General features: G+C 40.9%; 4 protein-coding genes across 7 annotated transcripts; 2 read left to right on the forward strand and 2 right to left on the reverse strand.

Annotated features, from left to right (window-relative positions):
- The first annotated feature begins 12,049 nt into the window (after window positions 1-12,049).
- Window positions 12,050-14,092, forward strand: LOC147891882 (putative nucleoredoxin 1). The gene is made up of 3 exons (XM_087388842.1): window positions 12,050-12,193; window positions 12,500-12,982; window positions 13,131-14,092. The coding sequence occupies exons 1-3, from the start codon at window positions 12,110-12,112 to the stop codon at window positions 13,860-13,862; spliced, it is 1,299 nt and encodes a 432-aa protein (XP_087244968.1). The 5' UTR covers window positions 12,050-12,109; the 3' UTR covers window positions 13,863-14,092.
- A 13,807-nt stretch (window positions 14,093-27,899) lies between these two features.
- LOC147891883 (uncharacterized) lies at window positions 27,900-40,888 on the forward strand. Of its 3 annotated transcripts, XR_015542480.1 has the most exons (8): window positions 27,900-28,149; window positions 28,410-28,494; window positions 28,603-28,665; window positions 28,941-28,976; window positions 29,066-29,122; window positions 39,657-39,999; window positions 40,319-40,391; window positions 40,637-40,888. XR_015542480.1 is itself a non-coding variant. In XM_087388624.1 (6 exons), exons 1-6 carry the CDS (start codon window positions 27,911-27,913, stop codon window positions 39,747-39,749), a joined length of 573 nt encoding a protein of 190 aa, XP_087244750.1. In that variant the 5' UTR covers window positions 27,900-27,910; the 3' UTR covers window positions 39,750-40,309. The 3 variants fall into 3 exon arrangements, 1 of the variants encoding a protein (XP_087244750.1); XR_015542481.1 differs by lacking the exons at window positions 40,319-40,391; window positions 40,637-40,888 and having other exon boundaries at window positions 28,808-28,976; window positions 39,657-39,713; XM_087388624.1 differs by lacking the exons at window positions 40,319-40,391; window positions 40,637-40,888 and having other exon boundaries at window positions 39,657-40,309.
- Window positions 40,889-47,205: 6,317 nt separating this feature from the next.
- On the reverse strand, window positions 47,206-82,644 carry LOC147891884 (uncharacterized). 2 transcript variants are annotated; one of them, XM_087388365.1, is made up of 6 exons: window positions 82,430-82,644; window positions 81,815-82,066; window positions 65,169-65,312; window positions 48,134-48,394; window positions 47,702-47,869; window positions 47,206-47,530 (listed from the first exon to the last, which is right to left on the reverse strand). In XM_087388365.1, the coding sequence occupies exons 1-6, from the start codon at window positions 82,532-82,534 to the stop codon at window positions 47,276-47,278; spliced, it is 1,185 nt and encodes a 394-aa protein (XP_087244491.1). In that variant the 5' UTR covers window positions 82,535-82,644; the 3' UTR covers window positions 47,206-47,275. The 2 variants fall into 2 exon arrangements, with proteins under 2 accessions (XP_087244491.1, XP_087244490.1); XM_087388364.1 differs by having other exon boundaries at window positions 47,702-48,394; window positions 82,430-82,642.
- A 22,192-nt stretch (window positions 82,645-104,836) lies between these two features.
- On the reverse strand, window positions 104,837-106,603 carry LOC147891885 ((R)-mandelonitrile beta-glucosyltransferase-like). The gene is made up of 2 exons (XM_087388662.1): window positions 106,088-106,603; window positions 104,837-105,927 (listed from the first exon to the last, which is right to left on the reverse strand). Exons 1-2 carry the CDS (start codon window positions 106,569-106,571, stop codon window positions 104,963-104,965), a joined length of 1,449 nt encoding a protein of 482 aa, XP_087244788.1. The 5' UTR covers window positions 106,572-106,603; the 3' UTR covers window positions 104,837-104,962.
- Between the last annotated feature and the right edge of the window lie 37,576 nt (window positions 106,604-144,179).

Here is a 144,179-nt window from a genome sequence, read left to right on the forward strand (position 1 = left end):
ACAAATCTCATAACTATTACAAACTTAGCATGGATAACAACAAATAGGCACAATAAGAATCATAATACTCTGCATAATTCATTAAGCTGAATAGAACATAGCATAGAAGCAAAAAATAGCAACTATATTCATTACGAATTTCATATACAATCATCTTTGTTAGATCTCTCCTGCAACAACAAGACGATTGACACACATACTACTGCCCTCTCTTTTCAGCCATAATACATACATGTGCCCAATTGAATATGGATTCGAGAAATGAAGAGATACACCCCACAATTTGTGTGTCTTTGTATCTGAAAATTGCTTAAGTATATTTATATATGTATTTAGATTATAAGCTAAATATATACATGGATTTTTTTACTACGTATCACTATTTCAAGATACTTGTACCTTGAGTATTCATTTGTTGAGACCTTAAGAACTATTGAAATTTTGATACATAAACCCTAATATTAGAAATAAAGCGAGCCCCTATTCACATTTTGCAACATGGCCATTCAACAGTTGAATTGTTTTTCATGTTGGATAATATTTGATATTTTGAAATTATGTAGTTAAATACTATAGTTGTAATCTTAGTCTCATGAGAAGTATACATCCAACTACATATTAAAACATCTATTTAGACCTTCAACCTCCTTGAAAATTGGACACACAAAATTGACCTTGAAAAGCACATGATTTTGCTAGAAAGTCCAAAAATAATGAATACATTGATATGCCTTTTAATTGTACATCAGATGTACCACTTGTACTACTGTAGCCCATGTGGACCTCCACATGGACCATTTTCTTTTTTGTGATGAGCGAAATGGATTGATCCCATCCATACGTATCCTAAGTTTGATTTTTGAGCTAGTGTCCTAAATATTGGCCACTTCCTACCAGTGTCTTGAGATGCCTCAGAATATGTGCCATACTCCATCCATGCTTTGGTTTTTTGTGTGCCTAATTATACATTCAACTGAAGAATCACATTAGAATGTATGTAGATTACTTGAGAATCTATAGAAAAGTACTGCAATACCTTCCTTGCCACTTTGCTATCTCTATCCACATCATCTTGCACATAAAGTGTTGCTTAGACTCTACACTCTTGAAACTAAAAATAAGGTGCATATGTCGATACATGCATGGATTCTCTTGTACTCCATTCCAAGTAAAGCAAACATTGAGCTTGCATCCATCCTTGATGCTAGTAAACCATTGCCATGTCATTGTAGCTTACAATCATGATAGATCATATATTTTGTAGTCCACCCACAACATATCTATGCTTGTATTCTCATATAAATGAAGACGTAGATTAGTTAGGTCATGTAGGTAGCAATAGAGGCACACTTAGCTCCACTAATGGAATTGACAACGGTGCTTAAGGAGTGCCAGTCAAAGAACTTATGTTGGGAATCAGACATAATGACCTGCAAGAATAAAACATTTCATCAATAATTCAATAAGCTATAAGAACACATATGTACTATAAGAATTATAAATGAGCATCTCAATCCAATCATTTGAACACACACCGGCCAATATAGTGGCCATGCATTGGCATTATGTTAATGTTGTGTTCAAGATTACTTTCTTGTTTCTCTTTTACAAGTATGATTAAAAAAGGAACTACACTTATATCAACTGATATAAAAAATTCTCTTAGGATTTTGTATTTAATCAACTTGTATGGCAAACTTTTTTTTCCATATTTTTATTTGTGAAATGCAAAGAAAAATATTATTGATATCTTTGAGTGTATCAGAGGCATCATGGAGTATTTTGAGAAAAGAAGGAAGGTTAAACATAAATATCAAGCAAAGGTGGACATGATAAAGGGTAAATAAAGGAATCATATCACCCTTATGGAAGGAAGGCCTGGTGAAATTTCTAAGTTCTAACGTTTTTTAAACTCAATTTATGAGGATATATTTTCATTTCTTAATCATACTTCACTCATAAATTCTTTTCTAAACATGAAAGATTCTAAACAAGAGGTGATAAAAAAGGAGATAAAAAAAGAGGGAACCCTCTCCCTCCTTGATTACCATGCATTGTAGTTGCAATTGCAAGTGAAAGGGAGAGGCACCTAGCATAGATGTAATCTAGTTAATTGACATTCCTAAAAAGTTGAATCTATGATGAGGCAAATGTTTTGTTAGAGAAAGCAATCATTATCTCTTACATATTTCACACAAAAAAAGGGTTTTTTTACTAAACTAACCCCCAAATTCCACTTGCAAGGACTAGAGGGTAAGTTATTTAGACAAAGGCACATGAGAGTAGAAGGAACAACTCCCATGAGTTGTGGGTCATGATTAGAAGGAGGAGGAGATCTTTAGCAAAAGGAGATTGCGTACTATAGCCCAAATATTTTTATAAAAAAAATATGTTGCTTATGCTAAGCAACTTTCTGCAATGTACTTTGATTTAGTGAAAATATTATTCTTGAGGTTTAAAGCATTAGGGAAATTTTGGACTCAAAAAGGGCCTCTTGGATTAGTCCCTTAAGATTTATGATTAGTAAACCAACCAATGGGAAGGCTTGGGCATTAAAAGAATGGAGGATTCCATATTGGGCTCTCATTGGTGGAGAGACTTCCCTTGGTCCCCAATAGGCACCCACTTGCCTCCTCTTTCCCCCACCACCTCCTAGGGCATTTACTCCCCCCCTTGACTTTTTCATGGGCCCCCTACCCTCCTCCTTCACTCTGTGGGCCCCCAAAATCGCGAGTTTTTTTTCTTCCAAAAAATCAAAAATTTCCAAAAGTGTCCCCAACCCCCCAAACACCTTCTAAGAGGCCCCCCAAACTGTCCCCATTGACTCCCGACCTTCCTCCTAGCCTCTTTCTCCTCTTAGTCTCCTCCTCCTCCTCTCAGCCTCCTCCTCCTCCTCTCAACCTCCCCTCAACCTCCTCCTCTCAACCTCTTCCTCCTCTCAGCCTCCTCTCAGCTTCCTCCTCACAACCTCCACTCATCCTCCCCCTCTCAATATCCTTAGCCTCCTCTCAACATCCTCACAACCTCTTCTTGCTCTTAGCCTTGTCCTCTCAATCTCTTCCTCTTTTCTTTCTCCCATTCTTTCCATATTTATGAAGTGCTCCTCTTCCCCTAGACCAGACGTAAGACACATTTTGAAGGAGTATTTCATTTTGGGATTGCTCAAAAGGGGCTTGTATGGGAATGAGGGTAAGAGGACTATGTTGTGGAGAGAGAGAGAGAGAGAGAGAGAGAGAGAGAGAGAGAGAGAGAGAGAGAGAGATGGATTCCCATGCATTTTGTGTGTGTGTGTGTGTGTGTGTGTGTGTGTGTGTGTGTGAGATTTCACTAAAAGAATGTGTGTGTGTGTGTGTGTGTAAGAGAGAGAGGGAGAGAGAGAGAGAGAGGGGGAGAGGGAGAGATGGATTCCCATGCTGTGTGTGTGTGTGTGTGTGTGTGTGTGTGAGAGAGAGAGAGAGAGAGAGAGAGAAAAGCAAATGGATTCCTATGGATCATGATGTAGTGGACACAATAAATATTTGATTTGATTCCTAGGCTTTGTTTAATTTGAAGTTATTTTGTAGATATTCTGATTTCTATTACTAAGTTAATGATTTTAAAGAAATACTAATGATTTACTTATTGCAATTGTCAAGATGCATCAAAATTGACCATTTAGGGACGTGCCAAGCACCGCTACTACAATATCTATGAGAAGTGAATTCATGACCACAATGGGACATGCCTTACAATGATTATTATTTTCTTTTATAGATCAAAAAGTTAAAGATCAAGAAGTTATTTGAAAGGCACATGGATGTAATACTATCTTTCATTGAATGGAAGCATTCATGTACATTTGCTAAAAATGATTTGATTGAATCTGCCAAGAAATTTTTTATACCACATTGGATATCTATATTTTGTTCTGTAAATTATCATATTAATTCTTTCAGAATGTATTACTTTAGGTTAATTGTTGTATTTAGCTAGCCAGGACAACTTTGAATTACTACATGAATCAGTGATGAAGAACAATAGGTTGTGCATGGATGAGAGTAGCTAGGTTGTTTGTGGGATCTTGTCGCAACGATGAGGTGTAGATGTAAGTCTTGAAAACAATTGATGGGGCATGGATTCCTTTAGAATGAATTCCTTTATCAGGTAGTAGGATGTCTTTGGGATCTTGTGGATGAGGTATAGATGTACGTGTTGTGTTTGGGATTTTAAATCAATGGGTATATGGTCTTTGAAAATGTACTACTTTTAAAGATTATGTAGGTTCAGTTAGATATGAGTCTTTATTTACTTAATAAATCCCAATGGTGCCAAAATACACCACCTCATGCATGGATAAGACAAATTAATATGTATTATGTTGTGTATATGAAATATGTATGTAGCTATTTCGAAGTTATATTTACTTCTTGGACATTACATCACATTTGAAAACAATAAGACATAATTGCATGTGATCACTTGTATTTATTATTTACATAGAATGGGAGCTGGCAACTTGAACCCCCAAGTAATACATGCTTTGATGGAATACTCCAAGTAACATTTTGGGAAGGTTCTACTCTTAGGTATTACTTATATTTAGAGCTAGATTGATTTTTTAATTCAATTAATAACTTTGACTCATGAATAATATAAGTTAGAGGGGATATTATAATTGAATATGTATTTAAAAACTTTGCTTTTATAATTTTTATCAGTTATATAACATTTTTTAAAGATCTTCAAATGTACCAAAAATTTGGATGTAATAATCATAATGCATCATTTTTAAATTTAAATTATGTGGAAATCAAGCATGTAAAGACTCAGTAAGAAGACAGGACAGGACAAGGGTGGGAAAAAAATATTCAAATTTATTTATTAAAAGAAGTGGAAAGCTTTTGAAGGTTTAAAGTTAACATATTCATGAAGACCCGATGAAAGATATCCATATCATATCCTAATGTTTGGCATCCAAAAGTAAAAGTATTTAAGCATCTAAAAGAAGCAACACCTGTGGATCAATTGTACCATAAGCATAGAACACGTCCATGCATATCCATGCTATTGAATTAAGGTACAATGAGATTATTAGGGGCATACATATGCATAATATCGATGATTCTTGTATAAGGTAACAATTATCTGTAATGACAATTTGTCTCTAAAAGTTTAAGAGTGACATTTGTTCTTATTGGTTTTAGTGTAAACACTAAAACAATAACTAGAGAAGGACATAATACATAAGAAATAAATATGATCGCATTTATGTAATAGATCAATCTTGGAGTATAATATGCATATGCATGAAAAAGTGAAAGGGATGCGCATGGGACATATATAAACCATGAATAGAGTTCATAGATCAACCTTGTAGAGTATAATATGTGTACTTTTTGTGAGTACCTATTGTGAGGCCATAGGTCATTGCACTACATTTTTGCTTCCATGATTTGTTTTCACAATTTCATCAACATATTGAGAGTGAGCACTTTGGAAAGGCAAATATGTCTGAGAAGATGATTGATTTTGGGAAAAGTCTGTAAGAGAGAGTTGTAGATTTTACACCAAGCTACAGCTTTGACACTTTGTGATTTACATGGTTCAACCATTCAGATGGGCAAATAATGGCCCGAAGATGTAAAAAAGGCACTCTAAAGTGTTTTCTTAGCTTGGATTTGCGTGCCCAATTCTAGATGCAAATTTGAAGCCTTAGATGGCGAGTTTGGGCAAAAAGAGATGATGATAAAAGTTGTAGGGAATCAAAAGACTGTTAAAAGGTATACTATGAATTATTTTCATATCTTGCACCATTTAGAAGATATGGGCCTCCAAACAGGGCTGCTTTTTCCCAGTGTTAAAATTAAAATAAAAAAAAGAGAGAACTTGCTAGATCAAATCAATTGCACCTGCATGTAGGCATGGGGACCAGTATTTGGGGCATGGAGAGACATTCCCCCTAAAAAATTTGAAAAAAAATGGCCAGATGGCCCCAGATGTGAGTAGGTGCAACTTTTGGCCCGTCTGCTCACACCTGGGGCCATCTGGCCATTTTTTTTCAAAATTCTTTTATGGGAATGTCTCTCCATGCCCCAAACACTGGGGTCCCACAAAAAAATTTTGAAAAAAAATGGCCAGATGGCCCTAGGTGTGAGCAGGCACGACTTTTGGCCAGACGGAGCCCTAGGTGTGAGCAAGCGCAACTTTTGGCCCTCTCTGTCTAGCCAAAAGTCTCGCCTGCTCACACCTAGGGCCATCTGCCATTTTTTTCAAAAATTTTTTTGGGGGAATGGCCCAAATACTAATCCCCAACATAAAAATTTTGAAAAAAATTGGCCAGATGGCCCTAGGTGTGAGCAAGCGTGACTTTTGGCCAGACGGGGACCCCGTCTGGCCAAAAGTCGTGCTTGCTCGGTCCCCGTCTGGCCAAAAGTCACGCTTGCTCACACCTAGGGCCATCTAGCCATTTTTTTTCTTTTTTTTTTTTTGGGGAATGCCTCTCCATAATTTTGTTTGGGGCATGGAGAGACATTCCCCCAAAAAAATTTTTGAAAAAAAATAGATAGATGGCCCTAGGGGTCCCTGTCAGGCCAAAAGTCGCGCCTGCTCACACCTAGGGCCATCTGGCCATTTTTTTCAAAATTTTTATGCTAGGGACCAGTATTTGGGCCATTCCCCTAAAAAAAATTTTGAAAAAAATGGCCAGATGGCCCTAGGTGTGAGCAGGCGTGACTTTTGGCCAGACGAAGAGGGCCAATAGTCACGCTTGCTCACACCTAGGGCCATCTGGCCATTTTTTTTCAAATTTTTTTTGGGGAATGGCCATTTTTTTCAAACTTTTTTTGAGGGAATGAACAGTATTTGGGGCATGGAGAGACATTCCCCTAAAAAAAATTTGAAAAAAAATGGCCAGATGGCCCTAGGTGTGAGCAGGCGTGACTTTTGGCCAGACGGGCACCCCGTCTGGCCAAAAGTCACGCCTGCTCACACTTAGGGGTCCCCATCTGGCCAAAAGTCGCGCCTGCTCACACCTAAGGCCATCTGGCCATTTTTTTTCAAAATTTTTTTGTGGGGCCCTAGTGTTTGGGGCATGGACCCGATTTTTTTTCAAATTTTTTTAATGGGAATGTCTCTCCATGCCCCAAACACTGGGGCCCCACAAAAAAATTTTGAAAAAAAAAGGACCCCGTCTGGCGAAAAGTCGTGCCTGCTCGGTCCCCATTTGGCCAAAAGTCACGCCTGCTCACACCTAGGGCCATCTGGCTATTTTTTTTCTTTTTTTTTTTTGGGGAATGCCTCTCCATAATTTTGTTTAGGGCATGGAGAGACATTCCCCCAAAAAAATTAAAAAAAAAATGGATATATGGCCCTAGGGGTCCCTGTCTGGCCAAAAGTCGCGCCTGCTCACACCTAGGGCCATCTGGCCATTTTTTTCCAAAAATTTTTTAGGGGAATGTCTCTCCATGCTCCAAATATTGGTTCCCAACAAATCAAGGATGCCTAATAGTTTTTTTTTTTTTTGGGCATCAAGATTGCCTAATATTTTTCCTAATCATCTTTTTTCTCTTTTACTTATTGTGGGAACCACTATTTGGGGCTCAATCTTGTTGAATCCTAGTTCAAGTGGTTGCCTTTCTTTGTTTACACAATACTTGTTCTTCTTGGCTCAACTGATTTTTTGTATAGATGTGTGGCTAATGGGGTGTACTGGTGTTCATTATAGAGAAACTTGCTAATCACCAGGAAGGGGCTGATTAGGGGCAAGAACTAATGTCATAAGACACAACAAAGTCCTCTTGGCCAAGCACACATTTGGGCCAAACTTACATTGTTTGATGCACACCCACATGGACATTGAGGCCAAGAGGCCTTTTTGAAATTGAGTTTTGGGTAAACTTCAACAAGCAACAAGAATAAGACAACAATAATAAAACAACATAGATTATGATTTTACTTTATTTCATGAGAATGATAACATTTATTTGTTTTAGAATGAAATAATATCAATTACCATAGAAAGGGCAAGTACAAGCAACCTCTGTTGGGGAGCCAAAATATAGTGTCTACAAAAGGACACACTATAATATAATAGGTGTCCTCTAAAGGAAAAGAACACATACAAGACAGATAAATCTTGATGGGGTATCGTGGTAAATGCTAAAGAATGACCACTTCCATCACGTTGAAGAAGATTCTTCCCTCTACCTTTGATTGCCTCAATGTTCTATCCTACCATGCTCAAGTTCCTTGAAATCCAATCGAGATTACTTCCACATATTTGAAAAGATTTGAATAATGTTTATCCAATAAGCTACATGGAGAAGGTAGTTCATAATCCCTAGACGTAGCCCTCATGCACCATGTAGCTTGCACCCTTTGATTGATTGCTTGCTCCACCGCAACCTGCCAAGAATACATTTTGTCACATGCGCTTGTAACTCAGGAAACACTTCTACTTCTTGTTGGTAACATTGAAATGGAACAATGAGAGATGTAAGAAAATAGATTTGAGTTACTGAGTGAAAGTAATTAAAAAAATTAGATTACAAAATAGCTTTGTTGTTACACTATCAACTACCAAGCACCACATTGTAGGAGAATCTTGCAATGGAACCATGAGGGGGTTAGAAAAGCGACGAAAAATAATTATGGTGAGAAGAAAAAGGATTCAGGGGTTAGAAAGTGATCAGGTGAGAAGAAGAAGGATTGAGGCATTGGAAAGTGACTGTGGTCGAGTAGAAGAAGGATTCAAGGGTTGGAAAGGGATTTGAGTGCATATGCATGGTTTGGGGGAAGGTTTAGAAGGGTTTCAAGTCATTTTTGGCACTTTTGAAAATTTTCAAGTTTTTGGGGGAAGTAGTACCCACGAGATACTTTTTAGGAGTGGGGACCACTGTTATGGATAAAATTGTCTAAGGAAAAAGGCATTAATATGTGTGTGTGTTTGTATATGTGGCAATAGTATAATAAAATATGGTGTGCATAGGGCCCAGGGTTGAGGTGGTAGGGCATGACCATGTGCCACCCTTCCACGTAAGAGGACCCATAAGGTGTGTTGTAAATAATCCATGGTAGTAATATTATAAAAGGTAAGGTGGCATGGCTCCTCCATGTGCCACCCCTCCACCTAGGCTGCATTTAGTGAGTTATGGCTCAAAGTCCATGGGAGAAGTAATATAAAATAGGTGGAGATAGATATTATATTGGGTTATTCCCTCCATATAGGATAGGCCCATGTGGGGGAGGTATAGAAGGTCCAAGAGAGCAAGTTAAATAATGGGGAAAGTAGGATGAGGTGGCAAGATTCCTTGTGCCAACCCTCCACTTGTCCTCCTAGAGGTTTGAACATATTATAAAATTGGGAAGAGACCAAGGGAGTATCATAGACTTGAGATATGGGGCTTGATTTATGTGGAAAATTGAGGCAAAGGGTTGTCTCACACAATTGAGAGTGCATAACCGCCTAGCCCACATGGGAGACTTTTCCACACACACCATGCATGTGGGAGGATGCATTAATTGGGAGAGACCCCCCTCTTTTGGCTATAAGAGGAGGGGGCTATTCCTTGATGAGACACGCTCATTCTTGTAAAGCCACCTAGCTAGTACTTTGATATTTCCCTCTCATCCTTTCTTTCAAATAAAGTATGGTCCTCTTTCCTTGATGTCTCCATCTTTACATTCCTCCTCCTATCATGTACATGCTTCTCTTCCCTCTCTCCCGTTCCCCTTGTGTCATAGTCTCCCTCTTCATTCCCTCCGCTTCTAATTCCTTTTCCCGTCCCATGATAATGTTTCGCCCTCACGATCTCCTTTCCTCTATGGCCCTCGAGCGTCGACATGCTTAGCCTCTAGCCCCTGGTCTTGATTTCTTTTCCGGCTAATACCACCTTGGGGTATAAAGAGGGTGGACTTCTTTCACATGGTGGGGATCCTCCAAGTGGGAGAGGGAGGTGCACTTTTTGGGACCACCAAAGCCTAAGGAGGTGTACTTTTTTGGACTCATATGGGGGTGATGGGACCCTTTATAGACCTTATTAGTTCTTAATCCATTTTGCTAATCCACTCCTTATGAGGCCCTTTTTGAGTCCAAAATTCCCCTAATGTCAATTTGAGTCCTTAAGCAACTCTTAAATAATATTTATGAACGTTGAAAGTCTAACGTGTTTAGTGTGATGTATGTAGCAACTCTAATCTATGAAAACCTTTATATCATGCTTTAAGTAGAGTTTTAACAAGCCCCATTGCTTAGTCATGATTATCTTTGGACCACATAATGCATTGCCTATTAAGTGCCCTTATTCTTGCTGCCAAAGAATTTTGATTTTCATTTGGCATGCCAATAGAGACCTTTAAGAAAGTGTTAGTTAGACTAACAAAATAAAAAACAAAGATGTGTTGAAATCCATACTTATAGAAGCGACCCATGAAGGAGGCTTTTTTGGAAATGTTAGTAATATTAAGTGTATCAATAAAAGATAGTATTTATTGAATGGTAAATAATATCTAGATAGAATGCCGAATTCCTTGCAATGTATTTGGTGATTTAGATTGACTAAAGAATATAATGTGTGTCATGGACTCTTGAATAGAAGGTGCTAGGATGGAAATATTGGACACTTTTCATAATGAAGAAAAAAATGATACGTGTGCGACAAATCTCATAAATGCGACTGCGATAGCACATGGCTAACAAAGTTTATGGAAATGGGTGTAATAATGGTGGTTTGTTGGACAAAATTTTGGAATATTAAGAAGCAACGAAAGAGTGAAGATGAAGAATCATGAACAAGTGGAATATTGCTACTGAAATGCAAGAGCCTAGTCTAGATTGTGCATCTACTCGATGTTAAAATAGAACACATGATATTTGAATAGCTATAAACATATAACCTTTCACGCATGGGCCTACCTACTCGCCCAAGGTGGCTAGTAGGAATAACTTTATTTGGGATTCATGCACCATGCTCGCATGTATGTAATGCATGGATAAGTCTTAGATAATTGCCAAAGGTGTATTCATAACTAAACCCATTTGCTTCAAGCCTTATAAATTGTGATTATCTTGACTATGTTTTAGCATGTGATAGAATTGAAGGTATTACATGTTTCTAGAAAAAATGAATTGAGGCACTTTTTGAAATGCTTCCTTAATTATAGAAAAGCTTTGTACCTTACTCACTTTCCACTTTATCATTTATGGCATAACTTTTCCAAGATTTTGATGGGGCCTTCACATCCTTTAATAAATAGGAATATTATAGCTTTGAGTGTCTCATGTTCTCTAAGGCAATCCTTACATTTCACAAGAATATTATGACTTGGAGCACCTTTTATAAAATTTGTCCTCGGTCACACTCATTAGGACCTTGCTGGGAAGGGTTAATCATTTGTCCCAACGTTAAACTCTAGCCTTACACATGTGCTGAGTTAGGAGGACAGATTCTGCTTAGTTTGCTTGCACCATACCTTGTTGACATTACTTAACCCATCTAACATTTATGAGTTGTAGTGACTACATCATCGGTGAATGCAAGATGGGCAAGGGATCAAGAACACGTGTAATTAAGCCACCTTTAACCACCATTGGTTAAGTCCTAGTGAATTCTCAAGTCTGGCTAAGATAGGCCTAGAGGGAGCATGGTGAACCCAGGTGTGCACGACCCACTCGTCTTTTAATGAGCAATGATGGCAGTGGTGGCGGAGCGGGATTGTGTGCACCACTTGTCTGTGAGGTGGGGGAAAAGGTTATTCGGCCGCACTTTCTCAGTTCGGGGTAGAGGAAAGTGGGAAAGTACCATGAGGGAACGATTCTGGAAGGAGGAGATGGTCGTTCCAGGCTTGTTCTCCGAAGGAACCTGGAAGGAGGGAGGCTTCTTCCCCCGTGGGATTCTTGACCCAGGTCTTTACAGGCATCTTCTCCTAGTGGTTTTAGTAGTGGTTTCCTTGACTCTTACGCATCTTGCCTTGTGGTTTCCTTAACCGCGTGAATTTTACTTGAAGGCCAGTTCTTCCTATATATATACATTGTGCTCTTTTAAGTGCGTTCCACCTTGTTTGTGCAATTGAACGCATTTGTTATCTTTCATCATTTTGTCTTCCCTGATTCATTTCCTCATCAAGCTTCGCCATGGCGGATACTCAAGACCAATGTCTCACATCTCTTTTGGTTCATGACAGCCGTGATTATGTCGTTTCCCATGACAGCACACAGGTTCTCTCATTTCCTTCCTTTGCCTTTTGTTTCTCCGTCAATCGCTTTTCATCCATCGTTTGCTCGCTTTTGCTTTGCAGCGACAACGTAATCGTTGTTTGAATCCGTGATGCAATCGCCAATCCTTGGCTTGTTTTTTTCGTTTAGTGTGCTGGCTTTAGATCAAACGCGTTTGTGAGTTCCTCTCATCAATCCGTTTGCTGGTTTGTTGTGCTGAGAACACCAAGTTTCCATTTGAATTCGAGAAGCAATCCACAATCCTTTGCTTGCTTAGTTTAGATTGTGTCCTTTCGTGCTGCTGTTCAGGTGAAAGTCGAAAGCCTCGCAGGAAAGACCGTGGCACTGTATTTCTCGGCACACTGGTGCCCCCCCTGTCGGGGATTCACGCCTGTTTTGGCAGAGATTTACTCTCAGCTGAAAGAGAAAGGTGAGAGCTTCGAAATCGTGTTTGTCTCGGCAGATGAAGACCAGGCTTCTTTTGACGAATACTTCAAAACCATGCCCTGGCTTGCTGTGCCTTTTTCCGATACCAAAACAAATGAAATGCTTAACAATCACTTTGAGGTGGAGGGCGTACCGACTCTTATAATCTTGGACACGCATGGCAAGACCTTGCAATTGGAAGGTAGGGAAATTATCAGCAAATATGGAATCCAAGCCTATCCCTTCACGCCTGAGAGGCTAGGCGATCTTCACAAGGAAGAGGAGGCGATGAGAGCTTCTCAGACTCTGGAAAAGCTACTCGTGACGGAGGAGCGGGACTTCGTCATATCTCATGACGACCAACCGGTATAGATCTTAGCCCTTGGAGTTTCTCGAAAAGCTACAACAGCGAGTAGGAGGACTACTTCTGTTGAGTGTACGTCTCTTTTTTGGAATTGCTTGGCCTATGGCAATTATCTGCTTACAAGACAGCATCTGTGATATGCATCTGCAGGTAAAGGTTTCTACTCTAACAGGAAAGACAGTTGGCCTTTACTTCTCAGCGCATTGGTGCCCCCCTTGTCGCAATTTCACCCCGATGTTAGTCTCTGTTTATGAGCAGCTCAAGAGTCGTGGAGAGATATTCGAGATTGTGTTTATCTCTAGTGACAAGGATGAAGCAGCCTTTCAAGAGTACTACAGATCTATGCCTTGGCTGGCCTTGCCATTTGGAGACAAACAGAAGAAGAGTCTGTCTCAGTACTTTGAAATCTCAGGGATTCCGTCTCTGGTGATACTTGGCCCGGATGGAAAGACTGTGACAACAAAGGGCCGTTCTCTAATAGCTTCACATGGAGAGAGAGCATTTCCTTACACGGAGGGTCGCCTGGCAGAGCTGCAAAAGGAGATTGATAAAGAAGGAGAGAAGCTTGCAAAGGAGATTACAACCAGCAAACATGAGCACCCACTGAGTTTGACTAGAGATGCATATGGAGGAGGAGGTTGTTATTGTGATGGATGTGAGGAGGAAGCAAGAGGATGGATGTACCATTGTGGAGAGTGTGGGTTTGATCTGCATCCAGAGTGTGCTGTGGAGAATAAGGTCAAGGCTCAATCAGATGATGCAGATGCTGAGAAAGATGAGGAAGATGCAGATGCTGCAGCGGCTGAGAAAGATGGTGAGAAGAATTCTGAAGGGGGTCAACCTGGCATTGTATGTGATGGAGACGTCTGTTATAGAGCTTGATGATGTTCAATTTCAATAAGGTTCAAGAGGAGCATATGTGCAAAGTTTTGAGGCAAACTAGTTGTGAAAAATAATTGCAAGATTTGCAATGCCTTTGGATGCAGCATTGATTTTCCTAAAGAACAGTCGTTCAGTTTCTTGAATGTGGCTTCAATCTTGAAATCGGTCTTGTTGAAACTCCTCTATCAAATGTCAACTGTGGCTTGAATAAAAAATTTCAAGATTTGCAATGCCTTTGGATGCAAATTTTCTTCAGTGTTGATCCATCCTCTTCATGATCAGTTGTTCAGTTTTTTGAATGTGGCTTCAATCTTGAAATTTTATTGAACTTCTCCATCAACTTTCAGCGTCTGCCTTTGTTTATCTCTAGTTTGCTCTGAGAAACTTTTTCTTAGCACTTATAGGGTAATGATGTATTTGTGCATTGAGCTTGCTCTTGGGGTTTTGTTAATCCTTAATAGAAGTTCTTTTTTCTGAAAAAAAAAAACCGAAGCTGTGGCTTTAGTATTTTCTTCATACAACCATGTCATCCAGGATTTCAACGCTTAATACCAAAATTGATAGTAGTTCTAGGGTTGTTTTCTTCCAATTCGATGCATAATCGATGCTATCTTGACGGTATGACATTGTTTGAAACTTCAAATTTTTGTTTCCCACTAGCATACAAGCAATCTCTTTCATATCTCATTATAGTTCAAGCTGAAAAGTCTTTAATTGTAGCGTTGATAATTGCATCACATAGTTTGTCTTTTAACATAGGGATGGAGTGCACATTGATTGCCACTAACAAGTAAAACTTAGTAATGTAATGTGGTACCAAAGCTTTTTGAAACTTCAAAACGGCATAAATACCAAATAAAAAGTGGATTAAAAGAAATCCAGCTTACATTCCTTCCATCCATGCATATCTTACTTTTCCCTAAGTCCATAAGAACTATCTACATATGAGCCTAGATTACCATAAGGGTACACATGGGCCTAAAGTTACATTAGGGTTAAATAATAACCCCACGCTAACCCATTGCACCATGTAGACACATATACAACATATTTGTAGATGGGTAGGCAAACAGGTGCTCAATCAACAAATTATTGACATTCTATGGTCTTATCGTCAAGATGACAAAGTAGATATTTGAACTTGTCAAACTTCTCATGGGCAAATAAGTTGCTTGGTCCTCCGATAAGCAAAGGATCAGCTTAGTAGTCCTAGATTTACTTGATGTTGAATCAGGGATATCCAATGTCCATTTGATTGGACTCTCTCATCTTTTGGAGTATTGGCCAAGGCAATGACACTTTGGTTATCACAAAAGGTCATTCTGGCTTGGCTTCATCGAGATCCTTAGGGAACAAGTTTAGCCATATGGTTTTGTAGGCACACATGGCAAGTTATGTGTACTCCTCCTCTGTTGTAGACAATGCTAGTGGCTTGCTTCTTGTTGGACCATGATGATACACATTGAGGATTCAGCATGAATGTGCCCCTTGAAATCGACTTCCATTTTGGACTGCCTCCCAAATTGTATCACAAGATGCGTTAAGCCATACGTTTGTGTAGCACCTCTCTTTGAAGTATGACAAGGTAGGGTTTCATCTCTCCATTCCAATACTGAACACACAGCTTCACTTTGTACGAGCTCATAGGCCTGGATATATCAGGCCTTGTTGCTATCATCAATTATATTAACTTCCCAACCTATCCTAATTTAAGGTGGTATCATTGAAAGGATCACTCTCAAGCTTATGCAATATTATGACTAGTGTAGGCTATTTGGAATGGTTTCTAATATCCCAAACTCTTTTTTGTTTTGAGTGCCAGTTTTTTATGTGTGCTCAAACATAGATTCTATGTAGTTTGTCTAGCTTAGAAATATGCCATCCTTTATTGGTTCAAGCTTAACCACAAACTGATCACAAAGCATGCACTTCAAGTCGCTTCCATGATTGATCTTGACCTCTTTTATTGACTTGCTATTGTTGCCAACAAAAATGTAGTCATCCACATAAAGCGCCATGATCATGAGAGCATCGTTACTTCTCATCATAGACACTCCACAATCTTCTTTTTTCTTTTGGGTGAGGAAAAGCGAGTGTGTATATTTCATCAAATATAATATTTACAAGATATATTAAAAACCTTATGGCAAAAATGGGCAAGTAATGTTATAGTAGAAGACTAAAATAAGTAGCCTAGATAAAGCAACTGCTGACTACTACAAACATTAGGACTATAACTACAGAAGGAATTGTAATGAGCAACAGTGGTAGCTGGACAAGTAAGTTAAGATGACCACCTCCCTAGTCTTCTTAGTCGATCAGTCAAATCGATAGGCACATTCTAGTTGGCTTAATCCATCTCTAAAATGATTTCCTTGTGATTCTAGTTGGCATAAACCATCTCTAAAATGAAGAACTATAGCGTAAAATGCCAATGCCTTAGTTGTGCCTTAGATCTACTATAGGTAACCTCACCTCTTGTCAAGATAAGTAGAAACTTCAAAACGTGACTCAATAGAACATGATCAAATTCCGGTTTATTTTTTGGTATGATAGAACCCAAAGAACATGAGCTTTACTAGAGGCCCATTTTTTCTTGAGCATACAATGCATATCCCACAGCTAACATACATCCCAATTGCATGTAATACATTTACCAACTACTATAGACAATGAGGGTTGTAGCTACAAAATAAATTGTCACAGCAAGTTAAGAAGATTATTAAGGGGTACCTCCCCTTGTCTTCTTTTGTAGATCCATCAAATTGATAGGTACATTCTAGTTGGCTTAAGCCATCTTTAGGATGAATTCTTGGTGATTCTAGTTGGCATAAATCATCTCTAGAATGAGAGGCTATATCCTAGAATGCCATTGCTTTTGATCTACTACAAATAAACTCATCTCTTGTTAAGCTAAGTAGTAACTTCAAAACATGACTCAATAGACACATGATCAAAATGAAGTCTAATTTGTGATATCACAGAACCCAAAGAACACACACTTTAGTCATTTTCTATCTCCCAATTGTAAACCAACAAACCAAAGTCAGAGTGAGATCATGTTGGGATGAGGATGCCCAAATGAGTCTACTGCTAATGCAACTAGAGTGAGTACTAGGTTGTGGATCATGTGTGTTGCCACTAGAGGTGGGCAAACCATGAAGTTTCCCATGGACTACTGCTAGGGTTAAGGTCATCAATTTGTGGGGGGGAATGAAGGACAAATTGATGTAATGGGATCTAGAGTCCTAAGGTCTAAGGTTGTGAGTGTGTGAACACCTGGTGTGCCTAGATAGGTGTCAGTAGGTGTGATTGAGTGAATCTAGGTGTGTGGTGTGTGATTGAGTGAATCTAGGAATTGATTGAGAGATTTGTGGATCTAGATGCTCTATTGAGCTCACATGTGATGTCACTACTGGATGTAACTGGAGCCTATATATTGGGCCTATCTCTCTTGAATAAACTCTCTCTTTTGCCTCATTTGCTGAATCCTTTTTGCAACTCCAATAATCTTAGCACCCATGGGGACGTCATCGACAATCACATGTTGTACATTCCGGTCCTCTATTACCTAAAAAGTCAGCATCTGCCAGTCAGCTTTGGACTCACTGAGAAATCCGCCATCAGTCCCATATAGACCGAGTAGGAAGAGACAAAAACAAGGCCCAAGAGAGTGAGGACAATTCCAAGTGCCATTCTGGCCACCCAAGTGCAACCGAAACCAAGTCATAGTCGCTCAACCAATATGAGGAAAGCTAGTTGCATGAATTCGTGCGATGACAACTATGCATGCAGTAGTGGTTAGGTCCTTAGGATAAGGGCAAACAGGTGCAAGGAGGGCCTATTCTCATTGAAGACCTCCAGGGCAATGACACCATCAAAATCGGTCTCCATACAGGAGCCAAAACTATGCCAACAACCCCCGTCGCACCCTTCATCTCAATCTCCACCACCCCTCAGGAGACAGCATCCTTTGCCCACATGCACCTCTTCCATGCCTTGGGTAGGCAGAGGCCATACAATTTTGTAGTACACCCCAATACAAGGCAATGGGAGGCTATAGCCATATGACGGTAGAACAGTTGTCATGCACCGACATCATGGAGATGAACCTCTTTGAAGCCATGGCACAATCGCCTACACGATCTTACAGAGGAGGCAAGAGCAAGCCTCACAACTCTCCTCCAATCTCATCCAAGCCTAGCTCTCGGCACATGAAAGCTAGTTGACAATGGTAAACCCTGCAAAAGCACTTCGATGCGCTCCACGCACAAAACCTTACCTTCCACCTAGACCTCACTACTCCACTACCACCTAACGCCCTTCAAACTATTCTTAATCTCGTAATCCTGATGACTGCTGCCCCATCTTAGCCATGTCTTATTTTTCTCTTGACCTTTAGCCCACCTCCTTATCTCTTCTCTGCCCCTCTGATCTCCAAACCCTGTCCACCCATCCCATTCTTCTCAATTTTCAAGGCTGGTACTGTGTCATCTCACTGAGTCCCTTAATTATCCTGTGGACGATGCAATGATGCAACTCGCAAAGCCTGAGGATCTCACGCCATGGATCTGCACTCCCGAAAGTCTGCATGCATACATAACTTGGATGCAAACCTACGGCTGAGCCTCAACAGTCCAAGCTCAAGGACACCTTGCGGCCTACCAACCCCTCAGAATAATAATACTCTTTAATCGGGTTGCTACAAGCTCTCCAAGACTCACTTGAGTCCTTGGTGAGCAATTTTGAAACAATTCATGTGGCATACCCCGAGGAAATAACTGAGGACGAAGAACAAAATGCAATCACCCTCTTTCATACCACCACCCCCCTGCAGATATTCCATTACCACCTCCACTAGCCCACATATTTTTCATAATATGTGAGGCCCAAGGGGGGGGGTCTTTTGGATGGGGGGGGTAAAACAAAAAATACACTAATATATGAAAACCCATCTCCTTTCAAATTAATGTAACTTTTTTGTGTGGTACCCAAATTTCAAGGTGTAAAGACATATTTGAAGCTCTTTTAGTATAGAACACAATCATGCTAATTTGAATAATTTCTACTGATGGCATATTGTTAAATTCATGTCATACTCAAAATTTTTGATAGGTTTTCTTACTAAAGGGAGTTGATGCCCCAGGCCGCTCTCCTGCACAGATTCTGGATACATGCCATTCTCATCTTTTGCATGAACCCAACCTCTACTACTTGGTGGGAGCTCATCAATAGCACCAAAATGTAGCAATGTCATTAGCCACCTGACAATCGATAAAATAAGATCTTCAAAAGATAAAATAGTAGAAGTTGTATGGATAATATTGTACCACTAAAATAGATATCCAGATACTGACAAAAACAATGTGATGGTACTGTACACAAGCCTGCAACATGTCTATGTTATCTAAGGTAGTTTGTCCCTTTCATTGGAGCTCTTCATGTCCTTCCAAAGAGCAAAAAATGCATCATGGATGTGAGTCTTCCTCTGATCTTTGAAGTAAGCATTACATCTAAATGGAAGTTCTACTTCCATCTCATCCTCCAATCCTTTCGAGATGAGCTTCCCTTCTTCTAGCAAGAAGCCCCAATAGGCTTCTTTCCTCATGTATGTGCGAAATCTACCCACATTCTCAAAGTGCGATGCAGTCGCACTCTTTGCCTTGCACTTGCAAAGCATTTGCAATATGTCTTTCTTCCTAAAGGAAGAAGAAACATGTTATTTACACCCACTTGAACAAAACATGAAATGGAAATAGCATAAGTAGCTATAATCTATCCTTACCATTCTACTGTGATCTTTATTGAAGTCAAGGCATAAAGCTTGTCCTTTGTAATGGCAACGATGCCTTTTGTGTCCCAATTGTAATTGAATAGAACCTAGATTTTCTATGGCCAAGTACTTATAGGCTCGTTCTTTGAAAAGATGCTCCACACTTTTCAAGCATTGAACATACTTTTCATATCTTTCAACTACCTCATCTATGTCTTTTGAAAGGTCTCCTCTACGTTTTCCCACGACTGCAGTGAACTCATCCTATGACAAGCAAACAAAGACATATTAGATAGCAATGCGCCATGAGACTTAAAATATTGAAGAAGCATTTAAGATAGTCAACTACCTTCCAAACAAGCTAGGCAAGCACTGTTGGAGTAGTGTACCAAGGCTAGTGGTGCTGGTTCTTCACCTCGAGAGCCATCTCTATCTTAACCCACTGCCTATCTGCGGGGTCAAGAGTTCCAACAAGGAGGCCTGGTTTGCCATTCCAAATTTTTGGAATAAAATAATCTCATGGCTAAAGGAAGGGGCCACATGAGTCCTTTCTAGGCTTCATGCAACAAAGAAAACAAGATATCACCACATAAAGAAAGCTGGAATGTGTCCATAGCAAAGAAAATATTAAATGCTACATTTACCAATTTGTTGCATTCAATGCAAGGAGAAGTTCTCCTTCCTTATGCCTATCAACCTCCAAGAATTGACACGACCCGCACATGGCGAGATAAAGAATGGGAATAGGCTGCATGCACATACAAAACAATCACTCTGTACCAATTCTCTCTTGAAATGTAGCAAATACAATCACAAACAAATTAGAACAATAAAGCACCCACCCTCGTGTATTCTTGCAAGCCTAGTGCTTGATAGGACAACCAGGGTGCTCAACTTCCTGCAGATGCCGGCGGCCTATAGCCCAATTGGCGGCTCCCATTTTTGAAGCTGGAGAAATTTTGGCGCTACTACTGCAGCATGCCCGTCATCGCGTCCACCCACTATACATGCCCATGGAATGACGTTGGACTTGGGCCGCCTTTCGAGCTCTCTAGCAACAGGACCCCAATGTGTTGTACAATTTTCCTAAGTACAACTTTCCAACAAAAATGATGTAGGAGGATTTTTGCTTTCGCCTCCAGTCATTCAACGACACCTATGGCTCAGTCCTAGACTAGCCGTCGCCACCACCGTCCATTTCAATCACCTCATCCTCTTCCTCCTCTACGATCTTCCTGCCACAACTGCCCCATTGACGATAGCATTCACAATCTGACCAACTAGATTGTTGTCTTCAACCCCGACGTCGGTCCAACTCAGTTCTAGGACCTCTACTTCTACCTCCACGTCTGCAACCTCCATGGGCATCACCTCCACACTTACGAGGATATGCATGCCACCCATTTTTGTAAGTACTGCTCGTACGTTGCTTGCCTCACATCTAGGCAGCTGGACCGCTACGCCATCCTGCAGTTAGTCCTCTCTACCAACCTCCTCCAACCCGACTGACTCGAGCGAATCAGCAACATGAAAGGGGGCATGTTAACATCCATAGAGTACAACCGCCAAATGTAGTGTAATCAATGAGTAAAGGTGACCAAGCTGAATGATCTACTTCAATAAGAGAAGCTCAAGGGAGTTTGATACCCAAATACACCAAGGTCAACGATTACAAGCAATGTGCACACGAAAGGAGTATAGCTCAAACTCAGAGAGTTTGATCCCCAAATACCCAAAGTCTGCTCCAAAGTATAAGGATCCAAAGATTCACGACAATGTGCATAGGCTGTATTTTCTAGCTACCCCCGCTCGGAATAAGGAGGTGCAAGAACAAGGAGATGCACACTTCTGGGCCACGAAGAGTGCATGCTCCTTGCACTGCTCAGCTCCACATCCACAGGAAATAGCGATGCCAATGAAAATAGCCATGAAAGGAGTAGAGCTCCAACTCAGGGAGTTTAATCCCCAAATATTCGAAGAAAAGGCTTCCCAGCAATATTCAGGGTTGTCGTGGGATGTCTCACGGAAGCCTAGCCTTGTCACTCTAAGTTTTGAGCTGCATTCATGAGGTTTGAACCACAAACAGGTGAAGGTGTGAGGGCGCTCAAGGAGTTTGAGCCCCAAATCACTTGAGCCTAAGAGTGGTGAGGCTAACACAAGCGCTATTTGGGAACCGTCGGTTAGGACCACCTCCTCATACCATGTTTGTCCCAAGCGCTTTAATATTATTAACACAAGTGCGCAAGTAGGGAGAGTCGGTAAGAATAGCAATATGCCTTGGCACCCTGTGAGCCCAATAGCCCATGGTTGTAAAGTGAGGGAGAGTGCTAAAAAGGAAGAGGGTTGGCCCTCCCTTCAAAAGGTGACTTGTATAAAAGGCCAAATGTTTGGTCTTCATTGTTGTTTGCACAAGTTTGAATACAAGTTCCCTCTTCTCTTCCAAGAGAGTGTTTTGGGTGTTCTCTTGTTTCCATTGTAGTGCCTTTGTGGTTGTCACTCTATCCCCCTTCACCCCCTTCTCCTTCTTCCCTTCCTCTTCCTCTCTTTTCCCTCCTTCTCCCTCTCCCCTCCCCTCTTCCTCTTCCCTCTTCCTCATGTGGAACCACATTACAACAATTCGGAGGCTGCTTGAGTGACACTTGCAGACTGGTTCATGCTATGCATTGCTCCCACAAGGAGTAATCGGGAGTGGAAGCTCCATCGGCATATCTTCAACTACCCCACGACACGTGAGTCACCGCGCTGAGACCCACCACAATATGCAAGGCCCCATTGTTATTATAGCAATTTAATACCATACAAACTATTATCCTATGGTTCCATGGGACATGCATTTGTCCGTTTGTTCTCATAGGATAAGTTTTATTTTGTTTTGTTCTCACAGGATAAGCATAGGGTGGACTAATATTTTGCCTCACTCATCACAAGCTGCTTTTTTGCGACATAAATAGTGGTACGTGCAATGCCCCATTTCTCGAGCATTTTTCTTGACTCTAATCTGCTTAGATAGTCTACCATAAGGTGCTACCTTTCAAGAGAGTGAAGTATGGTGTATTGAAATTTGCAGCAACAATATCCAATAAGCCAATCTTCCTGACAGCTGTGATTTGTTCATTAGGTATAGTAAAATCTATCTGATAAACTGCATGACTTCTTTTGCATCACAAGTTGCCTTTGCTTCCAATACGGATGCCACTTTCATTGGGTCTATCGCCATGCCTTCTTCACAAATTGTGTGCCCCAATAACACACCTCTTCAAACTGCAAAATCACATTTTGTCAGGTTTAGGCTGCGTCTAGATTCCTTGCATTTGGTAAAACATTACAAATGCCCAATGTGATCTGATTTCTTTTCAAGCACACTAAAATCATCAGGGAACACCCTCATAAAAGTCGTTAAATAAAGTGCGAGCACTTTCTATATCTAGCATTGGAATGTTGGGGGTGCATTTTTCAGCCCAAAAATCATCACATTGCTAGTGAACACTCCCCATTTTGTAATCAAGGTGATTTTATCCTTATCCTCTTTAGCCATTTGGATATGATTATATCCACTAAATTCATGTAAAAAACTTGAGACATCATTTTCGGTGACTACATCCAACATGGTGTCACAGAATGGGAGAGGGAATGCATTGGTTATTGTAGCTGCGTTCAATTTTTTGTAGTCCACACACACTTGTAATTTCCCATTCTTCTTCAAAACTATTACTATTGGAGACATCCATGTGACCTTGTCCACTGGGTAGATGAAACCCACTCTGTAGTTGTCAATTTCTTCTTTCACAAGCTTTGCAAAATTGGGGTTCATTTGGTACCTCCACTGCACAACCAGCACTCCATCTTTCTTAAGGTTAGTCCAATGCACAAGGTTGACTTCCTTCATGTTTGTGTGCACTCAAGCAAAGATATCTTTGAATCTGATCAGCAACTACACTGAAGGTTAATCCTATGCACACAGAGACTCGGATTGACTCCCTTCATTGTCGTGTACTCCCAACCAAGGATATGGCTTTTGTGATGTGTTGAGGTTTAACTCCTCCAAATCATCCTTCTTCACTCTTGACATCCTCTTCAATTGTTTCTCGTCTCTTCCTCGTAAGCTTCTAGGGCTTATTTTATTACACTCATTCCACCTTTGTTGTGTGAAACTGTCCTTATCTTCTTTCGATTCTGGGTCTAGCACATTCTTGTCGAATTTCTTCCAGACAGTCTTAGGATTTTTTATAAAACCTGGTATACTTATGCTGCTTCTCTTAGATATTGCTATGCAATGTGTCTGGCATCCACTCAAATAGCAGCACAATGGAAGGATTCGTGTTGAGGAATTCCTCCTCCTTGTCGTCATCCATTTTTGCCAATATATTCACACACCTCGCAATGAGGGGTCTATTTTGCTTCTTCAAGACCATCTTCAAAATCATATCAAGTCTTAGCTTCTTCTTTCCACTTCGGACTATGGTCTTAGATGCTTTCTTTACTATGGCCATTTGAACCTTGGTCAGCCGAGCAACATGGGATATGACATGTCACCCTTTTCCATGTTCACCCTAAACGTCATACCTTGAATGATGAGTGCTTGGTTCCAAGAAATTCCCAGTGGTTGAACCCGTTCGTTGATCTACCATCTCTACTTGAAACAGGGCCTCATCCAGCTCTGTCAATCCCATCTTTTCATACATACTTTTCAGGAGGATATTCACATTAGATCCCCCATCCAACAATGTTCCTGCTATCTCTTGGCCATCACAATACACTTTTCTTGTCATGACCTTATAGTCCACATCATCCAATTCCACTTGCAAAATTAGTGGGTGTTTCAGACTCTACTGTTCCTCATGTTCTTGTTGCGAAGGTCCTTGATCATTTTCCTCATTGCTTTTGTCTTAAAGTTTCTTAATAAAAAGTTCCCAAAATGCTGGAGCCAACTTTCCCAAAATGCTAGAGCCAAAGTCAACAACCGATATAATGTAATCTTAATTGGTGATTGTTTCAAAGATTTGAACAGCTCCACTGAGAGATTTTCCTCACTCGAAGTGGCTCACAACATATTGATCGGTGGCGGGAGGGTGTGCCGGACGTCCTTCCCTCAGACAAGCCTTTTTCCAAATCCTTCAATGTCCTTATGAGACAAGTGGTGTTCTCACGAATGACATCCGCCTCATTTGGACCCACCCTAAGTTCTACGTACCCATACTAGGCATTGCCTCAATGATATCAATAAAGAAAATGAAGAAGAAGCATGAAGTCGGCACCAAGGAGTCCAAGAGGTAGCTCACAAGAAGATGGGAGAGTCCAAGGGCTAGGATGTAAACATCAACAAATTAGAGGAATAAGCATGAAGTCAACACCAAGGAGTCATCATAGTCCAAGACCTAGGACAAGAACATCAACAAAATAGAAAGAAGAACCATGAAATGAACACCAGGGCGTCTTCAACAAGAAAACAGAAGAATGGTAGTGATAGAATATACTAAGAGCCACAAAGATAAACCTATAGCCCATGATTGTAAAAGGTCACCACATGAGTAGACCTAGCTATTTTCTTTGATCAATCCTGACCACCTGAAAGTAGCTATTTAAGCATCAAGAAGGCATTGGCATGTTGTAATACCATACTTTACCACCTTAAGTAGCAATGTATGCACTAAGGGAAGGTGTATTCTTTTGTAACTCACATATATGGTGTAGCAAATAAAAAATAAAATCATTTTAGCAGGATAAGCTAGGGTAGACAACCCTTATTTTGACACAATAATTTTAGGGGGACAACCCAAGGTAGAGTTCCCTTATTGATACATAGAGCAACTTAGAAAGTCAAATCTTCATCAAGCTCATCAAGGTTGACTTGGGAAATTGCATCAACAAGTTCTTCAAATCCAATGGCCTCTTCTTTGTCTTCTATGGCAAGTAGCATGGTGCTTCTCATTTGTTTCTCTATCTTGCTGAGCATTTGGCCTCTACAAGCCCCATCCTTTTACAATATTATTACTAGATTTTCTTATTAGTCCTCTATTCATTGTGCTCCATAAAAGGCTTCATTGTATTCCAAGGTGATACTTTGATCTTCTTTGTTTCTCCTGTCCTTTTCTACAAGTAGAGCCACAAGGTTTTCATATGTAGTGAATGTTGTATGAAGGATCTCTACAGTATGCTCAAAGCGGTGTACATTACACATACTTTTGATACGCATAGCTACCTTGTCTTCATTGGTTGGTTGACATTTAAGGCTAGCAAGTTTTTGAAGAGAGATCCAAACTTACAGAAGTTGAATAGACTTAAAGATCCCCTCGAACAACCAAGTATCCTGAAACTTTGTTGACAGAGGAGGTTTTCTTATTTGTTCTCAATGGTCAAGAAAAATCTGGATAAAAATAGAAATAAGACTAACTTAGACCCATAGTTGTATAGATACATAAAATAGATTAGGCACATTGAATGCACACAGAGCAAGTCACTTCAGAGAGTTTTTGTCTTGGAAGTAGCAATTTGGTGGCCAAATTTGTTGTTGGATGCAATAATAAGAGAGAAAACGAGCAATAAGATAAAGTTGGATAGATGCAATAGGACCAAATCGTGAAAAAATCATGGCCAAAGCTAGATGAAGAGACTATAATAGGCAAAGTTCTAGAGGCAGACCAACAAGATGCAAGCAAGTCATTGATATAGTAGCATCAAAATGAATGATTGTAATGGTAAAAATGGAGGGTGCCAGTATGCATTAAGCAAAAGAAAGCTTTCGCAAATCATGCTCCCTCTTTAGACAATGGATTCTTGATATCACAAAACAAACCATCCTTATGCAAGGATCCGTGACTTGTCCAAATATTTGAAAACCTTTTGATCAAAATGCCTCGACAACTTGCCATACGCTAGAAAGACTGATTACCTCAGAATTGTGAATCCACCACTTACAATCTGTCACCACTTTCAGCCCCTCATAGAATTGTGATATCAAAAGCTGCTTAGAGTTACCATTGGCATGCTTACCCTGGAATTGATAATTTACTTGTAGTCTATCACCACATTTAGAGCCTCACAAAACTATGATATCAAAATCCACTTGGAGTCACCATTGGCATGTGGGGTTTTCATGGCTAGACCAACGGGGGTGGTGACCACCTTTGGATCACTCTTTGGTGATAAGGGAGAAGACATTGGATGAGCCGAAGATAGCGAGGGAGATGAGGTGGTGGTGTTACAATGCAAAACACCAACAACATCAGTGGTAATGGAAGGGGCAAAAGAATTAAAAAATAACATCACCACTACAAGACGTCTTGTCATTTTGATGCTGCCAAAAGTTGGAGTAACATACACAAGCATTGTACAAGGTGTGGAAGGAGGGGCTAGCAATAGAAATTCATTCTTATAGGGAGGAGAGGCCAATGCAAGTAGCACAAGTGATGTGACAACTCTAATACCCTGTAGAAAACATGTTGTGGCTTGCTTGTTTAAAACGGCCAAATGAGACACACATTGCAAAACTTTTGAAATGTGCCCACTAGGCAAGGAGACACACTTTTATGCTGTACAATATTGACTCCTTCTTTGTTAGAAACAAAGAACATAGCATGATCTATAATGATCCCTAAAAGTTATCTGATTGAAAGATTTTGTTGAAAAGCATTTAAATGAGAGTAACAAACGCAAAAAATGTGCTGGGTTGGTGAACATGGGAAAGAGCTCTAATAGGTACAATAGATAGATAGTGGCAGAGTGCAATGCTCTATGGTACTTACACCCACCAAACTTCTCATGGAGGACTCTTTCCCCCACCTTATGTATTCGGCGCCACCTCAAGTGTGGACTCCCTGTTCCGGTAAACAATCAGAGAGCGAAGAAGCTACAAGGCCTTGCCTTGGGCTCTTGGGCCCTTAGCTCACTACTCATTAAGGCCAAGTTTAGACGTGAGAGCCAACCCCCCCTTTTCGGAGGATTGCAGCCGCGCTGTGGCGTTGAGATGAGGCAGAAATCTGAGCAGGGAAAAACGGCTCCCTTTGGAAGATCATTGGCCTGTGCTTTGGGGGGCTGCAACAACAACGGCCTGATGAGCGCTCCTCTTTCCCTTGGACGCCAAATCATTCAAAAGTCCTTGTGTGACGAGCGGTACAAGCAAGCATTGGTGTTGCAACGGGGGCGAAAAGGGATGTTGCTGAGGTGGCAAGCTGGATGACGTGGCAGGAAACCAGCTGGCATCCGACGTGGATCTGGGATGAGTGGTAGTCGTCGTCTATTACACCCTGTTTTTTTGCTGAGTTTCTTCCTGAAGCTTATGGCTATGGCGTCTCCTTCCCGTTGCCCTGATTCCTCTGATTCTGCTTCTCATCACAAGCCTCGTCGCCGTAAGAGTAAACCTCGTCATCACTCACACAAGCATCCCCCCCTTCTTCACTCCGACAAGACGCATCCCCGTAGCAGCAGTTCTAGCTCTTCTGATGCTGACTCCTCTGCGGAGATCGTTGGCCGCACCCGCCACGATGGTCGACACAGGCGCGCCAAACGGAAGCGCAGGTTTTCTCTTGGGCTTCGCTTCCGCATCGTCCGGGAATTTGGACCCCTAGCGTCTTGAGAGCGTTTACTTATATTTCTAGATCCTTGGATCCGTTCAAGATGCGTTATTTAGGAGACGAAAGGCGGTAATGAAGTAGAAATGTCAATGCTTTCAGCGCACGGCTGCTCGCGCTATTTTCGGATGTGTGAGTGTGTCCCCATTAATTGGCGTTCAGTCGAATCGTGGCTATTGACGTCGTTTGTGCATCTTCCTGGCGCAGGCTGGAAATCGAATGCGATAGTGATAGTGATTCAGATGGCTTGGAATATGGCAGAAAAAGGAACAGGAAGGATCGGTCAAATAAGGTAAACTTTCTTTCTGCGGTTTTAGCGGTCGATATCAGCTCATGAGAAGCTTTTCTGGCACGAGTAAGCATTCGTGAATTGAAAATTCTCTTTTAACCGCAAATGTAGGGCAGAGACAAGGGCAAAGATAAGAGTTTTAAACGCAAACCTGATAAGCACAAGCGAAAAGAGGTATTGTGGAGTGCTGTAAATTTTTTGGTCCACGGAACATTCAGTTGTTGGGTTTCTCTTGTATGCACTTTTGTGCGCTGGCAACTGTTGGTGCTGACATCTTATTGCTGCCTGTATGTGAATGGGCCCTTGGAAATTGGAGCTGGGGTCTGCGGCCTGGTCACTTAACTCAATTATTGGCTTTGGTGGTTCTGTTTTAACCGCTGGATGCTGATGATTACATGGACAATGGGTTTGGTGATGTTTTGGCACTGGGGAGTTATACGTCGAAACAGATTAAGGAGAGTGAAGGCCCAGTACAGCTATCCAAGGTTGAGTGATAGGTCTCCATGTCTAAAGCAGATAAAGTTGAAAAGTGTTCTGTTCTTTTGAACATAACGGATAAACACTTTTTTTCCAGTTTCTAGGCGAGACAAAGGACAATGGTGTGAGGCGGAGTGCTGTCTCTGGCAAGAAGGTATTCACTTATATTCACTCCATGGAAATCAAGGAGACATGCTAAAAGCACAATAGTAGGTTGTATTTAATGTCTCCTATTCTCCTTCATACCTATGATGTTACTACGCTTTATACAAAGATCGAGCTGGAAGAACTCAAGTTTAGAATTAAAAAGCTGGCCAAAGTTTTTAAGCAAGCTGAGATTTGACAAAGATAGATGCAAAGTGCTAAAAGGTGAGAAAACAGCTTTATGTTTTGACTTTTTGTGGCTAATCAATGAACATCATGACATTGATTCTAAAAAGAAAGATACACAAAGGTCGGAATTGTTGAAGATGTTTGCTCTTGGATAGTTTTTCTTTTAGATAATCTTTACATCACAATAGGTGATTCTTGAATCCCTATGGCACTAATTGTGTTGTCTTTTTAGCAAACTTTTATCTTTTCACTTATGAATTTGAATTTATGAAACGTCTTATTTCTATTTATACTTGCCCTATCATTTTTCATAAGCTTAGCCAAGCTAGGCATTTTATAGATGATTTATTTGTACCAGATGTTCTTGATGCTTGTGCTTTCCTCGTGACTCTTGTGAACTTAATGGCACTTCAACAGGGGGTTCTTGTGTTTTCTTAGATCGTAGACTCCCTCAGTCCGTCGTCGCAGGATTAGAGGTTGATATACATGTCACATGATAAATGTGAACAACCTGAATGTAGTGGTTTACAAATTATAAAAATACGTCACGCGTCACATTGACTGAAACATTTCTGATTTGGCAAAATATGGAGTCGTTTCTTCCCATTTCCATAGATTTTCCCGTCTTTGTACAACTAAGGAGTCTTTCTCTCTCAAGGTAGTAATTTGATTACTTTGCTAATACACAAGAGGGATAATCCAAGAAAAATAATAAAAAAAGTATGCACAATCTTAGATATGAAATCTTTTATCTATGATGTATCGGCCTTAGGCATGTTTAGAATGATTGAACATAAGTTGAAAACAAAAAGCGGGGAGCTGAACAGCGCGTTTTTCTTTTAGTTTCAAAAGAGAGTTTAATTGAGTATGCATGTGCTTTTTAAGTTAGGAAGGTAATTTTGCATCTTTGTAGGAAGCGGTAGTGGTTACTTCAGTTTTTTATGTTCTGATAATTCATTCATTCTGTAAATTCTTTCTTTCATTCATACGAGAGAGAGAGAGAGAGAGAGAGAGATTTTATTTTGGTTTTTTGGTCATTTTGGATTTGTTTGTTTATTTTTGCTTAGTCACCTTCTTCCTTTCTTTTTTATCTTGTTATCTTTCTCTTTTGTTTAATTGAGGTATTTTAGTAAGCACTGGAGTTGCCCAAGAGACTCCCCGGGTCTTTAGAAACCCAGTATAGCTGCTTATGCTTGGGCACTGATGACGACATAAGCGTTGTTTTTCTTGCTCAGTATGTCTACCTTTGTTTGTTTGTTTGTTTTTTTTAATTGTTACCTCATTTTTCTTCTCTTTCTTTTTCTCTTTTATTTTTCTTTGTGGACTTTAGAACTAGGTGTATGTATAGACTTAGTACTAGCTAGTACTAAGTCTATTATTTTTCTTTTTCTCTTTTATTTTTCTTCTCTTTCTTTTTCTCTTTTATTTTTCTGAATTTGTATGATTGGATATATTCTAGGTGTATGTATAGACTTAGTACTAGCTAGTCACTCTGATGATATCCAGTTGCAGCTTGTGCATTAACACTTTCACTCTTGTATCAATGCTGGAGACCTTGATGGCTTTGTCATTAATTAATATACAAGCTGTTTGCGCATTATGATAATCGCATATAGCACTCTTTGTCATTGAATAATAATTAATGCTGTTTATAGGCTAGGCTATCTGAAGAGACCCACTAAATCATTGAGTGTTTGATGGTGCCTTTGCTTGTATAGGCGAGTGGGTGTAGGGAAATAAGCACTGCCCAATCCAAGAACTTGATATGATCTTACCTATGTCTCTTGCCTCTTTTGCTCACCAACACCTCTTTTATAGAGTTTGAATGTGCACCAAATTTACACTTGGATACATTGGTTCCAATGCAGGCTGAGCCAAATCAATGCTGGTAGAGCGGAGTGTGGAGCAACATGTGGTGCTGCTTTTGGTCCAACTTGTGAAGATCCACACTTTTCGAAAATGCAAATGTGTGCAATGCATGCAGAATTTGAATGCCGATTGGCCCTCCAATGGGGAAGAGTGCCCTCGTGAGAGTACTTGTTTCTTTTTCGACCTACATGCAAGGTGGGAGAGAGATGACGGATGAATGCAATGTGGTAGAAAGAATGCTACGTGAGATTCACAATGAAAGGGTGATACCCTTTCATTAATGTCCCTTGAGATCACTCAAGTTCCATCTTCCCATTTACACCTACCCTTAGCCTATGACCCATGCACCTACCATTCAATGCACTCTAATGCACCCTTTCCCTTTCCTATTGCCCCTAGGACCTAGACACGTGTGTGCACATCTTTATTACTAATCATTGGCCAATGTTACATAGTTTTGGTGGTACTATTTACACCGCTTGATCGATCATAAATACAAACATATAACCGCACCATCAAATTGGCGCCTAACAATAATAAAGTTCTAATGACTATTAATTAACTAAATAATCATTTCTCTTGTCATGACACTCCTGCTTGAATGAGCAAAAGTCCTCTTCTGGATTATTGCTTGTCTCTTCCTCTTATGTGCACTTTCTCTTGTTACTTCTGCCATTGCATCGCCTCTTTGTAATCTGCGAGTATCTGTGGAAAATCTGTAAAGAACTCTTCTTCCATCCATTGTGCATCACTAGCTGGCTGGTTTTTAAACTTCAGTAAATACATATATCTCTTCTTTCCACGAGTACTCTTCTCTTTATGGTACACGATCTGTTCCGGAGTAAGAACTTCAGTCCCATCTTCAAGTTCAGGTTCTTCTTGATGCTGAGTATCCAAAAACGCAGAAGTATCGCCATGGTATCTCTTCAAATTGCTCACATGAAAGATGTTCTTCATACGCCAGTGGGCTGGTAACTTTAGCTCATACGCTTTGGATCCTTCTTCTGGATATAAAGCTGCTGAAATCTGAAATGGACCATAAAACTTGGGTGCTAGCTTGACATATTTGGTACTTCCTCTCACTGACTTGATTCTTCTTTTATCAATCTTCAATAAAACCCAATCATCCTCCTTGTAATAAACTTCTTTTCTTTTTTTATTGGCTGCCTTGGATTGTTGAATCTGGGCCTTCTTAATATGTTCTTTTACCTGCTCAATAACCTGTGACATATCCTCAGCAAACTGGTCAGCAGCAAAAATTCGCTCCCCCAAGTGTGTTATTGGAGTGGATAAACATTGCCCATAGATGATTTCAAATGGGGCTTTCTTGGTGGAAGTATGTACAGTGTTATTATAAGCAAACTCTAACATGGGTAAGAACTCTGGCCACCTTCTAGGTTGGTCATGGACATAAGCTCGAAGTAAAGTAATTATGGTTTGATTGGCATTCTCACTTTGTCCATCTCCTTGAGGATGGAAGGCTGTAGTAAATTTCAGTTTGGTTCCGAGATTCTCTAATAGAGCTGTCCAAAAGTTGCTAATGAAACGGCCATCATTATCGGATACAATGGATTTTGGTAACCCATGTAACCTGAAAATTTCCCTAATGAATAACCTTGCTGTTTCAGGAGCAGACAATTCTTTTTTACAGGGAATAAAATGAGCTTGTTTACTCAGCCTATATATAACAGTGAAAATCTGTTCAAACTGACCAACCTTGGGGAAACCAGACACAAAATCCATTGTAATGTGTCCCCACCTTTCCGAAGGAATAGGCAAAGGCTGCAAAAGACCAGCAGTCTTACTTGTGTCAGATTTAATGCGCTGACATACGTCACATTGTTGAACAAAGGTCGAAACTTCTTTGCGAAGTTTAGGCCAATGGAAGTATCTCTCAATATTGTCAATGGTCCCTCTAATGCCTTTATGTCCAGAATATGGACTCGCATGTAACTCACTCATGACTAGATACCGAAATGTTTTGGGTACACATATGGCACGTCCCAAAAATAGGTATCCCTCCACGATGGAATAAGCCTCTAAATCCCCGACCTCATTACGATGAATCTTCCCATAAATGTCAGCGAAGTCCTCATCTAAAGGATAAGCTTCAACCATTGCTCCTAATGATTTCTCCTTAATAACAGAAACGTGATTAACTTGGGGCCGTCTACTCAAAGCATCAGCTACTAAATTCTCCTTTCCTGGCTGATATTCGATATTTGGTTGCCCAAAGGATTGAATATATTCAGCCCATTTGATTTGCCTTGAAGAGACAATGGGTTGAGAGAACAAGTGCTTGATACTTTGATGGTCAGTCTTAATCTTGAAAGCAGAACCATATAAATAATGCTTCCATAACTTAAGAGCATGAATGACTGCCAATAACTCCTTCTCATACGTGATATATTTCAATTCAGCCCCTTGAAGTTTTCTACTCTCATAAGCAATGGGATGCCCTCCTTGCATCAACACTGCCCCAATCGAGGTACCACTTGCATCCGTACATACAACAAAGAACTCTTTGTCCATGTCCGGAAGTGTTAACACTGGTGCAGTCACTAATGTTCTCTTAAGCTCCTCAAAAGCTACTTGGTGAACCTCTCCCCACTCATACAAGGAATGCTTCTTCAACAAATCTGTTAGTGGGGAAGCAAGACGTGCAAAATTCTTAATGAATCGTGATAATAACTACACATCCCTAGGAAGGATCTCAGCTCATGTAAGTTTTTGGGTATTGGCCATTCAATTATGGCCTTGACCTTTTTAGGGTCAACCCGAATTCCCTCGGCAGACACAATGTGTCCCAAATACTCTATTTCTGTCTTGAAGAACTCACTCTTCTTGGTATTTAGGAACAATCGATCCTTCCTTAGGAGCCCCATCACCTTAGCAAGGTGATCCTTATGCTCTTCCTCATTCTGGCTGAACACTAAAATGTCATCGAAAAAGACTATGACAAATTTTCCCAAGTAGGGTCGCAAAACCCTTCTCATCAGCCTACTAAAAGTGGCTGGAGCATTAGTTAGGCCAAAAGGCATGACCAAAAACTCATAATGTCCAGTGAGTGCGAAAAGCAGTCTTATGTTCATGCCCAGCTTTCATACGAAGTTGATGATAACCAGATTTCAAATCCAATTTTATAAAAACTTTAGTACCTTTAAGCATATCCAATAAATCATCCACTCTTGGAATCGGATACCGGTTCTTAATCGTAAGTTTATTCAAAGCACAGTAATCTATACACATACGATATGATTCATCCTTCTTCTTAACCAATAATACAGGTGCTCCAAATGGAGAATTGCTTGGTCGAATCAGGCCTTTTTGCAACAGATCTTCAATTTGTTTTTCTACCTCCTCCATTTCTATCCTGTTCATCCTATATGGGGCTCTACATGGAGGAGAAGCTCCTGGCTCTAAGTCTATGGCATGATCATCTTCTCTCTCCATAGGCAATTCGAATGTCATCTCTTGAAAATCGATCCTCATAAGCTCTAAGGAACTTATTTCTCTTACGATCTTCTTTTGAGATATGAAGATCTCGTGAATCCCGTATATACACAAGATTACAATCTACCCCTTTTTTTACCAATCTTTTCGCTTGGGTAGGAGTAATCAATGGAATTGTATACACGTCCCGATCCCCTACGATCCTTATGTTTTCATCCTTATGTACAAAGCAACAATGATGAGTATGAGGATGAATAGCAGGGTTAAAATCATACCGTCATGGTTTACCTAGAATCATGTCAACGTCTTGTAAAGGGGCTACTAGAAAATCCCTTCGATCTCTATATTTTTGTATACAAAAAGGAATATTTCGTACTATGGATGTGTCTTCTTCATTGTGTCCCCTAAAAGCTCCTGAAAGCGACATGTTTTTTATAGGTTCTGGTTTAAGATGGAGTAATTTTGCCAATCTATCACTTATTAAGTCATAATTACATCCATCATCTAGGAGAACCACTATTCTCTGTCCATTCACGAATCCATACACCTTAAAAAGATCATGAGGCCCAAAGGTATTGGCTGAATGGACAGCATTCACTATTGGCTCAATAGTCACAGTAGATTTCGAGGGTGACAAGGTAGAAGCCTCACCCTCTTGCTTGGATGACTTGGCTTTCCCTTTTATTGAATTCGTCTCGGCAATCTTAGCCAAGAGAACGGGACACTTATGCCATACGTGCCCTGGCTTATGTTTTCTTACAACCGAAACATTTTCCTTCCTTAATCAACTTCCTCTTCTCTTCGTCAGTCATAGAAGGAAATGGCACCCATCCAGGACGTGATTGGCTGTTCACATTCCTTACAAGAGCTTTACCCTTCCCTTTATTATTCTTAAACCGGTTTGGTTTCCTAAAAGTGGGTATATTATTGGTCTTAGATGATGACCCATACTCCTTATTGAAGGGTTTACGAGGATTCAATTTTCTCTCGGCTATTTCAGCCAGCTTAGTGAGGTCCTTAAGCGTGGTCGGGTTAAACATTTCAACCTCGTACCTTACTTTTGGGCTTAAAGCTGCTAAATACTTCTTTCTCCTATCTTCCTCACTCTTTTCGGGTAACTCTAGAGAGAGTTTCCAAAATCTGGTTGTAAATTCTGCATTACTCTCATTATCGAACTGCCTAAACCTCTCCCAACGAAAGGTTAGGTTCTCTTCATGCCTCGGTGGCATGAAAGTGGTTTTCAGTTGCTCCACAAATTTAGCCCATTCATGAATAGGCTCTTTTCCTGTCTGTGACAAGGACCACCACATTAGAGCATCCTTCAGCAGATGCAATGTGGCAAGAGCAAGCTTCTCTTGCTCGGTCTTGTCTTGATGGGCAAAGTATAGCTCAAAATGACGAATCCAATTGAGGATTTTGTCAGCCTCCCTTGCCCCATCATATTTGGGGAACTCAATTCTCTCTCGCGGTTGGAATTTGGACCTCTTAGAAGGGTTACTCAACTCTTCATCCCCGAAGTTTAAAGTCCTCTTAGTCCCTAATCTTGTCATAATGGACTGCTCAATCATATTGCTAAGCTGGAAAACCAGCTTATCAACAGGAGTCTCCTCTCTTCCTCTTGCACTTGGATTAGAATCCATGTGTATTGGGTTTTGAGTTGAAGGCGTGAACTCATCACCTTGTTCTTGGCTGGTCTCATTTTTTCTTTCATTACGAAAGGAGAACTCCCTATCAGTAGGTTCTTGAAGGAGAGACTGCTGTAAATCTATTTGTGGGTTATCATACTCAAGATGTGTATAACTCTCACCTAATCCATCCTCTTCAAGAGGGGGTGAAGGTGTTCTTTCTCTCTCTCCTTGGGGTAATGGAGGAAAAGGAATAAGTTCATTGCTATATGTCCCTTCCCCTTCCATTCTTTCCTTTTATTAATACAAGAGAGAAAATGTCTTGCTGTAATTTCAAAAAAGAAGGTTTATTTTACAACAAACTTCAAGTGTTGTAAAGGTGATGGTACTTATCCGACTCCCGCTTCGTTTGTGTAAAAAAGACACTTAAAATGACCTCCTTTCCCTTCTTTTTTCAAGCTTTTCTTCTTGTATTTCTGCTGTAAACTGGTACACTCCGTTTGGGCTACTTGTTTTGAGCGAATTGGAGCTCTAGATACCGTTATAGGGGGTACTTGATGGGTGGATCACTCCCTTAAAATCTTATTCCGATCCGACTTCCGATTGTGTAGAACGGGAATCCCTTTTTCTCACGGTTTAAGGGTACATTCACTTTGGGGGGGGGGGGGGCAAAAAGAGAACACGCCGTTCGCCGTTCGCCGTTGAAGGCCAAAATTTTTCAGAAAAATCCCTTGTCTCAGAACCTCGAGATCGGCCAGTCGTGATCCTTTTCCGCCAACCTCTCTTGCGATTTCCGTCGTTCGCAACTGTCGCCCTCTTCTCGTCCCGCTCGTGGATCGTCACCGCTCTGATACCAAATGTGAAGATCCACACTTTTCGAAAATGCAAATGTGTGCAATGCATGCAGACTTTGAATGCCGATTGGCCCTCCAATGGGGAAGAGTGCCCTCGTGAGAGTACTTGTTTCTTTTTCGACCTACATGCAAGGTGGGAGAGAGATGACGGATGAATGCAATGTGGTAGAAAGAATGCTACGTGAGATTCACAATGAAAGGGTGATACCCTTTCATTAATGTCCCTTGAGATCACTCAAGTTCCATCTTCCCATTTACACCTACCCTTAGCCTATGACCCATGCACCTACCATTCAATGCACTCTAATGCACCCTTTCCCTTTCCTATTGCCCCTAGGACCTAGACACGTGTGTGCACATCTTTATTACTAATCATTGGTCAATGTTACATAGTTTTGGCGGTACTATTTACACCGCTTGATCGATCATAAATACAAACATATAACCGCACCATCAAATTGGCGCCTAACAATAATAAAGTTCTAATGACTATTAAATAATCATTTCTCTTGTCATGACACAACTAGCCTTGCCTCCATAGAGAGTTTCTTTTATCATTCGTTTGGGGTTATGCAAACACCGATAATGAGTTGCCAAACTTCTCATGGCAGTGCGCCTTGCTCTGTTCATCATCTGAGAGCCACTTTCCGTTTCTCCGTTTGTCCTTGTGAACTGTGCACCGTTTGCTCCGTACGCCTCAGTAGTTTCATGACCTGCTTTCTGTTGCTTGGTTCATCCTTGCGACCTGCCATAGCCTCAATATTGTGTATGACCTGCCTTGGCACCATTTTTCCTTACAGCTCCTAGAGGATTTTGTTGTGCTCTTCAGGATTGTGACTGGGTTTTACATAGGGGATGGTAGCTTGGTTGTAGACTCTAGAGGAGACTCAGAGAGGCATGCTTCTTCGTTTAGATGATCTACTTGATTGATGGTGAGCAAGTCATGGTCAAGATATCCATGAGGTCTTCGCGGTGGTGCGGCAAAGCTTTCGCTCGAGGACAGACCTTTGCCAGCATCACAGCCTAGAATATTTGGGTCGCTCGATGTAGTCGCGTGATGGGGGGGAGCAGACTTGACCTGTTGCCACCCTTGTCAATATCTGGCACAATATCATCTGTAATCTGTGAACTATCTGGGAGAGTGTTCTAGAAGACTGTTGAAAGGCATGAGCATTTTGGGAAGGCTTGGCCTGTAGGCATCTTCAATGTTTATGGGTCGAGGTATCCGCTGGTTGTATAAACCCTTCAGGGCTGTTGGCAGCAGCTTCTGGGGTACTCTAGGCAGTGAGGTGGACGCTAGGCAGGCTGCAGGACAGCCAGCACTTCTCTTTTTTCAGGGCCTCACAGATTGCTGAGTTGTATTTTTCAAATCTTGTAAAATAAAAAAGGTATCCTTTAATACTAAGACGGGATGAGGAGAGAGTCATGTGGCATGAAAGGGATCAGTCCTTGTAATTCTTGTAGTCTTTAGTGTGGGGCTAGGACTCTATAGACTTTTTTGTATGTGACTTATCTGGGAGAGTGTTCTAGAAGACTGCTGAGAGGCATGAGTATTTTTGGAAGGCTTGGCTTGTAGGCATCTTCGATGTTTAATGGGTCGAGGTATCTGCTGGTTGTATAACCCCCCCGGGGCTGTTGGCTCCAGCGTCTGGGGTATTCTAAGCAGTGAGGTGGACGCTAGGCAGGCTGCAGGACAGCCAGCACTTTTCCTTTTCCAAGGCTGCTGAATTGTATTTTTCAAAGCTTGTTCATGGGTTATAAAAAGGAAAAAGGTATCCTTTAATGCTAAGACGGGACGAGGAGAGAGTCATGTGGCATGAAAGGGATCAGTCTTTGTGGGGCTAGGACTTTTTGTGTGGAATACCTTAGAATTGAAGGACAAATCACTATAAAGATACGAAAATTGAATCCAGTCTCAAAGGACATCTTGTGCAAATTGTGGGACATCCTTTCTCATAATGTACTTGGCCTGAATGTGTGACGACTAGTTGATACGAGGTTTTGGCATTCAAGGATTATTAGGTCTCACCTTAAGGGACTTAGGCTAGAGGTCTCACTAGAGAAAGGAGGTGGTTTTCCTGGGGAATTAATATACTGTGACAAGAGTGAAATGAAAAGAGCAGGCTGCAATTTGAATAAGGGGAACATTGTTAGTCCCACTGGATTTAAGAATAGATAGCAGTTGTGTCCACTTTTAAGAGGCATAGAGCCCCTTTTGGAACTCTGATGAGCAGTCAGAGCAGTCAATTGATTGTTTGATACAATATTTGCCAATCTAAACCTTTAAGTGGGTGCATAGGCAGCACTGTGGGTCAGCGTGTTGGTTTTGTGAACTAAGTACATAGTGAAAATGAGTTCTTACAAATTGAGTAGTGCATAATTCAGTTGTGTTGTGGGATTTAAATTGGCTCACAGGGCTGGGGAGTTCCAGTTGAATTTGTTTAACGACTGCATGAAATAGCCTGAAAGGATGCCTGTTGTTTTTTACATAGATTCTCATAAGTTTGCCTGTTGTTTTCTCATGTAGATTTTCATATATTGTGTTTGAATGTAGATCCTCATGAAAGTTGAAAAAACAAAGGAGGACAAGTTGGCAGAAAACAACCGCAATGAGCTTCTCAAGTTTCTGAATGCAAGCTACGACTGATCGTGCTGTCGAAAGTTGGCAACAATACTGTTAAAATTGGCTCTTGGAGATGTGGAGCATGAAAGTGTATATTTACTACATAACGATCATGCACTCAGCCGTAGATATTGAGACTGGTCTGATCTCAACTGTTCTAAGGTGCTACTGTTCTGAAGCTTGCTTCAAATGTCGAAGGATCTTCAAGACAAAAGGGTTTTAATGATTTTGCAGTATCTGAATGTCATGCCTCCAGATTTGGTAGTGGGACTAGGTGCGTCTAATTCTTGAATAGCCTCAGTTATGGAAGAATCTTACCAAAAGGGGTAGATGCCCCTTAAAGAACTAATGCACAAGGGCATATGTTTCATGAATCAAGAATTGCATTCCCCCTCCCCCCCCCGGCTCCTTCCATGTGCGAGTGTTCGAGGGGTCTGCTGGTTATTTCTCTGATGGAGTATTCAGTTAACTCTTAGGGTTTTCGCTCTTGACACTGATTATGATATGAATGGCCTCTGAAATGTCCCTCTAGTCTGTGTGTAATCGTAATCTTTGGCACTTAAATGCCCTTGTATTTGTGAATTGTGGATTAGGGTGGCTAATTGAGCAAAACTCAGGTTGTAATTCTTGCAGCAACATATAGCAGGTTTCATGGATAATGTAGTTGTAAGCTCTCTCTCTCTCTCTCTCTCTCTCCTGTTTTTCCTTCTTTGCCTGTCTTTTTTCTCTTTCTTTCCTAACATTCGGGATATATTTTAATCTTGCTTTTAAAATAGGAAAAGTTAAGGTTGATTATGTAGACTTGGAATTCAAGATGATCAACTATCACAGACTGTTCTTTTTGTGACTTACAATTAGAGATATTGCCATATGCTTTTAAAGGATTTCTGATGCAAATTTTCAAAATGCAGGATGACACATTGGTCCAGTTAAAGCATCTATAAGGATCTAGTCCTTGCATTTAGGCTGCTAAGCCTTCCTTATTAAGGCTCCTTGAAATGGAATGGTCCTGTTTTGTATTTACAGCACACTGGTGACCCCTACTTAATTCTAGGCACTCCATAGAGAACTACCGATAACTTTAAAATTGATGTCTTGCATTACTGCAATGAAAGATTTAGCTTCATGTTACTCTGTATGTAATTCCTCGTGGCTCTAATAGGATAGCTAAGTGTTTGTCACTTTGTTTTAGTTATTGGCTTGCAATAATTGTCTGGTTCACTAGTTTAGGCTTCAAAAATTATGGCATTTGACCTAAATGGTTTTGACCAACAGGACAAAAGGATTGGTCTCAGAAAACCATTGATGTCTTGCATTACTGCAATGAAAGATTTAGCTTCATGTTACTCTGTATGTAATTCCTCGTGGCTCTAATAGGATAGCTAAGTGTTTGTCACTTTGTTTTAGTTATTGGCTTGCAATAATTGTCTGGTTCTCTAGTTTAGGCTTCAAAAATTATGGCGTTTTACCTAAATGGTTTTGACCAACAGGACAAAAGGATTGGTCTCAGAAAACCATTGATGCTATTCTTATAATAATAGGAATGGATCTTTGATTGAAAGCCAACCCAACTTGACAACTATAGGAAAGTCTTTTGTTTGTGTGCATTCTTGAAATGGTATTGCATACATTCACGTTTGTAGGAAGTCCTGTGCATGCTTAAAATGGTATTTGCATAAATTGAGGTGTTAACTGACTTTGTCGTCTTGGGTAAGTCGTGCATTCCCCCATGGAAAAGAGTTTACCAGACGACTTGAAGTCATTGCATTATAGCAATGTAGTTCCATCCATGAAGAACTCCACTGATGCATACATGAATAAACATCCATCCATTTATGCACATGTGCCTGAGTGCACAGAGAGAGAGAGAGAGAGAGAGAGAGAGAGAGAGAGAGATTGTGTTAACATACGTTACAGAGCAACCTTAGTGGTGCAATGTCGGAGTTCTCTCCATGACTTGATTAAATATAAGCGTTCATAGCATTCGGATGCTTGTTGTGAAAGCAGGCGGGAATGGTGACTTTTAGGATGTGGTAAAACACATCTTGCATAAGGGACTACACTGCAGGATTCACAAGGTCATAATATTTAGTCTACACCATTGTCTAGTTGCATAGTAGACAATAACTGTTCCTCCCATGGCATATTTTCCCACTTGCTTGCATGTATTTAACATCTCATGTGAATTGACCTTGTTCAGTCAAACACTTGGTCAAGATGCCCTCCAACTGCTTATATGATGCACAAAGGGAGGGTGTATAGACTTGCCTGCCTTGCCTTCTTGTGCACTTAATATTCATGTAATAGTTGTTAGAATTCTTGCTACATGTGTGGATAACACAGCACTAGCCTTCTTGTGCACTTAATACCCTTGTAATAGTTGTTAGCATTCTTGCTACATGTGTGGATAACACAGCACTAGCTAAAGGTATTGTTAGCATTCTTGCTACATGTGTGGATAACACAACACTAGCAAAAGGTATCGAAGTCGAAAACACAGCAAGAATGGTCTTATACCCAATGGTCGACTGACAAATTTTCAGATTTGAAGCTTTGGACAAGCTGGACCTGTTATATGCTGCCATAAAAATGAAAAGCACAATGCCCCAACTCCTGTACACAATGGAGTGTTTGGGGCCTTGATCTAGTAGGCCATAATTGAAGTTCAGATTTGATGGCCATATTTGAGGCTCACATCCGGCAGCCACTCTTCAAATCTTAGACCTAGATCCAATGTTCAATGCCCAAGTCAAGAATCCAATCTCCACATGGTTAACTCACCCTTCTTCTTAAGGATAATATAGTAATACATGGCAAAAGGCCTTATCCAACCCTTGTGGTAGCAGAGACTAAAGTGGAGAGTTGCGAAGTAAAAGCATGAAGTGAAAGAGGAGATGACAACCAAGTATATCAACAGAATGCTCAGGGACGCATGGGAGCACACTGCAAGAAATCCCATGCCAAATTAGCTCCAATGAGTCAAGGCCATCGGTGGCATTTATCCCTAGCTTTGTACATCTATAACCACCTTTTTTGCTCATTGAAATTTGAGTCCCATAGTCAACTGCAAGGAAGAAGAGGAGTATCTATGGAAATACATTTTCCTTAGTTGCACATATATAGATTCATCGAAACACAAAGAGAGGAAGAGGGATTCTACTAAGCTCTAACTCGAGAAGTAAGTTGGGGATCTAGTGAGTACTTCTAGTTTACGTTTTTACTTTGCAAGGACTTTTGAAAGTGTTGCAACATGTGCATAAGTGTGATTGGGGTGCCCTTGTGTGGAGATTGTGTTGTAGATTGTGGCATGTGGATGCCTCTCCAAGTTATTGCTAAAGTGGCACCCACATACTAATTATCACATATCAGATTGCATACTCAACATCCTATGAGCACTCACTCTTGTATTTTCCAACCTTGACGATGTTTTATCATACATTTACTTGCAAATATTTTGCATTGCACTAGTTTAAGATAAAAATTAACATAGTATTTACATATTTATACATTTCTGCATGGCTAACACAAAACCCCTTTTTCACAACTCAAGAATTCTACTTTTGTTTCTAGTCCCTGCTCTATTTCAAGCTAGTGGATACATATTTGGGTCTTGGGATGGGAAAATGTCAAAATAAAAGCCCTTGCATAGCTTGTATATATGTTTTGTATGAGATTGTATTTCTTGGGGTTGGTGCATGTAGGTGGCATGCATGAATAAACTAAGTAAGATCCCCTTGCTCTATTTATCCATAATTGTAAGGCACAACCCAAACCTCTAGTGTGCCTCACATGGCTAAACTATCCGATGAATCTTGAAAATAAAGGATCTACGGAAAGATTACGAATTTATCATAGAAATGTAAGCATTAGTTTCCACTAGTATGGAAAGGTTAATGTTTAAGAAATTGATCTCTTTTTGGCTAGGCAAAACCTTTGGAGTAAGTTTGCTTGTAAGGTTTTAGTGGAAGAGAAAAATGAAGTGCAAGAAAAGAATGACGAACTTGCACTCGGTATAAGTTTAAGATGGCTTTAATCTCAACAAATTAAAGAGTGGAATATGAAGGGCAACATTAATAGGCTAGATAAATGCTATGTAAAATTGCTCACAAAAGTAATGGAGATAATTGAAGTCTTTGATAGTTAGTTGGGCCTCATTAATGGAAAACTTCCCCCTTGAGGATTTTGACCTTCATACGAGAATGTAGATAAAGGTTTCTTCGGACAAGCAAGTAGAGCATCCTTTCACAGGTGAAGAATAGAAAAAAGGATGACTTATGATCAGTAGAAATGTGTAGGGGAGAAATGAGAAGCTAAATATAAGGGAGAGGTTGGCACCTAAGAGATTTACGAGCAACAATAATGGTTAGCATTTCACCTGGAATTATATTTATTGCTTTCCACATTCACAATAACATGGTTGGATGATATAATCGTAGAGGCCATGTGGAGAAGTTAGGAGTGTTTGGCTATGGAAGTGGTGACATTGGTTTGTCACGTTCATGGGTGAATCTTTAGCCAATGGCAAGGACTCAATTGGCAAGATGGTCTTACTCTCTCTCTCTCTCTCTTTCCTTATTCAAATTAAGCACTTAGATTCAGCTCAATCTTTAGTGCAAACGTGGAAAAGGCTACTCCCTATCCCGAGATGGCATGGTAGGTAAGAAATTTGGATGATGATAATTTTAATATGGGCATTTGGTGGAGCTTGGCATTTACTAGGAATAATGTAGCTTAAGGAGGTCTCTTAGGGTTGGGGATTTGGAATCTAGAATTGCCCTCTTCAACTTAACTCATTAAAAAACAAGAACTATGGTCTTGTATTTGCACAATGCTTTAAGATGGTGGATTAGATGGAAGATAGAATGGAGAACTCCTACTTCCACATGGTAGTATGAAATATTGATTGAAAACAACCTTCCCCTTCGTGGTTGCTCAGAAAGTTGGGAAACTTGAGACTCCTACACCTAAACAATGAGATTTAAAAGGGTTTGGAAGCATTAGTGCTTCCCCCTAGTTCAAGATTTTAGTAAGCAAAAGTTTGCACAATGGCTTCCTTTAAAGGATTATTTGAGAGATGCCTCCTTTGTAGGTCTTCTCGTTAGTTTACACGTCTTGTACTTTGGAGTTATTCAATTTCCAAATGGCCTTGGAATATGGTAAATCAAGGACACCATATGGATGCATACAATTATGTATGTTCCATTGGAGGAATGCACAACCCAATTTACAAAAAGGACTTATAATATGGTTACACATCTATGTCCAATATCATGCAATTCTATATGTTGAGTTGCAAGAATGCGTTACAATGAGATCATAGGAGATTCAAGTCTAGCTTGAGCCTAATCTAACCTTCAGCTAGAGGTGTTGTCTTGTTCATTGTGTGAACTACGTGCAATCACATTTTTTAAAAGAATGAATGGTCCTTTAGGTATAAGCAAATAGAAAGCAAATTAAATTTGTTCTTAGGTTAAATTCTTACAATGGGATGCAACGAATTCTACTAAAGATTGTTTTAAAAAATTGGAACTATTGCAATTTCTGCAATAAAACTATGATGCAATGGCTTTCTAAGGACACATCCTTCTCTTTTGTAGCCTCCTAACCCACCTCTTTTATATGGATACTCATGAAAGCACTACCTTCAGTATTTTTGGGAAAAAAGAAATGCTTCTCCTGCTTGATTTTATTCCTTTGGATTCATAAAATTGTGCAAATGGGATTTAACTTTTGCCAAGTAATATTAGACTATAAATAGTTTGGGAGGGCAACGGGGGTAAAGAGGGAGCAATTAGTTATATGAGGTGACGAGGATCATTGAGCGAGGGGGGATGGGTGAATAAAACTAAGGGTGAGAAGAGATGGATCCAATGCATGGGAGGTTAATGGAGGGGGGATCCAAGTCCAATCCATGCATGGGGCCATTAATGAGAGGGGGGGGGGGGGGATGAGGGAAAGAGAGGGCAGGAGCACCTCAGAGAGGGTGAGGCTATCATGAGGGGGAGGACAAGTGAGGGATGGATGGGGCTACGTGAATCCTTGGCATGTGCTACTTATTGATTCCTTGCATGTGTCCAATCCATGCATGGGGCCATTAATGAGAGGGGGGGGGGGGATGAGGGAAAGAGAGGGCGGGAGCACCTCAGAGAGGGTGAGGCTATCATGAGGGGGAGGACGAGTGAGGGATGGATGGGGCTACGTGAATCCTTGGCATGTGCTACTTATTGATCCCTTGCATGTGCCCAAGTGCTCCTCCTTCCAAAGTTTCACATGTGCACAAACTATCTTTGAGACTCCATCTGATACTACTTCAAGAGAAATGGAGAGATGTTAGCACACTTTGACCTGACTTACACATAATTAAACAAACAAAATAGGGATGTTGTAAGAAATCCTAAATGCTAAATAAGCTAAATGTTAGTGTGACAAATGGTGCGCCACATTTAGTCCTAAAACTTTTATTGTACCATAGCTAGAGGACCCTATATATCTTAGCTTAACAACATTAGAGCCTTTATCAAACTCCTTGACATAGGGAGCTAAACATTGGTTAGACTTTGACACACAACCACATGCTTTAAAAGGAGGGCATGGGCATTATCCCAATAGCTAATGGGTGGAGTGATTGTAATAAATGAACGTTAGGTGAAGGGACTCCGAAAAGTTGCAGCAAAGGTAGAAAAAAAAGGATAAGAGGGATGGAGTATTATTCTACTAATGGGGCAAATATTGTTGCAGCAAGGTACCAATTGAAGGGATAAGGGGCCTGAAGTAATGTTGTGCTAACCTAGTGTTTAACACACAAATATCATGCAATGGCTAGAAAATGAGGGCATTATCCCAATAGCTAATCGGTGGAGTAACCTTGAGATATGGGAGTGAGGTGAAGGCACTCTCAAGAGTTACAGCAAGGTAGGATAAAAAGGGATAAGGGGCATGTAGTATCGTTGTGCTCATGGGACAACAATTAGTTTTGCTGTTGCTACGAATTGACATTGACACTAAATGTCACATAGCAAGATACTGCTAAACAAATGAAAATATTTGAAAAAACATGTCTGTCACCTAGGACACAACTCGGTCTTGCAAAAAGTTGATACATTTCAAACCACCTTTACGATATTTCTCTAAGAGCAACTTGGAGATCTCTAAGAGAAACTTCGGACACTTTTCTTCTTCTTCTAAAATCATGCGGTCCACCGCTGACCATTAAACATTAATAACTTATTTGAAGGCACAAATGAAAAACTGTTTATTGGATAAAGAATTATATTGTTCCCCACATCTAGAAAATGCATTCAGTAAGGTGAGCAAACGTCCTTAAACTTTCGTTGTTTATGATCCAACTGTTTTTCTTTTCATGAGGCAGTAGTAGATGATATCATAAATTGCTTCAAATAAGTGCGCACCTTTGTGAGAATTGTGTGTGTGGATAAGATACTGCTTCTATCAACCAAACATTTAAATTTCATAAGTAGATAATTGTCAAAGATTGCACCCATTGAAAGCTCTCAGAATGCACTACATAGGCTTTTGCATGTAGAGCACATTCAGTCTATTTTACATTCTCTCATATTAATCCGTTCATCTTCCTCTGATGTTCCATCATGATCGGTATACAAGACCATCATGTAATTGTCACTTCTGTCTTCACTGTCACTATATTCATCAGCTTCACCATCCCTGCGAAAATATGGTCTAGCTAACTCAGGTTGTACATGCCTCCTTTGGAGCCGTAAAACATGCATAATATCAGACAGATATTGAGTCCCTTCTTCTCTTCTCCTTTGATTTGATTCCATAACCTGTATAGGATTAAATAGACAGTGTCATAAACCACATTTCTAGAACTGACCCAAATTTAAAAGCACCTGTAAGTCAGCAATTGCTACTTGGTGAATTTATATCTTACAGAAATTTCCAACTTGTATGTAACAAAATATCTACATGACAGATTCGAAATAAAATAATCTAACCTTTTCAGCATCAGCAGGAAGAGGCACAAGTTCTTCAGCAGTTGGAGCCCAGACCTTCGCAGTATTATCAATTCCACTTGTTGCAAGTATTGTGGCATGAGGATGGGATTCCAAACAATTCACCACCTGGCTATCTCCATGGAAAAGAGCCACTAGCCCTGCCCCCTTCTTCTTCCAAATAAAGACATTCCCACAGTCAGATCCACTCACAACATACTCTGAGTTTGGACCGAGAAAATTAACTCCTTTTACAGTGCGTGCATTGCGATGTCCTTTATACACCTGTGGCTCATTTGCTGGAATTTGTACATTTTCCCCTATGGCTGAGTTGAGAATGGACCCTGACCCCATGCTCTTTTCAAACAAATAAATCTGTTCATCGTTATAGGAAACAAGAAGCTCTTCCTGATGGGAATAGGCAAGAGAGGTTACATGCACTAGACCTTTTCCCCTCAGGTGGGCTGGAACAAAAGTATCAACTGGAATATCATCATCATTTTGCTCACTCCATTGAACTTTTCTGGCATCATAGACCCTTGCAAATTTATCTGAGCCACCCACCGCGAAAAAGTTGAAATTCCTTGGATTTATAGCAATGGCATTGAGGCGAACTGGGTGCTTTCTGATCTTTGAAGAGCCTGTCAATATGCAACATTGGAACACAGCTTGGTTGCTTCCATCTCGTAAGTCGAGCTGCATGGAAAACAAAAGGTTTTTGATGCATCTCTCTCTCTCTCTCTCTCTCTCTCTCTTGGATGGAATTATGGGGAATAACAGCTGCTGAAATGCCAGAAGATGCATGTGAATCAGGGAATTAGTGATGCACAAAATGCTACAGAAATCATGGCAAATGCAGTTGAAATTAATCCAATGGGAAAATTACCTCGGGTAAGACACATCAATGTTCAAAAGACATCTAATCTGCAAAATGAGAACTAGCTCACATGATTTAGAGGTGGAGTAAGGCAGGTGGGAAAGACCCAAGGTCCCAAGAGAGGAAAGAATCTGCAAAATCTCCCCCACAGGAGAGGTAGAAAATGAGCAGCATGTACTCCTAAGATGCTGAGCCTATGCACACATCAAAGTTTGCTTTCCCTAGAAAAGTTTGCAAAAAAATTCTACAAATGCTTGAATCTAGAGCTTATGCATGAATGGAGAGAGAATTCTGGGGGGAATGAAAGCTCGTTGCCCTAAAGTAAATGCAAAAAATCACATTTTAGATTGGGAGATAAGAAAATCCCAACACAATATATTCGTACAACCAGTGATTCTCTATGTATGTCTGGGCTTGGCTCTAGGACCCACCAGGGTGTATTGGAAGAGAGAGGAGCATTGAGGGGGAAAGATCTATGGCAACACATTCAGTTCTCCCAAGAAGTTGGTGCTTCTTACTAAGAAGCTGACTTGGTACCTTGCTGCCCCTTCCTCATGAGCTCGAAATTCTATGTCAGCTTGTCATACCCTTGGGGCGAAAACGGCGTATGTATCACAAGATATCTGTCTGCAGCTCATGAAGGAATTTCATGGCCTTGTCCTGCTCCTCCTCCTGTAGTTAAATGACCACTTGGGTGAATTGGTTGGCATAGTGGTGACCGAATCGGAGGGCCGCTCAGAAAGCTCAAAAAGTTGTGTCTCCACACGATCCGGGCATTGTGGTGATAGGAATTGAGTCCTGATGTCCTTCAGGAATCTGTCCAGGTATAAGGTGCTCTCTCTATCAAAGCATCATAGTGATCCACCCGCCACTTGTGCCACCATGTGACAGCTTCACCTGTCAGATACAAGGAAGCCAACATCATTCTCCACTGAGGTGACCACCGAGAAGGAGCTTTCGAACTGATTGAATCATGAAATCAAACCAGCGAGTCCATTTTCCCAGTGTATCTCTAGAAGCAATCACCACTGTGCTGCTTATGGTCGGATCAGTGAGAAGGGAGCCCCAATCTCAGTCCTCCTTGGTGGTGAAAGCACTCTTCTTTTTCGGCTAGCTCAATTTGAAGGCGCTCTTCTCTTTCGGCTTGCTTGATTTGAAGGCGCACTTCCTTTTCGGCTTGCTTGAGCTGAAGGCACTTTTCTATATCAGCTTGTGCTCATAGGAACTTTTCTCTAGCTTCCTCGGCAGCCTATTTTGCCTCCTGGAGTTCGAGCATCTGAGCGAAAGTATCTGACTGCTGCACTCACATCTGCACCATGGCTTGCATCATTGTGACCATGGCTGAGTACGTATGCCTCCACTGACGGAGGTGCTACGTGTCTGCACCATAAACTGAACTGCATTCCCTGGTCTATTCCTCACACTCAGGAAAAAAATTGAAGCCTTGACACCAATGTAATAGGTGAGATGATTATCTTACTCTCTCTCTTTCTAGCCTATAATATTTCTATCGCATGGAATGCATGAATTGTAAAGAGAGGAACACACAAGTGGTCATGTGCTCTACTCTGAGAATGAGTCTGGGATTGTGAGAAGGATTTTGGGACCTTTTATAGGCTGAGAACCACTATAGGTCAGACTAGTTGGCCCTAGTCGGTTGCTCAACGCATAGCATTGACTAGGCTGTTCCAAAACACCACATGTTGACCTTTTGCTGAAAAAGTCAAAAATGCCAATATTGACCTCCATTGCCATCTGTTGACTTGTGTAATGCTTGGCTACTGCTGTACCTGTGGGGTCCAATGCTGCAGACCTGCCAGCAAAGGAACCATGCCATGGGCTGTGGATGTCCATGACATGTACGAATACCAAGAGTCTGTTGGGTAATTGGCTTACAAAATGTTAAGGTAGGCATTGTGGGTGATTAGTGGCTAGCAGCAACATCAGTTTGCGAGGGAAAGCATAAAAGTGCTCAGGATAGAACACAGTTTTATGCCAATCAAATACACTCACCTTGAGTTCTCTCTGAGGGCTATGGGCTTACTTGAGGATTCTCAGGTGATGAAAATTGGTAAGGTTTACAAATTCTGTCCTCATTTTTGTGGTCCAGATCTAATTCTTAAAGCATAATGATGTGCTTACATAGAGTAGTTACCTAATGGCAATAGGAGCCTACAGCTGCTGAAACCTTTCTTGAACCAAAACATAGCTTCAATATTTAACTTGAAGCAAATCTGAGCACTTGCACTTGAAAAACGAATTTCAAGACTGGCTGGAAACTCAATTTGGCAACCAAAACTTAATGATGGAGATGGAACATGATTCCAATAAAGGGGAAGAGGGAGAAAGAGAACAAGATGCCACACTAGAGCCCATAAATAAGGGCTGGACACACTAGAGCCCATAAATAAGGGCTGGACCCCCCCGATGCACTGCATTTCTTGCCAAAAATAGGCGCTTTTCTCTAGAAAGCAATAGCTTTCTTCATAAAAAGGCGATTTCCTTGCCTTCAGCCCTGTGGGCCTTCTTTTAAGCTCCTTGGCCCCTACCACATGGTTTTTCTTCCCAAAATTGGGTGCTCCATATCTTCTTTCCTCTTGTGGGACCTGCTTTTTGTGCTTTTTCCCTTAAAACAAGGGCCTTTTTGCACTCTCCCAAGGTCCTGTCACACACTTTAACCCATTAAAGGTTAGCTAGTGCATGCATTATAGTTCTCCAGACTAATCCTAGTCCCTTGTGGGCGTCCTCATAGTGTTATTTACCCAATGCATGCGAAGTCAACTTTGTTTGACCGAAGTCAATCTTTAATATTTCTCTTTATTTCTTGGGAGAAGTGCGATTTTGTGACATCCCCTCGACTTTTAATCAGTTGTCATGAAATAAAAAGGTCCTTAAAGATTTCTCTTTATTTCTCGGGAGACGTACGATTTCGAGACAGCTGCTTGAGCTCCTCCTCCTTCGCTGCCCCCTTCCACTCCCCCCCCCCCCCGGCCTCAACTCCCCCTCCTCTGCCTTCGCCACCCTCACCTCCTCTTTGCGACCCCATGACAGCCCTCTAGGCCGTGCTAGGCCGCACTAGCCCGTGCCACTGGGGCTAGGTGCCAAGGGCACCTTGGCCCTTGGCTGGCTGCCCTGCCCCCCTACCCAGCCTGCGTTGGTAGGGGCTCCACACGGCCGTGAGCAGCATTTTGAAAGAGCCTGCCCCCTGCAATGGGATAGCGAAATAGCCCCAGGCTGTTCGCATCTCCTCAAAGGGATCCTTGGAGTCCCGCTCCCGGTTCTTCGAAGTTCGTCAGTTCCTCGGTGTGGTGGTGGCCTTTTCTCTTCCCTTGCCCCCACTCTCCCCCTTCGTACCCTTCAACGTTGCCACGATGGTTCTTGCATTATCTTGGAGTAGAGGTGCCTTGGTGGTGACCTTGGTCTAGCCAGAGGGGCCCTCATGGTAGCACCCTCGAATCCCACTACTATTAAGGTCGCCTCTCCGAAAGATAAGCACCAAGTTAAACAAGAAGTTCAATCACAACAGGATAAAGTAGTGGTAGGCAGGATCGTGGGCCTTACTCCTACGAGGCGACAGGTGCATGATTGGATCCAGGAGAGCTTAGCACTAGAAGGTGACCACATTCAGGATGGCACCATCTATGATAGGGGAGTCTTTCTCCACCGGTTGCGCTCACTGGAGACTACCTTGACCCTTGTGGAGTAGAGCCCGATCTTCCTTGGCCCGCACTTGGTATAACTTTTTCCTTGGTACCATGGATTCATGGTGGAGGACATGGACACGATGCACCATGTAACCCACTTTACGGTGACGCTCTGCTTCCCATGGCTCTCGAGAGAGTATAGAGCCATCTTCCGATCCAAGGTCGATCTTTTGGCACGATGATGGAGTCCCTACTTACACAACAGCTGTGTCTTTTTTCGATCGCATGATGAGTGAGCAGATGTATCACATGATGGAGCAATGGATGGGCCCGCAGGGGGTTGACTTGTGTCTCAACCACGCCGACTCTGCCATTTACCAACTTGGCTTTTCAACTTCGCAGTTGGGAGAGGGTTTGGTAGTTGTCGTGATCCATCTGCCCCCAAAGGTGGAGATCACACATCCGACTTATAGGACGCTTCAACAGTGCGCCAACAAGTTTGGAGTGGACGTTTCCTTCATGATGCAGTGGGCACGAAAGGTAGGCATTGAGCCGGTCATCCCCCTAATGCGCAGACGCACACATAAAGACTGCTTTCCTTTTGAAGCCCTCCCCGAAGTCACAAAAGTCTGAGACTGGTGTGCAAGCCTCACACACAAATGAGCCTTATTCACTCTTTCTTCCTCCCCATGAGCTGGACCATGGTAAGCTAGAATGTGCACAATCTCCACGATTGCGCAAGGAGCCAACCGTAGTACTTGTTACTCTAGAAGGAGTTGCACACGACAGTGGTAGAATGAGCAGCGGATTTCTTTTTGGTTTAGGAGCACACGCTCTCAACAACAGACATCAGCCGCCATCATCAATTTGCTTCCGGGGAGAGGCCCAGAGGTGTGGTCTCCTGCAGTAGGCCGCAGCAGAGGTATCTGCATCTTGGCATCCAAGCAATAAAGGTGCCCAAAACTTAAGAGCAGCAAGCCTATCTGTCTTATGGGAGTTCTTTCAGAAGGAAAATGTAACAAAGGGCTACTTTTTACTTAGGCTAAACCTAGGCTAAAGTTAGTGGAACGGCCTTTATTGGCTTGTAAGTGTTTTTTCCCCTTTCTTTAGGGGATACCATAAGTTGCCACGTGGCATCCTAGGAGGTAATTCCATAAGCAGTACTGCTTTGTACTTCCCTGGGCCATACCTATATAAGGGCTCTAGTTGTACTTGGCATTTTCATTCATGACTTGTACTTCATTACTGAAATAGAATATAAAGCAAGAGTTCAATACTCAGCTGAATTCTAAAAAGGATTGACTTCCTCCTGTCCTTGTGCAGCCCCTCACAAGTCGAATATAAAGCAAGAGTTCAATACTCAGCTGAATTCTAAAAAGGATTGACTTCCTCCTGTCCTTGTGCAGCGAGGAAGATGGTCGGGGAGATCAGCAAATACATCAGAGTATTGTTGTAATAGGGGCTGCATGTCTTTATCCTCCACCAACAACCCATTACCCTCTTGAGACTTAGTCAACTGAATAGCTTAGACTCCACAAACACTTTTGAGGTCTCTGGCCATTCTTCTTGCAGAAATCAAGGACAATTTAGGAGATTGGTAACCCATCAAAGTGATGTGCTTACCTTCATGCATAAACTTCATATACAGCCTGTTAAGGTCCATAAAGAATTCTCCCAAGGTTCTCAACCATTCACAACCAAGGACAATGTCAATAGGTCCCATTTCCAAGACAAATAGATCTCCATGAAAAGTATAGTCTTGAGAAAGTTGCACTTGAGCAGCCTGACAATATTGCTTACTCTGGGAATGCTGACTATTAGCCACCTCAACTTTGATCCCATGATCCAAAGTGGATAGGCATAACCTCACTGTTTGAAGTGTCTTTGCATTAATGAAGTTATGAGTGCTCCCACTATCAACCAAAATGTGGACTGGTCTGTTATTGATTGTTCCTTTTAACCTAAGGGTTTGAGAGCCCTTGCAGCCCATAAAAACATCAGGAGATATGCTATACATAACTGATTGTGTATCCCAATACACTTCATCATCATCAACAGCATCATTTCCATCAGAATTTGTGATCTCATCCTCATAATCTTCAACAACTTCAATGTTCCATTGTCTAGATCTATTTGGGCACCTTGGCGAACTATCATCCATAAGTATGGTGTCATTGGTCAAACATGGATAGTCCTCTTTTTGAAACTATGATCCTCATCATCATCAAGGCCTTCATTCACACAGTCCTGGTATTCATCAAATTCAGATTCTGTTGCAGAAGTATTAGGAGATAAATCCTCTCAACTTTGCTCCTGTTTTTGCTTTGCACACATTCCTATGTTCAGGGGTACACTTCTCACCACAAAGGTAGCACAAATTCTTCTTCTTCCTGTCATCAATAATTGCTTGAGATAACTGCTTAACCAACTTGTTTCTTTTGTCACCCAGATCATCCTTTGGAGTGAGTTTAAAGGATGGCTTAACATCTGTAGCCTTATAAGCCTTAGGTTGTCCCATGCCACTACCATACACTGTGGGGAACCTGGAAATAGAAGAAGTTGTAGCATGTGCAGGAAGTTTTTTTTCATCATTGGAAACCCCTTTGACCATAGGCTTAGTCCCAAAGTGACCAATACCCAAAGTCTTCTCCTTCCAATTGTATTTGGGTTCATAAAGCTCTGCCAACTGCATGGCCTCTTTAAGAGAATTGGGCTTTTGAGCTGCAACATCTGAAGCAATACTAGGGTGCAAGTCATGGATGAACTTGAGCATTCTAACTCTTTCATCAATACCATGAACAAACAGAGCCAATTTTCAAAACTCTTTGATATAATTTTTCACTAATCCTTGCTGAGTAAGATCATACCACTTACAAATATATTGATCTCTAGTAAAAGGAGATATAAAAGTTTTAAGCATTTCAGCCTTGAATTCATCCCAAGCATTAAAAGTTAACCCTTCTTTCTGTAGATGCCTCAACCAAGAGTGGGCATAATCTTCCAGATGAAGAACAACAAATCTGATTTTACCTTGATCACCCTTTGGATATAGAAGAAAGTAGTCATCCATCTTGCTGAGCCATTCCTCCAATTCCTCAGGAGAGGTAGAATCACCTTTGAACTTAGGAAGTATAATCTTGTCTTTCATATCTTTGTCTTGATGAACAGGTCCTTTTGGTCAATAGATTTAACTGTTTGTATATATTGCTGGAATGTCATTGCTGCCCTAAGGTCTGCTGGTAGCAACTTATATTCATGGAATTTTTGACACAACTCTTCAACACCTGAACTGTTATTATTAGGAGTCTTACCATGTGTTGAATCCTTATCCATATGAGCTGTAACTCCACTAGAGTGATAGGTCCTTCGGGCAGAAGCCATAAAACCAACCGGTTCAATTACATGTATAGGATCATCATCATGATCATCTGAACCTGAGTCTCCATCAATTTGGGGATCCACAGGTCTCTTCCCATCATAAATTTGGCTTCTCTTTAACTGGTCAAACCTTTTATTAAAAGTGGCAGACATGTTCTGCATCCTTTGGTCCGTCCTCTGATTATTGGTCTTAATCTCATTAGTTAACTCCTTGAATATCTGTAGCATTGGGTCCATACAACTCTTTATGATTTGCTCTTGGTTAAGGGATGCTTGTACTTGAGGAGTTGCTGCGAAATCCCCTTGAACATTGCCAACATGAGGATCATTGGGCTTAGAAACTACAGCCTGATCATCAATTGGTTCCTTTTCTGAGATGGAATCAAGGATACCCATTGGTTGCTTACTAGCTTGACCAGTAGACCTCTTTACAGGCATCTTCAATGACTAGAATCTAGAGTAAATGCATTGTCTTAAGCCCTAATCAAGAACCAGTACCAAAAGCCCCAAATGCTAGTCTTGTCCTAATTTCGCAGGTTCAACTTTCAGAGAGTAAAACTTGAAAATTTCCACTTGATTAGGCGATCCTTATGCCAAGACTGAACCAAAGAGCCAATCAGGAGTAGAAATTCGTGACATTACACCTGGATGGCGAGAAATTGCTAGACTTTTGGCAAATGACAATCCTGCGCTAGCTGTTGCAACTGATTTTTGAAATTCTTAGTAATAAAAAACCAGATCACTATCACACTTTGTCAGTTGCATTCATGGAGCTAGGCGACCATCTGCACTAAAGCTGACCCGAAATGGAGCTGTACATCTGAAGTTCGCAGCAGATCCTCCATGCCAGCGAGTCGAAATAGCTCGTAACTCCTCCAAATAGTCTCAAATCACCACCATACTTAGGGAGCAGCCTTATGAGATCAGTGCGGACAGATCAAGCCAAGAACGCCTTAGTTTGGTGCAGGAAAACAGCAGATCGTTGCTTTCTTCAGTCTCTTGCGCCAGAGAGAAAATTCACTTCAATATTGACTAAGTACTCCACAATTTTAGGATTCTCACACATAGAAATGATCAGGGAAGCAAGGGCTTTACATTGATGCAAGAAGCCCCAAATTATGAGCACTTTGAAAATCAGGGTTTCTCAAAGCCTGCCATGTGGCAGCTCACAACAGAGAGCGCTTCTGGCGCTGAATTTTTGCACAGAGGTAGGCCCTAGGCTCAAGAGTAGACGTTCCAAATTTCAAAGTAATTGGATAAAGAATTTCCCACAAATTCCCACGAAAAGGGCTCTGATACCAATGCAACAGGACTGCTCCTAACTAATAGTAAATACTACTAAGTTTAGTAGAATTTGCAGGAAAGTTAAAGTAGTGTAGTACCTTATATTTAGGAATAGGGTAGGAGAGGAAGATCATGGGCTGGATCTTGAACAGGGACTTGTGAGGGCCATGAGAGATGTGGATCATGCAATTGTGTTGGAGCCAAGATCTAAGCCAATTAACAAAGCTCCATACCAACTTTCTAGAGTTGAAAGGGAAGAGGTGGCAAGGCAAATAAAGGAACTCCTTGACAAGGAATTTATTACACAAAGTTAATCACCCTTTGCCTCTCCTGTGTTATTGGTTAAGAAGAAGGACGGCTCATTTAGAATGTGTATTGATTACAAGGATTTGAACATAATGACAATTAAGAATAGGCTTCCTATCCCTAGAATTGATGATCTATTGGATGAGCTTAGAGGGGCAAAGTACTTCACAAAGATTGACTTAAGGTCAGGCTATCATCAAATAAGGATGAAGGAGGGAGATGAACATAAAACTGCCTTCAGGACTGAACGTGGGCTTTATCAATTCAAAGTGATGGCCTTTGGTTTAACCAATGCACTTGCAACTTTACAGGCCCTAATGAACAAGGTATTGCAGCCTTTCCTCTATAAATTTGTGCTGGTATTCTTTGATGATATATTGATATATAGCAAGACAAAAGAAGAGCATTTATTGCATGTCCAGCAAGTATTGGAAGTATTGAGGACACACCAGTTGTATGCCAAATCAAGTAAATGCACTTTCATGGCTGAAGAAATGGAATATTTGGGCCATATTGTCAGCAGTAGTGGCATTAAGGTGGATCCCAGAAAGGTAAAGTGTGTAAAGGATTGGCCTATACCTCAGAATATCACCCAGCTGAGAGGTTTCGGTCTAGCATCATTTTATAGAAGATTTATAAGGCATTTTGCCAAATTGGCAGCTCCCCTCACTGATCTTCTAAAAAAGAATGCTTTCCAATGGTCTGATAGTGCCAATAAGAGCTTTGAAGCATTAAAGGAGGCATTAACTTCAGCGCCTATCTTGGTATGTCCTGATTTCTCTCAACCTCTTATAATTGAGGCTGATGCTAGTGGAAGGGGCATTGGAGCTGTCCTAAAGCAGAGTCATGAAGTTATTGCCTTTGAAAGTCGGAAATTGGATGACAAGAAGTCAAGTTTCCACATTTATGACCAAGAGATGTTGGCAATACTTCATGCAATCAAAAAGTGGCACCACTACATTTATGGCAGCCATTTCAAGGTCAAGACTAATCATAAGACACTCATATATTTTCTATCTCAGTCTTCTCTATCACCCAAGCAAAGGAGATGGCTATCCATTGTGCAAAACTATGATTTTGACATAGATTACAAGATGGGCAAAGAAAATATTGTGGCAGATTCTCTTTCCAGGATATGGGCTTGTACTTTGTCATCTATTACCGAGGTTTATAAAGATTGGATCCATGGCATTCAAGAAGAGTATCTCAATGATCCTCAAGCAGCTGCTATGTTCCAAGACTTGCAAGATCCTGACTATCAGCAATATCCCAATTTCAAGTTGCACAATGGGATCTTGTGGTATGATGATAGAATATTTCTTACTGAAAATTCCTCCTATAAGCTGCTAATCTTGCAGGAATTTCACTCATCTCCTATGGCTGGGCATATAGGCCTCAACAAGACGTATGATAAGGTAAAACCGAGTTTTTACTGGAAGGGGCTTTGGAAGGATGTTCTTGCTTATGTACAAGGCTGTAAGCCCTGTCAACAAAACAGGGAGTTGAATCTGAGACCAGCTGGTCTACTACAACCTCTACCTATACCTCAAGGTAGATGGACACATATCAGCATGGACTTTATTACAGGTCTACCAGTGACCTCTAAGGGTTGAACAACATTTTTGTGGTTGTTGATAGACTTACTAAAGCTGCCCACTTCATTCCTACTAAGACACAATTTACAGCTTCCAAGGTGGCTAAGCAATTCATGGAGAATGTGTTTAAATTACATGGACTTCCTCAGGAAATTGTGAGTGATCGTGATGCTAAGTTCATGGGGCATTTTTGGCAAGGGCTTTTCAGTTCTATGGGAACACTTCTTACCCCAAGTACAGCAGATCACCCTCAAACTGATGGACAAACAGAGAGGGTTAACCGCTGGTTGGAAGAGTATCTACGGCATTTTTGCTTTGAGACCCAAGCATCGTGGGACCAATGGTTGCATCTAGCTGAGTTTGTTATAATACCACCAAGCACACTTCAATTGGTATGAGCCCTTTTGAAGCCATGTTTGGCTGTAAAGCTCATGTTCCATCAACCATTATTGATCAAGCATTGACCAGCCAGCAAGCCAAGGATGATTTGGCTCACATGACTGCTCTATTACAGCAATGTAAAGATAATATGGTAAGGGCCCAAGCAAGGATGAAGGATTATGCTGATGAGCATAGGAGAGATCTTCATTTTGAAAAAGGGGATTATGTGTTTCTCAGATTACATAAGTCCAGGCATGCTTCTTTGAAAGGTAATACCAATGTTAAACTTGCTTATAGGTATTATGGACCTTACAAGGTTTTGAGGAAAGTTGGGGAAGTGGCTTATGAGTTGGAGCTTCCATCATCCTCTAGAATACACAAAGTATTCCATGTATCACTTCTCAAGAAGTATTTGGGGCCTAAGGAGCAAGTTATGGAAGAGCTACCTCCTATGGATGAAGAGGGCCAGATTGAGTATATACCTGAGAAGATCCTTGGATTTAGAGATCATGTGTTGAGGAACAAGTCCTACATGGAATATCTTATCAAATGGAGAGGTCTACCTGATGAGGAGTCTTCTTGGCAGCCATCTACAATTGTGGAGCAGTACCCTCAATTGCTTAGCTGAATTCTATGGCCAAAATTGCATCCTTATGAGCAGATCTGATTTTCTCTTGCTATATGGCATATGTGGACATGTTGCAGCCAGCATTCACTATCCTTTCTCAGATCAGCATGTCTCACTGGATTATATGATCAGATCTGTTATATTGGACAGCTTAGCTCTTCCACCCGGTTGCTTGATTTCTTGGGAATATTATATGATCCATTTACAGATCAGCATGCCTACAGGGAGGTATTTGACTGAGAAACTTCATTGTTCAGCTGATATGACCAGAATTGAGCTATTCATGTTTACAAGGAGCATTGTATGTCCAGGTTACAGCCTTTTCAAATTTGAGGACAAATTTCTATTTGAGGAGGGAGGATTGTAACAGAGGGCTACTTTTTACTTAGGCTAAACCTAGGCTAAAGTTAGTGGAAAGGCCTTTATTGGCTTGTAAGTGTTTTTTCCCTTTCTTTAGGGGATACAATGAGTTGCCACGTGGCATCCTAGGAGGTAATCCCATAAGCAATACTGCTTTGTACTTCCCTGGGCCATACCTATATAAGGGCTCTAGTTGTACTTGGCATATTCATTCATGACTTGTACTTCATTACTGAAATAGAATATACAGCAAGAGTTCAATACTCAGCTGAATTCTAAAAAGGATTGACTTCCTCCTGTCCTTGTGCAGCCCCTCACAAGTCCCTGTTGAAGATCCAGCCCATGATCTTCCTCTCCTACCCTTTTCCTAAACATAAGGTACTACACTACTTTAACTTTCCTGCAAATTCTACTAAACTTAGTAGTGTTTACTGTTAGTTAGGAGCAGTCCTGTTGCATAAAAAGTGGGAGAGGTCTATGACTAGGGTGAGCTTATCACGGGTCGAGTAGTTTGGCTGGGTCTCCGCATGGGAGAGTCCATTATTGGCATCTTGAATGTTTACGCACAAGACTGTAGATAACAACACCTGAGGTGTTTGACGGAGTGCCTCTCAAATGTGGAATCTTGGATTGTTGGGGGCGACTTCAACAATCTAGAGTCCGCAGAGAACAAACAAGGAGGAGCTTCTTATGCAAAGATGCCGACCGCAGAGAGGAGCACATGGGAGGGAGCAATTCATCTTCACGGTCAGTGGTAGAGATTCGTGGAGGGAGGAAGAGTTCACTAGGATCCCAAGCAACCTCTTTTTCTTAAGGCAGATGAGACACGATGCTTGGTTGGAGCGCCTGGAGACCGGTTCTATGTTGGGTACTGGGTGCTGCATAGAGGCGGCTCCATAGGGATACTAGCAGGTACGACCACTCACCAGTTGTGCTGAACCTAGATTAGCCCCATAGGAGTCTCCTCCTAAAGGGTGTTCGCATCCCAGACGACCTTCTTCAGGACGAGGAGGTGCAACAGGCAGTTGCTAATAGAAATGCTTCTATGGCTAGTGATCAAGCTTTGCAACAAAGCATAAAAACAAGGGCAAAGGGAAGGTTCCAGCTGGTAAGCCCCCTCATACACATGCTGGACACTCCCATGATGCATCTACTTCTGGGGAGATAAGAAGAAAAAGAGGTAACTATTGCGGGAAAGCTGAGCATGATATCACTAAGTGCAGGAAGAGAATTGCATCTGAAAAGGAGTCGTCAGGACTTGCAGTTTCTGGTGCTCCTAGTCCAGATGACAGACATGAGTCAGCTAATTTTGCACATGATCAGCATAGGGCTTTTCTTGTTACTTGTCAGTATAATCCTGACGTTCATGATGCCTGCATGACAGTTTCTGTTGTTTCTAATGCCTAGTTCTTTGATAGTGGTGCTAGTAAGCACATCACTTCCTACAGGAAGTTATTCAGCTCACTTGCAAAATGCACCAAAGGGAGGGACAGTTACATGTGCCAATAAGGCATGTCAATGAAACACATTGGGCAAGTTGCCATTACTTCTGTTTTTGGTGGTCTAGTCACTCTAGACAAGGTACTTTATGTACCAGGCATCCGCAAAAACTTCATATCCATTTTAGCCATAGCTGCTTGTGGATATCAAGTTCTCTTTGATGGTGTTAGGTGTGCAGTCTATGATGCTACACATGCCTTTACTATGGTGTTCACTGGCACATTCACTAGAGGACTTTATAGACTTGATGACTATGACAAATGCTTATATGATGCCGGACTTGCAGATATAGATGCTTTGGCTGTTGATGCTTCTACCATGGCAGATACTCATTTATGACATGAGAGGTTTGGACACCTCAACTTTGGGACTTTGGTGACTTCCCAGAGCTATTTTTTGTTTAGGCGTTATTATGCCCTCTTTTGGGGCAGGCACCCCTTTTGCAGTAGTTTGTGAGGCTGTTTAGCCCTGCTGCAGGAGGCTGACGTCAAGTAGCCCCCCATGAACTGGAAAGGACCCTACTCAGGGTCCTTTTATAGGCTGCATGCCAGTCAAAGAGCAACCAGTCGGATGTCTGGTCGGACTGCAGGACTGACATTTGCCAAGTCCTGGGGGAGTTTATCAACCTCTCCCCTCCCATCTCTAAGAAGTTTTGCCACTTCCGATGCCTCATTTTTGCACTTGTTGCACAAAGATGATATGGTTGTTGATCTTCCTAAAATGCATATGCCTTCAAAGCATGTCTGTGAAGCATGCTTGCTTGGAGAAATGCACCGCTTTGCATTTCCCAAGGATGGGAGAGTTGGTGCATCTCGCAAGTTATATTTGATTCACAATGATGTTTGTGGTCCCATGTGAGTTGTAGCTATTGGGGGATTTTATCATTTTGTCACCTTCATTGATGACTTCACTAGATATACTTGGATTTTTGCCTTGAAATCAAAATGTGAAGTTTTTGTATCTTTCCGACATTTCATTGCCTTGGTAGAGAATGAAAGCGGGCTGAAAATTGCCCACATCAATACAAACAGGGGGGTGAATATATGTCAAAGGAATTTACTGATTTTGTGGCCTCATGTGGCATACATCAACAATGCATTGTGCCTTATACTCGGCAGAATCCTGCGGCTGAGAGAAAGAATAGATCAGTCATGGAGATGGCTAGGTGTATGTTGAAAGGCAAACATTTGCCTAACAGGATGCTGTTATGTGTGCAAACTATATTTTGAAAAGATGTCCCACAAAGGCATTGAAAACCATCACACCTTATGAGGCTTGGACGATTTTTGCCTTGAAATCCAAATGTGAAGTTTTTGTATCTTTCCGACATTTCATTGCCTTGGTAGAGAATGAAAGCAATACAAACAGGGGGGTGAATATATGTCAAAGGAATTTGCTGATTTTGTGGCCTCATGTGGCATACATCAACAATGCACTGTGCCTTATACTCAGCAGAATCCTGCAGCTGAGAGAGAGAATAGATCAATCATGGAGATGGCTAGGTGTATGTTGAAAGGCAAACATTTGCCTAACAAATTGTGGTTGGATGCTATTATGTGTGCAAACTATATTTTGAAAAGATGTCCCACAAAGGCATTGAAAACCATCACAGCTTATGAGGCTTGGACAAGACATAAGCCCAGGATTTCTCACATGAGAACTTTTGGATGCTTGGCATATGCACATGTGCCTTCTCACACACGCACAAAGTTGGATGATAAAGCTGTCACATGCATTTTTATTGGGTACAACTCAAAAAGCAAGGGCTACAAGCTCTACCAGCTCCGCACGGGCAAGGTTTTTGTTAGTAGGGATGCTTTTTTTAATGAATCTTCATCTATGCCTTTGTTGGACTGTCAAAAACAGCCCACCGTTGATGCCACAGATCTCTTTGACAGCTTGATGCCTTTGTTTCTGTCAGACTCCCATGATGATGTCACATCTGAGGTTCCTCCTCCTTCTAATGGTCATTTGCAGCCACATGTGTAGTCTGAAAATCAGCATGACTTACAACCTGATATGCCTCAAATTGATCAGGAAATTGTGCACAGGGCTATTGACCAAGAAAGAGCTGAAATTCAAGAGCCCAAAAGGCTTCCCTATTGGCTCTTGACACTCTCAAAGACAGCAAACAAGATGCTCCTCTGCCAGCCCGCACTAGAGTAGCTGTTAGAAAAGAACATGCTGATTTGGTTGCTTCTGCATTGGTTGCTACAGCAGGCAATGAAGAGCCATTATGCCATAAGGATGTACAGACACTTACAAGACCTTGTGCCTAGAAACGAGTGAGCTAAGGCTCATTTGGAGTATTCTTGGGAGTGGGGCATCTCAAGAATACCCAGCTAGACTGGAACCTGTTCAGGCTTATGTTTCCCTAACAACATTTGTGCACAGATGGAGCTGCGTGGGTTGCTCGGGGTCGCTTGGCCTCTAGCTGGAGGCCAATCCTGCGTAATATGGTGATTCACTTGCCAAATCCAATTATTTCCCAATGTTTGCGTACTGAACTATGGATGTTTTGCAGGTTCACTAGAAGATGGAGTCGATCCAAGATCCTCCAAGTTAGAGATGCCTAACCTTGAGGAGGTATTTCAGAGGACAGAAATGGTGCTGCCACTCACTTCTCCCTTCTCAATCCAACGTTAGTTTCAATTCACATGTGCACATCAGGATATTTTCAGTAGAGCTTGGCCAGCCTTTCTCCTTAACTCAAGATTTTCTTGAATTCTGACAGAACATCGTTGAAGGATGTAGCAAATATACCCCCCAACATTTTAAAGACTGCATGCAACAGGCTTCCCAGCCCTCTGAGGTGCATAACAGAAAAGCAACCGCTCTTACCAGCATTTTCTGGAGTGCTTTAATTATAGGCATTAATGCAAGACCAAAGACACTCACTTTGTAACCATACACAAATAATCACATGCTATATGACGTAATAAGTGGATAGTAAGTTGCCTAATGAATGGAGGAAAGGTCATGCACTCCATTAGATCCTTAAAATGTGTACTCGGCATCTCTAGTTTGCATCTCATGATGCATTTCTGGTTCAGTCTCAGAAGCCGCTTTGGCCTTCTCTTTCTCTCTCTCTCTCTCTCTCTCTCTCACACACACACACACACACACACACACTTTTTTTTTTTGGGTAATTCCATGGGCTTGTATTATAAGATTAATACACTCACACACACACACACACGCGCGCGCGCGCACGCGCGCTCGCGCGAAGTGAATGACAATTACTCTTGTAGCATAGTCCTAGTCATGTTGAGTATCATTTAGTTGTAGAGGCTTATTTGTAATTTTGCAGCAGCCATTCAACCAAATAGCACAAGGTTTCTTTCAATGAGAAACTTAAAAGAGAGCATCTTCTAGATTGAACAATCTATTCTCTCGGGCTTTCTGCCTTGATAGTGACCTCCCATAAACCACCAGTCTACAAATCAACTATAAAAAGCAGTACCCTGAGAACTCTGAACCACCCATAACAAGATGCAATAAAGCAATATGCACTTACACGACGAATGATCCCATCCTCACCACAACTCATAAATATGTGTGGGCTTCCTGGCTCGATTGCAAGTTTGTGAACTCGTCCTCGATGTTGAGCAAGCTTCTTAGTTTCAACTGTTCCACTATCTGATAACTCTGCTTGCCGCACCTATAAACACAAAGAGGCAACACTCCATAGTGAAAATTTGGAGCCTTTTCGCAAAACATCTCCAGCACACCTATGTAAAACTAGAAATGGCATGGAAAGACTATTGATTGATGGCATCAAGTGTATAGCAGAATGGAATAAAAGAATCTCCACAAAAAAGGGGAAGTGGGAACCCACCTCCATGACAAAGTACCCATAAATTTTACTTACTGAAGCAGAGGAAACATATTACAATCTTACAAAGAAGAAAACAAAGCATCTGTTTTCCCAGATTCCACACTTCAAAAAAGAACCAAGACTTCATGCAGTATGTGCTTATCACAAAAAGGTCAAGATTGTTGGTCGCCACTCATTTCATAAGACGGATTGTTCTAGGTGATCTACCACATACTATGCAACACATGTCCACATGAGCACCACATGCATGAGCACTAAGGAACCAACAAAAGAAGAACGCTTGAAAACTTTTCCAATGGGCTCTTGAGGGTAAATGGGACCCTTGTTATAGCTACAGCCAAGCTTATTTGGATATCAAACATATTCCCAAAGTATAAAAGGATTCACTTGCAACAAGATGCATTGACCGTGTGAAAAGTATCTGTAGCCTCAGCCGAATCCCAAAATAGAGTTGCATTTAATTCTAAGGCCTTGATCAACCCTATTGGAAACCTCCAAGCTAGCAAAAATAAGGAGTCCTTTACCATAACAAGACGATTCCCAATTCTTCAAGCAAAATTTCCTGATGAGGAATTTTTGGGGTAAGATATGCCAACCCCTGAAAGAACTATTATGATTTTGCCAATGGGGTGGGTTTAAATCATGGAAGGTTATTCCAGTGATGATTAATCAATGCAACTGCACTCTTATATCATGTCAAACAAAAATTAATGGAAATTTTGAATGTTCCAACACAACTTAATTGAAATTCAAAGGTCGATTCAACTTTGGCACTCTTCCAACTTAGAGCGAGCAGTTGCAATGTAAGCCATCCCTAAAATTGAAACTTAGGGCCCTTCTAGAAGCTGTTGTGCCCTATCATCCCGTCCACTACCACCCGAGAAAAGAAGTTCAGCTTGATGCTCAACTCCCAAGTCATAAGAGTTAGCCTGATGGAAGCTTAGCTTCCAAGATACGAGAGCTAGTCTGATGGTAAGCAATGTTGGAGATCCGACCTCCATCAGAACTGGTTGGGATTTGAAAAGGCTGAGGAGATTGAGGCCTACTCACGTAAGGATGAGGATCAAGAGGAGTTCTCATGGAGCGTTGAGATGACTTTTGAAAAGGCACAAAAACCAAAATCAACTCTAAAGGGGGGAAGGGGAAGCAGGGGTAAAACAATATTTTATTCTGTTGTAATGCCCTCTTGAGAAAACTTTTGGAGATCACTACCCCACAGATGAACTCCCATATGAGGAGGACAAGCAAGCAAGTGATTCAACAGTCTCGATCCGGGTTTCTCAGTGAAGCCGGATACTGGACGTTAACCCAGATAGGGATCCAGATGTAACCCAGACAGGGATCCGCTGGAAGGGAAGCCGAATCAACATCTAGATATGAAACCCGGACTAGGTTCTGGTGGGTAATCCTGGACTGGGCTCTGGAAGGTAAGAGTCCCAGGTTAGACCATGATGACAGGTAACCCTGCAGGTCTCTCAGAATAGGTTCTGGGAGAGTATACGATTCCAGGGTATAACTGAGACGATAGACAATCCCTGAGATGAGTCAGAGCATTAAGACCTAACTCGCTAGATATCAGGACGTAATCTCCATAACTGCCGGGTCAATTCCAAATAGCAATCATAGACTGATTCCAATAGTCAGTTACAGAATAATATATACCTTTGTAAGACTAGAATATATCCAATTGTACAAATTTAGATTTAACACCACTGCCATTGCGTTGATGATGGGCTGGTTATCTACTGCCTAACAGAGGAGAACACTGTGTATATCTTCACCAAGGCTCTACCAAGAGAACAAATGGAGCTTATCCACTAACTTACACTTAGATCCATCTCCCACATCCATTGAGGATCTTGATCAGCCAGTTCCAGGGATCTTCTCACAGGCTACAGGTTGAGATAGGACGGGCAGAGAGCATTCCATGTGAGAGATGGATCTACAATTTATATGACATGCAGGAGACAAAGACATAGGAGCACTCTTTGCATTCCGATGCCGTGTACTGAGATCCATGGTTGGCATCACTGTCTATTAAGCAACGGTAAAGGAGGGAGCTTAAGAGCCCTGTCAGAGGATCATTACGGACTTTTCCTCCGGTGAACTGAGCCAGGCCGCAGGGAACTAAACACAGGAAAGACCCGAACCAGAGTGCACGACTCGGCAGACTTGACCCCGCGTAACATGAGGACTGCAGACATCTCCTGTTAAGCGTCACAAGGGCCGGGTAAATAAAGTAGTGTGTCTTAAGTTAGGCGGCTTGCTTTATACATTCACAATTTCCTCTAACAAGTAGGAAAGTATCTTTACAGACTTTATTGTTGATTTACATAGAACACAAAGAAGCCATGACTATAGGTGGTTTGACCAAGATGGCTCATTTTAATCCAGCCTTGAAAAATATGGACTCCTTAGATGGCAAGGTTGCTTAATGATGGTCTTTTCAAGTTTTATGGGCTACCAGTGACACGTCCCAGCACTCCTGAAACCTCTGATCTGCAAGCAAACACAAGAACACACCAACGTGAGGAAATTGAGCAGGCTGCTCACCACCCAACCATGACATCTACGGGATGTGATCCCGAATCAGGAGATGTCCCCTCCGAGCCACGAGTTGAGCTACTGGCACGAACTCCCAGCCAGATCCTAACCAGCCTGATGTCCCATACCACCAGGTGGCGCTGTGAAGCCTGGGATCTGCTGCTGGGCCTTGGGCTACACTATGATGCAGGCGCGCATCCGTGACTCAATCCAGGATCAGACCTAGCACCCGGGAACGAAACTTGCTCGCATCGGCTCCCTGAGAACTGAACCTCTGGGCCCCTTATATAGACTCGGGCCCCAAGCGCCAAAAATAGCGAAGACCTCTAACTGGTTCGTACCCTTGCCACTCAACCCGAGAACCAAGCCTGCCTAGCTCTAAGCCTCCCCAGGCTACCTTAGCTAGTATTGTGTACCCAGTACACGTCGGATACCAATCCGTGCACATGACATACTTCCCCTCCTCTAAGAACTCACTCCTGAGTTCGCTAAAAAACCCGGGAATGTCCTCTGGAGGTTCTGTAATGTCTCCCATGTTGCATCCTCCTCAACACGATCCTTCCACTTGATCTTGTATTTCGTGATAGTTCTATTACGAATCTGTCTTTCACGAAATTCAAGAATACACTCCGGTTCGTGTGGAATAAAAGTCAAATCTGTAACTTCTATTATTTCTTGAGGAGAAACAAGTTGATCATCCACACCCAATACTTCTTTCAGTCTACTGACATGAAATACTGGATGTACTTTAACATTAGGAGGCAATTCTAGTCGATATGCAACTGGTCCAATTCTTTTGATGACCTTGAATGGACGACAGTATCTGGGGGATAACTTCAGAACCAAACCAATACTTAGGCTCTTGGATTCCTTGGGAATTCGCAAATATACCATCGTTCCTTTAGAGAACTTTCTAGGTGAACGATGTCTATTAGCATAAAATCTGTCCCGATCTTGGGCACTTCTAATAGACTCCTTGGCAAACTGCAACATTTCCTGCATGTCTAGCAAGAAGGTCTTTGCAGCATCATTTTAGATTCCTTTTAACCCAACCATAACTGGTGACTTAGGTTGAAACCCGTACATAAGCATAAAAGGACTGTAACCAGTACTCGAATGCTTTGCATTGTTATAAGCAAATTCTATCATAGGTAGATAATCTTCCCATGAAGACTGTCTCTTAGAAACATATGCCCGAAGCATATCTTCAACCAATTGGTTGACCTTCTCTGTACTGTCGTCGGATTGTGCATGATCTGAGAAACTCATACTTAGAGTAGTTTCTAACTTCTCAAAAACAAGTATCCAAAAGTTACTTGTAAACTTTGAGTCCCTGTCACTGACTATGTCAGAGGGCAAACCATACAGCTTAAACAGGTAAGAATCGAGCCATTTTTGTTAGACGGTCGACTATGACCCAAATGGAGTCATGACCCTTGCGCATTCGAGGCAAACCAGTAATAAAATCCATGGAAATACTTTCCCATTTATTACCTCGAATCTGCAATGGCTGTAATAAACCCGCGCTTCTAAGGTGTTCTGCCTTAGTAACTTGACAAAAACCTGGCAACCTACCACATAGTTTTCAATAAATGCACGCATCTTAGGCCAATAAAAGGTATGCTTCACAAGAGACAGAGTCCGATGTATACCCGGATGTCCAGCACTAGGAGCATCATGACACTCCCAGAGAATCTTGGATCGAAGTTCCAGAACATCTGGCACACAAATCTTTCCATTTCGGAACAGCAAGCCGTTCCTAATCATCCACTGACCTCCCGCCGCCTGTACCGTAGGTGGCACAATCCCCGAGTCCTGGTCAACCATGGAGCTCCCATCTTGGACTTTCTGCCAATAAGAACTGAAATGACTATCAGTTGCGCAAATCCCTCTCAAGGATTGAAATAGGTCTGAGGATATTTCCGTAAATGACATAGCATTTACAAACTTGACTCGACTTAAGGCATCCGCCACACTATTCAACAAACCCTTGTGATAACGTATTTCAAAATCAAAATCTTGCATTAATTATGCCCATCTAGCTTTCCGTCCCCTCAAGTCAGACCCATCACACACATACTTGATTGACTGATGATCGGTCAATACAAGAAACTTCGAACCATACAAGTAGTGTCTCCAAACCTTAAGGGCATACACTACTGCATAGAGTTCTTTTTCTAGTGTGGGCCAACGATATTGGGTGTCGTCTAGCTTCTTACTCTCAAAAGCTACAGGTCTGCCCTCTTGGAATAAAGGTGCCCCAATCGCAAAATTACTCACATAGACCTCTAAAACATAAGGCCGGGTAGGATCGGGTAATGCAAGAACGGGTGCTTCCTTGATAGTTAACTTCAAGGTTTCAAAAGCCTTGTTCAATGCATCATTCCAAGAGATCGGTTGGGTAGACCTGCGTCCACAACCTTTCAATATGTTAGTCAGGGGTGCCGTGATGTGTGAATAATCACGCACAGACTTCCGTAGAAATACCGTAAATCCTAGGAAAGAACGAAGTTGTTTCACAGTCTGAGGGATAGGCCATTCTAAAACCTTCTGGATACGATCCAGATCAATGCTAATACCTGCAGAAGAAATCTTGTGTCCTAAATAAATGATCTCCTTCATGAAGAAGTCACATTTACTCATCTTGGCATAGAGCTTATGCTATCTTAGAATAACTAAGACAATCCGGAGGTGTCCTATGTGATCCTCTAGCGTTCGGCTATATACCAAGATGTCATCTAAGAACACTACAACGAATTTGCTCAGAAAATCTTGGAACAAATCGTTCATCATTTGCTGGAAGGTGGCAGGAGCATTGGTCAGACCAAAAGGTAATATAAGAAACTCGTAGTGGCCATACCTGGTTCGGAATGCGGTTTTATCTATGTGTTTAGCATAGATACGAATTTGGTGATAACCCGTTCGCAAATCAATCTTAGTAAAATACTTCGCTCCGGCCAAACGGTCTATTAGATCATTGGACAGGGTAGAGGGTATCGATTCTTAATTGCCACTTTATTCAATCGTTTATAATCTATACATATTCTCCATGTAGAATCTTTCTTCTTTCTTAAGAGGACAGGTGCTCCCCAAGGTGATTTACTTGGGCGAATATAGCCCATATTCAAATAATCCTGTAGCTGTGAAGCTAACTCATCCTCCTCAAGCTGGTTCATCCTATAAGGTGGAACACCAATAGATTGAGCCCCAGGTACTAAGTCTATGAGATGATCTACTGCCCGTTCTGGAGGTAAACCTTCCGGCAGTTGAGCAGGGAATACATCCATGAAATCATCTAACAACGTTCTCAATTCACGGTGTTCAAACACACTTAAATCATTCTTGTTATTAACAGAGACAGCAAATGAAGAAAGCGGAATCAAAACACACTGATAGACATCATAATGAGAAGTGTTTAATATATTCCGAAGCTGCATCGCAGATACAATAGGTCCCTGAGAAGAGGGAATGTTATCACACTGAATACAAAATTGGGTGTCCTTATCCAAAAAAGAAAGAGTATGGTCCTTCCATCCAATCCGACGAAGGAAACGGGCACGACCATTCTTCGCCTAAGTCAAATGTTTCTTGGAGGCGTTGTCTATAGACTTCGACTCCCCGGTACCAGTGGTAGACTGGAAGAACTTCCGCTTGTTCTTCCCACCCGTGTCGGCAACTGTGGTTCCTTTTGCACTGGCCATGGTATCATCATAAATACACGCGTAATTCATGGCCTCTTGCAACGTGGTACACTTGTTGTTCTTGATCTGTAACTTGTACGAGTCACACAAACCATCCACAAAGAAACCTAGCAAGGTCACTGGATCCATCTTTGTAGCTCTGGTCTGCAAATCCCAAAATCTCTGAAGATAAACCTCAAAAGTCAAATCCAGCTTGGACATATCGAGGGCTTTGAGCTTGCCTACGATATCGTAATCTTCCTCCTTCTTCAGAAACTCTTTCCTGAAGATCCCTTCGAATTCTATCCATGTTGCAGGAGTTCCTTCCACCACAATAAAGCCTTTCCTGACATAAACCTGGCTGCAAGCTGTATTTTCTTGTCATCTGGGTAAGGGTGAAACTGGAAGTGTACTTGCCACTTGTGCAACCAAGTGTCAACAACCTCCTTGGTACGAGACTTCTGGTCTCCGGGAAAAGGATCTGGAGTGATGTTCGGACCTAACACTGAAGCCATGGCATCCACATGCATGGGCGCCTGAACAGTGCTAGTTAAAAGTGTGAGTGTAGTCTGAATCCCTTGGAGTTGCTATGTCAACCCCGTTTGATTCGTATTAACTTGCTCAAACTTTCCATCAAGAGCAATGGTGAATTCACTGAAGGCTTTTTTCGTAATCAGATCATCGTAGAGACCCTGGTCATCCTCCGCATGGTAGTTGATATCCTGGTCTCCCATCGCAAGCTCAGGGTCTACATAATCAGCCATATCTGAAACCTGATCTGATGAAGGGAGTGAACTTAGAGAAGTGACAGGTGGGATTGGAGCTTGAAGGAGAGTGGAGCAGAGGAAAAAACTGTCCCAAAAAGAGGTGGCAAAAGAGAAGAGAGGCTGGCCGATAAGAGAGGTACAAAGCTGACGATCAGCTCGAGTCAGTGAACCCTGAGACTCCCGCTGCTGGTCCCGCTGCTGGCTGTGCCGTACGGAAGTCTGCTGCAAGCCGTACCTAGGTGACGAAATCCGCCAAGGGTGTGGAGGGGTCTTCTCGTGCGCACTAGCATAAGCTGAGGCAGAACTATGGTCTCGCCAGGCTATAAAGTAGAAGGTAAAGCTTTTAGAAAGCTATGCTTTCAAAAAAAACCCACCCTCCCAAACTTGGAGGGTTGATGCTTTTTTTTAAAAGCATGCCCACCCTCCCAACTTGGAGGGTTGGTGCTTTTTTTAGCATCCAGCCTCCCTGAACAGCAGCCTGGCCGCAATCCTGCTCCAGCCTATGGCGCACCCCACATGCGTCACCTAATCACTGCGCAGCCCTGACCGTACACGGGATCCCTGGGGTTCCCCTCAACCCATCGCTTGCCTAGCGCGTTTCTCTCACGCCTCTCCTACAATCCTCTCCACTCTCTCCTAGCTACACCTCACACTCTCTCTTACCTAACCCCACTTATCAGCCTCGAATTCACCCTCTCTCTCTTCTTCCTTCCTTCTTTCCCTAAATCTTAACCACTTCCCAAAATCCGATGAACCAAACAAGCACTTGCAGGGTACTGAACACGAATTTCGAAATTAGGGCATACCTGGAGAAAAAATCGTCCAAAAGTCTCGCAACAGAAGTTCCTACCTCTTAGGAGTTGGCTCTGATACCAACTGACACGTCCCACCACTCCTGAAACCTCTGATCTGCAAGCAAACACAAGAACACACCAACGTGAGGAAATTGAGCAGGCTGCTCACCACCCAACCATGACATCTACGGGATGTGATCCCGAATCAGGAGATGTCCCCTCCGAGCCATGAGTTGAGCTACTGGCACGAACTCCCAACCAGATCCTAACCAGCCTAGTGTCCCATACCACCAGGTGGCGCTGTGAAGCCTGGGATCTGCTGCTGGGCCTTGGGCTACGCTATGATGCAGACGCGCGTCCGCGACTCAATCCAGGATCAAACCTAGCACCCGGGAACGAAACTTGCTCCCATCGGCTCCCTGAGAACTGAACCTCTAGGCCCCTTATATAGACTCGGGCCCCAAGCGCCAAAAATAGCGAAGACCTCTAACTGGTTCGTACCCTTGCCACTCAACCCGAGAACCAAGCCTGCCTAGCTCTAAGCCTCCTCAGGCTACCTGAGCTAGTCTTGTGTACCCAATACATGTCGGATACCAATCCGTGCTCATGACAACCAGCCAGTATTATTAGTGATCAGGATAGCAAATTAGATGGCCACTTTTGGGGGCCTGTCTTTCATAAGTTGAAAACCACCCTGAATATAAGCACGTTTCATTATCCATAGCCGGATGGTTAGACAAAACGTGTCAATCAAACTTTGGAAAATATGCTCTGTGCATATGTAAGTAAAAGGCAAACGGATTGGGAAGAGTATCTTCCACTTTCAGAGTTTGTTTATAATAGTTCAAAGCATTCACCAACAGGTTATAAACCATTGATGTAGATATATGGAATTTTCCTTTTCCCCCCATGTAGATATATGGAGTTTCAGCCATCATATGTAGGGCTTGAAAAGGAAAAGATGCAAACAAGCAAAGACTTTCTTTAGGACATGCATCAGATGTTGAAGCATGCACAAGGTGGTATAAAAAAGACTCACAATGGAGCTAAAAGCAATGTACATCCACCTAGAACAAAATTTCGAAACTATTTAAATCCACCTAGAACAAACTTCACACTTGAACAAGGTGAGAAGTTTCATTTGAGAGGACCTACTAGACTATTGAATGTTCTTCTTCTTGGACCATTCACAATACATTGGTGAAATTGCTTATTATTTAGCCCTACCAGAATGGTATAGAGTGCATCACATAAAATTCATGTTGTTTAAATGACTACTTGAAGGTGATAGTTTGGTAGGCGAGGAGGTTCAAGTATGTGTTGATTCTTGGGGCATTCTAAAACTAAATCTCTCACCTCGTAGCTTTGATACCTTGTTAGAGATTAACCTCTGCTGAGCCAAGTCCTAGTGAAAATATGCAGCAGAAAATTATGATAACCCTCAAAATCTCACAATTTTCCAACAGCCACCAGCTCCTTTGGTCCACCAGCTCCTATGGTCAGCCTTCCCCAAACCTCCAATTGGCCTTATAGGCCAGCTCGGTCAGCCAGTAAAGAGGGCTAGATCCCTATATAAAGATCCCCCCTCGGGGTACAAGTAGTTCATCAGAACAGCTCCTAGATTTGCGTAGAGCACATCACATCACAGTCTCCCCACATGAGATCTTCAGTTTCAGCCAAACCATCAGTTTTAGGGTTGTTTTGGAGCAGTCCAGCCTTGAAGAGTCACTGCTTCCTTGTCAATGTTTGGAACGTTGCTATTATACACTCCATCCCTGCTTGGCATACTGTGTTCTTGAAAATTTCAGTCAAGAAAATTTTCATCAGTTCTCAGCCCAATATTGCAAGATTTGACCATTTGGATCAGCTTTGGGTATCCATTTAAAGCAATACTTGCTGTCTGGTCTAGGTTTTCTTAGTTTTCCAGTGAAGCAGCCACTTTCATCCATTTGCAAGTTCCATGTCCATGCAACATCATCACTCCGCAAATCAGCAAGTTAAAAACCTTTTCGAAGTGCACTCTCTCCTATTTTCTTTGAATTTTGTGGACAACAGACCCTAATTTCAGAATTGTAATTTATATTTTGTGTCTTCAGTTACTCTGAAAAGTGACTTATTTCTGGAGAGTTTAGTTCAGCTCACATACTGTTCAGAAGCTCTTTTCAATGTATGATAGTGTTGAGATGTGAGTGAGAGAAGAGTGTGAGGGAGAGATAGAGTAGGGAGTAGAGAGACACACTCACAGTAGTCACACACCAATGGGTGGGGATAAAAGAATGAGTGGTACCTCCCCAAGTACACACAAGTATATATATATATGGATAAGACTAGGGTCACTAAGTACCTAAGTACAATGTGTACTTAGTGTACTTAGTAGTACTAGATTAATACTGTTACAAGGGTGGCCAGTGCCTTTACCCCAACAACCTCCCACTTAAAGGCAGTGTGCCCATAAGAGAGAGTAAAAAAAAAAAAAAGCAATATACATCATTATGTACAGGACCAGTTGGTCTGCTTATCCAATACCCATAAGCCATCTGCAGTGTGCAAACCGCTCAGCAGCCAATCCTTTTGTCAACAGATCTGCTGGATTGTCATCAGTGTGAACTTTCACAAGCTGAAGTTGCTTGTTCTCAAGCACCTCCCTGATAAAATGATACTTCACGTCGATGTGCTTCGTCTTTGCATGAAAAACAGGATTTCGTGCCAACTGTATGGCACTCTGACTGTCACAATGCAACAATGGAGTATCACTAGAGTAGCCCAAATCTGCCACTAGCCGAGATAGCCATATAGCTTCCTTGCACGCCTCAGTGGCTGCAATATATTCAGCTTCTGTAGTAGACAAAGCAACGCATTGCTGCATTCTAGATACCCACGACACTGCACCTCCAGTGAAAGTGAAAACATAGCCGGTAGTAGACTTCCGGGTATCAGGGTGACCGGCATAATCAGAGTCTGTATAACCCTGCACTTTTGCATCTTGACTGCCGAAACATATACACAAGTCCTGTGTACCCTTTAGGTATCTCATGACACCTTTCACTGCATTCCAATGCTTCTTGCCAGGTTTAGCCATGTATCTGCTAACCACTCCCACTGCAAACGCAATATCGGGCCTGGTTGCAACCATAGCATACATGAGACTGCCACAAGCTGATGCATACGGAATCTTTGACATCTCAGCTCTCTCAGCATCTGTCTGAGGGCTGTCCAAAGCGCTGAGTTTCACATAAGGAGGTAATGGAGTACCAATACTCTTCCCCCCCTCCATGTGAAATCTCTGCAAGACCTTGCCAATGTATTCCTTCTGAGACAAGTATAGCAACCGCTTTTCCCTATCCCGAAGTATGCGCATACCCAATATATGGTTGGCATCACCAAGATCCTTCATATCAAAGGTCTGGTGCAATCTCTTTTTCAAGGCATTCATTTCGTTATGAGATTTTCCAGCAATTAACATGTCATCCACATACAAAATGAGGATAAGTAAACTGCCATCTGAAGCTTTCTTGGTATATAAGCAGTGATCAATGTCACTTCTCCTGTAACCCTGGGTTCGCATGAATGTATCAAACTTATGATACCATTCCCTGGGTGCCTGCTTTAGACCATAAAGACTTTTCTTCAGTCTGCATACAAGCTTCTCTTTGCCCTGCACTGTAAAACCCTCTGGCTGCTGCATAAAAATTTCCTCATGTAAATCACCATGAAGAAATGCTGTTTTGACATCCATTTGGACCAAATCCATATCTGCATGTGCAACCAATGCTAATACAGTTCTGAGTGTTGTCATCTTGACAACGGGAGAGAATATCTCCTCAAAGTCAACACCATATTCCTGCTTGAACCCTTTGGCAACCAGTCTGGCTTTATGCCTTGGCTTTTCACCAGGTGTGACTTTAAGTCTATAAACCCATTTGCATGGCAGTACCTTTTTACCAGTAGGCAAGGGTACCAATTCCCAAGTGCCATTCTTGTGAAGACTGTCCATTTCAGACTTCATAGCAAGATCCCATTGAACCTTGTCTGCCCTCTGCCTAGCCTCTTTGTAGCATGAAGGCTCTCCACAATCAGTGAGCATCAAATAATCAATGCCTGGAACAAATCTTTCTGGCTGCCGCGTCTGTCTGGTTGACCTTCTAACCCAAAGACCATCATCTTGAGCTGGCTGTCCAGCCTGTTCATCATCCAGATAAGGTGGCTGTTCCATGATTCCTGGCTGCATTTGCGTGTCAGGAAGATCACCTAACTGTGCCTCATCCATTGGGATGTTTTCTGCCATAACTGGCTGTCCATTTGGATCTGCTGCAGCATCATTTAATGGCTGATTATGCTGCTGTTGTGGCTGATTTACAGCCTGTCTGTGTTGCCCATGATGCCTGTCATCATCAATAGTTACTTTTAAAGGTTCCTGCTGTACAACAGGTTCCTTGAACATGATGGTTTCATCAAACACGACATCATTGCTGCGTATAAGTTTTCTGTTCTTGGGATCCCAAATCCTGTAGCCCATCTCACCTTTGTCACCGTAACCTAGGAATATGCATTTAAGAGACTTTGGATCCAGTTTAGTTCTGTCCTCCCTGCGTACATGCACATACGCGACACAACCAAAGACCCGTAGGTGTTTGTAAGACGGAGGCTTGCCCGTCCATGCTTGTTCAGGCACACCACCACATAGTCTCTTGTTTGGTGACCTGTTAATAAGGTGCACGGCTGTCTTTACAGCTTCAGCCCAAAATGTGTGGGGCAATGCAGCATGTGACAACATGGATCTGACTTTCTCTTGAATGGTCCTGAACATTTTTTCAGCTGTACCATTCTGTGGAGGATCATATGGTGCAGACAAAACCCTTTGGATACCCTTTGCCTCACAGAATTCTTGAAATTCTTTGGACAAGTACTCTCCACCATTGTCAGATCTTAAGGCTTTCAGTTTTTTGCCTGTCTCATTTTCAACTAGTGCAACAAACTTAGTGAAAGCCTTGAACGTATCACTCTTCTTTCTGAGAGTGTAAACCCACACTTTGCGGGTGGCGTCATCTATGAATGACAGTATGTACTTTGAACCTCCTAAAGAGAGTGTAGGCATCTCACACACATCTGTATGTACTAGCTCCAAGAGCTATAATTTCTGATTTGACCTTCTCTTATGAGGTATTTGTACTTGACGACCGTAGAGACAAAATTCACATTTCTGCAAATCTGAATATTTTAGACTCGGCAAGTAACCAAAATGAGCCAATTGCTCCATTCCCTTAATACTCATATGGCCAAGCCGGCTATGCCACAATGAAATCTTTGGCAGCTCGGTGGCATTTACATCAGAATGCGGACAATGTCCAGCATGAAGTGAGTACAAAGTATCAACCTTAGGACCCCTGGCAATAGCCATTGCCCCTTTGCTGATTTTCCATTTCTGATTACCAAAGGTGGTAAGATAACCATCATCATCCAACAACCCTGTGGAAATCAAGTTCTTCTTCACCTCAGGAACATGCCTGACCCCTTTAAGCATTAACTGCTGGCCATTTTCAAGAACAAGCCTGACATCACCTATACCAATGATAGAACATGCATGGTTATCACCAAGAAAGACAACTCCCTTCTGCCCTCCTGCATATCTGACAAACAGATCTCTGTAGGATGTCACATGAAAGGAAGCACCTGAATCTATAATCCAGGAAAACATATCTGATCCATCACCAGCATGAAGTGTATGAGCCTCCAGTGAAGAGGTGAAACATATCTCATGTCCACTGTCACTGTCACTAACATAAGTAACATTCAGCTCCTCTTTTTCTTTGCCCTTAGACTTGCCTTGAGCCTTGCCTTCTTTGGCTCTCTGGTCATTCTTCTTTTGAAAACACTTTTTCTCAATATGTCCCTTCTTGCCACAATAGTTGCATACAAGATCACTCTTAGAGCGGGACTTGCTCCTGTCTCTTTCTTTGTCTTTTCCACGTGTTTTGGACCTGCTGCGTGCATTCAAAGCATTTGACTTCCCAATAGCATTGTTCTTTCTGTTCATCTCTTCCTGTAGAAGAGCACTCTCCACATCTGCAAATAACAGAATGGTTTTTGAGTTGCTGGTAGAAGTCCTGAATGTGTCCCATGACTCAGGTAGAGAACATAGGATGAGTGTAGCTTTCAGCTCATCATCGAGCTTCAACCCCTGGTTGATCACCTGGCTGAATATGCTGTTAAACTCAATAATATGAGTGGACATAGCTGTCCCCTCCTTCATTTGAAGACCAACAAGCTTTTTTAGCCAGTAAGCTTGTCCCGTGGCACTTTTCTTGGCATAAGTATCCTCAAGACGTTGCCACATCTCCCACGCAGTAGGTTCATCCCTGATGCCTACAACCAGTGAATCAACAACTGTAAGCATAATGGTCGACCTGGCCAAGCCGTCCATCTTCTCCCACTGCTCATCAGTAATGTTGGAGGGCTTAACACCCTTCTCCTTTATAGGTTTGTACTGGTCCTTCTGCATCAACACATTGTAGCACTGTGTCCTCCATATGTCGTAATTTTTAGCTCCTTCGAGCTTCTTTATCTGGAACAAGGACGACACGTGGCTGCTGGAACTCATGGTAAAGAAAATAGAGTTTGACTCCCTGTAGTCGTGCAATTAAGCACTAGTTACTCCAAGAAAATTCCCCCGCAGCGGAAGTACGATCAGAAAATGAAATTGGTACTGTTTCAGTGGCATAAAACCAACTGAAAGTCTTTCTCCCACTTGCTGCAGAAACAGTACAGCAAGCTGTTGTTGTCTTGTCAGCTGGCGAAAGTGCGGTACAGCTGCTTTAAAGTGCTCCAGAAAAAACCCAGAACTGATTTCTAAAAAGATAGCAGTACTTTTTTTTTGACTTTTTGACAGTCAAATCTGGTCAAACTTGCTGTTTGACAGTCCCGGACTGTCAAAAAACAGTGAATCTCTGATTGTGGATGAAAATCTCTGATTTTAGACCTCCATATGCTCCAGAAACTTCCCCCCCAACTAAAAGTCACAGTTTGGAAGTGAGATTGCTCAAAAACCCTTTGAATGCATGAAGAAAATCAGAGATTTGACCTCCAATTGAAAAAGATTGACCTTTGACCAAAAAACACTGTAAGTCAAATTTGCACTTTCAAGGCATAGTAGTGCTCCACGAGATAGCCTGATGCATGTAGAGTGCTCCCACGTGACAGATTGCCGGTCAGGCTACAAAAGCCCCAAATTTGACTAAAGTCAAACTTGGTCAAAATCGACCAAATCTGTACCAAATGTGGATGTACTTGCAGCAACAAACTAAAGCATTTGTCCCACACATATTAGCATCAAAAGCCCCTTGAATTGACTGCACATTCCGTGCATTAACACAGTAAATGTCATCAACTACAGCTGCTCACAAGGCATGTAACCTGCATCCAATAGCATACACTGTATGTGTCTGAACAGATCTGACCAATGCATATACCCAATGCCAACACTGTGTACAATCACTGGCCAAGTGATAAGACCTGTCTCAACACTGTTTGCGGCATAACGCCTCAGTGCGAGTGTAAGCCCTGCCCCAAGTAAGATACCTGGCTCACAGATGGATGTTCCAGATGTCGAGAGAGTGGGAGGTTTACCTGCGTTTTGCAGATTCGCCCTGCAACCTTGCAGCCACGCCCGTCCGTACGGCTGTACGGACGACGTACGGCCGTACGGATGTGTCCGTACAGCTCCCGCGCCCTTGATCTGCAGTCGATTTGCAGCCTGCGCGATGCAGCTGGTTTGCACTTTCGCCAGCTGACAAGACAACAACAGCTTGCTGTACTGTTTCTGCAGCAAGTGGGAGAAAGACTTTCAGTTGGTTTTATGCCACTGAAACAGTACCAATTTCATTTTCTGATCGTACTTCCGCTGCGGGGGAATTTTCTTGGAGTAACTAGTGCTTAATTGCACGACTACAGGGAGTCAAACTCTATTTTCTTTACCATGAGTTCCAGCAGCGACGTGTCGTCCTTGTTCCAGATAAAGAAGCTCGAAGGAGCTAAAAATTACGACATATGGAGGAGTGTGAGGGAGAGATAGAGTAGGGAGTAGAGAGACACACTCACAGTAGTCACACACCAATGGGTGGGGATAAAAGAATGAGTGGTACCTCCCCAAGTACACACAAGTATATATATATATGGATAAGACTAGGGTCACTAAGTACCTAAGTACAATGTGTACTTAGTGTACTTAGTAGTACTAGATTAATACTGTTACAAGGGTGGCCAGTGCCTTTACCCCAACAGTGAGGTGGCATCGCATTTACTCCGTTTTGTAATTGGGCCTGTCTCAGCTTCAATTTACTTCACTGAAAGATTAATACAAAAAATATGACCCCCCTCTTGTGCCAAAGTTCAGTTTACAAAAGACTGGCGGCGCTTTGAAGTTTTCAAATTCAAGTTAAATTCTATACGTCAAAATCTGATTTCGTGGGGCACCAATTCGTACTGAATTACTATGCTCACGATAAAATGACTGAATGAAGTGAAAACTGTATCAACACTTGTACCTGGCCATCTGCAGCACAACTGATGATCGTACGATTATCAGAAAAGGGCATAACTCTTGCTTGAAAAACATTGTCTTCGTGTCCAGAAGAAAAGGACAACCTTTTGGATTTGGCTACCCAGTCCCATAATGCGATTTCTTTGTCATCTGACCCTGAGATTAGAATCTCTCCACTTGGATTAAAATGCACAGTATTTACACAACCCAAATGCCCATCCAACTCAGCATACAATTGAAAACGTCGGATGAGATCCTGTTGCACCATAACGAATAACTTTAGAAATTGATGTTGCTTAAAAAATGTCAAGTAGCCATTGGTGAGTAAATCAATCAGGCTATCAAATAGAAAAAAAGCGGGTCAGGTCCTACAATGATAATACGGACGAGAAATTCCTGATCGGGGATACTTTTTCGTATTGTACTACATCAATCTCAATGGTTGAAAATTACATCAAAATAACAGGAAACAAGCAACGTTACATTACTCCGGAGAGCGTGAATTGTCCGGTAAGGAGATAAACGCAACAATCGCCCAACGCACAAGGGTTCTTAATGATTGCAGAGAAACAAATGCCGACTGCTCAAAGCAGGGACAAAGCAAGGAGGGTAGCATGACCTCACAACCACCAATTTTACGAGCAAAGGCGAGGGGATGGACATCTCCAATCTGTCGTCGCCAAAGCTCGTGCAAGTCCCAACGGTAGACATCGGGACCCCGCATAGTAGAAGCTACTGCTCGCCCGACAACGTGGAGAGCTCTACTGCAACTGCGCTTGTATAGTATACAAGCAACTGTACGGAAGCCGCTTATTATGTGGAAATCTTTTACCACCTTGTTTACTAAATCTATAAATTAAATTTCTACACATCCATTACTTCAACCACCATTATCATCTCCATGGACCTCGAGAAATATATCCTGCCTCTTATTAGCCAATGAGTTTCTTTCTCGGCTCTCCCACACCAACTCACCCAACCCGACCAACCCATCGCCACCGCCCTTGCATCGCCTCCATCCCAGCTCTCTCGCATGCAAAACGTTTTCCAGTTACATGGGTACCCGTTCTTCACTCTCTCTTCTCCATTCATCATCATCTTCTTCTCCCTTGTACGGGGCCTCATTTTTTTGACAGCGCCTTCTTGGCCTACGGGGTAGGGCTGAGTTAATCGACTGAATGTGAAAGAGGAAATTCTCTATTTCTGGGAATTTCTTATTCGAAACTTTGTAAATATTTTCATTGGTACACGCACGTTGGACTGGCATGCTCTTTGGCGCCCTTTGCGGCGAGATGGATGGTATTTCTCAGGCTGCTCAGCGGAGACGATGGATGACTTGATAAGAAAATGTGGGACTCAAGTTGGTGGCCGCAAGGAAGGTACAGTATGCTCCATGGTCGAAAGAATGCATGATTGGAAGAGTTTTATTCTACCCTTCATTCAAATAGGTGGTGATTCCCTAACAGGTCATAATGTTCAACCCACACTACTTCTACTTCTGCTTCTGCTTTTTTAAAGGACTAAAAACCATGATGCAGTGGCGACAATATTCTCATGACACAATATGGAACCAAAAGAATCTTACAGTCTCTGAACTTCAATTCTAAGCAAGGAAATGTATCCAAAATGGGCTCCTATAAAAGAATTCACCAAGAAATCCAAGTGTGAAATAGAAGGCTTAAAATCTTTAATTACATACAAAGAGGAAATGCTTCGGAGATTTCTTAATTGGAAGCCTTCTTGGAAGGAACACACTGCTACTGTAATTAACAAGACCTACAAGTTGATAATAAAGAACCTTGAGAAAATGCTAGCCTTGTTCTCCATTTCAGTCCACTAGTACTCTTTCTCTTGCTTCCTCAGCTTCACTCTCAATTCTTGACTCCAGCATGGACGAATTGATTCGCGATCGAGGTCACGGCCTCCCAGCCCCATCCCAACTTCCAAGTGTGCGCGAGTGCACTCTCAATAACTAGAACTAGAGGGACTTCAAATATCAAAGGCACTAGACCGTTGCGATAGGTTCATTAGGTTGTTCGAGCTAGGATGGTCAAGTGCCCATTGTGGAGTTATTTCAAAAGAAACCCGGAGGAAGGTCATGGCCTAAGAGCTAAAATATTTCTCTAATTACGGACCGTTCACGTAAAAGTTGGTATCAGAGCCAGTCGAGACCTACATGCCATGGGTATAAGAGAGTCTCTAGACCCTAGTAGGATCCAGGTTGGTTGGAGCTACCAAATTGATCAAGTCAAAATGCCACAACACAAGGGTCATGACTCATAAGATGAAGCATGGGAAGCTAATTGAGTTGCAACTTGATGTAGAAGAACAAGTTCGAGAACATGAAAGAAAGGGACCAGAGTAGTCTTTCTATCTTCGGTCTTTCCTTGAAGATAGATGAGAGGAAGATAGATGAGAGTAGTCTTTCCTCGAAGATAGACAAAACCAAAAGGTAATTATCTTCAACACAAATTCACCACTTAATCAATTGGAGAAGAAGAGCACAATCACACCACGAAAACAACAGCAGACTGGGTACAATCTCCCCCCCTGCTCAAAAGCAAATACAAAATTGGCCCATGGCCATATATAATGCACCGTGCGACACCTGGATCGGTACCCTCGCACTAACTCCAATCCTTGCTATGAGTTCCATCACCTGTACTCAAGCCACCAATTACATAAGTTATTAACAATCGATTGAACGAATCATCAAATCAACTGATCCCAACATAACCGCGCTCAAAGCACAATAATCAGGCACAACACCAATAACACTAGCGACATTAGTATTAACATGGAATCACCCATAATACTGACCATCTAGCATGGCAAAACACAAGCTAGTCAGGCGTCCCCAACTAACCACACAAAGTATCCACTAGGACCCCCGCCGCGTTCGGTGTGCTCCTATGGAGTACTTTGCCATAGTCACACTTGACTAAAATAATAAAGTCCAAAGCAAGATATACCAGAAATATAATTTTAGTAACATCCCTCTTGCTTGGATTGCAACTAACCTCAGTTGCGTGCTTGATTATAGGAACTAATGAGATCTGGAAAAGTTCAAAAGAACCGCTCAAGCATCCACTGAGCATCATCTCTCAGATGATTCTTAAATTTGAGCAAGTATTTAGTATAGACATTTCCTTTTCAGGTCGAGGTCTGTTGATGATCAATAATGCATTCAGGTTCTAGAATTTCTTCTTCATCAACAATCAATGGAGCCTCTTCACAGAGATAGGATGAATAGGTAAAGGTCCTTTGAAGGGCTTTAAGAGGCTGATATGAAAAGCATTATGTATTTCCAATTATCAGGTAATTCAAGCCTATAAGCTAGATCATTGATTTTCTGAATCACCTTGAAAGGTCCAAAAAAATGAGGGGACATCTTGATTACTGGCCATTTCTCAACACTCTTCAATCTTCTTTTCTCAATCCAAAGAAGTGCATAATCACCTTCTTTAAAAAGCATGTGTTTCTGTTTCTTATTAGCTTGTTTTGTGTACTTCTCTTGCGATTGCAATGGCCTCTCGAACCTCTTTGAGAATATTTTAATAGTCATGGGTAAATGCATCTACTGTCTCCACTCTATGGGTCAATCGTGTGATAGGAATAGGTAAAACCTTCCCATAGATAATCTCAAAGGGTGCTCTTCCAGTTGCAGAATGAGGAGTATTATTATATGCAAACTGTAAGAGGTGAAGATATTTGTCCCAAGTCCTCGGTTGACTTCTCGCATAAGCTCTTATCATATCCAGAATAGTACTATTTGTAACTTCAGTTTGTCCATTCGATTCTGGATGAAAAGCTGATGAGAAATCTAACTTAGTGCCTAGATTATGTAATAATGCAGTCCAAAAATTACTGCAAAACTTCGAATCTCGATCAGACACTATATGCTTTGGCAAGCCATGATGAACAAAGATATGTTTGATGAATAAATGTGCAACTTGCTGAGCTATTAAAGTCTTCTTGCATGGGATGAAATAAGCTTGCTTACTAGAGCGATCTACTATCGTCTAGATCATATCATTTTGATTTGCTATAGTAGGAAAACATGTTATGAAATCCATTGATATTTGTTCCCAAGGTTGCGTAGGAATATGCAAAGGCATTAGCAATCGTGGGGTCTTTCCTTTATAACTCTTGATCTTCTGGTAAGTGATGCATTTAGCTACAAACTTAGCCACATCTTTTCTTATAGTAGGCCAATGAAATTTCCTCGCTATCACTTGTAAAGTGGCAGTCACTCCCCTATGTCCCATATATGGTGGTTGGTGCATTTCCTCCGTTACAATTTGTCTAAAGGGTCGAGTGATGCATAATTTCTTTTGATAAAAGAGGTATCCATCATGGCATGAATAGTCCAACATAGGATTCAAATTATTATTCTCTAATTTGTTCCATATATCGAAAAAGTCTGGATCCTCTTGATAAGAATTCTTCATACCTTCAAAAGACTGGGTCTCTACAGCAGTGATGTGATTAATACTTGGCTTTCTGCTAAGAGCATCAGCAACTACATTTTCTTTTCCAGGTTGATACTGAATCATGGGCTGAAAACTTTGTATAAATGATGCCCACTTGATGTGCCTATCGGATATTAGTGGCTAAGTCAACAAAAGCTTGATACTTTGCTGATCGATTTTGGTAAGAAACTTAGCTCCCATCAGATAATGTTTCCACATTCGTAAGGCATGCACAACAACAATTAATTCTTTATCATATGTACTATAATTGCATTCCGCTGCTTTTAATTTTCGGCTCTCATATGCTATTGGATGTCCATCTTGCATAAGTATGGCTCCAATTCCATATCCACTAGCATTGTTTACAACTACAAAGAATGGTCTAGAGAAATCTGGTAGTTGCAACATAGGAGCTTGTGTGAGAGCTTCTTTATGCAAAATTCTTGACGAGCTTTCTATAAAAGCTACACAATCCCAAGAATAAACTTAATTCATGTATATCTCTGGGTTTAGGCCATGTGACTATGCACTCAATCTTCTTTGGATCTACTCGAATCCCCTCGGTGGATACAATATGACCCAAATACTCTATCTGATCTTGAAAGAAACTACTCTTTTCAGGATTTATGTACAATTGATTTTCTTTCAAAGTGAAAAAACTAGCTTCATATGTTCCTTATGCTCTTCAATGTCTTTGCTAAACACCAGAATATCATCGAAAAATACTACCACACAATCTTCGTGTTTAAGAAAGATTCGGTTCATCATTCTACTAAAAGTAGCTGGAGCATTAGTTAGCCCAAAAGACATAACTAGGAACTCATAATGTCCTGTTTGAGTTCTAAAGGCAGTCTTGTATATATGCTCTTCTACCATACGAACTTGATGATAGCTGGATTTGAGATCTATCTTACTGAAGACCTTGGCCCCTTTCAATTTGTTCAAAAGATCATCAATCCTAGGGATTGGATATTTATTCTTCACTGTGATTTTGTTTAGTACACGATAGTCTATGCACATTCGATAGGTTCCATTTTTCTTTTTGACTAATAAGACAGGTGTTGCATAAGGAGCACTGCTAGGTCTTATCAATCCTCTCTCTATCAGTTCCTCCACTTGCTTTTGAATTTCCTTTTGCTCTAGCTGGTTGACTCTATAAGGAGCTTTGCAGGGTGGAGTACTAAGTAGAAAAATTCGAATTCATGATTCGAAAAAATCTAGAAAATCGCTTGAATGATTCGAATGGAAGAAAAAATCGATTAAAAAAACGGTGACATGTCACGTTTTTCATATAAATCGCCACATCATCACCACATATTCGTATAAATAAAGTATTCGTATGAATAAACTTGTATTAGGACGAATACATTCCTTCGATTTTGCATATAATCTCATTGTTTGCCAATTTTTCTTATCTCACGCTTGGTTCCTCAGCCGAGCATAAGAGATCTAAAGAGGAAAAGAAGGAGAACGATCTTTAAGGTTGTGAAAGCAATCTAGAAGGTCCGAAATAAGATAGATTTTTGTTAGGGAGCTTTAGGATCTCATTCTGAGTTCCTGAGATCTCTTGTTTGGATTTTGGTTTTGGTCTTCTCTTTTGTTTGTTGGAGTTCTAGGTTCTCTTTACTGAGTACCTTCGATCTCTTGTGATAAAAATATTTTAGATATTTATGTGTTTGATATTTGTTTGTGGGAGTTGTAGGTTCTCTTTATTGAGTTCCTTCAATCTCTTGTGATAAAAAGAATTTAGATATTTATGTGTTGAAATTTGTTTGTGGGAGTTCTAGGATCTCCTTGTTGAGTTCCTTAGATCTCTTGTGAGATAAATTTTTTTGTGAGAGCTTGAGGATCTCCTTGTTGAGTTCCTTAGATCTCTTGTGAGAAATATGTTTGTTTTTGTGTCTATGAAATTTGTTTGTGGGAGTTTTAAGATCTCCTTGTTGAGTTTCTTAGATCTCATGTGAATAGATTTTTGTACGTGGGAATTCTAGGATCTCTTTGGTGAGTTCCTTAGATCTCTTGTGATAAATGGGCTTGTTTTTGTGTCTATGAAATTTGTTTGTGGGAGTTTTAAGATCTCCTTGGGATCGCTTTGGTGAGTTCCTTAGATCTCTTGTGATAAATGTGCTTGTTTTTGTGTCTATGAAATTTATTTGTGGGAGTTCTAAGATCTCCTTGTTGAGTTTCTTAGATCTCATGTGAATAGATTTTTGTATGTGGGAGTTCTAGGATCTCTTTGGTGAGTTACTTAGATCTCTTGTGATAAATGGGCTTGTTTTTGTGTCTATGAAATTTGTTTTGTGGGAGTTCTAAGATCTCCTTGTTGAGTTTCTTAGATCTCATGTGAATAGATTTTTGTACATGGAAGTTCTAGGGTTTGTGGGAGTTCTAAGATCTCCTTGTTGAGTTTCTTAGATCTCATGTGAATAGATTTTTGTACATGGGAGTTCTAGGATCTCTTTGGTGAGTTCCTTAGATCTCTTGTGATAAATGGGCTTGTTTTTGTGTCTATGAAATTTGTTTGTGGGAGTTCTAAGATCTCCTTGTTGAGTTTCTTAGATCTCACATTGTCTATGAAATTTGTTTGTGGGAGTTCTAAGATCTCCTTGTTGAGTTTCTTAGATCTCATGTGAATAGATTTTTGTACGTGGGAGTTCTAGGATCTCTTTGGTGAGTTCCTTAGGTCTCTTGTGATAAATGGGCTTGTGTCTATGAAATTTGTTTGTGGGAGTTCTAAGATCTCCTTGTTGAGTTTCTTAGATCTCATGTGAATATATTTTTGTACGTGGGAGTTCTAGGATCTCTTTGGTGAGTTCCTTAGATCTCTTGTGATAAATGGGCTTGTTTTTGTGTCTATGAAATTTGTTTGTGGGAGTTCTAAGATCTCCTTGCTGAGTTTCTTAGATCTCATGTGAATAGATTTTGTACGTGGGAGTTCTAGGATCTCTTTGGTGAGTTCCTTAGATCTTTTGTGATAAATAGGCTTGTTTTTGTGTCTATGAAATTTGTTTGTGGGAGTTATAGGATCTCCTTGTTGAGTTTCTTAGATCTCACATGAATGGATTTTTTGTATGTGGGAGTTTAGGATCTCCTTGTTGAGTTCCTTAGATCTCTTGTGAGAAATGGGCTTGTTTTCATGTCTATGAAATTATTAAATTAGTTTGTGGAAGTTCTAAGATCTCCTTGTTGAGATCCTTGGGTCTCTTGTGGGAATTTTTGTATGTGGGAGTTTTAGGATCCTCTCGTTGAGTTCCCTAGACCTCATGTGAGAAATATGATTTTATTGTGTTTGTATTCTCACACTTTCTTTGAATGAATATGTAATATTCTTTCAATAGAATGTGAAAGAATACCAAGAGTTTTAAAGTGTACGAATTGAAAGTTTTAAAAGTTATTAGAACAGTTGTCTCATTCTTACACTTTCTTTTGAATGAATATTTAATATTCTTTCAATAGAATGTGAATTATTTTAAAAGAGCGTGATTGAATGACAATTAATATATTGCATGCTTGAACGTGTTTTTCAAAGCATATGTGTTGTTTTTAATAAAATGTGTATTGCAATATATTTCTATTGTATACTCAAATTAGTTTTTTTTGCATTTTGTTTTTGGCAACTTTAAAAGCATGGTGCGCGGCAAGATTTGGTCATACGTGATAGAGATACGAAAAGTACATGCCTCGGTCTCTTTCTTGTAGTGTAAATATTGTGGACACAAATTCACATGTGGTTCTACTCGCATCAAGCAACATTTTCTCAGAATAGGCAGTGACGTTGGAGCTTGCACCGTTATGCAAATCGTATTTAGAGAAAGTGAAGAAAGTGGTTAATCCGACCCTAATAAGAAATTGTGCAAATCAACAAGATGTGAGCACTGAGGTTGATGAGACGGTTGAAGGAGAAGCACCAATAAATGCGAGGAGTGTATCCATACATGAAGGTGATGTAGATATGCTTACAAGCGGGTCGCAGGTGAGTTTTGATGTGACTAATGTCTATCAGGTAAAGAAGAGAAAAAAGGGAGAACAATCTTCTATGGAGGATGGATTTCTTCGACAACAAGTGCATGAAGAGCACTTAAGATGGACAGAAGCATTTGTTAAAAATGGTATACCGTTCAATGTCATGAGAGATGACACATTTCGTAATGCCTTGAAATCATGTGCTAGACTAGGATTTATTTTGCTAGATTATAATAAAATGTGTACCCATCATCTTGATAGAGTCAAACAAACTGTGGCGGATTGCTTGAAAAAAAGATATTGGACTTTATTCCTATATATGGGTGCACTCTTGTGTTTGATGGATGGACTAGCAAGCAGGCCAGACCCTTGATAAATGTAATGTGTATTACTCCCAAGGGAACTATGTTTTTGGAGAGTATTGATACGTCTCCAAAAGAAAAAACTTCGGCATATATTGTAAAAATATACGAAAGAGCAATCCGCAAAGTTGGTGGCAGTGAGAATGCTACTGCATTAGTCAGCATCAACCATCCTCAATACTATTACAAATGGTTTTACACCTTCTATCTTTCAACATTTTTCCAGAATAATAGAGATGATTGTATAAGATGTACACATTTAGAGCTTGGTATTACGTACTGCGTCTTTTTTTCTAGCCAATTCGCCCATCGTCTATCAGCAACAGTCTCAACTAAAGCTTGATGTGCTTCCAACAATCTAGCAAGAACTAGAAAAGAAGTGGCAAATCTAGTTTGACAAAATTGCCTGAGTTGCTTCAGAGAGTGCTCTCTGAATACTGCATGCAAGTATTGATGACTCTTTATAAAACTCACTACGGCGTTAGCATCTTGCAGTCCTGGTTGCACAAATGGTAATTGTCCAATATATCCTTCAACAATTAGTTGAGAGTATGAGCGCCACATGGCACCCATGTTAGAGTGGGATACTTTGCCATGACCATCTCACCTGCGGTCTTATAATTCGATGCATTATCTGTTATGCCTTTGTTATGGGTAAAGTGTATTGGAATATATCAGAAGCAATATGACAAGTTAAAGAATTTGTGCGCTTTGCTCCTAGGGAGAAGCAACAAGTGGTATATTTGGCCAATAAGAGATGGAAGCAAATGCACACCTGTTTGCATGGAGTTGCATTTGCAGTACATCCACAATATCAAATGCATGCTTAATCACAGTATCCTGAAGTCATAAGTAACTTTTGAGAGGTTTGTAAAAAGTTACTTCCTAGAGATCAAGGAAAATTGGCCTACCAGCAACGAGTGAGATAAACGAATCGCGAAGGCTCTTTTGGAGATCCTTGGAATCTTGATGCTATTAAGACGACTATTGCACCTACTCGGTGGAAGGAATATGGTGGAGAGACATTGGAGTTACAGCATGTTGCAACTCGTGTGCTCTCTATTGTTGCATCATCGGGTGCATGTGAGCAAAATTAGAGTGCATATGATTTTATTCATTCTAAGAGACGCAATCGCTTAAAGCCATAAAGAGCTGCAGATTTGGTATTTTGCTTTGGAAATCTACAATTGTTGAACAGATTTAATGTTGCGGCTAAGGCAGCAAGCGAAGCCATTGTAATGAGAATTGCTGGACAACGATTGACTACATAATTAGTTGCTGAGGGTGTATTCAGTGAAGCAGAAGACGAGCTTGAGCTACTTAGTGACAACAACGAAGTCGAAGAGATAGACGATATTGTACCTGTGTTGAATGCAATATAGAGTGATAGAAGAATATGATAGGTGATAGAAGCAGTGGATGTTGTGTTGTAATTATTGAGATTGTGGATGATTTTGGTATACACAATAGTTAGAGACAACCTTGTGACTTGCAAATACTTTCAAGGCAACATCAAAGGGAACATCAGAAAGTTGGAAAGAATAATTGAATATGCGCAATCGAAGTTTATATTTTCAAGTCTCAAGGGTTGATCTAGCTATTATGTGCACTAATTCACGTCGATATATTTTAGTATTTCTGCATTAACTTTACAAGTCCACCTAATCCATTGAAAACCATGTAAATCACTCATACCACTTAGTTCACTTAAATCACTGAGTCCACTTAAATCACTTAGTTCACTTAAATCACTTAGTCCACTTAAATCACTTAAATCACTTAGTCTACTTAAATCACTTATACCACTTAATTCACTTAGATCACTTAAATCCATAGAAAATTACTTAAATCAATTATACCACTTAGTTCACTTAGATCACTTTAATCACTTAAATCACTTAAATCACCTAGTCCACTTAGATCACTTATACCACTTAAATCACTTAGTCCACTTAAATCACTTAGTCCACTTAAATCACTTATACCACTTAATTCACTTAGATCACTTAAATCACTTAGTCCACTTAAATCACTCAAGTCACTTAAATCATCTAGTCTACTTAGATCACTTATACCACTTAAATCACTTAGTCCACTTAACTCACTGATATCACTTGAACCATCGTTGCAGAAGAAGAGTATTATAAAGTTATATATAAAGTTTACAATGTACATAATTATGCAGTAGGATCCACATCTACCGTTCCCTGAGTGCTTGGTCCTGCACCCTGCGAATCTATATTAGTGAGGTCCTCAAAATCAAAAATATCGGTATCCTCAGCTGCATCCAAATCTCCAAAGGACTGTCTGTAGCGTGCAAGCTCAGCATCCAACGTCTGTACGTGTGCTTGTAGGTCCTCGATCTCTTTGGCTTGTGATGCAACGCGATCTTGTAACTCCTCAGCAGTAACACCTTGTTGACAGAGAGGTATGACAGATGTGGCCAAGTCAACAAGATCACTGTGTGCCTGGGGAGTTAGCACACGAGGTCTCTGAGACACGGGCTCTTTGTTCTCTATCCTTGCTCGCTTGCGCTTTGCAAGACGCCCCTTTCTAGTTCCTGACAAGTGATGCTTGTCATTCCAATCCACGCGTCAATGCAAGACGTCATAGACATACACCTGTTGGATGAAATACATGGGTATTTGCTGGTTATTGGGAATGCTTCCTTCCACCTCTATGAATCATTGGAGAAGGATGTGGGCTAGGGTTTTATGCCGCAAGTCTGACAACTTGGGCTATGAATATTTATTCATAGCACTTCCTGAATAAAGAAATAAGGTGTTTCTTACGAACTCTGATGGGCATAGTCTCTGTACTTGTCGAAGAGGTTGCCTTGCATGGTATCGTCATCCACTGGACCAGCAGCAAAAATACCTAGTCCCTCTTTGCCCAGTATCTCTCTTTGCGCTTGTAAGATAGCCTGAGCCTCGACGTGATTTAGCTAGTCTGCTAAATCAGGCATAAAAGCACCTTGTGGGCCCTCTTGGACTGGAGGCTGCTCTAGTTGGGGAGGATCTTGTGGGAGAATGTTCTCTAAGTTCTCTCCCTCCATGCTCATATGACAACAAATAATATTAAATATTTAAACAATATTAAACAATTGAATAATATTAAACCTATACAAATAATATTTAAATATTTATTATCACATCATTTATCGTATTTTAAAATTGGACCATCATTTTTATCGCAACATTTAGTTATAAAAATAATATTTAAACATTAATTATTGCATCATTTATCATATTTGACAATTGGATCATCATTTTTATCACATCATTTACTTATACAGACAATAGCTAAACATTACTTATCGCATCATTTATCATGTCACTGTAAATATACAAACTGTTCGAACAATGGAGTGGATCCAAACTTGGATGATATATAAAACTAAAAATGTTACAAGTTCCATGATCGGTCACTCATGTTACATCTTGGCATCCAAGAAAGACTCAGTCATTGGCTAGTCTAAGTCCTTGGTTTGGACTGAGTTATATACCACATCTTGGAGCAATATCAAAAATCCCACAAAAATCTGCAATACTTGGATGTCTATTCGATTGGGTTGACTTTCCATGAATCGCAAATCGTCGTAAACGCCCAATTAGAGCTTCTGCGGGCCGTGTACTTGGCGATGGTGCGCAAATGTCCAAGATTTTCAAGATGTGATGAGACATGGCATACACATCCTGTGCAACATCGAAAGGTGGGGGATTGGTGCAAAGGCACTCTAGAGCAACGTGACGAAACCTAGCAATGGAGCTTCGCACAGTGTTGGGGCTATCATTGAGTTATGCGGGATAGTGCTTTCTAGTGCTGCATGGGGTCATCATTCCCCAATCACAAATGCCTAGATACACCTCCTCGGATGGCTCCGAGAAGTGTAGCATAATGTTTTGCGCATGCAAATCATTATGCAAGACATTGTGTTGGTGCATGTAATGAATAGTGCCAACTAGTGTACTTAAAATATCAAATACATGCTGACGGCGGACCCATGGAGCTCTAGCAGACATTTTCGCATCATCTTTATGAAACACCGGAGATGGTCGCTTTCTGTCATGTCCCAGGTAGGTTAGCCATCTTTACAAATGATTTCCATTCCAGAATAGAAATAGTATCATTGGGTTATCGTCATGGACTAGACCTATTGCCCGGATGTACGACATCGCCCAAGCATGTGGCTTCTTCCAATGCACTGGCCTTCAATGCATCAACAGACACAGAAACCCTTAGCACCTTAAATGCATAAATCTTGTCCCTTTCAAAGGGAGCGACAAGAATATTGCACATGTTGACTGTTCCTTTCGTGCTTGTGCCCACAGCTGCACTAGGCGTGAATCGGATGTCTCATCGCTGAAGCAGTATGGGCTGCATGGGTCTTGGCACTTCTACATGATCACACAAGCCATGTGATGTGCGCAGTGCTTGTGCAAATGAGAATGAAGGAGATGGGAATATATCTATTTGTGTAGATAGATTATGCATTTGTGGTGCAGACAAAAATATGGGAGATGAAAACTGGTCTGCGCGTGCGGTAGGAGGCACAAAAGATGTGGTGAAATGTGATCGTGCATGTGGTGGGAGATGTGAAAAAGGAGGAGGAACTTCTAGGTATGAAAGATCTTGGAAAAAAGGGATATGGGATTTGACATGTTGTGGTGGATGCATTGGTGCATACGCGTGGCATGGCTGAAGTGGTGCTTGCGGTTGCATTGGGTGGAATGCAACATATGATTGGGGACGTGGGTGCATTGGTGCTTGTGGTTGTGGTGCATGTAATGCAGCATCTGACTAGGGGTGTGGGTGCATTGATGCTTGTGGTTGCGGCTGTGCTTGGGGACATGGGTGCATTGATGGAAGGGAGGTTGAGGCAGCTCCTTTGCCTTTGTAACCTCACCATGCATTCTTGATGTACATGACCTTAGCATCTACAGCAGGACCCTCCCACTTTGTGTCACATGAATTTATGTCTCGATCTATTTGACCGAGGCATCGTCGGCCTTCCATTGCTAAGTGGTACAAATACTGGTCTATAGACTCTATTATGAAAACATCTGGAAATCGATCATGCAAGGTCCTCCCTCCATGCTCTGCCATTGTCCTCACCAAATTTTGTACACCACTTTCACCATTTTGGAAAACTATCTCAATGATGTCCTGATCGACATTCATTAAGAAGTGTACGTTCTCATTTTTCTGCACCTTCCTCTGAGACTTTGTGATATCAGGTTGTTGACACTTCCTCTTCTCACCTGCGTGAGCCATCTCATATGCAGTAAGCTATAACACAAAATTCAAAAAAGAATTCAGTGCCAGGTGCAATAAGAAAATCAATGCAAGCAGTTTAGGAAATGCAAGTAGTCTAAGAAATTACTTAGGTATAACCTCTCAACTCAAGCTCAAGCCTCAAATCATGTAACATACTATAGAAAATCAAAACACAAAAATGACCTAGGTATAACTAATCGTGGACTTCACCATCTAACACTAGGATTCAATTGCAACACACAACTATCAAGGGACAATTGAGTGCCAGACTAAGTGTCTAAAAGCACATCGCATGATTTCTAAGCTGCAACACACAACTATCCAGGGATAGCTGAGTGCCAGACTAAGTGTCTAAGACAACGTCGCATGATATCTAACTTAGACTGCAACACACAACTATCAAGGGATAGTTGAGTGCCAGACTAAGTACTTGAAAACATCTCTAAACTTAGACTGTAACACACAACTCTCAAGGGAGAGATGAGTGCTAGAATAAGCATCTATGAAAACATCACTAAGCTTGGACTGTAACACACAACTCTCTTAAGAGAGATGAGTGCCAGCCCAAGAGTTCCTACAAACAAACTTTTTTATACAAACTGAGACTGCAACACACAACTCTCTAAAGGGAGATGAGTGCCAGTCTCACGTAAAAGATAATTATTTATATTATAATTAAATTTGTAACACACAATAAAAACAGACTGGAACACACAACTCTCGCAAGAGAGATGAGTGCCAGCTTGTCTACACACTTAAATACAATACAAAATAAATATTAAACAATTTAAAAAGATTGCAACACACAACTCTCCTAAGAGAGATGAGTGCTAGTCTTAAACAAAACAAGAGAGAGAGAAACATTGATTGCTAATGAAAGACTATAATAAAAGTAAGGTGTAGTAAGGTACCTATGATGAGAGCTGGTAGGTATGGAAGTAAGCAAGAGGTAGCAGGTAGGCAACCAAAAGGTGGCAGGCAGGCAAGCAGGTGGCTCAAGAATACAGATGGATGTATTCATACGAATACCAAAAATAACAATTGTTTCATATTTATACTATATTTGTTCTTACGAATAACCTCATTTATTCGTACGAATAAATTAGGAAAAATCATTGGATTCGTTTTAATTCGGGAAAATCGCGATTTTTCGAATCGAAAAAAAAATCGAGCGAATTAATGCAACTTAGGTGGAGTATTGCCCAGTAGAATTTCTATCATATGATCTTTAGGTCGAGAACATGGTAGTCCAGGCAGTAAATCCTCTAAGAAACAATCAAAAAATTGAGAAAGAAACTTTTGGTGTGTAGGCTTAGTATTTGGTTGAGTAGCCGTTACCATATTCACCAAAATTAGATATGTCTTCTCACGTTTTCTAATTGCTCTTTTGGCTTGTGTGTGGTTGAGTAAAGGACTGGATCTCAAGTTTCATTGAGCTTTTCAAACATATTTCTTGTCTGTCCTTCTTAATCCACATCTGATGTGAATCGTAATCTATCTTAGGATTATATTGATGCCTCCATGGCATTCCTAAGATGATGTCCACTCCCTGTAAGGGTGCCACTAGAAAGTCTCATCTATCCTTATAGGGTTTGATTGAAATTTCAAGATTCTTGACTTCTCTAGTGCAATTGTACTTTGTCTTGGTAAAAGCAGCTTTGACCTTATAGTTAGTTTGAAAAGACTCTAGGTTTAGCTTTGCTAAGGCTCTTTCCAAAATGAAATCATGTGTACTACCATCGTCATGCAGAATAACACCTTTCATTTTTAGAAGAGCATGACAATTATACTTACCTCCCTCTTGCTTGGCTGCTTCATCGTCGATCATGTGCACTTTTGCCCCATCGGGGTCTTCTTTCTTTCGGGACATTCAGTGGCTATGTGCCACCTTGTTGCACTTGAAACACCTTATTTCTTTCTTTGAAAAATTTCCACCGTTTAGCTTTGAAGAAGAATCTGTCTTCTATGGAACAAAAGCATTTTTAGATTTAAAGAGGGGCTTTTTATTAAATCTCTTTTTCTTATGGAAAGGTACATGCCGTTCCAAATCTTTCCCTTCCTTTGGGATCCCATTCTTCCTCTCACAATTCATTGCAAGAGAAATCGCAAAGTTCAGTGAGCAAGGATGAAACATGTTAATCTCGGCTCTCAACTTAGCTTTTAGACCTGCCACATAATTCCTACATTGATCTCGCTCATTAACTTTCTCTAAGGACTATAACTGGATCAACTGCCAGAACCTATCAGTGTATGTGGAGATTATTTCTTATCGAATTTCTTGAAAGTATCCCACTGTTGTCTGGCTTTTGCTTTGAAATGTGGGGGAAGGAAATCTCTCTTGATGAGCTTTTGAAAAGACTTCCAAGATTTTGGTCGCCTTTTACTATGCTTAGTGATGTTCCATCAAAGTGCAGCACTCTCCACTAAATGATTTACAACACATTTAATCTTATCTTTTTCAGAGAATTTCTCCCTTGAAAAATAATCATCTAGCTGACTGATCCAAGACAAGACAGTGCATGCTTCTTTTTTTCCATCGAAATTTTGAAATGAGAAAGCTTTTCTACTTATCTTACTCTCCTTTCTCGAATTATGTGCTCTCAGTGTGGCTTTGACTGTCTTGATAATCATTGTAATCATTGTCGGATGACTCATCATCAGATGAATGCCTCTTCCTTTTCTTACCATTGATTTTCTTTTCCAATCTCTCCCTATGCTCATGCTCATTGGCCAACTGTGCCTGAAGTGCGTCTAACTACTCTTGGAGCATGGGTGGTTGTGGCTGATGCGCCATGATAATGCGATAAATACAAATAAAGCGAAACGAAGGGAAATAAGGATAATAAGTGTATGAGAATTAAACAGATGAAATAAGAATGTGATTCAAGTGTATGGTAAGACAACGGATGGCAGAAGATACTAAGTGTATGAAATATAAAGCAAAGAAATCACTTATCTCGACTTTAATCGGAGGTAGAAAGGACTAGAGTGGGAGATATGTGACCGATGATGTCGCTCGTAGTCGTCTTTACGCTCGACCGATCTCCAATTAATTGCATGGTGATTTCGTGGTTCCGATCGCCTTCTTGATTCGAGCTTCTTCAAATTTTGCCTTGTTCTCTTTTCTTTTCTTTTTCAATATGCCTTTGCTGGTCGATGGAGTGGCCTCTCACTTTTGTGTTGCAGATCGCCAAGAAGAAGGCTTCTTTTTCTGAACTTTAGAGCTCTCTCTTTTTTTCTTCTTTAGAAATAATAAAAATAAATTCTTTAGAGGGCCTTTGAACCTTTGGGGTCCCTTGCTTTGTAAGAAGTCAAAGGAAACTTTGGCTTGAAAACACTGAAGCGTCTGCGTTGTGCGATGGCAGAGTCCCTGAATCGAGGAGGCGTGAGCAGGAGCTGGCTGAAGCAGGTCTTTAGAGATGATGGTGGTGGCTTTGCAGAGGTTGCTTCCCCAAGGGCGGCGGCGCAGAATCTGCGATGATAGGCCCGAGGGCCAAAGGTTGCCTTGATGTTGGGACTACTGTTCTACAAGTGGGCGCACGGTCTGAGGCTTGGAGGCAATTTCAAAGCTCGCACGGGTAGCGGGCTGCAGTGGCTACTGGTCCTGCCAGCAGGGATTCACTTTGGCACAAACTCCCAGGTGCTTGCTGCACTCAGTGCACGGCTCACGAGTCACGACTGAGGGATATGGGTGACGTGACTTGGTCTCCCGGCTGATGGATGGTGGTTGCGCAGAGCTTCAGACTCTGCACAGTCAGGTGGGTGGTGCGCTAGCTGAGGCACGCTGCTCTACTCGTCGGCAACGACTCCTCTGCTCGTGGTGGTCGCTCTAAGGCTAGGCCTAGTAGAGTACATGACCACCAAGGCAGCTTAAATGCATGCCTATGATGGGCGTCTGGACTCTGGAGTCTGCGCACTGTGAGCTCTGAGGTCTGGGAAGCATCTTCAAAATTCGCAAGGGGTTCCAAAAACACATCCATGGCACCGTGGGCACATCGTTCAATGTAAGCTTCCTCTCCCCACAAGCTGTGATTTTGCACACACTTAGGTGGTCCTCTTGAATTCCTCCACAAGACTTGTCTCTCTCCAAAGTGTCTTTTTCTTTTTCTTTTTTTGAAATCCACACGAGGGAGCTTCAGACTTTCTTTTCTTTCTTCCTTCACAAGAGCGTCACTAGGGCTTTGATACCACTGAAACCAAAAGGTAATTATCTTCAACAGCTAGATGCTTGCATTAATGATTTCCAAGGCTATGAGGAATGGAATGATCACTATTGTGGGCCTCTAAAAGATAAGCCGAGGGAAGAGTTTAGACCAATGGTGGATGTTAAGCAAGGTGACTTTGTCTTGGTGAGGCCATCAAATCCTATATACCCCATATGGCTTAGGGTTGCCATATCAAGTTCCGAGATGGATGCTGCTTCTCCTAATTTCAAGAAATTATTAATTCAGTATTGGGCACCATCAGTTAAGAGAAAGGGGCTCAGTGATGCAGATGCCTATGTTGATTGCTGGAACAAGTATTGGGCAGAGAATAGGTTGGATCCACAGGTATGGGAGTGTATTGATGCAATTGTCTGGTCATGGACATCAAAATCCATAAATAGACCCGAGAAGATCAAGATTCCACAGAGTGTATGTATCAAAGCACAGGAGAGCTTGCTTGGTATCAGAGAATAGAAAATGGTGTCGATTTTCTCCCTCTTAATCTCCCAAACTTCCATTGTAAGTGTGTTCTCATGTGATGTTTCCCGTAGGTGAGTGGCTCACGCTTCCTCATCTAGAGTATTTATGATATTTCATAAAAGCACCAAGGAGCCAAAATTATCCCCCTCTTCCAAAATGAGGGATTTGATTTACATAGCCATCTTAGGGCCCAAAATGAATTATGTCCACTATAAAATATATTGCTCAAACTTGCAATAATAAAGCAAATACAAAATTGGCCCATGGCCATATATAATGCACTGTGCAACACCTCGATCGGTAACCTCACACTAACTCCAATCCTCGCTATGAGTACCATCACCTGTACTCGAGAGCCGCCAATTACATTAGTTATTAACAATCGATTGAACGAATCAACTGATCCCAACATAACCACGCTCAAAGCACAATAATCAAGCACAACACCAATAACACTAGCGACATTAGTATTAACACGGAATCACCCACAATACCAACCATCTATCATGGCAAAACACAAGCTAGTCAAGCGTCTCCAACTAACCACAAAAAGTATCCACTAGGACCCCCGCCATGTTCGGTGCGCTCCTATGGAGTACTTTGCCATAGTCACATGACACTAAAATAATAAAGTCCAAAGCAAGATATACCAGAAATATAATTTCCGTAACAAAGAACATCAATGCTATGATGTTTGCAATGCATGAGGTGATGATGGCTTGAGACCTAGACAAAAAATAGGATGAGCTAGAAGAGAAGAGGTGTGAAGATGATCGTAAAGAGAATGAGAACAACATCAGAACTCATAAAGCAAGTATGGAAAGTATAGTTGCAACTCCCCCAGAAATATTTGGATGAAAGAGAATTGTTAGTCTTGAATGAATGTATCCGTGAAATGGATGACTATCTCAAAATGGCCAATGTACTAGCTAGAAACCATCTAAGGGTGGCAGTATGCCAACTGGGTGGTGATGCTTACAATTGGTTCCTTTGCATAGAGGAGGTAGACTCGTGGCACCAGTTGAAAGTGAAGATGCATTCTTACTTCGTGCCGCAAAATGAGAAGTTCTACATCTGGGATGAATGGTTGAATCTCAAGATGAGCAATGGCAACTGGCACTATCAGCTCATGGTCTAAATTAAAGCCATGCATGCTGACAACTGACTACATGGATTTCTTTTTCGGTTTGTAGAATTGGGCTCAATGCAAGAACTTGAATATTTCCTGGATGCCACGAGAATGGCTAAGGATGGTTGATATTGATGGTGGACGGATGTAAGCACAACAATAGGGAAGAGAAAGATGGAGTTGAAGAACATAGATGTTTCTTTCCCCCAAGGAAAGGACTTGACGGTGAAGGTTGCCTTCAATGTGAAAATCCAGTTTGGGGAATAGAGGGAAATTTAGATTTTCTTGTGGTGGCAATGCATGTGTTTGATGCCATTGTGGGCTCATGATTGCCATCTTTGGGAAAGGGGTGGACATGGCCATGTTGAACATGCATGGATATGGTGTCATTGTGCCATTCGTTATACCCCTTAGGAAGCTAGGACACTCCCAAGTGAAGCAACCAAGGGTCTATTCCAGAGCTATTGAGAAAGGCGAGCTCACAGGTGAAGAGAGTAAAGGCAAGGCCCTTGAAATATCAAATTCGAGTAAAAAGGCTCTTGAAAGACCAAATCTAGAAAACTTGGCCACGAAAGGTGAGTGCTCAAGAAAGGAAGGTTTTCTAAGTGTAAAGCAACTACAAAAGGAGATCAAAAGGGGTGCTGAGTGCACCTATGCATGCTACGAGCCACATTGAATTAGGGAGTGCAATTAAATCCAACAAAAGTGTGGAAGGGCACTCCTAACTCAAAAATTGAGAGCTTGTTGAAGGAGTTTCAGGAAGTGATATCGAAGGAGTAACCCAAGCGGTTGTCTTTGAAGAGGCATGTGGATCACATAATTGAGTTGGTGCTGGTAAGCTCATCAACTTAGTTAAAAGAGCTATACAAGTAGTTGGTAGAGCTAGTGGAGCACGAGTTTGTTTGCCCAAGTAAATCGCCTTATGGAACTCTAGTGTCATTCATGACCAAGAAGGATGGCTCAGCTTGATTGTGCATAGACTACCACGCACTAACCAACACACCAACAACATTTTACACCCTGATGAACGATGTGTTCAAGGATTATATGGATGATTTTGTGAAAGTCTATGTTGATGATATACTAATTTTCATTAAGAACTTGGAGGAACATAGAAACATCTGTGAAAGATTTTTGAAAGTTACATGCTAATAAGCTTTATGCAAGACGTGAAAAGTGTGAATTCGCACCAAGGGGATTGGAGTTCCTTGGATATATAGCGGGTTCATATGGCATCAAGATGGACCTTAAGAAGGTGGAGTAGTAGTCGGATGGGAATAGCCTAGCTCGATCCATCGAGTCAGGGAGTTCCTCGGATTTTGCAACTTCAATTAACAGTTTGTGGAAAAGTATAGTGAAGTTGTGTACCATGTTGAGGGTGACCTCTCCACCCACGTGGGCCTCAACCAAGGAGGGTTAGTAGACCCCTAGTAAAGGGAAGTTACATTAGTGAGTAGTGGATAATTTTGTAACTATAGGGACAATTATAATTGTCCCTAACAACCAATAGTAGTGGCCTTATCCACCACATCATATTTTGAACTATATCTGTTTCTGACTGTTACCCAGCTGAAGTCAAATGATGTTATAAGCTGATCTTCATCTCCTACATCAGGGTTGTTGCTATCTGCTAAAATACAAACTATTTGCAACATATGGGATACCAAGCTACACTCTACTTTGCAGGCTTATTGTGCTACTTGCATATGGTAACTACAAATCTCACATGGCCTTTGGCTTGGAGGCGGTTGTTCCCTTAGAATTTGTAGTCTCAAGTCTTCTAGTTGCTATTCAGAATCATTTAGGTGAATCAAACGTAAATTAGCTAAGCCCCCTGGATGAGTTATGCCTCCGAGTTGCCTCGTCACAAATGGTGATACGGCACAGAAGGAAAGCCAGGCACAATCGACATATTGTGCCTAAGCATTTAAAGAAGGGTATGCTCATGTTACTCTACATTGCTAAGTTGGGACCTATCAAAACCAATTTTAAGCTGGGTTGGAATGGACCCTACCGTTGGTGGAAGTTTTTGACAATGGGAGAGTGAAACTCACAGACTTCGAAGGTAATGTGTTTCCCAAGTTGTACAATGGAAACAAAGTGAAGCCATATTGAGTGGTTAGTTCTCGGATATATAAAACTCAGAACTAAGTCTCAGTTGACAATAACTTAGTGAATTTTTTTGAAGATAGCGTGCTAGCTAGCTATTTAATCCATCGTGTTCCACCACATGGCATGATTAACATTAATGGAATTATTAATGCAAAATCATCATGCCAAATCAATGGAGGCTCATGCAACCATTGATTTGATAGGAACTACAGCCCCATATTCGGAACGACTATGTTTGATCAGAAGTCCTACTGATCAAATCCAATTGCAAACTCCTTATACTTTATCGTCATTGTCTTCATCATCTTCAACAACCATCTATGTGCTCTCCTTTGCTATCGTTTTCACATTTTCCATCGGCCTCTTTGAGCTTCCTATCTCCTTCAAACCAATCTATTCTTCATTTCCAGCTTTTCCGATAGTCACCTTCTCTCTTTGAATCTAGCCTCATCATTTTTGTCGTGATGGAGAGAGAAGAGCATTCAAGTTTGATACAAGAGGAAGCACAACTCTCGCATCTCCCCTTCGCATCCAATCGAAGATTTTTCTAGTGACATTCTCACAGGCATCTTGGCGTCAAACCGCCTCTTGAAGTTTGCTTAGCTACCGTGGAAGGATGTTTACGATGAGGAGTTGGCCGAAGAGACCTTGGAATCTTACAATGAGGATGGCCATAGCCTCATCATCAACAAAATGCACGTCTGAGCTCTTGAAGGGCTACACATTAAGTATATAGTATGTCAAAAACATGGAAACGAACGTAAGAGGATTCACAAGAGAAAATAGCATGCAAACCAAATCCACCTTAGCTCATTTCAACACTCCATAGAAAAGCCTTGAGCTCAATTTGGTTGAAAGCATTTCATGAACACAAACCAAATCCACCTTAGCTCATTTCAACACTCCATAGAAAAGCCTTGAGCTCAATTTGGTTGAAAGCATTTCATGAACACAAACAGCTGTAGAAACATAAGAGCGTGAAACCTAATGCACACAATCTTGCTACTAATAACAAGAGCGTGAAAAGTAATGCACACAATCTTGCTACTAATAACAAGCCCTGAAGTTCCAATGAGGAGAATGTTTGAGAGGACTCGGTATGCATTGGATTCAATGAAGGGAGGTAAGTTAATGCAAGCTAAGGATGCGTGTTCAAGGGACCCCATTTTTTGTGAGCTTATTCACGAAGTTGATGAGGTGGTTGTGGGAAGAGCCACCCTCCTCCATAGCTTGCTTTGCCTTCATTTTCCACTCGGAGGCTCTCTCCCTCACCTTTGTCCCTCCTCCTTGCATCAACTTCCTCACCACCCTCTCCACCTCCTCCCCCTCAATCACCCCGCTCTCCTTGCATGCCTCGAACTCCATCCCTACCCCCCATTTCTCCACCACGTACCTTGTATTCATCTTCTGGTCTATATCTATAGGCCATGCCAGTATCGGCACCCCCATAGCCATGCTCTCGATGGTAGAATTCCACCCGCAGTGGCTCAAAAACCCCCCCACAGACGGATGCGAGAGTACCAGAGGCTGCGGCGCCCAGGACACCACCAGACCCCTCCCTTCCGTTCGCTCCATGAACCCTTTGGGTAGCTCTTGACACCAATCTCTGCAACCGTCCTTTACGAAATCTGAACGGATCGCCCAGATGAACGGAGTTTGGCTCGCCTCTAGACCCAGCGCTAGCTCCTTGAACTGTTGCTTTGACATGCTCACCCAGCTGCCAAAGGCTACATACAGAACTGAAGCAACCGCTTGTTTATCCAACCAGTCCAGGCAGTTGTCTTCAGGAAGCATGCTTACTCCAACCCTGTAAGCAGTCTCTCTATTCAGGTCTTGCGTCTCGTACCCCCTGAATCCCATTGGCAGTAGAGGTCCGACGGGAATAATAGGGGCTCTGGTCTTCGACGGAACGAAACTGGCATCGACGGCTTCCGGCTCCAGCTCATACATGGAATTCACAAGCACGCAAGAAGCCTTGTGAATGCCTTGAAGAGGGCGGGTCATGAACTGGAATATAATGTCTTTCACCAAGAGATATCGTGGAAGATCCGTCCACCGCATGGACATTACGCCAGGAATCGAACAAAAGCGCCGGTCGTTGGAGGCTGCAGTCGGGCCTGCATGCGCATTGATTTGGTCACCAAGCACTCGAAGCAATTCACACCAATCGTCAATAAACGGAACCTGAAAATTTATTGTAACAGCGGTTCTCCATAAATTATCCGAAATCTGGAAGTCTAAGGTAAAGAATGGAACATAGCATAGTGAGCAAGATACCTTCCGAAGATAGAAGACCTTCTTCAAGGAGCACCGGAACATGGCAGTGCAGAACGTAGTCTGCAGCACTTGCTGGCCAGAACACGACATGCGGAATCCCGAACTTGTCCGCGACATCTTGTCCCCATGATAGCACGTAGTCTGCTATAACGAATGAAACAGGAAGACCTTCTTCCTTCGTCTGCTCGATGACAAGCTCCGTTCCAGCCTTCATATTATCAGTCGAAGTGAGGCGTTCGTCGACAGGCGTATTTGCGCAATGGGAGAGGGCTTCGTCAACACCCACGATACGGATGTGGGCGCCAAGGTGCTGATTCAAATCGAATCCCATGTGGGATTGAGAGGCGACGATCTGGGAGTGCAAAGCGTTAGAGTGGACGAAGGTGATGGTGATGTCTCGGGAGGCTAAGAGTTTGGAGAGCTGCATCATGGGGGTGATATGGGATTGGCAGGGGAAGGGAACGACGAGGGCATGGGTGGACATGGTGGAAGGAGACTTGTGATGGGTTTGAGAGGTGAAGGTAATCGAGAAGACGATGAAGAAGACGAAGTATACGAACACACAGCCTGGCTTTTTACGAGTCGACAAGACAAGCGGCCTACTCATACACCTTTAAATGAGAATGAAATTACTTTGAGCTCACTTAAAACATTTAACAAGAGTGATATATATCTCGGCCTTCTAGTCATTTTTTCACTCATACACCTTCAAATGAGAATGAAATTACTCTTGGCTCACTTAAAACATTTAACAAGAGAGACTCACTCGCCAAAATAATAGGTACTTGCATTGAATTTGAGGGCAGTGTTTGTGGGGAGGGGGCTCAAGCCTTGGGTGGAGAGAGGTTGAATTAAATAACACTTGTGGGGAGGGGGCTCAAGCCTTAGGTGGAGAGAGGTTAAATTAAATAACCTATGTGGGGAGGGGGGCTCAAGCCTTGGGTGGAGAGAGGTTGAATTAAATAACCTGGGAGGGGCGTTAGGCACGGACTTGCAAGATTGGGGAGGGGGAACCATCTGTGTAGGGCATAGGGGAGGGAGGCTTTATATTGCTATCATAATGAAAGCATTATATAATATTACTTTGTAGCTTGATGGTAGAGCTCACGCCTTGAAAAATGAAGGTTTTGTAAGGCTCACTCCTCGGGAAAAGGAAGGTTTTGTGTTGAATCCTTTTGTTTGAACCTTTGACGAAGCGCCCATTGCACGTAGTCTATGCATAAAATAAATGACTACATGCATAGATAAATTAAGCCATAGACAAACATAGCTTAATTATTGTGGGTGGCCCACTCTTTGTCCATTCTAGGGAGAAAGAACAACTAGCCACATGCCTCCTCCCACCTAAGTCCCCATCGATCTAAGTTTCTAGAGGAATATCTCAAAGCATGGAGAGGTGATGACTGACAGGAGTGTGCTTGAGTGAGTACAGAGGTGGAAGAAGATGACAAGACTCTAAAAGAAAGCCTTACGAATAGATTCATGAAGTGAGTTTAGATAAAGGGTTTCATCCATATAGTATGTTTCCATGAATTGAACTATTGGAAAGTACAACATACAAGAGGGTAGTTTTGAGGGAAATTTTAGTGTCCTAAGATATCGTAGCACAAGACATCTTTACAGCAGGCAGCCTAGGGGGAGGTTTTCATTTTTAAAGCTGTCCTTGATCCACGTGTCACAATCATGCATGTTGATATCTTAGAGATATAAGGATATGAATTTTGCTTTATTTTGGATGTGCTTCTATCATAGGAGAGATTTCTTATAGCTTTTGAGTTTTAGCTTTTCACCCCATGGCAACCCACAGGGCACATATTTTGGTAAACCTTCAAAAATTCATGGTCATTGTACCCTTCATGTTTTCTAGATGCTTCATGTAGTTTTGATAAATTAATGCTTCAAAAATTCGTGGTCATTGTACCCTTTATGTTTTCTAGATGCTTCATGTAGTTTTGATAATCTAATGAGGAGTTTCTTACATTGTAGGACTAGGACGAGAGCTTAGATTGATTGTATAAGCAACTTATATCTACATCTCTTCAAATTCTCAAGCATAGTGCAAGTGTAGGACTAGGACAAGAGCTTAGATTGATCATTCAGGCAACTTATATCATCTACATCTCTTCAAATTTTCAAGCGTCTAGTGTAAGGAAAACTAAAGGAGTTCATCTCTCATCATCATCAATGAGGAGGAGGAGGAGCAGAAGCAGCTTAGATTATCAATATCAGTAGGCAACAGAGGGCATATATACTTTGATACTCCATTAGGTTTGACCTCCAGATGAGGTGGTAGTAACACTTTGCAATACGATCATGCCTAAGTGTTAGGAAGGAGCACACCACAGGGCTGATGTAGCCACGTATCACAATCATGGATGTTGGTATCTTAGAGATACAAGGACATGAATTTTTCTGTGTTTCAGATGTGTTTCTATCATTAGGAGATATTTCTTATAGCTTTTGAGTTTTAGCTTTTCACCCCATGGCAAGCCATAAGGTATATATTTCGGTAAACCTTCTTTAAAAATTCGTGGTCGTTGTACCCTTCATGTTTTCTAGATGCTTCATGTAGTTTTGATAAACGAATGAGGAGTTTCTTACATTGTAGGACCCTTGTAGGACTAGGACGAGAAATTAGATTGATTGTACAAGCAACTTATATCTACATCTCTTCAAATTCTCAAGCATAGTGCAAGTGTAGGACTAGGATGAGAGCTTAGATTGATCGTTCAGACAACTTATATCATCTACATCTCTTCAAATTTTCAAGCGTCTATTGCAAGGAAAACCAAAGGAGTTCATCTATCATCATCATCATCATGAAACGAGGAGGAGGAGGAGTAGAAGCAACTTAGATTATCAATATCAATAGCCAATAGATAGCGTATATACTTTGATACTCCCTTAGGCTTTACCTCCAGATGAAGGTGGTAGTAACACTTTGTAGTACGGTCGTGGTCGAGTGTTAGGAAGAAGCACACCAGAGGGCTGATGTTGCCTGTGCAAACATTGTTGCTCTCAGGATGTTGTTGAAAGAATGGCTTGAGACAGCAAGGTTCATAGCTCCGCAAGTGCCCCCGGACCGCAATTGCAGATCTTATACTTTTTTGAACATTCTCTTTGCTTTTGAAATCATTTGTCACCACCAAGTATTGCAAGATCATTAATCCAACCCCTGCTACTAAGTTTTGCAGATTGAATTTTCCAAATCATTCATTCACCCACTACAAGGCATAGGCCATTTTTCGACGAAAATACCGATGCTTTTTACATTAATTTTTTTTTCACGGGCGCAAATGTCGCTATAAGTGTCGCTAAAAGCGTTGGAAAAGGACCGTCGCTATAAAGCGTCACTATATAGCGAAACTGGTAAATGTCGCTATATAGCGACATTGGAAACGTCGCTATATAGCGACACTGTTAATCGTCGCTATATAGCGACACTGGTAAACATCGCTATATAGTGATGATTAACAGAAGTTAAAAAAAAGGATTAGTGGGGCTAAACAGGGCTTCCTTTTGGCCCTGTTTAGCCCCACTAATCCTTTTTTTTTTGTAATTACAAAACAAAGTTTTTTTATAACAAAATTTCCCTTGCGAGAAGGGTGATACAAAATCGCTCTTGTGAAATGATGAGCAACAAAAGCATATACATGTCGGACATATACAACATTATTTGTAACAAAATTACCCTTTCGAAAGGGCGATACAAAATTGCTCAAACGAGCGGATATACAAAACGCTACTACCACTACTACTCATCCGAATCCGAATCATCCTCGTCTTGTTGATGTTGGTAAACTGAAAGGAAAGGAAAGAGTGGACACAAACTCAGAATACTTGCATTATGGAATGAAGAAGAGTGAGGTCCTTAAGTAGGCACCTCATACATGCTCACTGACATCACTGATGACTTCACAACTCCACAATCATCTCCTCAATCTGCTCCTAGATTCTCTCAATCATCCTATGTGGCTCTCCACCACCTAATTGTGCTTATGGGCACCTAACTGTGCCTCTAGCACTCACACATAGAAACCAAGGTGTGCCTGAGGCATACACCTTGAGATATCCCATCAAACCCCCCCTCAAGGAAATGCCTCAAGCTATGTCAAGGATACATCTAGTCTCATAGTTTCTCATGCCATCTCATGGTGGTCAAGGATAAATCTATGGCTAGGTTCTCATGCTAGCAAGGGTTCCCTTGGGTGTAAGGTAAACAAAAGGGATACAAAAAGACCTTCCAATGGTTATCTCCCTTGCATGTACATGCACACAATGTCTGCAGGAGGTACCATGGAGCAAAACATACACATGGCCTACATCATAAGGTGACCAGAGGTGTTTACAAAACACACAAAGACACAATAGTTTATTTCATTCATTTTGGAGGACTATCCAGGCTGAGTACCTTGACATAAAAAGAGAGATCTGGAGCATACATAGAGATGATTTAAAATGCATAATCTTCATGGGATGCCTCATCTTGTGGAGGCAGAATATCCATGTCAAGGCAAGGTCTTACCACATGGGTAGTGTCTAGTGCCTTATAAGATGGTACTATGATAGAACAAGTGGATCTGAAAATCATATCCTTCAAGAGAACAATTATCTTGTCATCTCCATAGTTGTGTAGAGAAGCATATCTTAGGTATCTGACCTTCATCTTTTTCTTGTACTCTCCTTGTACTTGGAGTCAAATAAAAATGCCATGAGAGGGTAGATATATGGCTTTGTAGTTGCTTCCTTTTTGGCAACCATTGTTTTGGCAATCTTCAACAAGGAAGTCAGGTTGACATTTTCATCCTTTGTAGCATAACAAGACATTGCTTTATGTTTTGGCTTTTCACATATTTTGCATAAGCAAGCCATGAGAGGGTCTAACCCACGTATTGGGCAGTGTCTTCTCTCTTACAGGGCTTAGAATAACAACTGAAATCCTTCAAAATATAAGCATTTAATGTAGCAAAGTCTTGTGACCAAATTTCAAACAATGATGCTTCTTCTTACATGCTTCATAGAAGTGGCTAAAATGAATACTTTCCAATCAAAACCAGGTCTAGCAATTAAAAGAAAAACTGAAGCCACACTTGTAGTGAAGTTATTGAAAGTTTCAAAAAACCAGAAATGCTAGAGTAGCATTTTATGTAGCATCATCTTCAAAAACTTGTCCAAAACTGTCAAAACCAAAAGGCTGAACTTGGAGGGCTTGTAGCTCGCTCTTCAAAGCAAGGAAAAGAGGGCTTTCTGAAGTAAAAGAAAGCTCATATACCAGAGAGGGTCCAGCACAGAGGTTGGACGAAATGGTGCGCACTTTTGCCCGGGGGAGTTACTACAGGCTAAACCTGAGTTTTGACGATTTCTCCCTCGTTACTGAACCAAATGAGCTGAAAAATGGCTCAAAATCTTCGTCTTGAGGTCACCCATCTACTCCTAAGAGGGGTCAGGCAGGGAGTATTGAGTAATAGAAGAAATGGCGAAAAATGCGCTGTTTGGGGAATGGCAGCCAACAGAGACGTTTTTTTTTCAATTGCTTACAAGTGGAAGTTCGCCCATACTAGAGGAGTTTCCAGCTCAGAGGGTTTGGGCAATGGTCATTTGTAGGTGGAGGACCAAGCTCTCAAAGATTTTGGAAAGAAGGAGGAAAATGGAGAAGAAGAAGATGAAGAAGAAGAAGATGATGTGGCAGAAATGGGCTCAAGGGGGATCAAAGGGCTCTGATACCATGTTGGTAAACTGAAAGGAAAGGAAAGAGTGGACACAAACTCAGAATACTTGCATTATGGAATGAAGAAGAGTGAGGTCCTTAAGTAGGCACCTCATACATGCTCACAGACATCACTGATGACTTTAGAGCTTCACAATCATCTCCTCAATCTGCTCCTAGATTCTCTCAATCATCCTATGTGGCTCTCCACCACCTAACTGTGCTTATGGGCACCTAACTGTGCCTCTAGCACTCACACATAGAAACCAAGGTGTGCCTGAGGCATACACCTTGAGATATCCCATCAGTTGGCCTGTTCCTTGGTCCTCGACACCTGCGTCTTCTCCCTCGTCCTTGCCACCTATGTCTGATCCTTGGCCCTGTTGATCGCTCGCCTTCGATGATGGGACGCTTGAGCTTTGACCCTAAGAGTGAACCATATAAATCGAAAATTAAATTGGAACTTAAATTAAAAAGTGAGATTACAAGTAGGAGTAAACTTATACTGTGCGAGCAGCCACCTCAGCCCAATCGACCATCGCTCCCATTGCCTCTTGCTCAATGAACCACGGCTTTGTTCCTATCCGAAATGCGCATTGTGTCTCTGCATCTGTAGGAAGACGACCCATCGTAGCTTGCTGTGGATCCAATTTACGAGAGTTAGAGTTAGCTAAAGTGCATGTAATATGTAGTAAAACAAATAGAACAATACATTAAATGAGAAGAAGTAGACTTACCACGGTTGCCTCGAATGCATACCATCCGCCTGCACCAAAGTGCAAAGTACCTACGACGTCTAGCCATCTCTTTGCAGCCCTCCTCTGACCCTCGAACAATTCAGGATGGTCCCTATGTTGCTTCTTGAAGTACTTCCAATCAGCTTTGTCTGCCCAGCTGGGTTTAGCCAACCCCTTTGTGATGGAAGTATGCAAGGTTGATCTACGATGCTTCAAGACCAAACCCATGCGCTCTCACATATAATCGTCATTAAACTCCACATTTGGCGGATTAGGGTATCTTTGTTTTAACTCATCGATGGCCGCCTACCTCTTTTGGGCATCTTGATACCGCCAATCGGTATTTATGCCGCTCTTGAAGTGATGACTCATCAACCTCCTCATGGTGGCCATCACTGCTTTGCCCTTTTTATCTTCTATTATCTCTCCGGCAGATGTGATTTGATAGGAGAGATCCCATAATGAGTAAGGAGGACTGAGGTAGTAGAGTCTGAAGGAGTGGAAGCTGCGCGAGTGCTTCCGAAGCGAGGAGTAGCAGTGGGAGTAGGAGAGGGAAAGGGACCTGACTGATACTATGTCTCCAGACCAAGTGGAGACCTAAAGGAGCGTGAGTGTGCTGACTCGTCTACATCTCCCGAGTCAGCACAACATGAGCCGCCCGTCCTACTCTTCCTTCCCTTGCAAGAGGCATGCGCAGGTGATGACCCTGCGGTCGAAGGGGCACGAGGGGATGGCTGGGTAGTACGTCCACCCGTCGGTGTAGGGGAGGGAATTGTTGAGGTCCTCTGAGATAGCACAGAGAAGAATCTCGCTGCCTCCTCATCGCTCATCTGTGCTACAAACTCGTCGGGACTCCCGACAAAGCCATGCGTGGCTAGCAAAGGAGTTCCCCGAGGGGTAATCGTAGTCCTACGTGGACCAGGGGTAGTTGTAGTGCTAGGTCTGCTGAGAGGAGTCGGACCAGGGGTAGTCCTCGAGGTAGTCGCCTAAGAGGAATCAAAGTCCTCTGGAGCATAAAGATCATGAGCTCTTCTCCTGCGAGGCTGTCCGTACTCATCGGATGAGCGACGTGATCCCATGTCTAACATAGACACAAACACGAAAACAAAAGACAAAAAAACAAACATAAGCATAGGCAAGAAGAAAGAAGAGGGAAAGGAAAGAAGAGGGAAAGGAAAGAGGGAAAGAAGAGGGAAAGGAAAGAAGAGGGAAAGGAAAGAGAAGAGGAAGAAGAGGGAAATAGAGAATAAGAGTTAGAGAGAATAAGCTCATGCTTATGCTTATGCGGAAATAGAGAATGAGAGAAGGGGGAAATAGAGAAGGGGGAAAGAGAGAAGCTAGAGAATGAGCTTATGTGGAAATAGAGAATGAGAGAAGGGGGAAATAGAGAAGAGGGAAAGAGAGAAGCATAAGCATGAGCTTATGCGGAAATAGAGAATGAGCTTATGTGGAAATAGAGAATGAGAGAAGCATAAGCATGAGCTTATGCTTCTCTCATTCTCTATTTCCGCATAAGCTCATCCATAAGCATAAGCTTATGCGAAAATAGAGAATGAGAGAAGGGGGAAATAGAGAAGGGGGAAAGAGAGAAGCATAAGCATGAGCTTATGCGGAAATAGAGAAGGGGGAAATAGAGAAGGGGGAATGAGAGAAGCATAAGCATAAGCTTATGCGGAAATAGAGAATGAGAGAAGGGGGAAATAGAGAAGGGGGAAAGAGAGAAGCATAAGCATGAGCTTATGCAAAAATAGAGAAGGGGAAAATAGAGAAGGGGGAAAGAGAGAAGGGGGAGGGAAAGCTTATGCAGAAATAGAGAATGAGAGAAGGGGGAAATAGAGAAGGGGGAAAGAGAGAAGCATAAGCATGAGCTTATGCGAAAATAGAGAAGGGGGAATGAGAGAAGCATAAGCATGAGCTTATGCGGAAGCTAGAGAATGAGCTTATGCGGAAATAGAGAATGAGAGAAGGGGGAAATAGAGAAGGGGGAAAGAGAGAAGGGGGAATGAGAGAAGCATAAGCATAAGCTTATGCAGAAATAGAGAATGAGCTTATGCGGAAATAGAGAATGAGAGAAGCATAAGCATGAGAATGAGCTTATGCTTCTCTCATTCTCTCTTTCCGCATAAGCTCATGCATAAGCATAAGCTTATGCGGAAATAGAGAATGAGAGAAGGGGGATATAGAGAAGGGTTAAAGAGAGAAGCATAAGCTTATGCGGAAATAGAGAATGAGAGAAGGGGGAAATAGAGAAGGGGGGAAATAGAGAAGGGGGAATGAGAGAAGCATAAGCATGAGCTTATGCGGAAATAGAGAATGAGCTTATGCGGAAATAGAGAATGAGAGAAGGGGGAAGGAAAGGAAAGAGAGAAGGGAAAAGAGAGAAGGAGGAAATAGAGAAGGGGGAAAGAGAGAATAAGAGAAGAGGGAAAAAAGAGAAGGGGGAAATAGAGAAGGGGGAAAGAGAGATGCATAAGCATGAGCTTATGCAGAAATAGAGAATGAGCTTATGTGGAAATAGAGAATGAGAGAAGCATAAGCATGATCTTATGCTTCTCTCATTCTCTATTTCCACATAAGCTCATGCATAAGCATAAGCTTATGCGGAAATAGAGAAAGAGAGAAGGGGGAAACTTAAGCATAAGCTCATGCTCATGCATGAGCATAAGCATGAGCTTATGCTTATGCTTATGCTTAAGCATAAGCATGAGCTTATGCAGAAATAGAGAATGAGAGAAGAGGGAAATAGAGAAGGGGGAAAGAGAGAAGCATAAGCTCATGCATAAGCTTATGCATGAGCTTATGTGGGAATAGAGAAAGAGAGATTCTTCTCTCATTCTCTATTTCCGCATATGCTCATGCTCTCATGCTATGCGGAAATAGAGAATAAGAGGGAAAGGAAAGAGAGAAGGGAAAAGAGAGAAGGGGGAAAGAGAGAAGGGGGAAAGAGAGAATAAGAGAAGAGGGGAAAAAGAGAAGGGGGAAAAAAGAGAATAAGAGAAGGGGGAAGAAGGAAAGAGTTCGAGGGGAAGAGAGGGTTCCTATCCCATCACTACAGCTAGTGCTTAAGGCGCTAGCTGCAGGCCAATGCAAATAACAAAAATAATAAATGGAAAAAAGAGGAAGCATAAGGATTTAGTAGAAGATCAATGTACACAAGAGAAATATAGAGAAAATAGAGTGGACATTGATGGGAGTATGAGATCATAGAGCAACTTGACTCTATATCTAGTGGGTTGGGGTAAGGCAAAGAAGGATAGAGACTTAGATGTTCTCTCATCCTCCTCTTTGTACACTTGATAGTGGAAGTATCTGCTTTTACTAAAGAATATAATTGGAATTTGTTCTTATAAAAACGTTTAATCTTTCATTTCCTTTGTGCTTTTTGTGTGAATGTTTGACATAAATGAATCTATGCCATGCCTTCTTTCTATTCTATGTTAAGGCTATGTCAAATGATGTGAGCAAGTTATGAAAGAACGATATGAATACTAGGATGCAAGTTTTGTTCACAAGATAAAGACTTGGAAGGAAATATTCATCCTGAAGTGTTGATAGATGTTCCCAAATCACTAAGGCAGGGTTGCAATGATCACTAAGGGTCCTTGCCTTCACTCAAAGAAGTAATTTTGTCTTTTTGGTTGTTCAATCAAAATTGGAAGCCCATTCTCATTCAAGAATATCCAATGCATTTGCCAAGAGTACGAATGTCCCAATTTGGTGATCCTTGTTGATCAAACTAATTCCTTCTTGAGTTTGATTAATGAAACAACTTCATGGACAATTTCGTAGACATAGCATATAATTAAATTTCAAGAAGTATTTAACTCTTTAATGAGTATATATAAAATCCAACCACTTCAAGATAAATGTGAACTAAAAGTACTCCAACAACATCTTATGTTATATCATAAAAACAATAAAGCCAAAATAATGCAAAGCAGCCCTTCTTCAAGCTATGCAAAATGTGCCATAGTTAGTAGAGACATCAAGGGAAAAATAATGCAAAGTACACATTCTCCAAGCTATAAAATAGTTCGATATTTAATAAAGACATCAAAGATACCTTTTGATATGCCAATTTAAGCTTTCTGCCTAGTAAATCAATAAATTTTTACTAGAGTATCAGGAAAGAAAATACATTTATTATTTAGATCTTGTAATATAACTACCCAATGAAGCAATCCATTTATTTTTTGTGGATGAGGATGCAAATGACAAAAAAAGAGAGATTAACATTTCATGTTTTCACAATCATCAATTAAAATTGAGACTTGCACAAGTAGCAAAATAATTAAAAATTCTTCAAGGAACACCCTCAAGTGCACCTAGGTTTGCTATCATGCAAGAGGTGGAGATGGTAGTTCACGATATGAAAGATCAGAGTCACAACAAAATGTGCCTATGCCATTCAAGAAGAGCTCAGTGAAAGAAAGTTATCAAGATGGTACATGAAGACCTTTGAGGATTTAGGGGTCATAGACATCCCCTCAAGTAGTTCGAAGGTGAGGAGTCTCAATCTTTATAAAGGACACTCACCATGAATCTTGCTTCATGGGTGGCCCACTCTTCGTTCATTCTACAGAGAAAGAACAACTAGCCACATGCCTCCTCACACTTGAGTCGCTAAAAATCTAAGTTTCTTGAGGAATATCTTAAAGCATCGAGAGGTGATGACTAAAATTAGTGCTTGAGTGAGTACGGAGGTGGAAGAAGATGACAAGACTCTAAAAGAAAGCCTTACAGAATAGATTCATGAAGTGAGTTCTGATGAAGTATTTCATCCATATGGTATATTTCCATGAATTTAACTATTAGAAAGGACAACATACAAGAGATTAGTTTGGATGGAAATTTTAGTGTCCTAAGCTAATGTAGCATGGGACATCTTTTCACTACAAGATTGGCCATTTGACCATTAGGGAAAATAACAAACCTCTCACAACTTTCAACCACAAGAGGGGTCACTCATAAATATGCAAGTATAGCACGTGGGTTCAAACGAGGAAGTTTCTAAAATATTTTTTTAACAAATTTTTTAGATATGGAAGGGTGGCATTTTTTACATATGGAAGCATAGCACATGGCTTCAAAAGAGGGAGTTTCTAAATCTTTTTTTTACACATTTTTAACATATGGAAGGGTATTCACAAATTGAATAGAAAAAGGCTACATTTTACTCATGGAAAATTCACAGCTAAAATTAGGCCTTGAATACATGTGATATGGTGGATTTACATATAGTGAACCCCCCCAAGAAGATACATTTCCATGCTAAAATCCCCCCATGACAAATAGAACAAAAAGCGTACAGTACTCAACTAGTAATGCATGACCAAATTTTGCCCCTAACATTTTTTATATTGCTAAATAGAAATTCAAAAGCATCAATGTTTATGCAATCAATATATATATCTCTTGTTAGACTCCTTTCCTTTCATTTCTGCTTTCAGATATGTTTTGTGCTCATGTTTGTGTTATACTTTGATTATCTCAGATGCGAAAATGTTACCTTTGATTATTTGGTATTGTGCTACTTCTATAGATAACGCTACTTGCAAGGAAATGAAAACACATGAAATAAATATAAAGTAGGGAATTAGATTCATATATGATTTCATTGCCTTTGTAAACAAAAGTCGTAATACTTAGAGCGTAAATAAAATATTAGTCTTATGTTCATTTGCATTGTGTTTATTGAACATGGCATGAACATCGATAAACGTGAGATTTTTTGTCTCTGTGTATTGTTCCATGAGCCACAAGAACATGTTCAGCTCGTCAATACTCTCCCTGTACTCTCATAATATGATTGGCCTCTATCCTAGTTGGATTTTCATTGGTGAAATTGGGAATAACAATTACAGATGGTAGAACCCCCAATCATATTAATGCATGTGATATGCTCAAGCTAAGGAGAGGAATTGAATATTTAGGGTTGCTTAAATCGAATGGTCCATGACTAGATCTAAGATAATGAAATTTATATACTGATGTTTCCCAAGATATTAAAAAGCTTCTAGTTATCAAAGAGCAATTTCTTGTAAAACAAAATTTAAACAAGAGAATCGTTGAGAAATAGTGCTAACACGATACTACTATGGTTTTTTAACTACACGAATTAATTTATATGAGATTGCAGCATTTCAAATAGTAGTATTTCTTTTGATATAGAGAGTGTATGAAACCGTGATAAGTATTTTTCTCCTAGTGTAATTGCCTTGTCTATATTACTTGATTAGGCCAATATATCTACCATTAAATTTTCCTCAAAAAGACTAAAATTTTCAATGTCAGATTTCATCTTAGGTGGAGGGTATTTTTTGTGGCTTTCTATACACCTTCCCAGATTGTTGGTATGCTCGATGTATTTCTTTCCATTTTTGATGCATGTTATGGAATAGTTAGATGATTGTCTTTCCTTTTACTTGGTGCTTTGTTGGACGGCCATTGGTGTCTTTGATTCTTAATTGATCTACTTTCTGGATTGGCAATAATACAATTAATATATCATGATGTTATGCCTCCATAATTCAACTTTTAAACATATAAATTTGGATAATTATAAAACATGTAGAGAATGCATCGACATGGTTTCTAAATTTTTACCTTCATTTCGTTTTATGAGCCTTGTCCATATTGCTCAACTGCTACATCTGGAGCTAATTTTACTGTTACTTTTTCTATTGTTAGTGGAGTGTTTTGTCCAGTGTGTTGATACTTGTAGTCATCCATAAATTTGTTCAATATAGTTGATCCCATCTTACGATCCAAACTTGTAAGCCGATTTAACGAGATGTTAAAGCCATAATATAGAAGCTCGATACAGTAGCAAGAAATTCCATTTGCTTTTTTGTCTAGCAACTCTTGAACTTAGTTTTGTATCATGAATTCATGGTGAAAACCGAATTCTATATCTAAATCCCTTAGTATAGTTTTCATAAGTCTTGGATATCAATTTATTTGGAACTGATCAGGGGCAAATCATTATTACTATATTCATTGTTTTTTGTTTTGGGATAGTTTTATTACCATTGCTTCTCCTTATTCAAGAGTCATTGCTTGCAATCACTAATGAACTCCTGCAATATTGAGTATGTTGGAAACCCCAATATGTATGTGGTTGGCTCTTCTCCAACATGGTTAGCCATTTTCATTTGGGGAGTTGACAACAATTAGATTGTTTTTGTTGGTTTTTTGATGCTGGCTTAATGTTGTCTTGTGATTTGTACAAGTCAAATAAGTGTTACATGGTGTTATGTATGGAGATTGGTTTTATTAGCTATTAGGTTAATTAGATTATCAATAAATGATGATAAGTGAATAGGACACTATATTTTATGTTGTACTTGGTTCGGATCCATGTAAAATGATGCAATTGGTAAATCTCAAATGGATGGTAGATCTGTAAATAGAGAAATAAAGTTAGACCTGTACTAAATTTCTTGTAACTAATGTAAGTAAATTAGAATTGTTCTAATAGTACCATTTAGAATAGGGCAGGTTGAAAGTCGTCAGGTGTCAGTTGGCCCAAAATGTAAAAATTTCACCATGATGTGACTCTAGATAGCATGACATATGCTAGCCCAGGCGTGAATGCTTCCCAAATGACCACCATTGCTTTGGTTGAGATCATGCATCCTTGTGCCTTGTGTCCTATGATAGCGTATGCAAGTGTATGTGGTGGCACTTGCCATTCATTGGATTTCTTCGATGTCTCGTCTTGCGCAACACTATCGATTGTTACGTCATGTTGATGACAGCGTGGATAGGTTTACTAGTTCCATTAGTTGAGGAGCGCTTGATGTTATTGACAGTCATAGTCGCACCCTTGGCTACTCCAATTTTCAAGTCAATGTTCTCAGTGATGATTATTCTAGCTCCATTTGCAATTTTCGTGATCTCGTGGAATTTTTCATCATCTAGCCATTCTTTTAGCAAGGGCTCATTAGTTGCATTTGTGGTTAGCAAGACAGGTTGTATTTCAGTAGGAGCATATAGCTTGTGTAGTATTGAATTCAGATTGCATTCTTTGGCATCAATGTGATGGGAGCATATTATTGTAGTGTTGTTGTCCACAAATCATACTGCTTGTTCTTCGTTGATCATGATGCCACTGAGGTAGTGCTGTATCTCTTCTATTGTCGATTTTCTATCTTGTATGATGTTCAAAAATTGGAGGAAGTCACTATCGAGGGCATACAGTCAATATTATAGATTTGTTACCTTTTTACAAGCTGGTATGTGATACATCTGATCAAGAAGGATTACCCTACTCCCATGTGCCACAAATGATATGGAGTCCTTTCCCTTTAGAAATGATTTCATTGCGTATGTCACTTTGCTCGACGAACCTAACGTATGAGGAGGTTGAAGAAGAAACCCTCCGTATGATATCCTGGATGGTATTCTTTGAAGCGGACCACTTTAGTTGATTGGTAAATAAAATTATGGAGAGCATATATGCCTATATGTCTGTCCCTTGCCCTCTCGCTCTTCTGTATGGTGTGATTTGTATGGTATGCACAAAATGTTACGCGTTCAAGTTCGGAGAGCCATGCACAATAAAGATCTATTGGATGCATCATTATGTACCCGTGTGGTGTTATAATCTTTTGTCAGAGTGTGGGTGGCGAGGAGTCTATGTAGTGTACTAATTACCCTGTGCATGATTTTCTACATACATGGATCTGTTTTGTTTTAACCAAGTCATGCAAGCAGGATTGCAATAATTGACTTGTGCCATGCGCATTTACAGATACATTTCTCATATATGAGCCACTATCTCATTGGATATTCTATAGATGTCATCATTGTGAATCCAAAGTATGATGTGTGCATGTAGGGATCCATAGTTTTGGATTTCGTACCAGATGAGATGATGTTCAACTTGGCCGAGTATACTAGATGGATTAAATATAAAATGCCACAAGGACATCTACAACTGGCAATAAAAGAGAAGTGTGCACTCAATTGGGCAATCCCTCCAAGTGAAGTTCAAGTTGATGGGGGAGATGATTTTCTCTATTTTGTAAATTTCATATTCACGTCTTGATGTGACCTCATTGTTCCTTAGCGTCAAAACAAGTTTGGTAATCCCCACACGTAAAGAATTGCAATCATGTTTTCAAGTTGCAACAGTGCCGTGATGGTGAATCTTAGTAGGGTTACAGGTAGCCTGTATTTGATAATATTTATATACAGTTCTTGTTCTGTTGCATTTCTATTGGTCTTTTTGAAGTTAACTATCTATCTTTGCAAACAAGTTTTCTCGGAACTGTTTTCAATTTTTACATCTTGTTTCAGTTGGTACATGAGCAATAAATATGGCTTGTACAAAGTGTACAATGAGAAGAGCATCCCAGTCCTCATTTTTAGGTAATCCGCAAATCGGATATCCCCATCGTATGTGCTATGTTTGAAAGGGAAGATGAATGGAAAGAGCGCGACCTCTATTGAGATATCAAGGCACAATGTACCAGGTTTTAGTCGTCCATCTGTGTAGAATGTTGAGTGCCTTTCGACTGCCATACCTAAATCTCTCAAGAAAATTGAAGCCATTTCATGTGTATCTCTTTTCAGATATTGTGTATGTGTAGCTGCGTGGACCATGTTCTCTAAGATAGAGTAGGAATTCTCTGTTTCAGCAGTTGCCATGAGATTGAATGGGCGATCGGTTGAGTGTCTTGAGATGAAATCTACTACGGCTTCAGCTGACAATATGCATAATATGCCAAGCTTTGGATGGGGATGCTTGAACATTGTGAGGTATCATTAGATTTTTGGATTATGCTTAATGTTGAATGCGAGCAAGCTGTGTACTGATTGAGATATCTCATCTTTGTTGATGCAACGTAATCCATTTGAATCCCAACATATCAATGGATTATCAAGCCAGGATCATTTTTCAAAGAGACCGTTACCATGACACAGGCCATTTTCTTCACATTTATAGAAACATCTATGATGCTTAACAGTTGCGTGTGAGAAGGGTTTGCTTGTAAGAGCTACCTTATGTACTTTGGCTTGAAATTGATGATGTATTTTTGCCGAGACCTATTGTTTCGACATACTTTGCAACAAAACTAGTGTCTATCTCCTGAATTTCTTTCCACATATGTTGATAAGAAAATATTTCCCAGGGATGATGGTGGAGGAATGTTTTCCTTGGGCATTTTGTGTAGGTTATGGCCTTTCGTATGATAGTTTACTCTACCACAGTAAGCACAGTAGCGCATTCAATGAAGCAAAGCCTCACAAGTTTCGCTCCATTTCTTATGGAGAAAATTGATGTTAATCCATGACACTATAGATGGTTCTAAATGGTCTTTCTTCTTTGCTTGATTCGATCCATCGCTATTTTTGCTCTTTCTTTTCTATTTATTGGTTTCCTTTGTTGGATAAGTTTATATAGAGTATTAATGGATTGAAGATATCTTTAACATATTAACCACGGACACCCAAAAAAAAAAGAGAGGACACGTGGCAGCTTGGACGAGAAGAGCCTGCCATGTGTCACAAAGAAGGAGCTCTTGGATGGAGGCTTGGAGGGGGGAGGAGGTAGAAAGATAAGAGGCAGCTTTACAAGCAAGGAGGAGATAGAAGGTCAATGGAATGGAGGAGATGGAAGGTCACCTTCCGGAGGAAGGAGGAGATGGAAGGTTAATGGAATGAAAGGAGGAGATAGAAGGTCTCATAGCCATGGGTTAAGACTTAGCCAAAATTTCAAAATCCAATCCAAGTCTGCAAGGTGAATTGATTAGCAATTTAAGAATCAAAGATCCACCTTCAAATGGGGAGTTGTTGAAGATGGTCATGTAACTTTACCCGTGTAAAGCACGGGTTCAGTACTTGTTTTTTATTATTTAGAATGACAACTACAAATAGAGAGAATTGTTTTGTACAAATTTTAAGTTTCATAAATTTAAATACAAAGTGATCAAGGGTGCATTACATATTATATATATTTGATCTAACCAAATTCTCTACGTGTTTTGTAATTGATACTTAAATTAATTGTAAAGGAGAATGTTGATGTATCATATGTATTTTTATGCTTACATGGTTGATTTCTTATGCTTAATTTGTTGTCGACTCCTTTTCCTTTTTGGTGCGATAGTCATAGTGGAGAAGATGGCTACATAATTGAGCGAACATATATAAAAAAAGATAGTAATTTGACTATCAATAATTATTCTTTATATATAAAGTAACATCAATTTGTTGGTGGTAAGTTCTTCTTTGAATTTTCACATAATGATTATGTGATAACGATGAAATGGAAAGTAATTTGTTTAGAACTTTGGTAATCAAGTCCATAATTGTGCAATTTAATGTAGGTACTTGTAAATTGAAATTTTTTCAAATGTGTAGTATTTCTACATAAGGAAAACAGTGATGCTTTTTATGTGTTTTTGTACTTGCGTGGAATTTTACTTTTGCTTAATTTGGTTTTTTGTCCTATAGCTCTTTCTAATGTAGAAAGTCCTAATTGATAGAGGATGGCTAAAAAAATAAGATAAAGCTATTTTAAATTATAATGTTTCGAACATAACTAACAAGGTTGTTAATTCCGTCAAGTTAATAAAATCTCTTCATTTTCTATAAGGAGATTTTTTATTAAAAATATAAAGATTGAAAGAGTTAAACAAATTATCAAATTAGGACACTATAAAATAAATAAAGAAAAACCATACATAACGTATGGGGAGAAGTAGTACACTTCCTGTCCGATTATTTATAATGAGAGAGCATGGGGCCTCTATTGTCTGTTTCTTGTGGTAATTTCTTCTATATGCTTTTCAATGAGCTTTGCTCTATTATTTTCAATCAACTTTGTTTTTTGCTTGTCTATTGAACGTATTTAGATGTATTTAGATGCAAGTAGATTACCTTTCTTGAATACCTTGTAAGCTCTTCTTGCAGGATAATGGATAGCTAGTGCTCGGATTCAAACATATAGATACCTGACGCATATTTTAAAAATATAAAACATTCAATTGAAATTTGGTTGGATATTTACTAATGCATATCAATGAATAGATGAATTATTATCACATAAGAGCATATAAGAAAAAGGAATTAAAATCTGGTTTTAGACTTGTTCTTCAAAAGCTTATTAAATAGTTATAACTAGAGTACAATATTTATAAGTAAAGAGATCCAGAGACTTTTTTTCTACCTACATTCCACTAAACAATTGCATACATCTCTCTTTTAATTTGAAGGATTAAAAAACTCGTATTTATCAGGAGAAATCCTGGCACATAGGGGCCTCTTGTCCATGTTGAGTCTAGCTGATATTTTGATTCGTTCTTTCTATCTTAAATGGTGCCTAACCATTTTTGCTTAGAAATGCATGTTTGGGGGAGACTAAAATGGAATCGTATAGCCTTCACAAGAAGTTGTAGCTTGAATGAATAACTTTTTTATCCAGCTTGAATGAATAACTTTTTTATCCTTAGTGTTGGCCTTTGTCACGGCTGAGCGTGTCCTTGACTGCCGGGTTGTTGAGACAAACTATTCGGAAGAGCTTTGTATAAGTGTGTGGGTATGTGGATATGTATGTGGGAGAGCATTGTTTATACTTTGGGAGCTGATGATGTCAGTGGGATGTCATAGAACCTGCTATACGTGATTGAAGTTTATGGTTTTCAGGCTAGTGAGTGACTGTCATGAGATTGAAACTGCACTGTGTATTGTGTTTTTGGATTCATCTAGATATATGTTCCGACGCCACCGGACATACCTTGTGAAGTTTTCATCCATATTGTGGCTTGTTGATATTGCGATAAATTCCTTACAATCTTAAGTGGTGTGTTGCCCTATCGGCCAAATTGTCTAAGCTTTTTTTGCTTGGAAATGCTTGTTTGTATATATAGCATGCTATTATGATTTTTATATATGATATGTTGGGGAGTATGGAAATAGGAAACATAATAGGGGGTGCACCCTCCCTAGTAAGCAAAGGGGGAGGGGGGGGTGAGTGCCAAGGCGTGGTCATCAAATCGGTGTGCATTGTGGGATCCCTGACAGCATGCAAAATTGACTAGATGGTGCATGTTCGCCAAAATGGTTGGAGCATTGCATGGCTGCCAGGATTGGACTGTTATGGAGACAGAGAGAAGGAGAATCAAAGGCGGTTGAAGAAGCTGGGGCTGCGTGGGAAAAGCTGTGCATTGGAGCAGAACTAGAGGCTGAGAAATTCATTGTCCATTTGCGTCCCTCAGGAGCTTAGGTGATGATGGATTGCCTATGTTTACATGATTTGAATCAAGCCCTGTGGAAGAGTTGAATGTCAATATGTTCCATAGTTGGAAATGTCAATTGCTTTGAGACAAGGAACTATGGATGATTATCAATCGATGATGGTTCTGAAGCAAATCCAATTGATCCTGCTGCAGCAATCAATTGGGCTCATAGCAATGCATGAGCGTTGGAGGAGATCACCTACGGCTGTGTTATACTTCAGCCTCTGCATTGCTCACGTACTCCTCGGAGTTGGTGCTTTCTTACTATCAGTTAAAGACGGAGTCGTCGATCGAACCTCTGGGTCAATTGCCCTTGAAGACTTTTATTATGAGTTAATTGAACATGATTCCCAGGCTAGGCTTCCATGTTCGAAACTCTGTGAAACTTTTGCGGGAATTGTGGATAAGGCAGCTACCATTTGATCAAAATTTGAACTTCAGCATCAAATTATCTCCCGAGAAAAACCCTTGCTTGGCCTCACTGCATCGCCACTGTCACTCTTGTACTTTACTTTGGAAAAGTTCAATCTCTCAATGTATTAGAGCCACTTGATTTGATTCGCTGATCCTCATAGCCTCTTGGTTTTCATTTCGCAAACCCCGTGGCTCTCATCGTCACGCTACCATATGCTCATTTCAGTCTGTAGAGAGATCTCTATGAAATCTTCAATCGTGGGTTTTGAAACACAGACGAATATGCTCATTTCAGTCTGTAGAGAGATCTCTATGAATCTTCAATCGTAGGTTTTGAAACACAAACGAATCATTGTGTAGAAGCGATCTATTTCAAACAAAACAAAACAAAACAAACCATACCTTGTTCTGATGAGAGATTGGCAAGATGAGCAATATCTGATGTTGCTCACTCATCCTCCAACCACTTCTCCTCTGCCTCAGAGATTGCCCGTCTTCCTCTCCCTTGACTCCCAGCTCACTGACCCCCTTCCCCAGCAGTTGGATTTGATAGCGAGATCATGACAGATCTGATTACTTTTTCTGACTGCTTTGGAGCAGAGTGCTTTTGGTATAATCCTTTTTATTTGCTGATTCTCTTTGCTTGTATATTCATATGCGATAACTTTGAGCAGCCCTTTTAACATGCTCGTTGAGTTTTGCAGTTTGGCATGCATTCAGTTGTTAGCGTTATATAGGAAGAGACGGCGATCCTAGAGAGTCCATTGAAGGGTCACAGGCATCTTCAATTGGGTCTGAAATGGCATTTTTTTGCTGTGAACGGGGAAACAGATTCGACCTCGTATAACACTGGGCACTTGCGGAAAGGGAGCTATGACCCAGAATATGTATAAAAAAGATGAGGGGTGGATGATGCTAGAACAAAACCTTCCGAATAGAGCCACGATGGGCGACTCCTTGAACATAGATGAAGGTGGTACAGAGGCTCGTACAAGATGGAGAATCTTCTGTCTGCATATACATCAAGGGGGAGTTCCACAAAAGAATTATCTTGATGGCCAAGTTTGTATGCATGCAACAAAAACTATAATAAATCATTCATAAGGCCTCCCCTAGATCGAGATGATGAATTGAAAGCCATAAGAGAGAGAGAGAGATCCCGGACGCGCAAGAGAGAGAAGGGCAAATTGAAAGGGATGAGGGAGACAAAGAGAGAGAGAGAGGGAGGGGGGCCAAATTGAAAGGGATGAGGGAGAGAGAGAGAGAGAGAGAAAGAGAGAGAGGGGCTAAAAATGTTAGGGGCATGCACCAACCATCGTCCAACAAAAACATGGCCAAAATGATTTATAAACATGTATTTTTTCTTCTACTGAGCGTTGCCTTCACTTAGGCAGACAGGCCAAAAAACACACACAAACACAGAGACCGCTCCTTTGAACTGTTTTTTTATCGCAATAATCGTGTTTTAGTTTTTGGCTTGCCATAGGTAGCCTTAGTGAAGGTTCCACTTTGAGATGCCAAAAATGATTTCGAGCATTTTGCCCTTTTTTTATTGTGCAAATTCCGTAATTGGTTGGTGTGTGGACTTTAGAGCATCTCTTTCAAATTTAGGCCTGTTTTTTCTGGAGGTGCATTCATTCCAAATATTCCTCTCTCTCACTTTGGGCAGGCCCATTCTAAGTTCTAACTTTTTCTCCCCCCCCCCCCCCTTCTCTCTCTCTCTCTCTCTCTCTCACTCTCTCTCGCTCTCTCTTCTTCATATCTCCTTCTCCTTCTCATCTCTCTCTCTCTCTCTCTCTCTCTCTCTCTTTGCAAGCCATATGAATGACACGTGGCTTTTCCTCCTTTCAGCATAGGTTGGTCATGTAAAGAGTATTTTTTGTGATGCCTTCAATATCTCAAGATATTATTCTTGAATGTCACAAGTAATCTTTCCACAAAGATTACCTATTTAAGCACAATATATGATGTAATTCTATTGGTATGGTTTAGATTTGTAAGGACAAATAACTTTCCATGCAAATATTTCTTATTTAAATGATGCATATTTTAAGTGTTAAATTTGACCATGTCATGCAAATTATACAAACTTCTATTTTCAACTATAAAAATCCAATAATTTAGGATACCTTGGGAGGCTATTCTTCAAACATATGCTTAAGTGGAGAAAGGGATTTTAAAACTAGGTGATTTGCAATGTCTATAAGGTTATTTTATATGCATGCTTGCTTACAAATAAGGGTGATTTAAAACTAGGTGATTTGTAATGTCTATAAGGGTACTTAATATGCATGCTTGCTTACATATGTTATATGAACTTTTACAAAGTGATTTGCTCCCTTAAAGCCAACGCAGCAGTGTTCTATCTTTTTTCATCTTTATAGATTGATTTTGTGTTTGGATTTTCATCCCATGTCAAGATTGTTGCTTAGTGTGGGGGTGTTGTCAGGTATGATTTAGATCATGGATGATATTGATCAATCTTTTTGTTTTTAATAAAAGTAGCCTCAACTCTCATGATTCATTTAAGAGAGAGAGAGAGAGAGAGAGAGAGAGAGAGAGAGAGAGAGAGAGAGAGAGAGAGAGAGAGAGAGAGAGAGAGAGAGAGAGAGACGGGGGGGAGGGAGGGAGGGAGGGAGAGTATAAAGAGCTTCACGGTTTATATCACAGTGCGTCACCATTTGACCATAGGTTGCAAGCATAGTGCTTGCTTGGTACCATACCTTGATGATTATTTAGAGCAAGTGAACTATTCAAGCAGTGTCTTGATTATATGCTTGAATGTTGAGAGTATGCACACATATTTCAATGGCACATAGCTCATCATTGTAGCCTAGCTATAGTCTGAAATAGGTTGCAAGCATAGTGTTTGGTCAATATTGGGCCTCAATGATTCATCAAACCAAGTGATCTATTCAAGTAGTGTCTTGACAATATGCCTGAAAGTTGAGAGTGTGCACACTTTTCAGCGGCAAATAGCTCATCATTGTAGCCTAACATGACAATTGTTAGACAAGAGAATTCTCTAAACTCTCTTAAAAGTCAACATGATGATGATTAGATAAGAGAACTACACCACAAAGAAGAAGTCGCACACCACAAAGAACAAGAGCCACCTGTCAGAGAAGAAGGAGAGTAACTTGAGTAAACACACCACTATAGATCATCAATGTAAACAATTACAAAGATTCAATGCCTCCTTCAGTTCCTGAGAGATCAAGGTTTAGTAAAAAAAGCTTGTTAACAAGAACCTCTTTTGCAAGACTAGCCTTGTTTGAGAGGGAATTTCACTTTCTATCAACGTCTGATTAGGAGCTCATTCACCTCCTCATTTTGAGTAGGAAGAGGTTCCTTCACCATTTATGGGGAAAAAGCTTGCTATATCTATATCTCCTCTTACTGTAATTGAGCTTGATCGATCGTTATTACATAAGAAATTCAAGTCAACCAGACGCACCATTTGTGTACCCTTCCATTGTTGAAGATACCTTTCAAATTTGCTACAAGAGCTCTAGAATGCTCCAACTATCAAACTTCTTGCTCATAATCTTTTGTGGTAGTAGCCTTGATCTCCCTCAGTGTGCCCATCAATTCTTTAAAGTTATAGGATTGATCCTCTCTATCTAACTCATCTTCATATTTATCTCATCTCATGACTCTTCTTGATTAGGTGAGTTCCTCTGTAAGAAGGACTATGTCCTATCAAGGGGGAAAAAGGCTCTACAATGCAAGATGAGGTGGCCAATATTAATGATCAATAAGGGATGAGGTGGCAAAAAAACTAGTGGGTTGAAGGAATCTCTTCCTACTGAAAATGAGGAGGGGAGAAAACAACGCTCAAAGAGAAACCCTTAAGGTTCAAAGTGGTAGAGTTGAGTAGAGGATTTAGTCACTCAAAATCCAAATGGCTGATTTGAAAAGAAGCCTCAAAAGATGATCAACAAGTTGAAGAGAAAGTTGGAGTGCATCGAAGTCAATGCATGGTCATTTGAAAAGAAATTGAGATGCCAAGCTAATCGCTATTTATCTTTAGAGGGCATAGCAAAAAAAGGATAGCAGTTTTGACTAAGGAGATCCAATGAAAAATTATCAGCTTAGCTACCACTTTGGACCCGTAATTAGACTCAATTTGTTTTGAGAGGAATGAATTGATGACAAAGTAGAGACACTAAAACAACTACATCAGTAATCTCATTTAAATGTATAATAACACTATTATTTGATGTAAATTTCTTTTTCTTTTTGGGTCTATTTCTATATTTAACATGATGCCAAACGATGTATCTAAAACATTGTCGAATGTGGCGATTCGAGAAAAATGGCTAGCATGGGGTTGAGTTGTTAGATAAGAAGGGTCTAGTAGAAGATCAATACACACAATGGTAATATAGAGTGGACATCAATGGGAGTATGAACTCATAGAGAAAATCAACTCTTTATCTAGTAGGTTGGGGCAAGGCAAAGAAGGAGAGACACTTGAATGTTCTCTCATCCTCCTTTTTGACAGTGGAAGTATCTGCTTTTACTAAAGTATAAAAATGTTTAATCTTTCATTTCCTTTGTGTTCTTTGTTTGAATGTTTGATAGAAATGAATCTATGTGATAATAGTCTTTCTATTCTATGTTAAGGCTATGTTGAATGATGCGAGCAAGTTAAGAAAGAACGGTCTGAATACTGAAATGTAAGTTTTGTTCACAAGATAAAGACTTGGAAGAAAATAATCATCCTGAAGTACTGATAGATGTTGACATAGCACTAAAAGAGTATTGCAATGATTGCTAAGTGTCCTTGCCATCACTCAAAGGAGTCATTTTGTCTTTTTGATTGTTTGATTGAAATCTGAAGACCAAACTCATTCAAGAATATACAATGCATTTTCCTAGAGCATGAATGTCCCAAGTTGGTGACCCTTGTTGATCAAGCTTATTCCTTTAAGTTTGATTACTCGAACAACTTCCTGGACAATTTCATACACATAGTGTATTAAATTTCAAGAAGTATTTAACTCTTTAAAGAGTATATAAAAAATCCAAAACCTTACGATCACTTCAAGATACATGTGAGCTAAAAATACTTCAACAAAATCTTATGTTATATAATAAAAACAATAAAGGCAGAATAATGCAAAGTAGCCATTCTTTCAAGCTATGCGAATAGTCTCATGTTTAATAGAGAGGTCAAAGATACCTTTAGATATGCCAATTTTAGTTTATTCCTAGTAAAACAATCAACTTTACTAGAATATGAGGAAAACAATCAGCTTTACTAGAATATGAGGAAGGAAAAGGCATTTACTATTTAGCTCTTGTAATAAGTAGCCAATGAAGCATGCATTTTTTTGTTGTGGATGAGGATACAAATGAAAAAAAATAAATATTACTTTTTCATGTTTTCAAAATCATGAATTAAGATTGGACTTTCACAAGTATCAAAATAACTAAATAGGTCTTCTAGGAACACCCTCAAGTGCACCCAGGTTTGCTATCATGCAAAAGGAGGAGGTGATAGTTCAAGATATGAAGGAGTGAAAGTCACAACAACCAAAGGTTCCTATGCCATTCAATAAGAGCTCAATGAAATATAGGAAGTGTTATCTAGAGGGTACATGAAGATCTTTGAGGATCTAGGGTCACAGACATCCCTTCAGATGCAGTTTGAAGGTGAGGGAGTCTCAATGTTTATAAAGGACACTCACCACGAGTTTTGCTTTGATGGATCAAAACCAATAGACAAAAGAGCCAATGCTAACCAAGGAGGCATGTATATTTTCATGTCAACGTCTAGGAGTTTGTTTAAGGCCATGAAGCAATGGAATTTGTACATCTATGGATTGTTGAGAGCCTTCTAGTAATTTCACTCATAAACCTTCAAGGAGAGGAATGGGAATGAAATTAATGTGAGATCAGAAGAGGAATGAGAATGATATTGGAGCTCCTTAACAATACCTTTAAAACAAGTGAGACTCACTCACCATAGGGCTTAGAACTCAAGCAAGTTGGAAGTGAAACTCGTTATCACCTTCTTGTGCACCCTTCATTGTTGCATTTTGAAAAAAGGGAGCTCATTTTGGGGCCTTTTGGCCAAAATGAAAGATAGCTCTCAACCAATGGCCATAGGGCCAATGTAGCATGGGGAAATTTTAAAATTTTTGTAAAATTTCTAGAATTTCAGAGCAAAAATAGTATTTTATGCATGTACAACTATTAATAACAAATAAAATTTCCGGCTAACGTATTGACACAATTCTACTATTTGACAATGTCTTATTAAAAAAATATCACCAACTAAAATGTGCTTTCCATCCCAAACTACTCTCCCCTCCCAAAGTACTCTTCCCCCACCCCACCTCTCTCTCTCTCTCTCTCTGTCTCTCTCTCTCTCTCTCTCTCTCTCTCTCTCTCTCTCTCTCTCTCTCGCTTCCTCGTATGCATTCCTTCTGTTGGGGTAAAGGGCAATGTGCCCACCCACTGTATAGTGCCCATGTATACTCATATATATATAATAGAGGAATAAGCTGGAGTAGCTTTTGCTCCACCATATACGGTGTCTCTTATCCCTTCCTGAGTGCTCCCTCTTCCCCCACACCTTCAACCTCTAGATTGGGTTGCCTTCTATAAGTTTTTGGTGGAGATGGCAAACCTGTAGCTCGAAGTACCTCTAAGAGCAAGGTACAAGAGCAAGCTCTTCGTCAATCTCTCTCTTCGAATTTTCAAAAGTTTGTGATGAACAAGACTATGATTTTGCAAAATGATGTGTTTATGAGAATGCTGCAAACTATAATAACTTTTGTAAGTTTTTTGTGGGGACAGCAAACCAATAACTGGATCTCGCTCTATGAGAAGCTTTGTTTATCAAAATATTGAGGAGCAAGGTACAAGAGCGAGCTCTTTTCATTTTCAATCTCTCTCTATGAGTTTTCAGAAGTTAAAGTGTTAGGTTGGATAATATTCTTTCAGTTTTTGATGAACAAGAGTGTGCTTTTACAAAATGGTGTATTTATGAAGATGCTGCAGACTAGAATATAACTTCTGGAAGTTTTTCATGGGGACAGTAACCCAGTAACTGACCTGGTTCTATGAGAAGTTGTCTTAATCATAATGTTAAAGAGCAAGGTATTAGAGCAATCTCGTTGCTTTGTCAATCTCTCTCTTTGATAATATTCTTCAAGTTTTCGATAAGAAGATCGTGCTTATGCAAGACTAGAATATAATTTGTGCTCCTTGATATGTCCATTGAGTTTTTAGGTGTTTGAATTTTCAGGTATTCGAGTATAAGTTCGGATACTAGTCTTAATGGCATCCATCGATAATCACGACCATTCTTGTGCGAAATGTCATGTTGATCAGACTGTCAAGGACAAAGCTATACACGTGAGCTCCCTCCCTCGTCACACTCTTTCCCCTATATCAAGATTTGAACTCTTTTGGTTCTAATGGATCAAGATTTGAACTCTTTTGGTCCATATAATTGTTAATGAGATAATGAAAATTTATTGGGAATTATATCACTCAGACAATGTTGCATACTCGCCCAATTTTGTCAAAACATTCAGGTAGAGACATAGGGCAGTGTTGTAGAAGGATTTTCATTCATTCTAAATAAGGTAAACGAAGAGTTTTATGTAATTCAATGTTTTTTCTTTGTTTTTGAATGAAGAAGAGAAAGACTAGATGCTTCTGCTTGAAACAAGAAGGATTTTCATTCATTCTAAATAACAAGAAGGTAGACGAAGAGTTTTGTGTAATTCAATGTTTTTTCTTTGTTATTGAATGAAGAAGAGAAAGACTAGATGTTTCTGATTTTTAATGGACACCATTGATTAACACTACATGTTTACATGTATTGCAAAGAAGGGAAAGTACAATTCTGTGCAGAGACATCCCAAATGGGATTATTGAGCTCATTTAGAACTCATAATTATAGATATTGTATTAATATAGCATAAAGGTACAAAATGATTTTTTATATAGTATATAAATATGATGAAACGGATGAAAATTATAGATTATAATGTAAAACAAATGGAAGATTCTCAAGCAATGGTTGTTGTTCAGGCGATGGTTGGCTGATGCTGTGAAGGGTTGGCATCCAATAATGATCCTATGAAGAAGGTTGATCACGGAGCTTCTCCTATGCCTTTTCCTTGTCCACCACCTCCTCTACCTTGTCCCCATCCAACGTCTTTGCCAGAATATCCTCTTCTTTAGTTGTTGATATTTTCTCCTACACTTTCAGTGTTGGTGTAGAAGTAGCAAGCAAGAGAAGCTCTATAATAGCTATGGCTCTAAAGTTGTAGCCATAATCTGCATAGTAACTATATTCTTTCATCATTTCACAAACAACAATGGAAACTTAGTTTCTCTCGTATTGTAACCATTTGTAATAGATTCATCTATATTCATGAGTCAACTCTGTGTGTGTGTGTGTGTGTGTGTGTGTGTGTGTGTGTGTGTGTGTGTGTGTGTGTGTGTGTGTGTGTGTGTATTACAAACCAAAGTCTCATACATCGATGAATTTCGAAAGATGTCATTATGTATTACAAACTTTCAAGAGTACAATTTACCTCACCTCATATAGGAGGCTCTAAAGTAGTTATAGGATTCGCAAGTCAAGGCTCAAGATATGGATGGGTAAGGGGCTCAAGATTCTCACGTCCAAGCTCAGTATTTAGATGGGGAAGGGGGTCAGAATCCTCAAGTCTAGGCTCAAAATCCTCAGTATTTGGATGGGGAAGGGAGATCCTCAGGTCCTCATATCCAAACTTAGTAGTTAGAGGAGGAAGTTCAGTGGATGATCGAGGCCTCTAAGGTTGGGCCTCATGGTCCTTGAGTCCCATCAAATCTTTAGTCCCTTAACACATATTGATCATCATAGCTTTCCTCTGTCATCTGTACAAACACAAACAAAACTTTAGTTCCAAGTTAAGTGTTAAGATTAAGGTTATATATAAATTTTAAATAGATCGATAATGGTGTTTACGGGAGGCAGTGTATCCTCTGAAAAAAAAAGATTCAATAATGTACTTGTGTTTATAAGGACCCTCCATCCACAAGGGTAGGCATCGTATTGTTGACGTGTCTATGAACCATCCAATACATTGTAAGCTTAAAACTCTTTAAATTAATTTTTAAAAAGTATTTATGGCACAAAAGATTTTATGCCTTACCTCCAAGTGCATCGGTTCAATTGCACCCAACTTAGATGTATTTTGTGGGCAATGATCCATTGCAAAAGCTAGTCTCCTCAGAGCACTGTAAATTGTATATGTCAGCATCAATAGCTTTCTACAAAATAAATCCTTTGTTATTTCAAAAACTTAAGATACTTCTTTAGGGCAATGCAAGTTCACTTATAAATCGATCTTTCGATGAGTATGTGTAACTGAATTGCAGCACAGCAAAAGCATTCTTTTGTTGGCAGATTATTTGTAGCTAAACTCCAATGTCATCTACATTTGACAATTCCTATAAAGATTAGAATTTGTGGATTGAAAAGAACAGTCTAACTCCTTATGCAATGTACTTGAATAATCACGTACTCTGAATGGTAAGGGATGACAATTATGCACACAAATTTGAAATTGCAATATGTGAACCACTTCGCAAGCTGGTCGACTGGCTCCCTGGGATCTCTTAACTTGAAGGAGATAGCTGGGTCCACGATATGTACCAAACTTTGAATCTCTTCATGTAACTTTTTTTGAGTAAGCTACAAATCAAGAGAGTAGCTCAGAATAGTATTCAAAATAACTGGTTGTCTAAAGAGATGTAAAAATAAAAACTTAACAGAATCCTGTAGGGATGATTTTGTTGGCAACTTTGCCTACTCTATTTTTGATTGCTTTCATACAATCGTCTATTAGGGTAAACTCTCTTAATGACTCTGCATTTGTAAAACATATCCCTATAGTAGGTCTTAGTGTATCTAGATGCTCCAAAACTTGTAATTCTAGCTTTGTAGTATCTATATTGGTGGAAGTGGTATGAACACATCTGGTGTCCTTCTATTTTAGTTTTTGCACCTCCTCGAAGGCTATTTTTTACTCTTGTTCCTTTTCCACGAGTCACTTGAGTCACTTCCTCTATAGTCACTACATCTTGTTTTGGTGTTCGTGCAGGTGGTATCAGCATTATGTCTCTCATCTTCATGTCTATCATATATCTAGCCTTGATGAGTTTGTCATATCTCCATCTAACCATCTTTAAAGTAGTGATATCCTTTGCCATGATTGTCAACCTATCGCTGTGGGTTGCAAGAAGAAATGTATCCTGGAAAAACTCTATGAAAAAGTCTTCGGCAACCACCGACAATGCCCACATGGCTGTTCTTATGCCACCGCTATCCAAGGCCTAAAGATCATATAGTCACAAACCTACTTAACTAGCCTTTGAAAAGGATCCTTGGGAATACTATGTACACATTCCCATGGCTTTTTGGGCCCTTTAGTACATTGACCTTTTGTATAAATCTTTTCTTTTTTGCTTGTTTGAGAAGATACATTGTCTTTCCTTTTCTTGGACGTGCGTCTTGTCCTTTTGATGATGCCAATTTTGCTATACGTGGACCTTGTCCTTCCTTGTAGTAGCCTTCATCCTTGCCATTGTAATTGATGCTAAACGGCACATTGAAGAACATAAAAAATAAGTCCTAAGTCCTCTCTCTCTCTCTCTCTCTCTCTCTCTCTCTCTCTCTCTCTCCCTCCCTCCCTCCCTTCCTCTCTCTCTCTCTCTCTCTCTCTCTCTCTCTCTCTCTCTATCTCTCTCTCTCTCTCTCTCTCTCTCCCCCTCCCCCCCACTAGAAATCCATGTACAAAAGAATGCGATTTGGAGGGTTGGGAAATTCCCAACCCTTCAAATCATGTTCTTTTGTACACCTTCTTGGCCTGCAAATTTTTGCAATAAGGGTGTCTTGTTATATACCCCCCCTCCCCCCCCCCCCCCCTCTCTCTCTCTCTCTCTCTCTCTCTCTCTCTCTCTCTCTCTCCCTCCTCCATACAGAGTTCTTCGCTCTGTCTCTATTGCATTCTCTGTATTCCTTTTCTATAGATGTTGTGCATATCGTTTATCTATGTTTCCTGTAGCGTTTGTGCATAGTTATGACGCTACACATTGGTGATCACGATGCACATTCTTACCATCATGCAAGGGAGGAGTGATCGAGCGATTGATTGTCTTTCGGCAAGGTGTTTTGGGTGCGCTCATGTCATCCATTCCTTGCCGTCATTGTGGAGACACTACACATGGGGGTTTGCATGCAGTTGCACTCACTCCGGTGGAGATTTAGGAGGAGATTGTTGCCGTAAGGAGACACACTCGTGGATTTCAAGATGAACTCCATCGGATGCGATCCAATCCCCCAGCACCCTGCTTACGGTCGAGCGAGTGTGGAAATCCGAGTGAAGAACCTCATCCGATGGTCGTGGCAGTGAACTCGCAAGGACCTCCTGATCCCTTGACACCAATGACGCAGTTGCAGCAACGTACCAGTGATCCCCAGCATGGACACGTCATCTCGTAAGGATCTTCGGGAGGAGTTGATTGGCATCAGAGTCCTCACCTTCTCATTCAGTTTCACCGCCAAGGCTACGGGTGCAGGTCTTGCTTGATGCACGTCGGGTGCTGAGTGCATCTTCGTCTCCAACAGCGGTTTCAACTACTTCTCGAAATCTCTTTGGACAAGGAGGGCCGTCTGGAGGAGGAGGAGCACCAAACGTCGGAGGCGCTGTGATGGCGGTGGGCCAAGTCATGCCAAGTTTGCGAGGCAAAAGTTGAATGACCCAGATGCTCATGTCCGACAGTTTGAGAAGGTGTATGAGGTCAACAATCTGCCACCCTTGGTACCACTCTGACAAGAAGCGGTTTTTTAGTCAACTTTAGTAGGCAAGGCTGGACGGTGGTTGGCAGAGTACGTGGTGGATTACTTCACCACATATGACGGAGCCCGTGAAGCATTCTTGAGACGCTTTTGTCAGGAAAAAATGATTCCGCAAACTCTAGATAGATTGCGATGCTTGGATCAAGGAGATTAGGATGTGGAAAATTATGGGTCAACTTATTTATTTTCAATTTCAATACTTTGTCTATATTTATTTCCAATTTCAATCTACTCTCTTTTTGCTGAAAGAAATACTCTACCAATTAGAGAAGCATACAAAGATGAGATTAGCTACCTACCATGTCATGACAATAGAAAAACGAAGGAAGGAAGGCATGGTTTGGTAGAAACCTCAAAGAAGGAAGACATCAAGGAAGGTGACCTAGTTTTGTTGTACAATACCAAAGTCCATAAGGAAAGCTCAAATTTTTGGTCAAGGACCTTATAGAGTCAAAAAAATGAATCCCATCAGAGCTATGCTACTAGAAACACTAGATGGAGTCAAGTTCACAACAACAATAAACAAGAGCCAACTGAAGCGCTACTACATCAACATGCAAGCCATCCCGGATAATAACCCCAAGTTTTCCATAATTAAGACTAGATTGTATCACGAGCACTCACTAGCATATGTACGTCTTTGCACATATAGCTATGATTCCCTTACCAAATTAAGCATATAGGAGGAATGCCCACCTCATTAGTCATGCATAGCGCACCTACACGTTTCAAGCACCACAAATAAATTGCACAAATAAAAGTCCCAAGAGATACTTGTTTTGATCCACACACATAGCACCGTCATCACAAAAAGAGTAGAATGCATTAGCCACTCACAAAAGAAACAGGCACTCTTAGCACATGGCACTATATTGGCACTATCAAACTGGGACCTGATTCATGAGTGCAATGCCAGGGTGAAGACAGTCCAATAAGATGGGAAATTTTCCTACAACACCATCGACAAAGCAACACCATGCCAAACGGCCCAAGCCTCAACCTCAACATCCCTCCTCAAATCACCAACCTGAAGAAGGACACGATCCAGAATCACCAACCCAGAGGTCAACACCAAAACGACCATGGCTAGTGGTTCTGGACAGTGATACTGATGAGCAAATAAATGCAATATGCCAAGAAGATATGCCATAGAACCTAAGGATCCTAGAGTCATGAGAAATTGAGGCAGAGCAATTGACTATGTAGGATGCAGGTGCAGAACACCAAACTAACAAAGAGCTACCAATAGATGAAACAATACAACTTGTATGGCCATGAGTCTCCCATGTGACCGATGCTTACAACTTCTTGTAGTCAAAGGGACTAGGTAGTCTTTTTGAGAAGCTGAAATCCTTCTTACCAACACCTTCTATGACAGAATACATTTGTCAATTCATAACATCATATAAAAGCAAAGAGTTGGAGAAAGATATGTACGACACAGTAACATATAAAGAAAATCCCTTACAGATCTACCTCAGTAGATCCACTATGCAGGATGCTTTCTCATTTTCAGAGGCATAAGAAGAATATCCAAAGAAACATTTGGATGCAAGATTCTCTGAAATTCAGGATTTATTCCCACCTAAGACAAAGTCACAAAGTGGGGGAATGTGCCATGATATGATTCTGGATCCCATATGCAAAAAGGCAACTAAGTTTTTGGCTGACATTTTCAATTATATGAGAGAGAAATTTATAAAACTCTTGCACTCCTTTGTAGAGCAAAACTGCAAGACTGGACTCAACACATATCCTTGCTACTAACTAATTATGTATCCACTACACATAATGGCAAAAGCTACATTGCCCATCTATTGGCCATAATAATTGGGTTTGTAATAGAGCAAAAGGAAGACTCTACACCCCTCTCAACACAAGATATAGAGGACTTTGAAATAGTGATATTATCACCAGAATGGGAATTAGACCCTCCACCTACTCTCAATGCAGATAACATGGATGGGCAACAATCCGAACTAATTCCAGAGAATGACAATATGGAACTCTACCAAAGATTATTGCAACTTAGTTCAGTCTGGCTCCTGCAACAGAAGGACTCGAGTGTGGAAATCCAAGAGGATACCATGCCACATAATGACTTTGCAAGTAAGCCAAATAGCATGCCTCTCCAAAAATCACAAGTCACCAACCTTGACGACTCCACGACTCTAGAGTCACAACCCCCAAATGTCTCTAGTGGCACCATACAACAGACTGTTGTTCAAGAAATATATCAAATTCCACATGGGCACATGGGAGTCAACTGTATGTCCAATACAAGCAAGGCCATAGCACATTCCAGATCATCATACATCACAGCCAATAGTTACAACAATGGACTCAATTATTTGCTACTATGGCGTTAGATGAGCAGGAAAGAGAAATGGAAAGACAGATGCTCCCGTCACTCCAAACCAAGTTGCAAAGTGCCAAGACTGAAATTATTAAGCTCAAGGAAAGCATGGAAGAACAAATGCAGCAATAACTCCTTGCACAAAATGCTCTAGAAGAAAGTAGAAAGGATGCCCTACAAGCCATGGTTTCTCTCCAAGGAAAACACCAACAACTATCTGATGCCTTGAATCAAAAGGAAAAGGTCGAGTTATCCCTCTCCCAAATGCAACCCACTTGTGATGATATCAAGAAGGAACTGGTGCACTTAAATGAAAGATTACTACTTAAAGAGGATCAACTCCATGCCACATTAGACACAAACAATGAGTTGCAGAAGAGCCTCAAAGAAGGTAAACGTCGAATTCAAGCACTAGAGAAGGAATGCATGGCATCAGGAGAGATACTTGTGCACACCAAAGCAGAATCTAGAGCAAGAGATACTCCAACTCCACGTGCTTAGTGATCAATTTCTAGGGCATCCAAAAGCAGCTTAATAATTCAATAGTCTAAAGCTTGCATACACCTCCACACTAGGTAAGTATAAAGACAAGTGCATGGAGTGGCAAAATAAAAAGGCAATAATTTCCAAGTTGGAAATTCAACTACTAGGTTAAGCCGATGACGATGCGGAGGGGTCAGCACAAGATCTTTTACTACAAGGCATCACTAAATTATACCAAGAGGTTATTGCAGTCCTCCAGCAAGAAGATCACCTTGAAGGAAGAATATGCATACTTTGGAAATAGTTGCAAATCAAAATGTTACATGCAATATCCGATCTTGATTGGACCAGACCAGTAAGCACAAAGACTCTCCGAGATCTATGCCAGCATATGGATGAAGACAAGAAGAATGTATTCTGTCTCTCAGTGCATGTAAATCTCATAAAGGTTGATGCAATACTACTATACGAATGCTTGATGGTTTGCCCCCCTCTTCGGGTAGTAGCCTCACTAGCAACTTCCATGGGATATAACTCCTAGAAAGATCCAACATTAAAGCTGTCAATGCCTACCAGAAGCGACAAGGATCTGCCAGAGGAATATGTGGGCTACCTTCAATCTAATCTCCCCTATCTTGCCACTCTCTATTCTGATCTACTCACATCCTTCCCTAGCTCCAGTACTATCCTCCATATCTTTCAAGAAATCCACACTAACCCATATTCCTTGCCATGCCTCTTTTCCCATGCCTCTCAACACTATCACCTAATCCAAGAATCTGACTCCTATCATCCAGTTACACCTAACTTTTTTCCACCAACACTTGACAATCCATCCCTTGAGGACTATCAAGTTGCTAAATCAATTTTGCCTGTTCTCCCTCCACTTTCCACCAAAATCCCTACTTCTACCTTCTCAAATTCACTACTTGCTTCGACCTCAAGCTTTTCCCCTATAACCTCTTCCTCTTCCCTAAGATTACATATTCCTCCAATCTCCCTTGAGTTTTCAATGGAAGACACCATTAATGATTCCATCAATGAGCTTCAAGAATTGAATAATCCAATTTGCACACCCACATGGGAGTTGCAACAAGATACAAATAGGATTCCCATGCCCAGTAATCCCATTGGTAACTTTTGGAGGCAATACCCAAACATGCAGTCAAGAGGAGGATGGGACCTCTCCAAAATTTCAATGAGTATCCCCAAGCACAAATCACTCCAAACATCAGCATCAAATTAAAGCCACATCCTGTTTGGCGTAAACCAAAGCTGCTCAATGAAAAGTACCTCCTTGAATACATACTGTGAAGATAGTGGGAGAGAGGGAAGGAGTCTCACTTGCAGCTTTCTCACATACACAATGGGGGAATACACACAAAGGTGGAGGCTGAAAACAGTTTTCCTCTTCTTAGTTGTGAAAGCCAAAAGAACTCTAGTACAAAGAAATAGAAGAACCCTATATGTGGGTCTCAAACCAAACTCAACTAACTAAGGTGGCATACTAACTGAGCCACAAACTAGAGTAGATAAGGATAGCTGTCATCCAGCTATTATTCGTGGGCGGTGTACCAACCGCGGCTGCAGCTAACAAGTCGGTGACATAAATGCACAACGGTCACCCTGGCATATCGCGAGTGGAGCTGGATATCTCAACACTCCCCCTCGAGCTCAATCCCAATTCATGCACACCAAGCAGGTCTCTGAACTTGCGCAGCTTTTCTGCGCCCAATGCTTTCGTGAATATGTCAGCTACTTGATCCTCTGTGCTGACATAAACTAGATCAATAAGACCTAGTAAAACCTTCTCCCGCAGATAGTGATAATGCACCTCAATGTGCTTTGTTCTAGCATGATAGACTAGGTTATTTGCCAAGTGTATACTGCTCATGTTGTCACAATAAATGACAACTGGCCCATCTGTAGACTGATGCATATCATAGAGTAGCTTATGCAACCAAGCTACCTCGCATGTAGCCATTGCTGCACCCCTGTACTCAGCCTCTGTGCTTGACAAGGCAACTGTAGGCTGTTTCTTGCTGCTCCAAGTGACTGTAGCACTCCCAAAAGAGAACACATATCCACTGGTAGATCGTCTATCAGAAATACTATCAGCCCAATTAGCATCAGTGTATCCATGCAACTGTATCTGAACCCCAGCCTCATAAAATAGTCCATACTGTAATGTGGACTTCACATACCTGAGTATGCGTCTAGCCGCATCCAAATGCGGTTTCCTTAGAGCCTGCATAAACTGACTTACCAATCCAACAGCATAGCTTAAATCTGGCCTGGTAATAGTCATATAAATCAAACTTCTTACTATGCGTCTGTACATAGTAGGGTCTTCCAGAAGCTCACCTGCATCTGTGCTCAACTTCACATTCTGCTCCACAGGAACTGAAATAGGCTTACAGCCTGTCATCCCATATTTGGACAGCATGTCCAATCCATACTGCCTCTGCAAGAGCTATATCCCACTTGGTGATCTAATCACCTCAATGCCCAAGAAATAACGCAGCTCTCCCAAATCCTTCATCTCAAACTTCTGCTTCAATAGCATTTTCACATGAAGGATATCTTCATCACTATCACCTGTGATGATCAAATCATCAACATAAATGACAAGCAGCATAATCCCTTTCTCTGTTTTTCTCACATAGAGTGAGAAATCTGCCTTGGAAATCTGAAAGCCAATAGTGACAAGATATTGTCCTATCTTGTCAGACCATGCTCTAGGTGCTTGCTTCAAGCCATACAAGGCTTTCTTCAACCTGCAAACAAACTCAGGATGAATAGCATGAACATAACCTACTGGCTGCTCCATAAAGACCTCTTCTTGCAAATCACCATGCAAGAAGGCATTCTTTACATCCATCTGATGTAAAGACCATCCCTTTGATGCAGCCATAGAAATGACTGCTCTTACAATTGCCATCCTTGCAACCGGACTGAATGTTTCTTTATAATCAATGCCGTATGTCTGTGCATACCCCTTGACAACTAATCTTGCCTTGTATCTATTCACAGAACCATCTGCATTGTGCTTGATCTTGTAAACCGACTTACAGCCAATTGCATTCTTGTCTTTAGGCAAAGGCACCAATTCCCATGTAGCATTTGCTTCCAAGGCATCCATTTCTTCATCCATGGCTTTCTCCCATTTTTCATTTCCCATGGCTTGCTCAAAAGAAGTGGGTTCTGGTTCCTGTATCACTTTGACCATATAGGCATAGTGAATGGCTGTAAATCCATCATATTTCAGCCTAT

This window comes from Dipteris shenzhenensis, chromosome 17 (assembly GCF_047967505.1).
Source record: "Dipteris shenzhenensis isolate YYH24624 ecotype China chromosome 17, Dip_SZ_1.0, whole genome shotgun sequence".
Classification (NCBI taxonomy): domain Eukaryota; kingdom Viridiplantae; phylum Streptophyta; class Polypodiopsida; order Gleicheniales; family Dipteridaceae; genus Dipteris; species Dipteris shenzhenensis.

Bases quoted from the DNA above. Each gene is read 5' to 3' on its own strand.
- LOC147891884 (XM_087388364.1), bottom strand. From the start codon at position 82,534: ATGCGGGGTCCCGATGTCTACCGTTGGGACTTGCACGAGCTTTGGCGA. The intron at 65,313-81,814 runs GTACAAGTGTTG...TTGTGTTTATAG, and splicing joins GTTGTGCTGCAGATGGCCAG to GTGCGGCAAGCAGAGTTATC. The intron at 47,531-47,701 runs GTTAGATTATTT...AATCCTATACAG, and splicing joins TTCCTGCTGATGCTGAAAAG to GTTATGGAATCAAATCAAAG.
- LOC147891885 (XM_087388662.1), bottom strand. From the start codon at position 106,571: ATGTCCACCCATGCCCTCGTCGTTCCCTTCCCCTGCCAATCCCATATC. The intron at 105,928-106,087 runs GTATCTTGCTCA...ATGCGCATGCAG, and splicing joins AGGTCTTCTATCTTCGGAAG to GCCCGACTGCAGCCTCCAAC.
- LOC147891882 (XM_087388842.1), top strand. From the start codon at position 12,110: ATGGCGGATACTCAAGACCAATGTCTCACATCTCTTTTGGTTCATGAC. The intron at 12,194-12,499 runs GTTCTCTCATTT...GCTGCTGTTCAG, and splicing joins TTTCCCATGACAGCACACAG to GTGAAAGTCGAAAGCCTCGC. The intron at 12,983-13,130 runs GTATAGATCTTA...ATGCATCTGCAG, and splicing joins TATCTCATGACGACCAACCG to GTAAAGGTTTCTACTCTAAC.
- LOC147891883 (XM_087388624.1), top strand. From the start codon at position 27,911: ATGGCTATGGCGTCTCCTTCCCGTTGCCCTGATTCCTCTGATTCTGCT. The intron at 28,495-28,602 runs GTAAACTTTCTT...CCGCAAATGTAG, and splicing joins GGAAGGATCGGTCAAATAAG to GGCAGAGACAAGGGCAAAGA. The intron at 28,666-28,940 runs GTATTGTGGAGT...ACGTCGAAACAG, and splicing joins ATAAGCACAAGCGAAAAGAG to ATTAAGGAGAGTGAAGGCCC.